Below are 144,179 nucleotides of genomic sequence, written 5' to 3' on the forward strand. Positions count from 1 at the left end.
ACCGAAATAAAAAAATGTATAAATGTGTTTTTGTGTGTGTGTGTGTTGTTGTCCCAACAACATATTAAAACAGATTTTATAATAAAGCAACTCACATACAGAAACAGTAAAGTTAGAGATTAAAAATGAGATTAACGCGATTAAAAAACATAACGCGCTAAATATGACTGTAATTAATTAATCGCAATTAACGCGATAATTTGACGCCCCTAGTTATAATGTTGTTTTCTCATTTTTCTCATTTTCTTTCTCATTAAAAACATACGGGAGTTGTGTTTTGTTTCATTCACACATGTTTAACACACGAACCCTGCATATTTAGGCAGAATTATTTTCTCAAACACAAAACACTCCACCTAGTGATGTTATGTGGTAATACAGGAAGTGCTCGCTGTGTTTTTAAACTCCACAACCTCCATAAATGATATCTCATACATGTGTGAGTGAAACAAAACACAACTCCAGGTGTGTTTTTTATGTTTTTCAAGTCAATTTTACATAATGTAGAAGCTTTACAACAAATATTTTATAACGGTGCTGGGCAATATAGTAATTAAAATCAAATCGTGATCTCATTCCTGTGAATATATGCCATTTTGTTCAAATCATCACATCATGTTTTAGTAAATTTATCTTAAATGCAGCTCTATGCTCAAATAAAGACACTTTTTCCCATGTCACTCCCCCTGAATCCACTAAGTGACAGGTGGTTTGAACCAGCTGCAACAAAGTGTGACATGTCAAAAGAAGCAAATGACGTTAGTTTCTTTGTTTAGTCTTGGTTTGGTAACTATGTTTACATGAATCGCAGTCTTTATGTTTTCACATATCATTCACCCCTAGTTTATAGTCAAAACAACATGATGGCCAGATGTGATAAAAAATAAAATGAAATAAATAAATAAAATAAAATAAAAATTACTAAAATTAGTAAAATGTAATGTAGCAATGGAAAAACACAACTTTAACCAAATAAGCAAATGCCGTAGCTGATATCACTAAACATAAGGCCATAAAGAGAAGTCGATTTCACTAAAATCAGGTTGAGCATTTGATGGTGAGTGGAATAAACATGAATCAGCATTCACAGATTATACAAAACAAACCCCAAACTACCCACAAAGCTGCCATGATGGGTTAAGACTGATCCCATAAAAGACCTTTGAAATGTATTGACTCCAACTCATATCTTTTCCTACCTGTATAAGAGCTTTATCTCTTCAGATCTCTGTGATCACTCATGGCTAAAAACGCCAATATCAAAACCAGGTTGCACGCCCTTTGGCTGCAGATATGGACCCTCTTTTCCAAAACCCGCTCTAACATTTCTGGACAGCGTTGCCTCAAATCTGTTCTCTTCTTGACATCGCAAGTGAGGTGAGGACATTAAATTTGAAATATCTGCTTTCACCCGTCCCATCTAGCACATTCTGTACTCAGACCATGCAACCCACCCATGCACATTAACAAATAACTTTGCCAACACAAAACAAAATATGTGGATTCAATATTACTTATTGGTTCTATTAACTTAATTTCTTACAAACATCTGTTACAAACCTTTTCTTTCTTACAAACCCATTTATTGTGAGTTGGCCCCCTCAGAGTGAGCTAGAGCTTTGTAAAACTTAAATGTGATGTTATGTAAAAATGATTTGCTATAAATGTGGGTTAGACCTGGTTTAATGCAATTTAAATCATGGGTTTAAATTTGGTCAATATGGTCCTTGTTTTTGTATTGGTTTAGACCTGGTTTGGTCCTTAGTATGCCTGCGATCAGTCCCATCAATGACATTAATTAAATCAGGCTATGAAATAAAAATATGCAGTTTTCACAATTTCAACACTATTACTATACAGTATATGGCTTTGTTGTTGTTTATTATGGTTGTGGCTAAATGACAAATGCAGACCCATAAGGCAGCGGTCCCTGGTTTATTACAGCATAAGGTTTGCATTGTTTAGTCCCTATTTTGTCTTGCCCTTGATTAGCGTTGGTCCTGGTTTCTGGTATAGCCCTGCATCTGCTTCAGTCCTGGTTTATTTTACTGTATTAAATGTAAAGTTGAAGGGCAAATCACAGCATTATCCAAGGTGGTACTTTGAAATCCATATGAAGGCATAAGAATATACTGTGTAAGCATGAAAACAGATGGATCTCAAAGAGCAAAACATATGCAATGGTAAAAAAGCCCTTCCGACAAAGACAGGACTTCAAAAACTGTATAAATAAAGAATGTGCAGAGACATATGGTTAGGGAGGTAGTGCAGGCAGCTGTCTTCAACTACACAGACCTGCACATGTACATAGTGCACTAGGCTTGAGTCTTGAGTCACTGTAAATTGTGGAGTATGGAGGTGAGGTTGAGGCACAGAAAGGTGTGTGTGGGTCCGTATCTGCGCTGAAGTTCACGAATCTGCTCAAGGACAGAGGACGACTCAAAGAGACGGCGGTTTCTTCTGATGAGAGAAGGAAAAGACAGAGATAGTGATTAAAAGAGGTTGACTGTGAAATTACTATGGCTCTCATTCAAGTCATATTTGACATTTTGTAAGCATTCAAGACAATGAGAACTACAGCATATGTCTGGTGTTATGTGAATCTCATCTCCCAAACTTTCCCCTGTTTGTTTAGTATCTTGACAGTTAAAGCTTGGGAAATAAATTAATGTCTAAAAAGATATGTTATCTGCTTGAACCAAATCACAAACACATCATTGATTTACTGAAGTTAAAGGTCCACTATGTAACTTTTCTGCCATTACAGAATCTTTAACTGTATAAATTTTTTTGCTATTTCTAAAAACCTTGAAAAACATGAATTCTTAGTGTGTGTGATTTGATTGCCTCTCCACATATGTAACATGTAATTTGGTCGGGTGGTGTTACATGCCTTTCTCCATGGACATAAACAGTATTAATGTCATACTGTGGAAAACAATAACACCTTCATGGAGAGAAGCAGGTGGCGGATCATCCACCATGAAAGTTGCATAATGAACTGAAAATTAAATAGTTTTATTTGCACTAAAATTGTCATATCTAACAATTACAAGACATTATGAAGCAGATATAAGCCAGATTGAAATGCTGTAATGTAGGGTGAAGACTAATGGTGAGATCCAACTTTGGGTCCTCTAAATAAAATTCAAAACCAGTGATGACCCACAAAGACATAACAACAAAGTAACAAAGTATGTTTTTTTCATTAACTCTCTCCGACATGCTGTATAGTGTGGCCTACCTGATAGTGGAGAGTTTCTGTAGAAGGATGCAGAGCTTTTCTAAAAGCAGCAGCTCCAAATGAGGACTCCTGAGAACTTGGGATATCGTGTGGAAAAACCCATCACAGCTACAGGCCTCTATGAAGCTCTTATAGTAGCCTACAAACACAAAAACAAATCACTCCAAACACCGTTGTAAACAAAGACGTTTTTCTTCTAGAGCCTGATTTGTCGAAGTTTCCAAATTTGCACAGGAATGAGAACAAACAAGCCATGAAAACATTTTATCAATCAAACACAGAGTAGCAGGGAAGCAGATGCAGAGTGGACGAGTGGAGAAAGGTTTTGTTTAAAAAAAGAGCTTCCATATTGTCACTGTTGACGTTGACCCTTCAGTATAATAAAACATAACCTCACACACAAACATATGGAGATGAAACACAGCACAGAAAAGCGCACATGTGGAGCCAACATTTCTTAGATTAATAAAAATAAATTCGGACCTTATGAAGTCCTTAAATTAGTGGGTTCCGGGTAAATAAACATTTGTTTCTGCTAAAGTCACATTCCACTTCCTTCAACAAATTCACTTCCTGCCGTTGTAAAACCGCAACATGAGAGTAAAGAATCAGATGTAAGAGAGAGGGGCCTGATGGTAGAGGTAGTGAAGTGCAGTGGTCACGCTGGCATCCAAACATAGCACAAGATCAGGAAGGAATTAGGTTCCAATCACAACATACAAAATACAAATGCACACAAAGATCACGTGAGGGATAAAACTGCAATTTAGGAAGTAACTTGATTGCTTTACTGTTGTAAGGGTCTGCTATTTATGTAAAGGCTATGGAGCTCGACAGTGCCCGCCTGCCCACCCCCCCAGTTCTGGAAGTGAATTTCTCATTAATTTCTCCCATAGAAATAAAAGAAAACTTGCTCAAGGTTAATTAGCTAATGACTAAAAAAAGTACTTCTGAAACCAGAGTGGCTTGTCACTGTTGAGCCTTTTGGAGTCAGACCACAATAACCTTTTCTTGCACTTTGATGTAACTAAATAAGATAAATAGAAAAATGGTAATAGTACCTTCCAGTCAGCTGGAAGAATGTGTCAATATATATTTGCATTAGTCAAATAGCCTTAACCCCAGTTATAGCTTAAAAATGACAAAAACTTTAATTGTAAAAATAAAACATACAGATACCATATTTTTAGAAAATGTGTGTGTGTGTTTGTGTGAATTCAAACTTATAACAAAATAAACCCTCTATCCATTATCTCTCCAAACCAAGATAAAACATATATACACGTCTTTAATATTAAAGCTCCAATGAAAGAGTTTTAATTCTATATGAATACTTTTTTTTTTTTTCAAGCCTATTTCTGTACACACAAACACCATTAAGGCTCATTATAACAGCTGCAGATGTGTTTCTTATACACTCAGCTATTCACAGAAACAACAGGTCCATTAGCAGCACATACAGGAGCCGTGGGGGCCATCAAACTCTAATGAAGGTTAATAATATGTTGAAAGGTATTTACGGAGGTCACTGGGGCTGTTCTTTACTATGAACCAGAATGAAATAACGACTCACTGAGCGACTGTGAAAAAGTAACAAGGTGTGAATGGCTGAAGCACACGGCATGGTGAAAACAAGTCCATATGCCCCATTCAAACTTTATTTCACTGTTTAAAGAACTGCAGGAGTGAAATGTAGCTATGTGAAATGTGCTATTGTGTATTATGACTAAATGATAATATGGGTATTGGGGCTGAATGATTTGGATAAAATATCTAATAGCAATTTTTCTGACAAGCATTGTGATTAGTTTTGTAATCCATCTATCAATAATGGGCTTCTGATCAAAGTTAATTTTTTAAGCATCCGGGAGGATTGTCAAAAAGAAATATGAACTGGCAATCTAATGCAAGAATTACATTTCAGAATTCAGGAAACATTGTACAGACCTAAACTACAGGATTAGCAGTTTTATGCCGAAGATAGAAGAGGATATTTTGTTGTTTGTGGAGGAAAACATTTTTTTTAAATTGCAGTTGCGATTTGCTAATTTTAAAATCTTAAACAGTACTTCTGGCCATACTAAGCTGTGTACACTGCAGTGCAACTACCGTTTTTTAGGTGTAAGTCCCTCCTTGTCTCTGCTCATTTTGGCTCTTGCTTGTAAAACACAGTAATTAGCCAGGCTTAGAGTCCCAGTGAAGCGCACACATGCACACAGCTCTGGCCCTGCTCCCCCAATTACTGCACTCTGTTGTGGATTAGTATTTAGCAGTCTCCAATGATACGCCTCATAACTACACCATACAGGCAGGGAATATTTAAGTTTTTTACAGCCACAACTTTAAATGCATAGCCTGGCCACGGTTTATGATAGATGGGAGTGGAAACCTACCTCCCCAATTCACATATGTTACCTATAAGAGGAAGATACGGCCTTATACTCCAGAACAGGCTGGTGTAAATCAAATCAAATAGTGATAGTAAAAAGCAGTCAGTAAATCAGGAGAAGAGAGATCATAAGTACTTTAGGGTATACGTCAGCACTAAACACTTCAGCAGGAAAAGTTTATTAACAACCAGGTTACAGATGGGCTAATATAAGACTCTGATTTATTGGGATGTCATGATATCAAATTTAGGGTTATGGTTGTTGTGAGAAGGAATACAGTTTTATAATTATTCACCATTACTGACACATACATACAACAATGAAATCCTTAATTCTCTCTTCTAGTGAGGCCAGTATTTTAAAATAAAACTTTCTGAATGATAAAGTAAAAAAGTATGGGATTTGACATTTAGTGTTTTTTTTTTTGAGTTTAGAGTGTAGATGTCATGGTTAATTGATTATCAATTTAAACCAAATAATCTTGACATACCTACTTTATATTGATTAATACTAGTACTTTCTATGTAGTGTCCCTGTTTGCTGAAGCACATTCTCAATTTCTCAGATAACGGATCAAGGAAATATTTTTGGATGCTCCATGAAATATCTAAATCAACCATAATGTGCATGTTCTGGTTACTGTTTGGGCCTGTTCCCAATGTCTGTCACACCAGTCCAAAGCGATCCTGCGATTACTGTAACTGTTTACAAATCGACTGAGAGGCTGCAAACAATACATCCATTTGGGATTTTCAAGTTTAAAAGGTATTGTATATGCTCTTTCTCATCCAGTGTCAATGTGCATAGTACTGCGGGAAACCAACCGATCTAAAAGTCTCATGTGACCAATAAGGCCTCCCACACAGTGCCTCCAGGTCTGATTACACAATACAATAATGGAATAATCGCCATTGGTTAAAAGAAAACAGTATCAATAAATTATATAGTTATAATAATAGTAACTAAACACAATCTATTTTTTATAATAGATAATTTATAATTATGTTATATGCGAAGTCTGTGTAATGTCTCACGCATTCAGTTTAAAAACAGAAATACAAGATAAAACAGTCCTTTCAATTGTAATGTATCTTGTAGCCATATGACAGTTGAGACCTGTGACAGTAGACTTTAAATAAAGAAAACTACAATGAATACTTACTAGATTCTTGAGTGAGCTGCAGTAGTATGTCTATGATAGGAGCTTGTAGTCCTGCGCGCCCGGTCCTCAGCACTGTCAGAAGCTCAGACACTCCTCCATTTTGTAACAACAGGCCTCTGCACTCCTCATGGAACAGGTCTGAGTGCATGGAGTGCAATACCTGAGCCAGTACATCAGCTGTGGATAAACAAACAGAAATCCCACTGTAATACATCCATTGTATCCTTGGCAAGACACACAACTCTCACTGTTCACTGTAAAACTCTCATAAACATGCCAGATCACTGTACGAATGTTTCGCTAAGGTAGGTAATGCTACAATAACCATGACTAGTTGACAATTACAATAATTTTAATAGTATTCTGCATTTTTGAGCCTTAAATCTCCAGCAGAGGCTGATATTTTGTTTGGCCCATCCACTTGCCTAAATATACATTTAAAATATATGCATAAAGGTTTATTTGAACACTACCAAACAGGACTGCAAAAAGCAACTATACACAGTCTGTAGCAAAACAAGGCTGTGGATGAGATTCTACTAAACTCAGAATAGATAATTTGGGTAAAATTTACTAAATCATCCCTACAAATTGGCCGATAAAAATATTTTTGGGCTATTCTATGGATTCTAAACAATCGCTATCAGCATCAATATCATATTGGTCAATGTCGAGCCAGAAGAATAAACATATTTATCATTTAAAGTAATGTTTTGTAATTCATGTTTTAAAAATCAGTATAGGCCAAATAGCTTCCTCACAAGTACCGAGAAGCAAAAGAAGCATATTGTTCTGAACTAAATTAACTGCAGAACAGAACAGAACAAATCACACAATTTTTTGTGACTGATTGGAGCAATGAATATAATAATTTTTAAAATCTGATCAAATGTGCACATAGCTCTTCTCTATGGCAACCAAATACAACAAAAGAGAGAAAGTCAAAAAGGTCTGTCAAAAAAATATAAAAATTCAAATCTAACAGATCATAAAATATGTGCCTGTCCAAGGCTTTTATCCCTGTTCCCTTTTCTGTTCAAACTTTGACCCTAACTTGTTATTCCTGCACAGGGCTCTCCAAAAAACCCAAAACATATTCTCCAATACTTATCATATGAAAATGGTCAACATTTGTGGACAATCTCAGAAGAAGAAATTATGAGAGTGAATTTATAAAACCTGACACAAGATAAAAGATTCCTTTGCTTTTTGAAGTCTAAGAATGGTCCCAATTTTAAACAAAGAGGCGAAACACATATTTATCATGAACAATTTGGTTTTACATAAATAAAGTACCCTGGTTTGTATGCTGACAGCAGATAGACTTTATAGTGAAAGAGTGTGGGAGCTTTGGAGCATTAAGAGCCGTAGGAGCAAGGTCATTGGAGAAGAAAGCTCCATAAAACATGTCAGCATACAGTCAGATTTACACAGTGAGAAGACATGAGGCTCCGTCTGGACAGAGCTGAAAGGAAGTTTAAGCACTTTGTGAATGAAGTAAAAAAAACTATATGATTGACTGCATATGTGTTTTATAATGGTGAAAAGGTTATATAATGTCATTGGCTTTGGCCTTTACACTGTTAATGTGTCCAGTATTTTTTTATTAAGGTGTTGTAGTTTTGTTGCTTTCACTAGAAAATAATATGGTGCAATGTGTAAGGGATACTTAAAACAAAAACAAAAGTTGGAACCCACTGCTAAACAAAACTGTAGTATCACAAGTGATTGACAAACTGAAAATATTTTGACATGGAGACCCAATAATGTCAGCCCTGCATATTGTAACAACTTACATGTATTGAATTTTAAAAGACTGAGAAAAAAAGTGAAGGATACAGAAAATTAAACCTTTAAAACAAAGTGAAGTGTTTTGAAGTGTGTGACATTTTGAACAAACAGAAAAGTTCCTGGAGGAGCCGCTTGACTGAATCTTTATTTAAATGTCAAGAGAAGTGCACTACCTGTTGTATAGAAATGAACTTAAGCTTGTGGCTGCTGAAAGTTGTATTATGAACAATTTCAACGACATCTGTTGTTTCGAAAGGAAAGGTATGGACTTGGTCTAGTCTCCTCCATATGCTATAATAATCTTACTGCATTATCTTCTTCTAACTTATAACATACTGCACAATGCTCTTACTCTTAATTATTGCATTTCTAATAAACTAAAAAAGAGGCAGTTCTATGTTTGTAAATCAATTTTCTGAGACCCCTTTTTACTGCCAGCTTTGCCTCAAGTAGTGAATCGTGGTGATAGAAAATTAGATATGGTTAGAGAACTTACTGCCAGCTCAGTCCGTTATCTTGGCCTACAACAGAAGCAGAGCCAGACTGGACATTACTAGACCGGAATGGACAACACGATCACAATGTCAAGGGTTCATGTCTGCTTGTGCTGATGGTAAATAATCTTCTCCTGTGTGAGAACTCCAGTGTCATACCTCTCCTCTTCAATTCTCGGGTTACTACAATTTATTCTACAACAGCTCTGCAAATTTGTGTTTGTCTGTTGCCTTAGAGAATGTGCACTTGTTTGAAAAATGTTTCTGTAAGGTTAAACTTTTACTTTTTAGCAGCTCTTTCACCAGATTTATTGTATAGTATTTCAACACTGATTGTTTTAGGTCTTTATTTCAAATATATATACATATACAGATACACACACATATATAGATATAGATATAGCCATTACCTTGTGTGACTGTGCGTAGTATGATGAGCACAGAGAGGATGCGTGTCTCGGGACATGGGCTTCTGTAAAGAGCCTGTCTAGAGCAGGGCCCATTCAGTTCCTCTGTCTCTGGATCCTGAGACTGAACATGGCTCCGAGGCTTGGAGACTTCTTCTCCGATGCGCCTCAGTGTTGCTGATAACACCACATGCTGTTCATAGTAAACACAAACAAACTGCAAGTAAAACGGCTGCGTTCAGTTACATTTGTTATGCGGCTTCAGGAAACAAAAACAATGTGCCTAAAGTGATCTGCGTCAAAGACAGTGAATGAAACACAAGGTCAGTTTGTCAAGGAACCAGTGCACTCTCTCTCAGATCGTGTAAATAACTCATGGAGCCAGTTAATCAGTTGAGTAAACCACCCACTTTCCAAAATGTATAACCAACAAAAAGCTTTCTGCTCTTCATGACACGTGCCTGTCTAAACTCTAAGCTCCATCTGCCATTTTGTTTGGAAAGAGGCTACTCAATATGACAGGTCCTACCTCTGAACTGACAGTCATCACATTTACATGTCATTGTAACTATAGTAAAAATCTTAATAGCTCTTCATTTAACTAAAAGCAACAAAACCATGTCCCTCAAATGTACCTAAAGATTTAGAATGACTAAAATGAGCTATCTACAGAGGGTCATTTTGTGTTGCACTTTTCCTCTATAACATTGCTATACAAACCGTATTTATCCCATTTGGGCCTACTGCAGACCTGTGTCAATAGTCTGTTTTAGTGCTGGTTTAATCAAGTTTACGAAATACTTGGAAATCCAAATATTGGATTTAAGTTAGTAGATTTAATTCTTTTCAAGCAACTTGAACAACTTAATGAGTGCATTTGTGGATTAAATAAATAAATCAGATAGCACCAGGAAAAGTCCTTAATAAGACACAAATCAGGCATGGATTAGTTCATAGTTGGCATAGGATGTTGGCCGTAGCTGACAGTCACATTTTAGGTTAGAAGCTCATGTTTTAAATCTTGACATAACAATGCAGAGCGAGCCATCAATCATTCCCCACTTTCACCCCAAGTGGAAATAAACCCAGTGTCAAAACAATGGCTCTTTCTGTTAGTATGTAAACATGATACCAGGCAGTACCCACTTTTTCACCTCTTTTTTCCCTCACAGCAAAACCTCACATTTAATCCTACTAACCTGTCCACTGTTGTCCAAGTGTCTCAGGGCCCTGTGAATAAGGTGAAGGAGGCTGCAGACGAGCACAGGCTCCGACAAAGGTGTGTGGGCAAGCTGATCTGCTAATAATGGCAGTACCTGGGGACAAAAACACAACTTACTGTAGATAAATTATCACTTCTATCTCAATAAAGCTTTTTTTTATGTGGCATCGGGTATCGTTCATTGTGGTCATGACACCGAGACAAGTGCTGAAAAAAGTCTCTGCAATAAAATAAGAGTGAAACTGCAATGAGGAGTCCAACCTTGAGGCACCTTTCGTTGAGTAGTATTTCTGCGGGTAAACAGTGGCCCACATCTTTAACACTGGGGACCATTGATGAGTTGAGATGCTCATCAAGAACCCAGTCCAGGAGCAGAGAGAGCAGCTTTGCAGAAGGGAAAACCTGCAGGATGTATAAACAAGAAGATTGATACAAGAATGACATAAGTATACACATGAGGAATAAAGAAGAGGCATATGTCTAGAAGGGATGCAAAGTTCAAGGCCTCAGAAGAAGAAAAAAAAGAAAAAAAAAAAGAAAGTTGTAGAAGAGATGTAAAAGAAGAGATGTAGACTCAAGCATATGTGAACTCCGGTATGTTTCTGAGGCCAGTAACAGTATTATAACATGGATTAAAGCTCACCAGAGTACATTTTATGTAATATAGGACCTTTATAGCATGGATAAGCCTTTATAGGGCTGTTTTCTTCCTGTATATGAGACCATATAATGGACGATTAATGTGCTGGAATAGTGGCAAATGCATATTGACCCACACGTGTGTTTGTGAAGACCATACTGAACAATACAATATTATATTTTGTATTGTTGCATTAGATGCAATATACACCTAAATGCAGAATTAAAACCAAATTGTATCAACAGAAGATGGGAGAGAAATTAGGAATTCATTAGCGCCAAACAAGTTCTTAAACACTGTCGTTTAGTTAATTACATGTATATACTGGCAAGCTACATTAATGTGCAATAATCAATTTGAAAAACAAGTAGATAAGTCTTAAAATAGTCAAATAAAAATAACTAAAGAAATTATGTTGTGTGTATTGCCTAATAACACTTTATACTGGTTTAAAAATGTTCAGGAGAAGCTTGAAAATGCAATTATTAAAAACCTTTATTTATTAATTGAAAGAAGTAAAAGTAGATATGCAGGTATAGTAACAAATTTGCCAGTTTGTAATGACATAGACATACCTTGCTGATATTTTTACCAGAGGTTTTGTCCTTTTCGAGAGGTTTGACCCTTTCCAGGGGGTCATTTATTTTCTGACATTCTCTCAATGCAACACCGTGCTGATATTTCCTCTGAAAAGAAGCATTTAAATATAATTAGTCAGGATTTATGTTACAATAAATGTCACAAACAGCTGAATCTGTTTTATGGACTGGCTTTAATGAAACGCTGAAAGTTCAAAGTCTCACCTGTAGGTTTTCAAGTCGGGCCTGCACCCTCTTTGACTGCTTCTCCAGCCTTTTGTTCTGCTCACTCAATTCATTTAGCTGTTATTGATTATAATAAATAAATTAAAAAAAAATATATATATATATATAACATAAGTAAGTAATGTTTAAGAAGTTGTCAAATTGTACAGAAACATACTGAACAAGCTGTGTTATACTGCCCTCTTGTGGATTCAAGTAGGCAAAGTAAAAGATTAGAACTACAATTAATTTGCATAAGCTTGAACATTGAGATCTTGATTCACAAAATATTCACATATTCAAAGAATTTAAAATACAACTTTCAAAAACACCACCAAACTAACTTTTAAACAAGATGGTAAGGAGCATGCTATAAAAATATAATTTTTAAACATCAAATCATCAATGATATACATATGAGGTGCACAGAAAAATAATAACTGTTTTAAATGGTAATAAATAACAGAAAAAGGTGATCTATTATTTTGTCATATTAGCTAGCTAAATTTCTTTCCCATAATTAATTTTCTCCAACCGCACCCGTTTTTTCATATTGTCGTTCAGATCTTTGAGAGATTCAAAGCTTGACTTCAGTCTCTTGTTTTCTTTGGTCTTTTCCCGCAGTAGATTTTGGAGGTGAAGGATCTCTTTCTTTTGTTTCTGGTCATGTCAGGAGGACACAACACAAAAATTTGAAATACAAAATCCATATACATTGGCAGCAATTTCTTATTTTTTTTCACACATTTTAAGTTTTTTGTTCCACTGACCTCTTCTGCAGAAAGCATTTTTGAGTGGCACATTTCTTCTAAACCCAAGAGTTTCTGAAGACCCTCCTCTTGTTGTTTCAGTCTCATCTCTCGCTGCTCTAACTCCTCCTCCCACTGCAGCTGCTTCTGTCGCTCAGTCTGTGCTCAAATGCAATACATGTATGAATTACGGCACATTCTTCAAACCCAAGACAAGTTCTATTAGATACTCATTGCAAAAGAAATTGACTATTCACAAAAATGTATCTGTCAGGAATGTACAGTATAGTTATACAACAACAGCATCAACTACCACAGAATGTGGTAGTCAATGTCTGCTGTAAGGATAATTGGTAGGCAGACCAATCATAGAGCTGCAACAGGTTTGTGTGGAAGCCAAAGGCCCAAATGACCCAAAACAAACGTGGCAGCGTCAATACAGGCTATTTTGTTCGTTCAAGGTTAGGAAAACATAGCCACGCCCGGTAATGTTATGTAATACTGCTTGTGCAATGTTTAATCTCATATTAAAGCTAACATCCAACAAGCCAGAGTTGTGTTCTCACATATCACCATCTAGGTTGGTTGTTGTCTGAGTGTTGTTGTCATAGTGTGCCAGCTTCGGCCTCACAGAAGAAGAGCAGACACCCCTGACCACAACTTACAAATGGTAGCCTTAAACTCCTTATTTGAATTTCAGATTAAAAATATATCTCCCAGAAAATAAAGAAAAATATATTCCCTAATGCAATTCAACAGTAAACATTGGCCCATACTGATGTTTATTATGATTGATTATTCTTTCACTGTAGGACTTTGTTCACCTTAAGCTGCTCATAGACGGTCTCCATCTCCTGCAGTATTTTGACTGCTCCAGAGGTCGACGAGGAGCAAAAGTAAGAAAGATGCCGAGCTCCATCCCTCTCTCTGTCAGTTTCCCGAGACCCAAGGCTCCCATTCAAGTAAGAAGGCAAGGTCACATCTGGACAAGTACAAAAGAAGAAAAGCCCCAGGATGGTGCTTTAAATATTTATATTGCAGAGAGCTACAACAAACAAACACAGGAAGATAGAGAGGTTTTACTGTGAGGCTCTGAGCCCACCATGCCCAAATAGTCCTTTTAAACTAAATGCAATAACATAACTAATATTGCAATCTAGGCATGTTGGTAAACATTTTGACAACAGCAATTTAAAGACTTTCATCTTAACATGAATAAAAACAATACAAATGATAGTAAGAAATTTAAATATATTTGCACCTGTTTCTGTAAAAAGCTGCTGTGAATCTGAAAGAGCATGGGCTCTATGATTCTCCACCTCTTCTTCATCACTTTCAGACCTCAAATAATGAGACATAGTTAAGATATGGTGTCAGAGACTGCTATTAACACTTATACTCATATACTCATATACTTACAAGTCTGGTGTGAGGATAAGTCCTTTAAATAGTCCATGTAAAACTTTACTGTAACCTTTGAATTCCTTGTCAAACATGTGAGTCCTGATGAGATTTTGTGCGTTATCCTCACGATCTGGCAACTAAAGAAAATAACATATGGTCAGATGGATAGATGGATAGATAGATACTTTATAGATCCTGAAGGAAATTCAAAGTTTGGCAGAAGCAACATAAAGAAAAAAATATTAATAATGAAGTTCAAATTGACAGTTCATCCCCCTGCACTCATCAGCTATCGTATGTATGGCACATGGGACAAAGGACTTCCAGTGTCTGTCCATTGATCAGGACAGAGACAATAGCTTATCCCCTCAGGTGCTCTTCTGTCCGGTGATGGTGCAAGGGGTGCAGGGTTATATATGATGGAAAGGAGTTTGTTCTGTTCTCAGCCACAAATATGATTGAGTCAAGCTCAACACCCACTACAGAGTCTGCCTTCCTCACCATCTTATTCAGCCACATGGCATCTTTCTTTTTGAGGATAATAAGTAAGTTGAAATATGTAATATTAAAACTACTTTTATACTACAAAAGCAGGATAATCTCAGTAAACCATTTTTAAATAGACAGTATAATTCAAAAGCCCCAAGTTGCAACAAATAAATAGCAGAATGAACCAATAATAATTAGCCAGAGAAGTTATTTATTCTACCGTCTATAGCTCAGTTTATTGTATTACATAGAAATAACTAAAATCTGACCAGTGTTGAAATTTTAACCATGACAAATTTTGAGCCACAAAGTATATTCTTGCAGCTTTCATACATTGAACAATGAGTCAATATTATAATTATAGTGACAGGCCTACTTCCTCCCCAGCAGACCACACTGGTGAAGAGGACAGTGAAGATGACAATCCGGTAGAACAAGAGCAGGAGTACATGTTAAAGGACTTCAGCCTTCTCAGAAAGTGCAGGCTGCTCTGTCCCTTTCTCTACAGCATGTGCACGTGCTCAGACCAGTCCAGTCTGTAGATGAGCTAAAGGCCTCTAAGTACTTACATGTCTCCACAACCTCCACAGTGTCCCCCTAGATCACAGGTGTCAAACATAAGGCCCGGGGGCCAGATCCGGCCCTCCAAGACCTTTAATGTGGCCCTTGGGTGGTTTTCTACTAAAATATTTTAAATATTGAAATTGAATTTTTCTTAAAGTTTCAGGTTGTTCATAATATTATAATATAAAAAATATTTCTGTAATAGATTTGCATTTCTCTGCACAAATATTTGAACTTATATTATTGTTATTTTTGGGGTTTATATTCCATGAGTTTTCTGATCCGGCCCCTTTGGGATCAAAGTAGGTTGGATACGGCCCCCGGACCAAAATGAGTTTGACACCCCTGCCCTAGATGGTCACAGAGTGCAGCTGTGGCCTATTCCTCCTAAAATCCACCACAACCACATGCAAGTAATCCGTGTTTCCCCCAGGTTTATACAGATATTATGGTGGCACAGCACAGACAATACTTATTTATTAGTCAATATAATGCAGTGACAGCTACTGGATTTAACTGATCAAGAAAATGCTCTTAATGTGGACCTGTAGTACGTTATACAAAATTGTACCTGCTTTTTTCTGCTCGCTGAAATCGTGGTGCGTTTCTCAGCGGATGTTGCCATGTTTCAATCATTTAATCCGCTTGTTTGTTTGCCTGACCAGTCAGACCCTTCTATATTCTGATAGAATCCACTCGTCTTTGTAAAGTTTGTCAAAGCGTGTGGTTCTAGCTGGTAACTTGTTTGTACCTTTGTTTATACTGATGTAACGATGGCTAGCGTTGCAACTGCAAATCATTTAATGTGCGGCTAAAGTAAACTTCAGAGTTCACACCTCACACTTTCACGTTTTGAAAAAGGGACATAAACATCCGAATTTGGCGGATGTGTGACGTGTTCAAGGGGATTAAAAATGTGACAGCGCCCTCTAGCAGCTGAGGTTAGATTACAGTTTTTGATGAACCCACAGTTTTTTGTGACTTGCTCACACTAATCAGAGCTAAGTGAGTTAAAACGTCAAAAGTCTAAACGCTGAGAGCTTTGGAGCCTACTGAAATGCGCTACTTGAAGCCGGATTTATTTGAGGTATTTACAGATGAAAGTATTGTGTATTCTGAACTGAGGCAAGAAACTACATTACAACGGTGCCCTCTTGTGGGTACGCTTGCTAATGTTAGTAATGATAATTTCTTTTACGATACACTCTGAAATTGCACATAAGCAAGTTTCTAAATTAGCCCTTACTATAATATTTAAATAAAAAAAACAGGATAGTATCTTGGGACCTGGGACAAAAAATAAAAAATAAAGTTAGCTCCGCAGACTCCTGGACCCGTCGTGGCGTATTGCTGCCATCCACTGGTAGCTCTTGGTATTGCCGTAGAGGGAAGTTTATCTCGCACTTTTAAATGGAGATGATTGAAAAACAAAAAACAAAACAAAAAAACAAAAGAAAACAAAACAAAAACAGATACCTTTTGCCTCTAGTTCAGTAGAAATTGGCACATCCAGGTCTGAAGTTATCAGAATGATTCGAGTTGTAGTTGTTGTTGTGTATTAAATATGTTTGAATGAAACCAAAACACAACTCCAGGTATGTTTTTGATGAGGAAATTACATAATAACAGATTCGAAAATATCGTAATATAGGACCTTTATTCAAAAGAAGCATCATCAAGAAGGAAGAAATACAGGTAACAAATAAGGTAACTGATAAACATGTTTTTATCACTATATTAAGGACACATTTTACTCATACTCATCATGCCTCTTGAAAACCCAGACCCTCCAGAATTCTGTATATTTGGCTTATGCATTCAGAATACACCACCTTCCTCAGTTACCCCTTTACATTCTACCACTTGCACCTGTCAGACAGAACTGCTGTGACAAAAGATGCAATCAGCCCAAATCTTATAGCTCCAGCCGCACCACCTAAAAAATCTACTTTGAAGTGACTTTTATAAATGACCCCCCCCCCAATTTCAGTTTTGGATATAACCTGGGGCTTGCACCTGAGTGAGTCGTGAGATGATGGATTGTTCGCACCAAAGTGAGCAACAGCTTGCAGTTCCAGCGTCGACCACATGAGAGCAGTGTCGTACAGTACTGTAAGTAATAGCATCTCCTTTCACTATTAGTGGCTTCAGCAGGTTTTGTTTAAGTCAAAATACCATGTAGTTAATTATCTCACAATATAATAATAAAAACATCAGGTACAATTGTAACATTGGCAATGATTTCAGAGATACGGTACAGATGACTGCCTTTGAATCCCTTTCTACTATTAGCAAATAATGTTATAGCCTACAACAAAAAGCTTATTATAATCAAATCAATGTTTAAAAAAAAAGCTGAACATTGTTAACTTTATTTTTTACAATCTTGACATTAATGGTTAATGCAGTCTACTAGTAAATAGCCTTGACTAATTCCCTAATACACTCTCAGTTCAATCACCTTGTCCCTGATGGGAAATAAATTAGCCTATATACACTACTATAATAACACAGATCTTCAATTATCGAACTAGGTTCATTGTCCATTTTGTATGAAAATGCTTAATTGTTCACATTAACCTACTTTCTTATCAAGAGATTTGAAGTGGATTTGTGCCAGAAGAGGGTCAGACTGTATAGTTGCTTGAACATTATGGACTGTGTGTTTTAGTTTAGTTTAGTCTTTATCTGAAGGGACATTAAAGGTGCAATATGTAACTTCTCAGTTGGAGGGTCCATCATCTTCTTGATTCTATGGGTATGCAATATCTAAAGAATCAATCAATATATGCTTAGAATATTGCACAAAATGACATGAACACAAATAGATATACCTTACATTTATTCAATTGCAGATGGTTTTATAGCTCAAAAATACTTTGTTCTAACTGTGAGCAGGGGTGCCTCTCCACAGATCTGACCTGCAACTTGGTTTGGTCTCCATGAAGAAGAAGATGAAAGATTTAGTGCCGTACTGTGAAACATTCCAGTCAAAGAAATGACGTCTCCATGAAGAAAAGCATTTTGACAGACCCTTGACCAGAAAAGTTACACAATGCACCTTTAAGCTCATAAAACAGAGATGTTCCACACCAGATTATATCTAAACAGCAGATGCAAAGCAAAGGTTAAATACCACAGTATCTGAAGGCACAGTAATAATAGATAGAATTAGAATTTAATTTTGTAGGCTACAAACAGTTTATGTAATATGGAGTAAAGTCATTTTTTTAGGCTTTGGGTTTTAAATAGGCTAGCCTATATTACTTTTATTTAGCAACCTTTTGGCTTAAAGTTGTTGTATGTATTTAAATAATTACAGTGATCAAATTCAGTTGGAAATCAGTTAGCTCAAAATAAGTGTAATTATGTATTACTATAATAGGATAGGCTACATTAGGAAAGTAGCAGGTGTAAACTGGTGGGAGGTTATGTCAAAAATTCAAGGCTGAGGCTAAAGGTTAAGGGTCAATGAGCCAGAAAAAAGTCCATGTACAAGCACCTGCAGTTTAGTATTTTTAGTTCTTTATTTTGTTTTTAAGGTAAAAGGATGATAATTGTTGCTGATTGTAGCTGTAATGAGACATTCATAAAAAATGCATTTCCCTTTTTATTGTAGCCATTTAAACAAGCCCCGGGGGACTTGTTTTTAGCACGCCGCCAAATCATTTCTGCTAGGCTTCTTGATAGTCTACTGCTAATGAATTTGTCTGTGTGTTTAGACAAAATGTGATGTTGCCTGTAGTTATTGTCTGTATTCTGTTTTGTTACAAACTAATAGGCCTATAGGCTGAACTGAACAAGCCCAGGGGACACTACTAAACAAAGACAATCAAATCCTATCATTGAATTAACATTATGCTGTCTGGTATTTGTGGTGCAATTATCTCCATTCTCACAGGAAGTCATAAGAAACTCCCATTTATAGTGCAAAAGGCAGTGCGGTGCTAGGGAAATGATTGGGTTTTCAGTACTATGGTGTTATAGGCGCACAGAGCAGTTTTATGTATGCTAATGTGAGTCATAAAGATGAGTCTGGGGTTCAAGAAGCCCCCATTGCAATTACACTTCCCAGGCAAGAAAGACATATCCCAGGCCAACGTAGAGCTCCACTGTGGGTCATTAGATCTGGAAATATGGACCATATGAAAACTTCAGATTTGGGATAGATCCTTTCCTATAGTCTGAAAAATTATTTTAGTAATCAACTTGTCAGGTCTTATTGGTTTGATTAGTCAATAAACAATAATTTTTATTTAGATTTTTAACATTGATTTCTAACCAAATATGGGTTGAAATATTTCTCCTGAAGGCTTCTAGAGAGACTTTGTTCTCTGCACTGCAAGCCCTGAGTAAATTGGCACCCGTTTGACTGTCCTAAAACATAAAATGCAAAAATCTATGCTTTAAACACTACTCAAAATCTATTTCTTCTTTGAAGTGATATAATGGTTAACCTTTGGTTAACTACCCCAAAGTAATTTTCAGTTCAATGTGGTTTGCCATATTTATAAACTCTACAATTTTTGTGCCCTGCAGGATTTATCCATTTAATCTCTCTTAATAACTCTTTAAGAGCTTCCATTTTAATAACATTGTCGTCTTATATTTATTGGATTAATTCCAAAAGATTTAATTGATACATTAATATTTTTTCTTTTATAGTACAAGGCCTTTGGGGCCATTTAACACTGCAGGGAAAAGAGAACCAAGCAAGTATAAAATACAGAAAAGATCATTTTTTGTAATGGAGATGTAAAAAACTCTTTTAATTATTGATGTACTCATAGTTTAATTTGGTTTCTGTGGTTTCTAGAACCCAATCTAATAGGACTCTACTAAATATAAGTAACATTTTAAATTAGTAGTAATTCTTCATTTCTTAGAAAAATACAATTTTCTTGCAATGACTTAACATGAGAGCACTCAGTGACACATGCATTGAACTCCACTGAACTGTTGGAAGCACAGATCTCTATATGAAACCATGAAATTTTGACACTTAATTTGCGTCAAAAGCCCTGATTTTTTGATAGCACTGTCTCTCTGTGTTGCAACATGAATTGACCCATTGTTCAGGCCACTGAGACCAGAGGCAGCCACTATAGGAGCAGAATACATTAACACTGTCCGTGATAGTGAGACTGACCTCCACTCCTACACAACACTCACACATTCCTCACAACGTGTGTCTGTATCTGCAGATTTTATGACATTATGGGTGCATCTTATTGTACATTAAAGGTGCACTATGTTACTTTTCTGATCCACCACCTGCTTGTCTCCATGGAAATCATATTGCTTTGCATAAAATGTTCCACAATATGGTATTAAACATATGCCTTGTAGACAAACAGGTGACACCAAGCCAAATCTTTTGAGTGGTGGGGTGGGGTATTTATAATTGATAAACACAAGACAGATAAGTCCAATGGCTTCCAGTGGAAACTTCCAAGCAAAGTAACAGCTTTGTGAAGACAAGCAGATGGCAAAATCTAATCAAAAAAATGTGAAAGAACCTTTAAAGTGATCCACTGTAAACTGCAACAGTCCAGACCTGTAATAAGACACTGTCCTTCTATCATCATAAATAAATGCTAACCCACACCCTTAATACCGAAGTACTTATAATACAAACCCACGCTCAGATTCTGTTTTTCAAGCATGGAGGAAATTAACTCTACCTCATTTCAGGGGTTTTATTGTTATTTTTTCTCCTACATGAGATGACATTTATTAGTGGTTTACTGGATTTTTCCTTGGCCACACTTTTTGACTGCTTGGTCCATACATGCAGAAACAGAAACAGGTCAAATACAGAGAAGGAATTTACAGTGACGATTTCATTTATTCCAATAAAAATCCTCACTGAGCTTAGGGGAGACAAGGAACAATGTTTGCATCATCTTGAGTTTTTAAAACAACACAGTAAAAGATCAACATTTCACCCTGACATTTTCTTGCCCCTTAAATAACAGAATAATGTTTAGCCCTCCATTACATACTCAGGAGACAGACCTGATAACACTGATGCTTACAGACACTATTGGAGGCTGGAGCAGAGATATATTTAAGCAGAGGACCTTGCTTAGCGACCCTGGCGGGGCAGTCATTCCTACAGGCTTGAGTCATGTGGGATGTTTCTGGCTAGTCTCGGCCCCAGCAGCCCATTTTTGGGAATGTCATGTTTTAACAACTCCTGATGCCTTTTTAATTCCCGCTTTTGTAAGTCTTGCCTGGAAGTATCGGAATGCCGCTTATGTGAGCGAGGGCTCAGAAGCTGATGTTTAGAAATAAAGCGTGTGTGATCAGCCTTGTTTTCAGGGACATAGGAGCAGAGCTATGAATACACCTTACAAGAACTGGTCTACTGTGTTGAGTAGGGAAGCTGTGGTGGTCAGTATTGTTATGAAATCCTCACAGACCTGAAAATGTCAAAAAATCACCAATATATGCCATGTATATTGTAGCTAATAAGTCATTTATGTGTCAAATTATTTGCCAATTTTATCAATAAGAATTGAAAAGCAAGTTCATGTTATGAAGTCACCCTGCAGTTAAATTATTTTAATTAATTATTTTGTCTTGAGATTACTTTATTGTTTTCATTTAACCAACCTGTTTGTTTGATTACAGTATGAGGAAATTAACGGTCTGTTAGATGAAAACAAAACAGTAATTTGAAGAAAAGAAGACAAAATTAAACTTATTTTGTTTTTCTACCATTGAAGTTCTTTTTAGCAGTTTATTCAGTATACATAGTAAAAAATGTATATTATATATATTTATATTAATTGAAAAATTCACATAACATTTTTGTCTTTTGACACTGGTATCACTTCCCATGTTTTTAATCCATATAAAGGCCCTGTAGAAATTCTATTGTAAACAGACTTTGTAATTTCCCCAATCGCCTTTATTTCCTGGCTATTTTTTGAACATAATACAGTCTAAATGGCAGCCTTGATCTTGCCACTAATTAATTCATTACAATACAGACAGATGATTATCCTCTAGTCCTGAAAAAACTGAGAGTACACTGCCTGTTTGAGACAATGCAATAAACAGGCTAATTTTTCATCATTATTATTACTCCCAGTGCAGTGCTGATGAAGGAGGCAATTCAACTGTGGGGGACTCTGGGGAGACAGACAGACTTAATAGACCATGCATGCTCCTATTATAAGGCCTGTGTGTGTGTGTGTGTGTGCATGCGTGTTTTGTATTGAAAAAGTAGGATATTTAAGAATGTAATGAAACAAGCTACAACATAAGAGCCCATAAGACATCAGGTCAAAAACAACTGCAGTTTTAAGATTAATAAGCCAGTTATGGTCTGGGGAAATAAATGTTTAGTATTAAGCTATTTGTTCCTGAGAGGAATTTACTAATGTGTGGGCGTTAGACGTTTTGTATTACATTTGTATAAACCTTGGAGAAATGTAAGAATGGATACCAGACATACTTTACACCTAGAATGTAATAACAACTTTATAAATAGGCCAGATAACATGGCATTGAATGATAGTGAATAGCATCTTGCAGAAAACTACAATAAATCAGGTTAAAGACAGAAACTAGATGATTAAAGGGGTACAATGAGATACTATGTGAGCCTGGTTGAATGGCAGCTCGTAACAGCTTGAGTGGCTTTTGAGCCTTTTTGTATGTATTTTGCATGTTCTCACTGTGCCTGGGTGGGTTTGGGCCCGCAATTAAAACAAAGCTTTACATATTTGTATTAAGCTGTTTACAACATATGTCACAAACAAGTGGGCTGTCATTGCAAAGATAGAATATAGCATCAGATTGGTCATTGTGAACATTAGGCCAAAAGGATGTGCAAATCATTTTATATTAATGTACAGATCATTAACTTGGGACACTATAAAGAATACTGTAACTGAAGTTAATTGCCAACATTGTATTGTATTTACAGCACATGTCTTTGCAAATAAAAACTGGGATCATGTAAATCTCACGCAGCTGTGTTTTAGTCTATGCCACCTGCCAGGGCATTTCAGAAGACAATTCACTCTGTTTTATATTTTTATGATAATTTATGAGGCATTGTCACTTAGTATACTTAGTATAACTAATTAAACATTACATTTAGCTTCAAAATACCTGTGTATGACGTAGGGATGCACTGTTCTAATACTGAAAATTTAGCTTGAGATATCAGCTTCCAAATATCAGTTCAGCCAATATCCTGGTTGGACACATAAACTGATGTAATGAGACTTTTTACTGCTCGTAATTAGCCCAGAAAGTCTAAATTTTTTTTTTATTTATACAGAGTTGTTCAGCACTTACTTGAGGTATAAATAACAGCTACATAACACATTTGGATCAGCTATTATTTGCCCCTGAATTGGTATCAGTTCATATTGGGTAACGACAGATACTTAATGTGGTAGTATCAGAATCGACATTGGAACTGAATAGGCTGGATCGTTGCATCCCTCGTATGGAGCTGTGTTCATTTGAGAAACAGCTTTTCTGTTCTGCCATAGTTTTGTAAGCTCCACTGAGTTTTATATAAACACATTGAATAACCGCCTGGCACTAAAGACTGGCCCAGCTGTGTTATAGTGTGAGACTCCTCATTCACACATGTGGGCACCAAACGCACTATAGCTGCTATCAGGGCTCCGGGCATCTGTTAGCGTGAGAGCTAATCTGACCTGAGCAGCATCAGGGTAACTCACAGTTTACACAATAATGAAAATAGGAAGTTAACAATGGAGCTACAGAAGGATCAAGCAAACATACGGTCAAAGTTGAATTTGGGGCTTGTTTTGCTGTTTTACAATAGCTGTTCAAAATTAAGTAGATGGACAAAAAGAAATACAGAGGTCAAGGGGCTCCTCTTGTTCAAAAGCCCAGGATGTTCAATATTATGTTACAGCAAAAACATTTTTATTGGAAAACCTGGAAGCACATCTGTGAAGTTAGGTAACATTCACCTGAAACATATTTATTGACAAAGTATTATGATATTTATAAGATATTAAATCAAATCTGGCAAAACAACACAGCAAAGAGCTGTTTGGTAACTCTTTGTTTTTCATAGATTATATTAATAAAATCTGCCTTCAGCTTTCAGAATTACCCACTGGACAAAGGTCAACCAAAACACCAGGTCTACAGAGAATATGGACACAGCTGACCAAAATGACGCAATGCAAAACATACGGAGTCAAATTAGGTTTATAACTTCGTTCCACCAAATAGAAAAACTGCATTTTGAACAGTCTTAATGGAATACAATATACAGTATATTTACGGAATTAAACAAATGTAATAATAAACACAATCTAAGAAATAAAGCTTTCATATGGTCCAATGTGGATAGGGTATAACTTCACAAAACGGATTCAGGGTTTGGCTGATCAATTCATGAATTATTAGACTATTTACTGTCCTGGCGACTCTACAAAATAATAATACCTAACATATTTGGATCTCGTTAACGTGTGAAGTCATTACACTATTGGTAGGTATTTTTGGCCATTCATACACAAAACCCATTTACTGTTATCAGTTTTGGGCATCGGGTTGGCTGAGAGGGTAGCAGTCTCATTTCACAGCAAGAAGGATTCCAGGTTCAATTCCTGAATCACCCTGGCTTTTTCTCCTTTCTGTGTTGAGTTTGCATGTTTCTCCTAGTGTCTGGGTGAGTTTCCTCCATCAACCCAAAATTTCTTTAGGGGGAAGTGTACCATAACCTTAACTTTGACAAATTATCACAGTTATCCATTTGTTGCAGTATATTGCTTTATTAATCTCATCACACATTTTTCCAGACATCTCAATGAAATATTTTAACAAGCATTTTTAGGGAAATCAGTGGTTCACCTTTGTAAAAACCCACTATGACCAGCCACTTCAAATATGACAATTGATCCACTTATGAGGGTCCATAGACAGAACTCACTTCACACAAATGCAATTCATTTGCATTTCCTCAGTGTTAGCAGCATCAGCACACTCTCTCTCTCTCTCTCTCTCTCTCTCTCTCTCTCTCTCTCTCTCTCTCTCTCTCTCTCTCTCTCTCTCTCTCTCTCCTCTACACACCCAGAGCAGTGAAGGGAGAGAAAGAGAGGAGCGAGAGGGGTGCGACGGGGTGGAGAGAGAGGAGAGAAAAGCAGGGCAGAGGAGGAGAGGAGAGAGGGGGGAGGTGATTGAGTGGAGGAGAGAGATGGGAGAAAGAGGAGATGGAGAGAGGAGAGGGATGGGAGAGAGTGAAGGGTGAAAGAGAGGAAGGAGAGAGAGAGAAGGGTGAGATAGGGGGGCGTGCGTGGGCGGACAGAATGGAGAGGAATCCCTGATAAGCCCCTGTTAGCCTGGCCCAGGGCACACTCACAGGAATGGCTGCTATGCCCGGCATTCACAACACTGTGTGGTGTCACCAAACAAAGGCGTCCCTTCTCCCCCGTCAAAGACAGCATTGTGGAGGGCCAGAGTGCAGGGCCTTTATATCACATACATTCCACACATGCCCCCCACCCCTCCTCCTACTGCCACTCATACAGCAATATAGATGGACATGGATAAAGAGTGCTATTAAATGATCCCGCTCCAAATATGATTGGTGTGTGGACAAGGAAGTAAGACATACATTCAGGGCATACTCCCAACCTTCAGACTACAGATCTGAAGATGCTTTTGCACTTCTTCTGCAAACAAAATCATACTATATTTTGTTAAATCTTTTTCCACCTGTGAGCAAAATACCATATTGAAGATTTTAACAACAGAAATACCACAATTTGTTGGCAGGGGAGTTATTAGCAAAGCAGCTTTTTTATTTATTTATTATTATTATTTTTTTTTTTATTTTGCATGCACTCATAATATTTTAGTTATTTTAAACTGAAAATATTAATGTCACTCACTTTGCATATGCATGTGTACATTCAAAGTAGTAGTGGTATTCGAATTAGTATTTATTAGGCTAGCATAATTCCCTTTGGTCAGCTGTGCAACACTGAATTCAACAGTGTTTTGGGTTATTTTTCTGAGTTTTTTTTTTTTTTAATTCTCCAAATAAGACCCCCTGCAAAGAGACTGGCATCCGCAGTATGCCCAGTGAACACCCACCCCTCCACCCCCCTCCTCCCCTCTATCCTTTTCTGTGATCTGTTCCTCTCTCCCCTCTCTCCCCACACTCCTCTCTCCCATACTCCTCTCCCCTGTCTCCTTACCTCCCCCTCCTTCCTCTCCCCTCTCACTGTGCAAGTTACCATCAGCTGACTCTGTCCCAGGGGTCCGACAGGGACAGTGCATGTGTCCCAGGACAGTTAAAGTGTCGCTGGGTTGCTTCTTCCTGTTGCTCTGACAAGCTCCTGGCTGCTCCTACCGCCCCTGTCCTGACCACAAAGGCCTCATGGGAAGGTGGACATGACAGGAGGAGGTGCACAGATGCCCCATGTCTGACTGTCCTGAGTGGTTCAGCAAACACCTGTCAATCACTGTCAGGGGCGGGACAAGGGCTACAGTAGAACAAGAATGTGTGTGTTTCATGTTTCAGGTTTCATGTTGAGATTGGCCCAAGGCACTGAGCAAAAGTCAATGAAGTTATACAGGACACTGAGCTGTTACTATTAACATTTTTACAACATTGGATGTAATAAATTTTTGATGATGATGATGATGATGATTATTATTATACATAATTATTCTTGAAATGTATTGTTTATATGGCTTTACCATACAATCAACTATATTGCTGGGTTTCGAATGAAACATTTTACATGCCAGTAATATGATAATAAAACAAATGGGGGCAGGACAGCTAAAATTTATATATTTAAAATGCTGATTTTTGCAGTAATATAGTTCTAGGGTTTAGTCACTGATATAAACAGGATCACTCTCTGTGAATTTTATTTTTCTTAATTTTTTATGAAAGTGCAATGTAATCAATAGGAATAAGTGGCTCTTGCCCCCTTCTAGGAGTGTGACATTATCAGGTTTTAGAATTTAAAAAATACTGTTTGGCTCTGCATAAACACGCAACATGTTATAGGCAGATGTGCTGACGACAAGTTTGCTTTAACTTAAGACAGTATGCAGTCTATCTTCAAGCTCATAATCAAATGTCATTCATCATGATTATTTCACTAATTAATGATCTTTTAATTGCCATTTATTTAACTTTTCTGGTCCTGTCCCTATCTGTCTTTGTATGTCTGTTTGTGTGTTGGAGAAGTGGGTGGGTATCGGTGCTGACAGGTTTAAACCTTTAGGGCCGGGCTCCTGTCAAACTGCACTGAGCTCTCAGCAGGGACATCCCCAGTCCACTTCCACTTGGGTGGAGAGAGCACTTCTTATGTAGTTTTCCAGTCTACACTGTACTAACTGTTATTATTTGATTTACAGAAAGTTATATGCTTAACAATCCTCTGATGACATTACTATCAATGTTCAAAAATGTAAAATTTATATATGACAAAAAATGTGAACAACAATTTGGAAATAGTCAGCTTTACTTAAACATTACTGATGCTGAACTAATGCAGATTTTTAAAGACATTATTGCTGGGTTTCAGATCACAACATTCTATGGGCCAGTAAAATATTTAATACAGGTGGGGACAACTAAAATCAATATTGTTAAAATGTAGATTTTTGTTGTAATATAGTGAGTAATTAGATGTAGACAATAATAGAAATGAACAGGTTCATCAAAGTACAATGTTATTTATAGACAATACTGACTCTGAAAACCACTATAGACTTTCAAGACCCTGTGCTTGCTGAATATGAGAAAGTCTAATGACACAAAGTAACAGCCATGCCTTGCTCGCCGTCCCAGACAGCTTACCCCTGTAGCTCTGTGGGAATTGTCAGATGAGAAGTTCAAGCTATTGACCTAAATTATCCAATCTTGAGCTCACAGCCTTTTAATCACCATTTACTTTCCCTTTCTGGTCCCTATCTGTCTTTGTATGTCTGTTTGTTTGTGTGTTGGAGGAGTGGGTGGGTATCGGTGCTGACAGGTTTAACCCTTTAGGGCCGGGCTCCTGTCAGACTGCACTAAGCTCTCAGCAGGGACATCCCCAGTGCAGAGGAAGCACCAGTCCACTTCCCCTTGGTCTGCAGTGACAGTACAGGACAGGCGCTCCGGCCAAAACAAGGTGCCCTGCCGGGTGGATGTGAGGCCATGGGGTGCCTGGTCGGGAGGGAGCCAGCAGGGGCACAATGGAGGGACAGTGGGACAGTGGGGAATTAGCTGACAATTAGGCAGAGTTTGTGTGAAGAATGATGGATGAGGAGCTGTCAGGACCCAGGGAGCAGAGGATGATCTGGATAAGTCCATGTTATCCTCGGCTTACACAGGCTCTGACACACATGCACGCACACACACAGAGGGCAGGGGACTCTATACTGTAATCTCATTTAAGGTACAGTATATCTATTATCAACAACTATATCAACAACCTGGGATGTTCAACAATATGTCATTAGACTTATCCATCTTGCATTTACTCAGTTTCAGAGCTACAGGTGTTTATGTTGTTCAGAAATATGTCAGAAAATATTCTTAAGATTTCTTACTGTGAGCTCACCTTTCTATGTAACTTGGCCTGGTGGCGTCATCTGCTTGTCTCCATGGAAGATATCCAAATCCCCAAATCAGTCTTTGAAAAAAATATGATTTTTAAGTGTTAGTGTTTTAGTAATATTTGTTTTTTTAAATAGTACTTTTTTAAATAGTACTTTTTGTCCAGTCCCATATCCATAGTGTGTGTGTTTTTTTTTTCAGTTTATCAAGCAGGCAACCTGGGCAGAGGCGAAGAACAGTAAAAGACAAGAAAAGAAGAAAAAAAGATAATATTTTAATGGGACTGATTTCCAAGTGAACTGAATAAACATGTATTCATCTCATTTTTAATTTAATTTACACACCAAAATAAACAATTATGCAATAGTTACAGTAACATCATGGTTTGGGCACACAGAATTATTTGAAATACGCATTGGCAGGTCTTTTATGTCCTCATCAATCAGTCTGTCACTTTTATCCACTTCTCGAGTGTTGCTGCATTCTCACAGCACGTGCCTCCATTTCCGCTGGACACAATAGTTTGTAAGCAGTTTTTTTTTTTCTCTTGGAGCAGGTACACTTTCCAGTGACAGCTCCTATGAAGTAAAGAGGATGTGCTGAATGCTCCAGGAATGTCTCTTTGAGGCTCCGGTATGTGAGCTATGGGCAGAATGGTCAGTATGGGACAGTAGCAGCAGGTAGGGTCACGTCTCAGGGCTGTGATTGACAGGCAGGTGTCCATCTGAGCTCCTCTCACCAGAGCAGGTGGAACATTTGTCAGGATTTTTTTGGTAAATCTCTCTATTTTAGGAAATTCTTTAGTGTAATCAAATGACAAAAACTTTTATAAAGAATTGTGGCAAAAAAGGTTACATTGTGAGTTTTTAGACAGTTAATTTTACAGTTTAGTCACAAAAATTGAATTTGACATTTTCTTTTTAATATAGGGCAGACATGGATGGCACAGACAAATAAAAGTAAAAGTACACAAAAAGACATCCTTAAAAATATGCCCATAAAGGTGACCAACATAAGTAACATTTATATAACATGATCAGGATGGGCATGACTTGTAATTCCGCCAGAGCCTGTGTGTAAATTGGACTGGTGATTTTCCAATTTACCTAATTCAAATAAACAACAATTCTGATTAAGTGAGAAGCTTAGTATGTATTGTGTCCACTAAGCAAGTTGAGGCGAATTTTTTGTTTTATTTATGTGACCGGCCTATACAGTTATTCCTACGCAACACCATAACACTTATACAATTTCAGCCGAATTTTAATCTTATCTCATCCACTATAATTATTATGTTTGATGTTTAATGACACAACCCCCATACCACATATGATATAATAAATAGGTCACTGTTGTTAATGCTCAATTTCCTGTTTATCAGTGGTTCAAGTCAACAAAGAGTTTTGAAAAGGCGAGATGATTCTAATCTGTTAAAACAATACATTCAACTTATGATTAAGCTTGACCTATTTTGTTCCAGTGTCCCGGGCATGTAGAAAATGTTGATATAAAAATAGCCCTATAACATTCCTGTAATAGCGCTGTATAAAGTGGAGTGGTTGTGTGTGTTGGGTCGGTCTACAGTAGAGAATGAGCAGGGGAAACAGGTGCTGGAGTCTAAATGCTTTCAGCGAGCAGAGGAATGACTGCTATGCACTGTGTGGTTATGGCACTGCCCCAGAGAGCTGCGCACACAACACCACCACTGCTACAGGCCTTTATGAATGAGCTCAAGCACTGACTTTTATTGTAACACATTGTACAAGGTGAGATCAAATAGAACTGACTTGCTTGTTGTTTTCATGAAGCTGAATGAGAGGTCATTGTTGGTCACTTAAATTTTGTTCACTGCCCAAGAAGTAAGTATTAGGCCTTATTGAAGCACTGTGAAGCAGGGTTATAGTAGGAAGGGTCTGTCTTAATGGGAAATGCTGTGAGAATTCTGTCTTTCCGTAATATTAAGGTTTACATTCAATGTTTTACTTACTTTCACCACAGTAATATTATTTTCACACCTGTACTTTTACTTGTAAGATACATCCTCTTAGTTATGGATTACCAAAAATGTGTTTTATTTACTTTAGTGGTGTTAAAGTCCAATCTTGACTCTTGTGTGCCTTAAGACTTGTTATAATGCTGTTACCTCATCAAGAACATAGCTAGAGTTGTGTTTTGTTTCATTCACACCCGTTTGTGTAACTCTTTATTATTAGTCTGTCAACATCTCCACAGTTCAAAACGCTCTGTTTCACTTGTGATGTGATGAAGCAGTACTTTTCAACTTTTCAGTTTTTAACAGCTGCCTTTTACATTGAGTTTAGTAGAGACTGGCAATTCCAGGGCTCAAATTATCTAAATGATTCTAGTGAAGGTGTGCCATGTGTCATACAGTGGAGCACTTGTATGACACATGACATAATCGGGTGTTTTCTGGTTGAGAGAGAACTAAATAAATATACCTAAATATGCAAGGTTTGTGTGTGAATAAAACAAAACACAACTCCAGGTTTGTTTTTGATGAGGAAACACCTTTATATCATAGATCAGAAAATAGCGTAATATGGGCCCTTTAAACTCCAGTGTTTGGGTGCCACTATTATAAAGTCCTATACATTAAATGTACATATAACTGTGCAATATTAACAACACATACAACACAACACTAAAAACTAAAACTTGCTCAAATAAGAGCAAATTAATTAAAACATAATGCTAGATCTTACACTGTTGAACACACTGGTGGCTGTTATAGTGCTGGGCAGACAATCACTTGTATTCTGAGTGTGTGGACTAGCTAACAAACAACATGCAAACATGCAAAAAATTCTCAAACTTGGTGGTTTTCGGTTTTGAGAATGTGATGATGTCATAGTCTCAAAAGAGGGGAATGAGCCAGTTTCCTTATTTATAACTTTGAATCTTTTGTTGAAAGTTTTTTTGTAAATTCACACTTCACATGTCGAACCTAATAATTTCTCTTAATGACCAAACCCTATAACCACCTATATTACAACAAAAATCTGCTTCTTGACAATGTTTTTAGCTGCCCCCATCTGCATTAAATATTATTGGTCTATACAATGTTGTGATGTCGTCCGAAATCCAGTAATTGAAGATGAAATTATTATAGTTGTATATATAAGTTCTTGTGATAAAAATCTCCCCAACCCCACTGTGCTGTGTGTGTGGGCAGTTCAGGAATGTGGCTGTGTTCTATAACCACTGAGGCTCTGCTGCTTATTGTAAACAGCTATAAATGTTGATCATATTCTGAGGTAGATCTGTGTATTTAATTTTGATTTAACTGTCCACCCTTGGCCCATGCACTCCTCATTCACTCAGGATTGGCCAGTGCAGTCTTCGTGTGGACATAAACACCACTATGTTGATACTGGAATAAAAAGCTTTACATTTGTACCCACAGCCCCAATTAAACATCCTGATGTGATAAAACTCAAGCATGCTGGTCTATTGCCCAAGATAAATAATGTCAACAGTTCATTTCATTACAGTGTCTGGAGGCTCAATCTACAGACAGACTAAACACAGTGAAGATGGTAAAGCAGATCTGATCCAGGGAGTGTATCAAACAGTAGTCTTTTTCTTTACATACATTCACTCCCTCTCCACTAGGGGCATGCTATACTTCTGCCTGTCATGCTAAATTCTATATGAAAATGTGACTTAAAGGTGCACAGTGTAACGCTTCTATAGGGGAGCCTGAAATGTTCCACAGTATGGCTTGAACTTATATCATATTTTGATTCAATTGCAGATTTATTGTTAAAGAATATCTTGAAAAACATGCATTCTTAGTTTGAGCAGTGTCGCCTGCTTGTCTCCAAGATAGATTTTGAATGTAATACTGCAAAACATTCAGGCAAAGAGATTACATGCTTCTTATAAGGCTTTATCATGACCTTAGACTTTGATTTCAGACATCTGGATATTTTTATTGTATTTATACTATCACAAACACATCTGTATAAAAAAGTGGACTAAGCAAGTGTGATGTCACCCATAGCGTTTGGTTCCACTCAAATGAAGATTGTGATGCTCACGGTTACAGGAGCAAATCTGGAACTAGGCTTCATATTATGACTAGGATTTTTTTGTGACGGACAAAATGGCAAAAAAAAAACAAACAAAAAAACCCCACCAGGATCATGTATAGTGGGTTAATATGTACATTTAAGACCAAAACGACACAGCAGCAGTTACAGAGAGAGGGTCAACAATATTCAAATGTAAGTCAATGGGAGCCAGGGTCAGTAGGAGCTGAAAGAGCCTGCATGCGAACTTCCTATTTGGAACGAGGCTCGAGTGTTAGCTATGTCCATTTATATATACAGTCTATGGTCTGTCCTTTGCATTTGACCCATTCTTCAATGCTGCGGAAGCAATTTGTCAGGAGCAGTGGGCGTTGAAGAGGAACCCATTTCCAGGTCTTGAGCTAGGCTTGATCATGGCTACTTTAGGTGGAAGAATTTTACCTATTGTTTATGTTTTGCGTTTAACTATACTCCACTAATAGTATTGACCAGTAACACCCCAAGATGATAGGATGCTGTCTCAGCCTGACCTAGTCTATTTCAAACCGTTTTAGTGTTTTGTGACTTTAGTGTTTGTCCATTATAGGTTCATTAAATTGGACAAAATTAAACTGTAATGATCTAATCCAATCTGACTTTAACCCAATTATCTTTTTCTATTCCACTCCCTCCTTTAATCCTTATTAAATGCCGTTCATCTGTTTGGCGTCATTAGCTTTGCTCCAAGGTTAGACGCAAGAATGAAAAGCCTCTCATTGACACCACAGTCTTAGGAGTGTAGACTTGCACTAATGTGGGTCAACCTGGGTGTTCCACGAGGTATTTTTGAAACAGTGGAGATTCTGGCTGCACGATCAGCAGAACAAGTGTGGTATGGAGCTCCCAGCATGCATCATTAGGCTGCCCTGTTGACACAAAGCGAACAGAAATATGAGATGTTCGCTAACGCCGCTAATACTCTTCCTTGCACTTGCACTAGGACGGCAAATTAGCTCTTAATTACCTCAGTGAGCTGTGGGAATGAAGCTAGTCAAGTCTGAAAGAGAAACATGTAAAAGGGCAAAGACTCGAGAAGTATCATTTGTGCTACACAGAGTATACACAGTTAATGCTTTATTTATTTATCCCCTATGGGCAATAATAATAATAGCACTGATGTTTAATGTTTAGAGACACTTAAACCTGCCAATTTCTGTTCAAATATTTGGGGATTATAGTAAGGCTACCCATTAGAGTATCCAAACTAAATAGTTATTTGTACAAGTATCAACACTGGACAAAATCATATACAAAGAAAGACAAGTTTATCTGTATAGCTCAATTTGTACACAAAGCAATTCAAAGTGCTTTATGGAATAAGACTATAAGAATAAAAATATGACTAAGAATAAGAAAACATATAAATCACAAAACAAACAAATCAAAACATAAATGATCAGCATAAAATGAACATTCAAAGAGAAGAGAGAAGAATGTGGAATAAAAACCTTTCAATCATATCCAGTCTGTGTGCCTCTCTCATTGTTACATATGAACTGTTTTGGGGCTGCTGGCGTTGTGAGCTGATTGTTAGACTAATCATCCGCTCAATTACTGAGGAATGTGTGGTCGCTCGTGTTATGACTGATCAGCTCTCCGTTGCCCTCACACCAGCTCATCTCACAGTCATCACTCATACAAGTATACAAAAAAATACAAGTTTAACTTCATCAAATACAATTTTTTTATTCACAGTACTATTGGATTGTGTAATATTACTAACATCTTTGGCTCTCTATTATGTACATCTTTTTTATTAGTGTAAAATGTACATTTATTTTGTTTTCATTAAATCTCTCTCTGTTAGCTATAACAGTTAATGCATCCAATGTTGTTTTCATCTTGGCAGGACATACAAAGCTTTCTGAATCTAACTGGCACGGCTCTGTTGAGTGAGTAAATTACTTCCAGCATCGTCCCAGTCACAAAGAAATCCATAAGGGGACAGCAGGTCAGTGCCCCATGTGGACCCATGTGGACATGGAAGGGAACTTCTTCAAATTAATGAAGTCTGCATCTCAAACAGTAAACCAATATCGCACACAAAAGAAGCAATCAGTGCAGTAATAAAATGAATGCCTTGAACCCAGGCTCCAGTTTAGCTTTGAGTTCCATAATCCATCTGTGTGTGCATTAAAAAACAACCATCAGCACTGCTCACATGTTAAAGTCAATAGAGCGGTTTAACCTTTCTTTTGCTTTGGTTATATCTAATGTAGCTAATGTACAGACACTGAGCCTGGCACTGAGTCTGTCTCTGGGCCTGTCTCTGTGCCTGTCTCTGGGTCTGTCTGTGGGCTTGTCTCTGGGTCTGTCTCTGTCCCTGTCTCTTTCTCTGGGCCTGTTTCTGGGTCTTGTCTGTCTCTGTGTCTGTCAATGTCTCTGGGTCTTCTCTGTCGCTGTCTCTGGGTTTGTCTCTGGGTCTGTCTCTGGGTCTCTCTCTGTCTCTGGGTCCTTTCTGTTCCTGTCTCTGGATATGTCTCTGTGCCTGTCCCTGGGTCTGTCTCTAGGTCTGTCTCTGGGCTTGTCTCTGGGTCTGTCTGTGGGCTTGTCTCTGGGTCTGTTTCTGGGTCTGTCTCTGGATGTGTCTCTGCTTCTGGGTCTCTCTCTGGGTCTGTCTCTGGGTCTGTCTCTGGGTCTGTCTCTGGATCTGTCTCTGGGTCTGTCTCTGATCTGTCTCTATGCCTGTCTCTGGGTCTCTCCTTCTAAGATAAACTAATACACGATTCCTATGAATTACAGAACACATTTGTAGAGGTCTAAATTACAGATACAACAAAATTCTAGTAAAAAAATAAAAAATAACATACTTTCTAAATAATTTCAGTCTTTGATTTGATAATTGCACCAACTCAAATTGCGATTTTGATTCAGTTTCAATAAATTATGCAACCTTGGACAGATGCATTTTACTGTCTGCAATGCATTAAATTTGCTTCTGAACTATTCTTCAGAACATACTGAAGCAATTAAACAGAATAAGTACTACATTCATTAAACCATAGCCACAACGTATTAGTGCAAATTACTTCCCTTTTCACTGTTGACTAACGGAAATCTTAAATTGATGGAGATTAATTAGTGAATGGTACTCCTGGTGTCTGCCCATTTGTTGCCATTAAATATGCACATTGTTCGGTTGGTTTTTTTATGTAGTAACAACAGAAACACAACCTATGGCAATAAACACATTCAAGGCTCTAGAAATTAAAAACAAAGACAGTATCCAGATATCATCACCATACAAAACCAATGCATGATTAATTTTATATGAAACCCAATGTTCCCTAATCCATATATAACAGAGGAGGATAAAAGTAATGTAATATAATGGGTTCAGCTATTTAGGACATTGATTGTATGAGGATGTTTGCATTGCACAAGGGTTTTGCTCAATCATTGTGAATATCTAATCTAAAGAAACACAAAAACAACATAAAATCATCCCAGGATCTTAAGCAAACAAGATTATTTTATTTCCTAAAATGATGCTTTTAAATTTTGGCTCTCCAGCTTTTCATGTTGATATTGTGGACAGAAGCACAGCTGCTCAGTAGAGGAGATGGAAATGCGGAGATGAGGGAGAGGAGGCAGGAATGTTGGTGGGCTGTTATTGCTGATCACACCACCTGGTCCAAGCACTCACACACTCACACAAAGTTACACACACGCTCACACACACACACGCACACACACATGCCCACATACATACACACAGTGGGGTCTGACAGGCCTCACCAGCTGTGGGTTATGTCAGGAGAGACAAACAATGTTCACTTTGGAATTGGACCAAGAGAGATATGTGGGATACTAGTGGAATATGTATGTTATATAATTTATACCACCGACAGTGTAAACTCTGGGAAGGTCGACACAACTAATCAACTACTTCTATCCAAAGTTATGGGAGCAAAGAAAGGTGAAAAGGTACTTAAAAAACTACTACTGCTACTATCATATATGATGTGTGGGTATCCCGTCTGCCAGTTCTAACCAAAATACCTGTTCCTAACCTGTTCCTGTCCCTGACGAAATTAGAACCCCCTGCCATAGCATTTAACACAATTATTTAGTGATTGGTTGAAAGTATTCTCAAAATGGCAAAACTGCTACTACTTGGAGTGCAACAGTTATTACAGATACTTTAAATTGAGTAAAAGTATTCAGTTCATCTCTGTAGCCTACTTATGTGGATTTGGAGCATCTTGTGTCTGTGAACAGGTTTTGTGACTTGGGGCTAACTTCCTGTCCAGACAGGAAGTACATTCTTCAGTGTGGGTCTGCCTCTGGCCCATGTGTGTGTAAGTGTAAGTGGATGTTTACGTGGGGACAGGGATCAGCCATGTCACGGTATCTTACAATAACTGTCTGAGGAATGCAATGCACTTCCCCTGGTACCACTACTGAACACCTTTAACTCAACAGAACTCATATTTTAACATTACTCTATATCAAATAGTAGTGGACAGTGGTAAAACACTTCAAGACATTAAATCTTAATATTTACTGTTCTACTTTTTGTGGTGTACTTTCAGACTTGAAAGCATATTACAGTAGCTACATCACATACTATTTTTAATAAGACAATTGCTCAAATATGGAAACAGTTTAAAATTTTACTGGTTATTTAGTACCAATAGTTGTAGTTGTAGTAGTATATTATAGTAGTAGTGGTAGTTGCTGCAGAAAAAGAATTCATGTTGGTAATATAAGAAGCAGTGATAATGAAATCATTTGTATTTATATCCAAGGGTTTCATAATGGCGAAAAACAACTGGGCCAGTCGTGATTAACAGTTTTATACTAAATATTATATCTCATGAATGGGGGAAAATTGTCCTCCAAACTGAAATTCATGAATAGTTGTATAGATTTCTTATGTATATTGTTAAAGAGTGTACATAGTCTGCCATCAAACCTGATAATCTGAGTGGAGAATATGGGCCTGTTTAAAACATAAGCTCGTAGGAATGACAAAAATGCTGGATGTGAGTTTTCCTGAACTAATAAAGCCAGCTGAGTGATAATACCAGAGAATATATTGGCAGCGTATGCAATTATGTAATCCCTATGTTATGCATGATAAGTTACACAACACCATCCTCCTCCACAGCACAGATCTCAATGAATTAGCTTTTAAAAATAGCATGGAATTTACTTGGAAGTTAGTTTTGCTCACATTCTTTAAGAGTGAATCATCCAACCGTTATCCAATTTAGTTCAACATTTTATTACTTAGACATACTGTAACAATATTTACAAATTCTTCAAATGCAAAAAAAGGGAAAAATAATCAGTTGACATTTAAACAAAGATACTCCAGCAAAGTAATTTAGCACATTTACAATAATAAACAAACAACAAATAGTCAAAATCAGGCTCTTGAAACAGAACTTTCACACACACAATGCATTAAAAAATAAATTTGGTTGTAAAGTTAGTAGCTTTTTTGGCAGTCAACAGTTCAAATCATCAAGCCTGAGTATTTCTCCATAAGAAATAGTGTGGACAGTGCAATACTTTTGAGTCTACAGTAAGCGTACTAGTATCTACTTTGTACATACAGTGCTGGTGTTGCAACCACTAAAGCTTCATAGTAGGTCCCTTTGGCATCAGTTATGAAATCTGGTCAATGTCCATTTAAAACCAGACTTTAGCTTTGGTTCGAGCTGCAAAATCAAGAAACAATGTCCTTTTTTTTTTTATGGGAGTAGACGAGAGCTTGTCGATAGCTGGGACATTCTGGCATATGCATTGGAATCATACATCTCCAATGATCCGTGTACGCTGCTTGGAGCCCATGAAATCGGCGTGGTTGGGCTGCTAGCGTCCAATTCGGTTTTGACTCCTTCGCTGAGAGGACTTGAACTGGCCGAAGGCTGGCTCTGGTTTCTAACGCTGGGCAGCAACAGCGGGCTAAACCTGGGGTCAATTGTTGAGCTGTGAGCGGGGTACGGGTGGAGCATGGGGTGATGGTGAGGGTGACGAGGAGGGTGCATGGTGTGGCTGTGGGAATGGGTATGGTAGACATCGTGGACATTGGGATAGGAGGGACTGGTTTGAGGATTGAGGCTGTACGACCAGGAGTCAGCAAGGGTGGTGGGTGGAGGAGGTGGAGGAGGAGGGAGGCTGTTTTGTGAGAAGACATGCCCAGTCCAGATGGGGCTTTCTGGGGGGAAGGAGACTGGAGGGCTGGAGGAAAAGTCTGGATGTACCGGGACACTGGGCTGGGAGGAGCAAGAGGTGGTCCAACTGGAGTGACTTGGGGACTCGAGAGGAGAAGAGCCATCTGGAAAGATAGGAGAGGCTGAATTAGCAAATATGTTGGCTACTGCTACTTCTTTGTCATCCAAGTGTTCAGAATAGAGCACGATTAGGTAATATACAATGCAGATTTTAAATTTAATAGTCCCACCTGATGTAATCCTATACATTTATCCAGGCTTGGGATCTGCATTAAAATTGACAAGTAAGCCCCATTAGATATAGCCAACTACAATGTATGTACTATCACAATTCCTTTGAAGATACGAGTACACGAGACTGCTTTAAGCCATGAGCCAAAGTCGAACATATTAGAATTCAACCAGATTTAAGGAGTGCACTTGGTGGTCACTAAAGACATCCAGTATAATGTACATTGGATAGGAGGTAGCTAGAATGTAGAATGTGTTATTTAAGAAAGATGAAATTAATATTCGTCTAGACGAGTAGTCAGCTAAATCTGAACCACGGTATGTTTAAATGCTCACCTTTCCATGCTCCTGAAGAGGTTGATGGGGTTGATTGTGTAACTCGAAGTGGCTTGCTCTCAGCGCTGAAGCTACTGGCCTGGCTCAGAGCTCTTGAGAAGTGTTCGTCCACTACATCCCCGATTTCTCCTCTGAAATAAGTGAACAAAACGCAGCGGGCGCTCAGGTACTCCGCCTCCGCTGGCTGGTTACTGTCCTTCAGATCAGTTTCTGAGGGAGATCTTCGGAGAGGGCCTAATCCTGAAGCCTGGCGGTGGAGGTTGTGTGGCAGCATGGTTCTAGATCCAATAGACTGCTGTTCCATACACTCCTGCATCTTGTTGTATACACTTAGCTTCCTCTGCAAAAGTCAAAAGACAATTTTAGTGTTATAAGTCAAGCCAACGTCATTTGATTGGAGGAAAATATTAATTGTCCTGGGATCTCTGAGAAAAAATATTTGTACTGTAAGATAGCTTGGAGTGTTTAGGCATCTCTGCTTGGAATGCTGTATGGGCAAACTAAGAAACAAAATGGTTTTCGTTTATTAAAATCTAACTCAAGATAACCATTTGTTTGATATAGTTTGTGTTATTAACTTGTATTTTGAAGTGGCAAATGATCAGGTTTGTAAGCTACATGCTGTTAAACATTCCATTGTAATACCAATTAGTTGTAGCCACTGAGCTAAAGAAGTGTACTGTTTTTAATTAAGTTTTTCCTATGTTATCTTGAGTTCATCAGTTCTGCTAATGAATATGTATTAGTTTTTCCCATGCCACATTCCTATCCCTTGTAGCGCTCTCTCTGCACATTCCTAGGTGACGGGCGGGCTGTCATTACATCACCGTTTGACTGCACGATTAATAGTTGTGTGTCATTACGCCTGACCTGAGGCCAATACAAGACTTCAGACTGGAATCTAAACACTGAGAGCTTAAGTGATTGGGGGTGTGTATTCAAATACCAAAGTCAGCCAATACTGGAAAATGCTATGACTAATGGTTAATATATAAGAGGTTGGGAATAACACTAAAATCAAGCACAATTTTGGCCTTTTATTTGTCTTAACTATATTTTGGAAGAGTTGGCTTAGCTGTTTAAGGAATAACAAATGGCGTCTACATATATATTGATTTTTATGTTTTAAATAGTTAAATAGTTATAGTTTTTATGATAAAGTCCTCTCAAACTAGGTCCTAAGCTACTATAAATGGAGGAAAAAGCCAGTCAACTTTAAGTGTTACTTGAGTAAGTTTGCTAGAAAAATTGGGAGAGTCTTTGGTGCAAATGTCAAAAACGCTCAAAGTAATCGCAATAACATAGTTTCAATAAGTAATTTAAAATGGTTGCCCATACCTCATATTCAACTGCAAAGCAAAAGAAGGGTAAAGAAAGTTAGAAAAGTTGGTGCGTCTCACCTGTTGCTGCTGGTGGTTGTAGTACGTCGCCTTGTACGCAGCGGCTGGGAGGTAGTGCGCTCCATAGCTTTGGTGGTACATCACATCCAGGCAGCTCATAGCGGAGAGCGAGAGAGAGACGAGGAAAACGCGCGCAACACGAGCGAGGGTGACTTTCCCCGAGACTTCACACGGGCTGTGGGCTCCGGGCCGCCGCTGCCTCCATATATGCCCAAACACACACAAAGGCCATGTCGGGCAGTTTGCATAGAGACAATGCGCCTCCAGCTGTGCGCTCTTCTACGCACCACCCCGGGCCTCAGAATGGGCCAGAGCGCAACGGTGTATCCGAAAAAAATCTACAGGGACAAGTTTTGAGACTGACTCTGATTGGATAAGAATTGTTTCCCTGTGCTTTAAGGGGAGTTATATTTAGAAAAGAGACGCGGACTGTTATGCACGCCCACGAGGGAAGGGCCTACAATCTGGTACAGTTTAGGCACAAATTCCACGTGCCAAAAGGATTTACAAGCCTACAGTTGTGTTTTATTTATTTATTTAAACCTGATCCATTCTTAAAGACCATGATTATGTTGAGGAAAAAAATAAAACAAAAGCAGCCTCGTATTCGGATCCAGCATTGAAGACTTGGTCATAAGTGAAAGTGCGACAGGTGCACATATGCGCACAAGTGTTCATGATCTTATTGGCTTAACACAAAGATTGATATAGTCATTACACGCAGATTGTTATTTGATAGCTCAAAATCTCGCGAGTAATTCATATGCCATCAAATCATATTTACACTGTTGTCTATTACGTCTATCATGATTTTCCTGATTGAAGCTTGCTGCTGCTGAGTTGAGCTTTTTGCTGCCACCTGTTGGCGACTATAATAAAGCACACAGGCTCAGATAATTCTTGAAAACTCTTTATTTGCTAGACGAATTATGTCAGTTTGTTTCTTTATGGATTGGTAAATAGCATTTGAACAAAGCCTCAGATTTCCAGAGCACAAACATGTTCACCTAAAGTTAACTGCATCATCTTACAGTATATGGGAAACATAGAAATAGGGCATATGGGAACTTCTGTCTTCAACCAAACTTATATAGAATGGTGTTTAAACAAAGTTTGTCTCTCCATACATCACGCAAATGTTGTGTCCTGCATTTGTTTTGACAGGTGCCTTGGCACTTGGACAGCATCAGCAGTTGTTCAGGTGAGTGATGAAGATGGCACCATCCCCATCTAGTGTTCCGTCTGAGCACATGACAGCCTCCAAACTTACTTCAGTGCAGAAGCAAAAGTGGGCCAGTGGAGCACTCACAAATGCCCTGAGACAAACAGGAACTACAGCAACACAGTTTTATGGAGTTTTCAAACACACACAACATGAGAGAGAGTGGCAGTGACTGGACCTGCAGGCTTTACACATCTGGAGCAGTCTGAGTCTCCCTCCTCTGCGTCTTAATGAGGCAAAGGCCATAATTAGTCAATGTTTGGCAAAATTAGAGAAGAGAGAAAGCTATGGGATGGGAGAACTGCTTACAATTCTAGCAGGAAAATTCCTCAAAGAGTGAAAGAACTAAACCATTTTGAAATGCCCCAGTGCTACACATGTAGGTCACAAAATATGTCCAAATGCCAGAGGTATAGTAGGCAGTAAAATGTGTACACTTTACTACATTACAACTACACCTTATTAACCTTAATAAAGTATGCCTTTCTTCATGATAATTAATTTGATTTTCATTTCCATTTTATTATGCCTTTTAAATGACTAAAATTGCCTTTAAAATACATTTAAAACTAAATTCTCATGTCATATCCGATCCTAAACAAGTAAAATGATCTACTTTTAAATGACAAAAATACCAGCTTCTTAAATATGTTTAATTTCCACTCATGTTGGTTTTACTAATTAAACTGGTAATTTGAGCCTGCGTAGCATGTTTTGGAGACAGGTGCGTAGATAATGTGGCCTCACATTAAGCAGTGTGCAGCATCAGGAGCTCAGGGAGGTTTGTGTTCAGTCTACCGCCTCACAGGAGCTTGCACCTGTCTGAACCTGTCCCTGTGCTCAGCTGATGGGGCTAAAGCAGCAGGACCACAATGAGTCTCTGGCAGGTGCAAGCTAAATGCAAGCTATGAGAACTGAATGCAGAATTTTACAAAGAAAATATTCCAGAAGCACAGATAATACAGAGTCATAAACAGTAAGAATATATGGAGCTGCTATACCATTGGCACATATGTTTTTCAGCCAGATGCCCTTCCTGATCTCCACTAGCTTGTATCTGGTGGCATTTGTAAAGCAGAAGATACATAATAGGCAATCACCCGATTACCTTAGTTAGTTAATTACAGTGTGTACTTTGTTTTCCCATTTCCTTTCACCATGTTATTGTCACACTTGGAACAGTTTCTTACAATTATTGCGTCTTAATTGTTCATTTTCTTTGCCATACTCCTTACCCAACCAGGTCTGAACTGATCACAATAACTGACATAACCACACAATATATTTGCATGAGTCATTTCACCTTTCCCATTTACCTGAACCGACTGATAAATTGCTCACAGTAAATGATTTGAGCACAATTGTCCTGTATCCTCTGTGCACATGGGTGCTTACAGAGAGGGGAGATGGAGGGGGAGGGGTCTGCACATTAAAGCCTAATTAAAGTGCCATTAGTGCTTCTTCAACGTGATGCAACATGAATACAATTTTACTTTTTTCTGTATAATCATAAAACTTGTTCCTAATTTACACACTCAGATTTTCTATTAATTTTAGTGGGACAAAAACAACATGGATGGTGGATTCATTTGCTATGTGCTGCTGGTCTAATGAAACAAAGACTCTCATTTGTAAGTTAATGGGTAAATTTCCATTTCAGGCTCAAGGAAAAAGTGAGAAAAAGTGATTTGTTAGAAGAAAAGCAACACTCTGCATTTTCATTATAGCTGTGATCTCCCATCTTCAGTTTTAATTGTTCTAGTTGACTGTATATTGTGTATATTTGAGGCGTTTTAGGAAGATAAAATAAGAGTAGTGATTTCTAAGACAATTCATGAAACTGACTGAAAATAATAATAATAATAATAATAATAATAATAATAATAATCATCATCATCATCATCATCATATTTTGACACAATTACCATTATTTATTATTTAATAATTTGCCGTACAATTTTCTAATATGTTATAATGTTTTTCTCTCATCAAAAACAACCTGGAATTGTGTTTTAGCTCATTCACACATGTTTAACACAAACCCTGCATATTTAGAGAGAGTTCTTCTCTCAAACTGAAAGCACGCTGTTCGGTCTTGCGATGTCATGTGTTATACAGAAAGAACTCCACTGTGTTTTTAATTTCCACACACCTTCAATAGAATCATCTGGATGATTTCAGTCCTGGAATTGCCAATCTGTACTGAACTAAAGATAAAAGGTAGCTGTTAACTTGAAAATTACCTCTTCATGACATTACAAAGGCATTTTGAGCTTTAGAGATGTAGACAGGTAACCCGGTTGGCACCACCTAGTGCCTCAGCTCAAATTCATTTCTCTCCAGCAACTAGGTCAGGAATCAAAATACAATAGATGGTTCGCAAAAACCCCGGAAGTGCAAGTTCGGGCACCAGCCAATCAGCGAAGAGCCCTATATTCAGTGTTGTCAGCGATTCCAGAGATCAAGGATTTAAAGCCAGAATAAAGAGAATGTTTGGTGAATTTCATCAAGGGGAAAGGCCCGTCTTATTGCCCGTCTTCGTTCGGGATGTGGGAAAAATTTAATACCAGTTAGCCCCATTAGTGATGCATTACATACATCACGACCAAATAGCAGCAAATGGTTAAATGATAAAAAGTACCCGCCTACCATTGAGCCAACGAATTCTAACACTGTGAGGTCAGACGATTTCTACGAAGTGAAACAGAGTGAAACCGGCTGATGAAACGGGCTAGTAGACAGGCTAATAATACAGGATTACTCAAACATGTATGAATGAAACAAAACACAACCTCAGGAATGTTTTTGATGAGGTACCAGCATTAGAGTCAATTTGATACAATATAGGACCTTCAAAGGCATCTAATGTGTCTGAGTGCATTTTCTTGTTCCTATTCCTAGATTAGCACTGTTGCAAGATAAGACCAGTGCCTTGTCTGAGGTATATGGTATTAAATATAGTTTTAGTTTTGTTTTTCAGTCATAAAAAAGAAGCATTTATATTATTTTGGTTTGACTTTCTTAAAATACTTTTGAGCAGTACTTTTTATGCGTCAGGGTTAACAAATGACAAGTGCTTATTCACCTCTATTTTCTATCCGACCTTATTCAAAAAGCATATAATTACTGTCCAAATGCCTGGGTTTTAGCCGGACTCTGCTCTATTAAAGATAATGAAATGCGTATAGTCTGGCCCAGAAAGTTAATGAATTGACAGCGCTCAAAGACGTGGTCATTTAAACATATGAGAAACCACTTACAAAGATACAGCACCTCCTAATGGGGTCAATGTTCGGATACAATTTTAGTTTAAAACAAAACTGGTTTAAATTGACTCTTAACATCCACAGAAAATCATTGAAAATTAGAATCTGCTATTCTTTGCACAGAAACCTTTGGTTATAATGAAATTCTGCAGACTGGAATACAAAAAGAGGAATATATTGTTGTTATCTATAGCAGAGGTAACATCCAATCATATCATGTTTCATTTTTATGGAAGTGCCACAATAAGAAATAGATGATAAAACAAGATGTGTGATGCCTCCTGAATCCCATTCGCTGTCGACTCATAAAATATTGTATTGGTGTCTGTGTCTCTCTTATGACAAGCATTACTCCTCAGCAATAAATACACTGGGAATACAAGATGTTTCTCAATAAAAAAAAAAAAATGTACAGAGATCTAACTACAAGTTGAGGACTGAAATTTTGGTAATTGCGTGGTTCATAAATTATGAAAAGTACAGGACATTCAGCAATTAAGAGTCATAATTAGGATCAACTGGCATAGAAGAAGATTGATTCATTTATCATCAAGTCAATCATAACACTTGATCAGCCATTTAAAAGGTCTCATCAAAACATACCTGGAGTTGTGTTTTGTTTCATACTTACATATTTTGAGTAACCCTTTATTATTAGTCTGTCTTCATCTCCAAAGCTCAAAATGCTCTGTTCCACCTTGTGATGTCATGTGGTGATATAGTTTTCAACTTAACTGCTATTGTACCTTTTACCTAGTTTAAGAGAGATTGACAGTTCCAACGCTGAAATTATCCAAATGGTTGTAGTGAAGGCCTATGGAGTTTAAATACACAGTGGAGCACTTCCTGTATTACCACATGAGATCACAAGGTGGAAGAGAGTGTTCTCAGTTTGAGAGAAGAACACTGCCTAAATTTGCAGTTGTGTGTTAAATGTGTGAATGAAACAAAACACAACTCCAGATATGTTTGTGATGAGGAAACAACATTATAACATAGATTTTAAATTTGTGCAATATGGGCCCTTTAAATACATCAGAACACAGGGATAATTACACTATATCATAGATCTAATCCATGTGAGAGTCAAGGGCTTTCATAATACTAACCTGTGCCCATAGAATTAACACTGATGGCAATGACAGTCAGATGTAACATATAATGAAGTGTATAATTGCACCCTCGCTCTGCATATGATGTTTTACAAGAGTCTGATTAAACGTGTCTCTGATTGATCTGATATGTCCCTCAGCTTGTCCCTCCTCTGTCCGCTGAAGCACTTGTCCTCTAGTGCCCTTCTGTTGTAATGACTCTAATTCCCCCAAGTTAAAGTGAGTGCACCGCTCTCCTGCTGGGACCACCCGCCCAGTGCAGTGGTCACAGCTGCCCTGGGGCGAGAGGGGCCGTAGTGCGCACATACACATACACACAGACTCATACACACACACTTTTCTGCTCCGATGCTTGTAGGATGTGCGTGCAGACAGATTGGTCTCCTCAGGCAAAAGGAACCTGTGGATAAAACACAGTGTCATTGAACCGTGTGGGAGCGTCTGCCTCGTGCAAAATTGGCGCCAGCAGCAGATTTAAACAATAACATATTGCTGTTTGACCTCAAAACCTACTGCGTGTGCGGAGTGAACACCTGCTCTGAGCCTCATCTGCATCTCTGTGTATATATGGATGGGGAATTAACATTGTGAGGACTAAAATCTGTACACACACACATATTATGGGGACCTGCTTCCTTGATGGGGTTGCCATGTCATAGACCTTTTATTATTATTTGATCAACAACATTTATAATTCTAAGGTTCTATCTGCTTTCTGGGTAATTTTGAGGTATTAAGATTTAAAGTTCTGACCACTCACAGAACACAACAGGAACATAGATTTTTGCTCATAAACACAAAAAATACCCCAAGCTCTACAAAATCTTGATAAACTGTGCATAAATATTCAGGAACAAGAATATATACTTTTTTTTTTTTTGGTTTTGTTTTCTGTTACAAAATGGCCAGATAGAACTGTATAATTCTATATGGATTCATTTAAGTTAAGGTATTAAGGACAGGGTCAGTTTGCAGGAAATGACAGTAAGTCAATGTAATGTCCCCAAATGGCATGGAAACCCAGCCTATAGTATGTGCATGTCTGGATGTGGTGATATGAGAGACTGTGGGAGGCTGGGGAGGTGAGGATGGTAGTGATGATGAGCAAACACTATGGGGCAGAATAATCTCTCATTACCCACAATTCCCTGGTGCTGCACTGGCGGTGAGTGTGTCAGGATTGGTCCCACAGGCGGGAGTGGAAGGAGGAGTTGCTCAGTCGATTTATTGGACGGTCCCGGAGCAGTCCCAGACCTGCTCCTGTGGCTCTCAGCATCGCCATGCCAGCCAGACTCCTGCTGAGTCCATATGTCGTCTGAGAGACAGGAGACTGCTGTTACACTACTACACAACTATAGGTGAAGAAAAGACCTCACAACTTTTCAATATCTTATTTTCTAAAGACTGAAGACAATATATTTGCCTGTTTAACAAAACCAAAATTAACCAACTGTGTTTCATAACCTTATCTCATAGATATCTGTTACACAATGGTTGCTGTTTAGTGAAATGATTATCTATATCAGTGTCAATCGAAAGCTCTGGACAGCTGTGTGTTGCAAAATAGTCTTTACGTATTTCCACATTATAGTTTTTAGACAATGATTAAAAGGCTAACTACTTCACATAACATACACAATATGCATTTAATTTCAGAGCTGCTCTTAAACCCGAAGACTGACAAATCATTCAGAAACATTTAATTATGGATTTTCTTTCTTTTCTTTTGGTCTATAATCAGCAATTCCTATGCTCAAAGTGCAAAATAATTTATACATTGCCATTTTTATTTTGGTTTGCTACTATATCTTGCTTAACTCACTAATTGCAAATAAATGAGTAAATGACAATAAGACTACAGACTTAACTGGATAATTTAACATTTTGATGGTTCTGAGCAAAAATCTTTGCACCCAAAAAGAAAACAAAACAATCAGTGATGCCAGAACCAGACAGTGGTGCTGACAATGTTCACCACATTAAAGATATCACTTGTTCACCATAGGGTGTGATTTGGTCATGTTTATTTGAGTAGTATTTTCAGCTAAAATAATGTGCCACAGCTCAAAAAAGGTTGACAGTTGTTCATATTTTATTTAGGATTGGGACATGCGGGCAAAGAAAGTCTTTCTTCTTTTCATTTTCAATCACATTAATTTGGTCTATTGTTCCTTACTCTACATCAACTCTCAGTGATTGCTCATTTGTCATCTGTCCTGTCATATGCCTCATGTCACCTGTTCCTTGTCTTTCTTCTTTGTGCTTTTGTAGACATCCACTCTGCATCTCTCTCCATCTGTGCATCTGAAGTATCCATCTATCAGACTGGAGTGGGCCATATAAGTCCCTCCTCTCCCATCACAGCCTCTTCACTGGAGTGTGTTTGCATATACATATATTTCAGCTATAGTACATGTCAGGGCCGCAGCCATCATCATATCTTACACACTATTAAGAGTCAGATTTATGCTGGATAAAAATGAAATGGAGGAGATATGCCAGGTAATGATGTATAATTTGTACTGGTGATGCTCAATGGAAAACATAATGTAAATTTATATCAATACTGCATAGCTCTATAGTAAAATTATTGAAGAGATTTCCAGAAAAGCATCCGATTTTGAAATACAACTGCCTGCTTGTTTCCTGGAATATTGCACAGTTTGACATTAAACTCATCTATTCAATTACAGATGTTATCAATGCTAAAATACACAGAAAAACTACATCACATCTTTGATTAAACTAAAGAAGGACATTAAACTCATCTATTCAATTACAGATGTTATTAATGCTAAAATACACAGAAAAACTACATCACATCTTTGATTAAACTAAAGAAGGATTGTTTTCAGTTTTTCAGTGCACTAAAGACTTTGATGTAATATTTGCAGCAATAACAAACCAATAACAGACCATATCCTGCAAAAAGAAAAAAGTCAATTCACAATGAAAGCCAAAAAATAAAATGCCACCCCAGTTTTTTCTGCTATCCTCTGTCCACTGGTCTGTGAAGTGTAGAGAGGGAACAGTCCTTACATCGGGGGTTAGTTGGATTAGTACGATTTGGGAGAAGATACCTCTAAGCTGAGTGTGCTTTATAGCCAGGACTCCCACTGATCGGACCCAAACTCATTTCACACATGAACGTTTTGCTCTGTGCCAGTCTGTGCTTAGTGCCTTAACATTACACATCCACACGCCCCAGGACATGAGAGGAGAGCAGCGACATAGGAGGAGGCTTTACTTTTATATTGCACTTTTGGTGATATTGTCTAGTTTTATATTCTGTTTCTTATTGGCATGCTATAACATGAAAATGCTATTTGGCCATTCAATATGTGATGACTAAGGTGATGGTAATTACAGCATGCAGTGCAGACAATATTCTTTCTCTTACCACAGCAAATGTTGCTCCTGGTAGATTAAGTGTGGAGGCTTGGATGTTAATGGGAGATTTCATGCCAAATTATGATGATTATGATGATGATGATGTTTTGATTCTTCAAGATCTTAATTTACTACAATTATGATAAAACATAAACCATGGATATCAGCTTCATGTTAATTGGTCATTTTGAGAACTTTTGACCACTTTTGAGATATAATATTTAGTTTTGATTATTAATTTATTTATCTTACTCTGCATGCATTATTAGCAATTTTTTGGCAACAAAATTGTATGCCAAATTTTGAAATAACAAAAAGGGAAAATGACTAAAATGATGAAAATATATTAACTTGAACTATCTAATCCTCATAGTAGATTTTATGGATATAACTGGAGCCTTAATGCCCCACATTTCCTCTTATGTTACCTTAACATGATAAATGCCTATTAAACCACAGTCTGCTGCCCTTATTAGAATATGCATGCCTCACATATGCACACTAGGCTAACAGCGACAGACCTGGTACCTGGACCCCATGGGTGCTTCAGGGCAGATTTATCACCACGGGGGCCCCAGTGATGATGAGACCGTTTAGTGGAGGTCCCTGAAGTGCTCCACTGATTAGTGCCAAACATCTTCCCTAATAACCTTAACAAGAACTATGCCTCAGGACCGAGCACTTCTCTCCATGGAGACAAAACAGCGCTACAGGCTACCCATCCTCAAAGTCACCTCCTTACGTCTTTCCCCAACTTCTAATGTTGGGTTATTTTGGAGCTAAGATTCTGTCCTGTCTCTCAGTGCACAAATAAATTGAGTTGGTCTCGGTTCAGTAGTGCCACATAAAGTCAGGAGCAAGATGGAACAAGACAATACTAATGTATGAACAATGATAGACAATAAAACACACAGCCCCCTGGGAAGAAGGATGGGGAGGAAATAGTGGAGTAGGGAGTGATATTATAGGAACCGAGGAAGGAATTCATAGACAGCTATTTGTTCCAGGAAGTAATACAAGAAATGGACATCTGCTCTGATATCTGGCATAGTTCTATGTCTATAAAATATAATCGTCAGCAGATGTTATCAGAATAAGACCATATGCATACATGTATTTTTGGCTTGGGTCTTTATATAGTTTTATTTTTTACAATCAAAAAGTGTAGATACTAAGCTACAAGATTCCAAATACTATATTTTATATTTTTGTATTTTAGCATATTTTTTCAATATTGTATAGTCATACAGATGAATGCAGGTATCAGTTTTGATCGGTATAGGCTGAGAATTCAACTCTACTAAGTGCTAAATCTAGAGGGTGTGATTTGCTCAATGAATAGGGTATTATGTAATCTCATTCCTAAATAAATGTTTCCCTGTTGACTACATTTATCTAGTGTCTTTTTCTGCAAATTAAATGTATTTACCCAATTTGATTCATGCATTTATTTTCAAGAAATATCATTTAGCCGTCTATTTTGTCCAAACTCTGTCTTTGTTTCCAATGTACTTTTTGTTACTCCTTTTTGATTTTGCTTGTTGCTTTTAAGTAAACTAAGGACAAAATAATACCACATAATTCTAGAGCTGTAAGAAAAGCATATTAATTTTGTTTTATTTCTGTATGAAGTGAAAATGATAGCTTTAAGACATTTTACATACAATTTTACCATAAAGCTGCTTATTTTTATTTTTGTTGCACTTTTTTTCTCATGATTGTATTATATACCGAGTCGAGTGAACGCGCCGTGAGAGTGCCGCCGTGACGTCAGCCGTGTCAGCTGAGGGAGGAACGGGGCGACTGAAGTAAACCAGGAAACCGAGGCTAAAGCGCCCGATCCCAGAGCTAAACAACAGCTTTTACCACGATCTGACTGCGTATACTTGTATATTTATTCACTAGATTTACATTAAATAGCGCCATGGCTTCCCTTTTCAAGAAGAAGACGGTAGATGGTAAGTTTGTGCTACGTAAAAAGCTAGCCGACTTGTTTTTAGCATTCTGGTTTGTTTCTATGTTTGTAATGCTGCTTTATTTAACTTGTCTAACCTGTTTTAGCTACTCTGCTCTGACTGCCACATTTGTTGGTTTAAAACTAGATTAAAACTTGCTTTAGACTGAAGCTAAGTCTAACTCGTCTAAATTAATTTCGGTCTGTCTTAACAGCAAAGTTAAAAACAGGCTACTTGTTTTTTAATGATCAAACTCTGGCTTCGAAATCTGTCCTAGGAAAAGATGAGTAATGAGGGACAGGTAATAGGGTTGTAATATTAAATGTCAGTGTCAAAGTTGTCAAAATTAATTACACAAATTTACACGCTGGTTCAATTTGATTTGAAATGAAAACTAAATTATATCCACTATATTAAGTTCAAATATAGGCTAATAGACATTTTGCCCATATTTGTCACATACTCGGATTGACTTCCATTTTTGGTTTGAGGACTCATATTTTGTCTTGTTGTCAGCCTAACTAAGTATGTTAATTTAAGTCATTCCAGGACTGTCAAAATGCTAAAAGACCAGCCCAAATCTTTTTTACTCTGTCTCCAGGCTAAGTCGTCACCATTACAAGGTCAAATAGAGCACTTAATAAATGGCTCAAGTCTTGATTAAGTCCTGAAGCAGTCTTGGCTGTGAAGTAGAGAAAAATAAAAAAAGATGGCCGACCTCTTGTAGATTGTATTGTCATTTTAATAAATCTTTCCTTTTGCTTGTTTGAGCTCAGTCTTTCCACAGCACCTGCCTGCTCCTCCCATCATTGTCATTCCAGTTTCACTCACTCCCATACAAACTTACTGTGCTCAGACGCTGCTGCCTCTCCTCTCCCAGCGATGGCATCCTTCGATATCTCCCCATCACATCCTCTTTTCTCTCATTTATATATTTTGTCTATTTGAGTCGTAAGGTCCATAGTGAATCAGCAGGTTGACTTGGTTAGTCGGCGAAAAAAGAAGTCAAGGGGGGTTTGAGATCACACTTATTTGTAGGACGATATCCCTCCCACTTTGAAACGCTGGCGTCACGTCACCTTATACGTGTACTATCGTCATACTTGGATATTTTTACACTTTTGGTTGAGTTCATAAAATAACATCTTTTTAGCATGGTTCCACCTGTGTTGAGTTTTAGCAGCTGCTCCCACATTTTTGGGTGTTCTTGTCCTCAGTCTTCTTCAGGATATAAATTATTTGTTTTCTTCTTTCTTTTTTTTTCAACAATATTACAGTTGTAATATTTTCTTTCTTTTTATAATTTTCGTTTTTTTTTTTTTATATTTTCACTTTTTAATTATATTTTTTATTTAACTATATTTACATTCATTTTCTTTTCTTTTTTTTGATATACCTAATAACACTTTTTTATTTAAACAACTTTTTGAAACAGTTCTTATTTTTCTTATTTTTGTATGGAGTTTAATAAGAATGTATGTTTGCATCTTGCTGCTGCTAAACTTACCAATTGCTGTGGCATTTCAAACTCATGTGACTTCTCCCTGAATAGATACAGAAGTGATGTGTGTTAGACTTGGTTCATTCGTTCATTTCCAGCTGCTTGGAGCTTAAATGAATCGGATCTCTGTGGGCACCTGCTCCAGCTGCCCTCAATATATGCTCATTTTGTTTATATCCTAGACCCTCACCAATGAACCATCAATTAACACCGATTTTGTAGAAACACTGATATGTGTGCATTGCTTTTCAGTTGATTTGGTGAACCCTCAAATTACATTGACTGTTGTATTAAATTTTTACAAGTAAGAAAAAAATTATTGTTAAAGTTAGGACATATTTAGACAATCTGCCTATTTACTAATGCTTCAATCAAAACTTCAGTTTCTTGCGTGTATCTTTTAAGCTTAAAATTCACATGAAATTTTGTGTAAATGAAGCCACTTGAGGCCAAAAAATTACTTTGATTCAGTCATTTCTAATTGTCAGTTATATGCTTTGGACTTTATAATATCTACAGCCAATCATCTGTATACATTCTCAGTAAAAGGCTGGATTTGGTTTTGAGCAGAGTTCAAATTTTGTAGGGATAAATTTTTATTATTTTTGTGTTAAATGGCGGTGATTGTAAGTCTGTGTGTAAGTGATGACTTTTTGCCACATTTTTAGCTTTATTTTAAATTGAGATTTGCTTAAAAAGTATTGTATTCAACAATTTCATTAATATATGTGTCTCAATCAAGCAGTCAGTCTATAATCACAACTAATGTATTCTAAAATAGCTGCTTTTAAATGATTTCTGATAAGAAGTATAATTGAAATTCTTTCCTTTGTCCTCTTCAGATGTTATAAAGGAGCAGTCGAAGGAGCTGCGCGGCACTCAGCGACAGATCACCAGAGACAGAACAGCCCTGGAGAGGCAGGAGAAACAACTGGTGGGAAACGCACACACGCACACAAGCACATACATATGCTACAAGAAGAGGGCTGAGGATTTCTTGGCAATTAAAGTGACAGTCTGAATGGTCACATTTGGCAAGTCGCAAAATCTGCAGTTGATTTGATAATATTGTCCTCATTAAAGCTGTGTAATTTTATGAGTTTTAATTATGATTACAATTATTACTCTAATCAGTTTCAAGTTTCTGTCCTAAATGAATATGAATGGCCAGTGTTCTGCACCTCAAAACCTGGACCAAGCAAAGGAATGACTCACAAAACATGATAAAAAGTCTATATTTGCTCAATTTCACTTCAGAAAACAAAAGTGTGTATCTATGGTATTTTTGTATGTATAAAACCTTTGAACTTTGTATTTTAGACTACTACAAAGTTGTACTGAGATGCATTTGATTATTTTATTTGTTTATCTCTGTTTCAGCATACTAATAGGGTTATGTAGACCTCAGCAAATGTTATGAAATTTATGTGATTCGTGTATCAGTTTTCTCTGAGTTGCTCCAAACATGTTTGCAATGTGCTCTCTATGAACTGAATTCTAATTTTGAAACTTAAATCCCAAATGTAATCTCTAGCTGTACTTGTTAGAAAAATCATGTCTAGATTTTTATCCATTTATTTTTCTGCCCTTACACACATACTTTTCCCTGATTTCTTACATATTGCATCAAGGCTGTATCAAACGCCCTCTACTACTTCCTGCTTCCTGCTGGCTGGCTGAATGGGACTAAATGTGTAGAGATGATGGAGCTGGCTGGGTGGTTTAGCCTGGGGCCAAGATCTTCTCCCTTTAGTGCCCTTACATAGACACAAATAGAGATGAAAGAACCGCAGTGTCCTCTAGCCTCTGTTGTAGTAGGTAAATACAATACAGGCCATAATTACCTCCCCGGGGAAGAAGATTTTATTCCTCATTAATGCTTTCTGCTAATTAGTAGAGTTTTTTTCTCCCCTCTCCGAGCATTGTTGCACATTTTGAATAAAAAACTCCTTTCGCTGTGAATTGAAAATGACCTAATTTTGCAGTTTAGCACAATCGCAGCTGTCGAGGCATGCTTCACTTTGGTGTGTAAGAATAATCAAGGACTCGCTCACAAACTGCAGTGAAATGAGGGACGAGGCACTCAAGTTTAATTGGTAATTTTACAGATCATTATTAACCCAGGAAGCATTGTCACACATCAGGATGTTATGGAGAGAACTGAAGACATAACTCTCTCCAGCATTTTGATAATATTCATAAAATGACAGTTTTCAAATGAGTCAACTTTTGGAATTGCAGAACATCTTTTAATAATTTATATTTCTGCTGTTGAGAAGAGCAATAATGGAAAGACACAGATCAATTCAGTCTATCCATCTGCTCTCAAATTATGTCATGTCAAATTTAGGGCTGCACCTATACCAATATTGGCACCAAATATCCCTGCCTATCCATGAAATTTGGCTGGATTGGGTATCAACTCCAAAACTTCTGTTTTCTGATATCACAATTTAGCAAATATAGACAGAACTATTATAGTCATTTGACTGATGTCACCTCTTTGTAGCTAACAACACAATCCTTTAGTTTAGTAAACATCAGAAAACCCACATGTGCCTATGGGAATCTGCGCCAGAGAGGAAATATCCAGAGACAGAACTGCAGGTCACATTAGAGTCGGCCCTCACAGCGCCAACTCCACCACCCCATCACCAGTTTTAGTTTATGTCTATGCACTGAAAGCATCTGCAGAAAATAACATCAAATATTTATGCCTCAAGTACAAGATCTATAAGTGCACACTACTTTACTTTGTATTTTTTCTCCAAATAAACAATTTCTCAAATATTAACAACAGCGTTGACAGAGGAGCGCAGGCAATATTAATGTTTATGTGGGAGTCGGAGAACAATGTTTGCAATAAAGAAGTGACGAAGAGGAGGAAGAGAGCAAAGGGACTGTTGCTGATGTGGAGTAATGTCTTATTTACAGCTCTGTCAGGAAGAGAGGAAGAGGCAGAGGGAAGAGGCAGGGTTGGATCTGGCAAAAACATAAAGAGAGCCATTTGGAACAAGATCGAATGTAGAAAAAATATGTGTGAATTAAAATGTCAGAGAAACTAGACAAACTCAAAAAGCAAAAATGCATGTCTTAAAAAGTAGACAATCTAAAATCTAACCAACGAAAATAACACGAATTAATTTTTATTCATTCAGTTACAAACTTTTATTATTAAACAAATAATAGTTTTATATATCTAAATAAATCAAACTACAATATAATTTTCAGGTGAATATTGTGACATTAACAAGTAGATTTTAGTTTGGGGTGATCCTTGCCATGGCCATGGTGTGTTCATACTTTCATTGTGTCTTTGAGCAAGGATCTTCATTATTTGGCACTCCTAAATCTATTGAAATGTACAAAATAATTCAATTGCATGGATAATGTTTCCTGTGATGCCTCTATTTACATCTTACACACAGCTGCTTTTGTTAACCAAATTGCTCCTTCACCTGACTCCCTGTACTCTTGTTTTCTTTTGTTCAGGAGGCGGAGATTAAGAAAATGGCGAAGAGCGGTAATCGGGAGGCTTGTAAGATCCTGGCCAAGCAGCTGGTCCAGTTGAGGAAACAGAAAAATCGCACATACGCTGTCAGCTCCAAAGTCACATCCATGTCCACGCAAACCAAACTCATGAACTCTCAGATGAAGATGGCCGGAGCAATGTCCTCCACAGCCAAGGTGAGAATGTGCCACAAGTCTGTTACATTTTAAAGCTGCACCATGTAATTTTTCTGGTGGAGAGTCCACCACTTGCTAGTCTCCATACAGATGAGATTCTTTTGCCTGTAATCTTTTACAGTATGGCATTAAATGTATCTATCTTTAAGCTTAAATAATATATTGAAAAGCAAAAAAGTAAAATGAACAGAAGTACAGAAATATATTGTGTACTCTTGAGGATTACATTGAGTGTTTGTTTTCTTTTTCTTTTCTTCTTTTTGTTTATTAACTTATTTTGGAATGGTTCATACCTTTTTAATCCCTGTATTCAAACATTTTCAATATTATCCTGTTTACAAAATATCACCCTCCTCTAATTATAATTAGTTTATGCTAAACAAGCAGCCTTTCAACATGTCAACGTACAACCAAAAAGTTCTTCTGACCCTACACCAGGAAAGCAAACATTTACAACATAGTGAATTATTTACATCATTATTATTATTACAACACGTCAATTATTATGGATTATATTAAGCAACAAATATTTCAAATAGCCTTTGACATAGACTTTGACCACACACAATTTTTCCTTTACCTCAATGATCAACAATGACATCATCACTAACTATCCACTCTCCTGGAAACTCGTGACACACATGATTCATTCCCTTGTTGCTATATAGCTCCCTTTCTCAAGAGCTTATCAGTACTTCCCTGTGTTAAGTGCCATGTTACTTGTTTATTATGATTAAGGCTGCACAATATGAGAAACGGATGTAATATTTGATATGAAATTTGTTTTGTATTGCGATGATGATATTATTATATTATTTGATTATATTATTATATTATTTGATTATATTATTATATTATTTGATATTTTAACATATTTTTGGCACAGTACGTTAAGTTAAATAATAATAATAATGTTGATGCATTTTCTATTTCTATTTGTGGTCAGTGCTTAGCTCTTGGCAGATATTTTAATGAAGTATGAAAGATATTAAAGGTGCCTAAAGCAGTGTACAGTGAAGAGTCAGCACACACAGAGACAGGTCAAATATAATTAGTCTTCAAACTAATGGAGTGGAGAGATGCCTATAATAAGACAATGTGCTAATTGTCATCTCAGACTGACTGTTATTGTAGCAAAATGTTGTAATGACTTCCTCTTTTGTTTAGTGATACATTGTCATCTTACACTTCTTTAATTTTATTTTTTTTCAATCAAGATTCCTAGCCATTTGAGGTATAAGAACAAACTAAAATGTTTAAATTGTTATTTTTACTTTTTATTAGTTTTGCTTTCCATCACTATTGTTAACCTTCCAGGATATAAAACTATTAGCTACAAGGACATGCTTATGGAGAAGTTGATAAAAAATTCTCTGGGGCAAGGTCATTTGAAAAATACAATCTTAAATTATATTCCTCTTATTCTATAGTCTAAGCTGAATGAAGTAAACTTGATAATAAATTTGAATAGATCAAGGACCCCTCCTGAAGATGAAAAATACTGTAAAAACAGAGTATATTGTCTGTAATATGCACCATAAACCTAGGGCATTTTTCTACTGACCCAGGAGAGGAAGGCGATCCATTGTTTGTGAGAAAGCCTGTGTTATGGTAATGTACTAGTGGAAGCAGCCCAACTGATTTTAGCCAAGAAAATTATTTTTTAAAGGTAGTGAACATGGGATGTGCTCTTCCTTACTTTAAAGAGGAACTACAATGGTAACTTACAACATTCTCAGTTTGCCCCATGTGAAAACTCCAGAATTCAGTCTGAGCACTCACTATTGGAGACTGCACTCACTACACCTAAATGGCTTTATTTCCAACCAGTTTAGTCACAGGATCTGGAAACCCAAAGTGGCTAGCGCGTTCTGCCTAATTTATGGATGAAAGGCTTGTGGGGGAAAAAATTGAACCAAAGGAACCATTATTTAACATATTCTCTTAACAAATCAGCTTACAGCAGATATCAGAATATTTTTATTTAAACATGTTTACTTCATATGTGGGAACACAGATTATGTTCATGAAATATTTTAGACACATTTGGCACATTTATAAATTTTTTAATTCTTCTACAGACGATGCAGGCGGTGAACAAAAAGATGGATCCACAGAAGACCCTGAAGACCATGCAGGACTTCCAGAAGGAGAACATGAAGATGGGCATGACTGAGGATATGAGTAAGAAAAAATAACCACTCACTTCAATGTACAGTACACCTACACACACCTGTAAAGGCACAGGTATTTTAAGAACTGGACAAACCAGACTGTCTAGATTTTAGCTCCATGATGTGTGGACGAATGACGTACCGGTGTACCCATAAGGCAACACTCTGTGTAGAGGGCAAAGGATAGTACTTAGAAAAGTGTATGTGAGAATGTGTAGATGTATAAAAGACTGTGATGAGAAAGACATTGTATAATTGTGTCAGTATTGGACAATAGTGAAAAAAATAAAACACATTTTCTTATTTGTTATCTTGTCCTTGTCAATGGATTGTCACAAAACTAATATTTCAAATTTAGTCTTGATACTACAGAAAAGGCATGATACAAATGTTTATACCGCTGTGAAAATCTTTTTTTAAATTTTCATCTCAAAATAATGGTACTAACTTTATTGTTACCATGTGCTCCTATCTTCTGATATAGATCAAGTTATTCAGGAAATGGCAAATTTTATTCATAGATTTTTTTTAATATACTTGTTGAAATAAGTATCAAATTTTAAATAGTATCCAGGTATTGATACATTTGAAAATCCTACTTTGTACTAACCAGTTGTGTTTGTGTTCAGTCAATGACACTTTGGACGATCTCTTTGATGAGTCTGGAGATGAGGACGAGAGCCAGGGCATCGTGGACCAGGTCCTGGATGAGATTGGCATTGAGATATCAGGAAAGGTATGAAAACATGGATTCATAACTGCTTAACTTTGTCTCACATTTACTCAAGTAACATAGTAATAATACATTTCAGTCTCATACTTTAATATATTAAATTAGATTTTGATTTTCAGTATGCAGACGTCTAATAAATAATACAAAGAAAACAATAATTATATAGGTTAATATAGCTTCTTTTTTAACAAACAAAATGAATCCCTATTAGTCTGGGAAATAGTCACTACTTAAACCATTAAACCACAGTGGGTAATCCTAAATGCCTCTCACTGACTGGGGTTTAATGTGCAGCAGCTGCCACACGATGGGGCTATAGCCTTCAGCTCTGGAGGCGCCATCATCAGCCACGTGCCTGTCCATCTGCTGCGTGTCTGGCTCCCCCTGGGGGCTTGCATGAGTTATTACTTCACTATACACAGTTCTGTGCAACAAATTGTCCCATAAACAAGTCCACAGCTGGAGAGAGCAAACACACAGAGCAGTTTCAGATATTTAGAATAGAGTTTACTATTCTACTATAGGCACAAAGGCAATAAAACCTTACTTTGCCCTACAGCTCAAAGAAAATACTGCTTACTCTCTCTGGATCCTCCATATGTGCATCACTGTTAACTACAGGGATTAATTTAAACTGTAAATGTGTACATTTCACTTTGTTATTTTTCTCTCATTTCACAATTTTATGTAAAATACTGGCCTACTCCAGTCATCTGAGGAAAACAAATCATAGCCTATGTTTTACACTTTTTCTTGTAAGATAAAAAAGTTTAGAAAATAAATACATGTGCCTTTGATATTCAGGTGATATTTGATTTGTCTTATTAAAAATGTTACTTTTCAAAGGAATTAATGGTGCTTAAAGTTGTAGGATTTGAGAAAAAAAATGTGACATAAAAAATACAAAAAAAACCCCAAACATTTTACAGCTATCTCCAGACTTGTGAGCAAAAATAAGACTTAATAATTCAGTTCACCATTACTTTCTGCTACTTAAAAATTCATAATCTTGAAAACAAATGAGCCCTATCTGAACTACTCAATTTATGCCTTTGTCTTGGTGCCAATCAAAACCCCAGGGGGGCTCCTCTGTGACTCTGAGTAATATTTTGAACCTATTTTCTGTTTTGATATGAAATAAAACTGTATAACACCAATTTTAGGGTCACATGTTGAACTATTTCTGATATTTGGTTCTTGTTGTTTTTGATGGCAGATGGCACGGACCCCAGCTGCTGGAAAAAGCATCCCGAGCGCCGCGTCTTCCTCCCAAAACACGATTTCAGACGAAGAGATCGAGAGGCACCTCCGAGCTCTGGGAGTCGACTAATGACAACCATTTACTGTCTTCATTACACAGACATTAAGACACATTCAAAAAGACTGTGTGAGATGCTCCTGATTTGGTACAGGTTTAACGACAGCTGCAACACAATTACATTTTACACTAAGGCATGCAGATTTTGATCATATTACACACACTCAACTGCTTTACATGTTATGGGCTAACTTATTCATACAAAAACATATTTTATTTGTAATGGAAGTCAAACGGTTTATTCAGGGGTAAATGCTTCTTCCATTAATTTAAATAAATGGGCTACAATCTAGTGATACTAATAATTTCTTTCTTTTAGTTGAAATCTATTTCTCAAAATTGCGTTAAAGGTGCACTATGTAACTTTTCAGCTGTCCGGTTATGACTTTGCATGGAATGTTCTGCTGTATGGTATCATGCTTTTATTCAATTACATGAAAAATATGCTTTCTTACTATGATTGGGAATGCCTATTTAGAAGATCTGAACTGTAACTTGGTGCATGGGTGTCACATTTTCACCAAGGAGATATACATATATAGATTAATGCCATACAGTCTTGCATACATTGTAGGCAAAGCAGTAACCTCTCAACACAAGCAGGTGGCAGAACCTTCACCAGAAAGTTACACTGTGCATCTTTTCAAACCATTCATGATTGCCACACTATAATGGATATAATTAATCTGCCCAAGCATACAGGCATTTATAATATTAAATCGCCTCATTGGATAATTACACTTGATACACTTATTCCTGCATGAGATTTGACGATGTGGAAACTGTAAGAGCCTGAAGGTGGACACAAGTTTGACCTGAAGAATCCTAAACCACCTACACTGTTTACCATCTATCTCTCTTTAAAGGGCTACTGTGTCTGTATATGAGACTATGTTATATACTAGTATATTCTGCGTTTGCAAAACTGAAGATCCCCTTTTATTCTGTTTACTCAGAGTTGGAGATTTCTGTATGGTAAACAAAACGCCTAAGGTTTATAGCAGATGAGAGCATCACCATATGTTCCTGCTTTGAGGCAAACTGTTCTGAGAAGTTTGCATTGTCTTGGGTTAAAGTCTAAGAAAAATGAACAAATACACTAAAAGAAATGTACCAAGAAGTGTGTGCATCATTGAACTTTCCTTCAGACAAAGAAATGGGTAGGGCATAGGATTGTTTTATTAAGGGTGCGATCTCACTTATTTTGTTTTGGTTCTAGTCCTGGTCTAGAACTGGTCTAGTCCTGGTCTAGAACTGGTCTAGAACTGGTCTAGAACTGGTCTAGAACTGGTCTTGTCCCAATCTCAATGGGTGTGTGTGCAAGTGTGAAGGCACCCTAAAACTAAGTAGAGCTTGTTCTGATTTTGTATCTCTGAAGTTAAACCCTGTACAGGTTGTATGTAAATGACAAAAATTAGGAATATTGCAATACCGTCATATCTCAGTCTTTGTTACTACTGAATAATCATCTTTTTTTCCTTTTGGGTTGACGTGTGTCTTTGTGGTTGTTTTATTATACATGGGATTTACACAGGGATTGTGGGATGTCCAGCAGTCCCTCCTCTATTTCAGCTGCTGTGCAGTTACCGGCAATTGTTGTTTTTAATCTGCCTCACTCAGTTCACAAACACACAGTCAGTGGAGTGCTTTTGCTAAATGGGCACTGTGATCTGAAATATCGTTGTCCTAAAACTGAATTTGTTTAAGATAATTGAATCAGCCTTTTCATTGACTTAAATCTTTTTTAATTATTTCTTTTTTTTATGTTGGTATCTATCACCAAAATAGACAAATTAGGTATAACGTTATGACCATCTGCTAAATATGAACAAAATGTCCTCTTAAGTAATTTCTCGATTAATGTAATATAATTATGATTCTTTGGCCTCTTTTAAAGCTCTAAAATATTTGCGTAGCCACCACAATTTAGAGTGTGTCAACTAACCTCATTCTATTAGTGCACCACAAATTTGTGTCATTTGTCAGTGGTCATAATGTTATCTCTCAAGAGTACCTTTGCTTTAGCATGTACTAGGTCATATGTACATTACCCATAATCCTTATACTTCAGATTGACTACTTACACCTTCAAACATTGATTGAATGGAAACAGGCTTTTCATTGCCCAAGCTTTGTCATTGAGAAACTCTGTAAAGGGGGGTGGCTTTTATAAGAAATAAAGTTAATTCAGGTACTTTTCTTGGCAAGTTGTGTTCTGTGTTACTCTTGTATTATTACGCACTATTCATTGTGAAGTTGTATCTGAGGGACACACATTACTAGTGGATACTTAAAGCCTTTTCAAACTCACCTTGATGTAGATACAGAAATGGTAGTTGTTTAATAAATACATTTCTTCTTTATTTTTTAAGACACTTGTAGAAAATAGACAGTTGCATTACCGTCTTTGGATATGCTCCAGCTATCACTCTGGCACCCATATAATGTTATTTATGACATGCTAATCTGTGTGTCAGTTAGTGACGTTTGACGCGAAAATAAAACCAGGAAAATGAATAAAAATACATGCATCTTCACTGAGACATTTCATATCAATCTTTGGTTTATGACACGTAAGACAAGAGCAACATAAGCATCTAAAAAAATGACAAATTGACAACAAACAGGCTGTACCCCTCCCCATGTCATCAGTCAGTCTGACAGTACACTGAAAAGTAGATCAACACTGACCTTACACTAAATAAATAGGTTGGCACAGAATATATTAATGGATTAATCATTAACATAATTCAAAATGAAAAACAACAACAACAAAAACATCCATAACATTATTTACAGACACAATTATGAACAAACTTGCATTATCTTGTTTTTGAAGTGCAATTGTCTTAAGGCAGTGATGAAAAAACTTAAAGAAAGTCCTATTATTATTTCACCAATACATTAGTGTAGTGGTGCTGTGTGTTATGATTTGTTTGATAATAATTAAGGCTATTTTTTTTTTTATATATACAATATGGAACTTAAGACTAAAAACACTGAAAGTTTAGTTTCATAAGATGGTGAATTATATTTTCCAAGAACAGTAAGCCATTATAATTTAATTTATTCACATATGTCAAAGCTTTCAATTCTTAGCCATATGCATACTGAATCTTAATTAATTTGGAGTTACACTTTTGCAAACAACTATATATAAGTTATATTTTAATATATTTATTGGTCTCTTACCTTATGCTATATATGTGAAATAAACAGAACAGTTGGCCAGATATTTGTCTCAGTGGAAATGAAATGAAAATTGCTCTACTTGGAATGTTCCACAGTATGACATTAAACTTATCTACTTCTATGGAGCAAGTAGGTGACACCATCAGGCCAAGTTACAGGATCTGTAAAGAGGCAACTCCCAAGGTATTTTTAGCTACAAAAAACTATATTTTAATAAATGCAAGTTTAATGTCATACTATGCAATATTCCTGCAAATCAATAATATCTTCAAGAAGACAAGAACAATGTGAAAGTACACCTTTAAAAACAGTTATGCATTAGTTTTATGAAGTGATATTGATGTCTGTAATGTCTCTCTGTCTGTCTCTATGTGATTGGCCGCTGGGTCTTGCTCATCTGAGTGATGCAGTTGGGGCTGATCTTCAGACTCAGGTTTAAACTGGTTTTGACCCGTTTCTCCCTCTGCCGCCTGTTACAGAACCAGACCCGGACCACCTCCTTCTCCAGGTGCAGTCCTTTGGCGATCCGAGCGATTTCCTGAGACGAAGGTTTGGTCTTCTCCACAAAGCTGCGCTCTAAAGCCTCTTTAGCTCCTAGGCTGCAGAGATGAGATAAAAAGATATTATCAAGCAAACAATGACGTACAATGTTACGCATTTACAGAGCAAGGCAGATACTTGGAGTAATGCAATATCCTGCTAGAATTTCAAGAATATGTTTTGGCTGATATACTGTATTTATAACCAGATGCCAGCAGTAGTAGTTAAAGTAACAGTGTCAGTGGGTTTCACAATGATGAAAACTTCATTTCAGCTAAAACTGCACTGGTAATTTTTGCAATGTTAAGTGGCACTAATATTGTATTATAGTAGCAGTGGCAAAGTTTTTTGTATTTTTGGATGTACAGATATAATACACTTGGTAGCAGAAGTCACAGCAGTTAGTACTAGCAGAAATAGTGCCAGCAGTTGAAGTAAACCGTATTTTGGAGTAAGCACATATCCTTGTGTACAAACCTAAAACACAGTAATTACATGTATACCTGATAGTTGTTCTTCGCTTCCTCTTCCTCTCATTCATTCCCACTTTGTCACTGTACAAGGCTGCAAAGGAAAGTTACCACAATATTTAACATAGAAGTTTGGCAAGAATAAAAGGACAGCTGTCTATACAACAAAAACATGTGTGTCCAAAACAATACCTTAATCTGAGCAGGGATTATCTATAAAATGCCTTCTAAAATGGGATTACATATTGGGATTATATGATGCTGTGTGTATTTTTATCTCACCACCAGCTAGTTCGGCCTCATCCAGCCACTTCTCCAGGATGCTCTTGAGTTTGCAAGCGTTTTTGAAGCTCAGTTGGAGGTTTTCGAAGCGGCAGATTGTGGTTTGACTGAACTCAGAGCCGTGCACCGCTGCCAGAGCCTCTCCCACATTCGTCTGAGTGTAGCCTGGAAGTAAGGTTCATTCAAGTATATAACAGATGCTACAAAAGGTAAAGGCGTTTTTGGTTTTGTAATGAACTATAATAATGTAAAAGAACCAGAAACTCTCAAGACATCTCTTAAAGGTAATGCAAATATAAATAGGCAATCAGAAGCCACACAGAAAATCCCTCGAGCATTAGGGCAGGTTTAAGTGCTCACATTAACACGTATACAGTGTAATTCATATAGACATTATTAGATATTTTAGTTGGTTATTTCAATTTAATAAAACACAACACTACAGAATTATATCGTTAAAGTTGCTCTTCATGCAGCAAATTCTAAACTTTGCCGATTTAACAGCAGATCAATATTTATACAGTCTTGACATTTGAAATGCTGGGGGCAATTTATTTTGTAAAATAACAGTAACACAAGGTTAGCTATGTCTCTGTCCTCTTAATGCCAGTTTAGAAGCACTCCATGGGGATGTTATTGCTTTGCGTGGAATGTTCCACAGTAAATTATCTTGCATTTATTTCGAAGTGTACTTACTGCTCAAGAATACCTTTAATAACATGCATTCTCTTCACAGATCTGTCACCTGTAACTTGACTTGGTGATATCACCTGCTTTAAGACCATACTGTGGAACATTCCAAGCCAAATAATAACATTTCTAGGGAACCAAACACTGCCCAACATGTTAGGGTTAGAGAATTGTTAAAAAAAAAGAAGAAAAGTCCTGTAGCAAGAGGATACCCTCTTGATGGAAATGAGCATCCATGAACACATTTGACACAGTTTACTACAAGCACTAACCCAGCTTGATTCTCCTGATCTTAAAGTCGTTGGCAAACATCTCCAACTCGCGGATCTGCGGGGAGTCCATGGTGGGAGCTTCGTCATGCTCGCGGATGCTCTTTCTGGGGACGTCCGCTTTCAACCCCTCCCCTCCTCCGACAGCGGAGAGCCCCCCAGGGGTCTCATCAGAGGAGAGCAGCGCCTGTGGTAGAGTGGAGAAACCATGGCTCAGCGCGCACGATCCACTGCTTAGGCCATGGTCTGGAAACTTGTACAAGCAGGAAGTGAGGGATCCTAAGGAGAGAGAGAGAGAAAGAGAGAAGAGGAAATGTGAGGGAGACAAAACACTGTCAGTGGGAATGAATAGACTCTACTACTTCATTCAGGGTCTATTATGATAGTTGAGTCACTGAGCAAGACACTACTGTTATCACTCCATTAACTGTGACTGAAAGGGCATCTGACATACAACTGTCTTATAATTGTGCAACTCTTACAAAACCTTTTTCTAGATAATCTGGATCACTTGGTACAACATTTGGTCACTCATTCAAACTACTAGATGGCATTTTGTTGGCCAGTCACCTCACATGCCCCGGGGCAGACTGACAGAAATATGGCTGTATAAAAAAATAATACTGTGCCATATGCATCTCCGATACATGATTAGTGGTTCATTCAAAAATATTACTAGTAGATAGAGACATGCACATCAATCACATGCAATAAAAGTTGCGACTGCTTGTTGGGTCCAAAGATGAAAACTGTGTACAAGAAAAAACACATCCGCACTGCAGTTCTTTGGAGCTCCCAATTTTTAAAAAATATTATCATTCTTGTCATTCGGTCTTTCACAATAACCACTTTAACTAGCATAGTTTATAATAACAAAAATGCATTTGTAGAAAAATGTTGAATTCTTGACCCCAAAACCTTTCATTAAACCTATATAATACAAACTGCCTTTTATTTCAAACACCTGTTGTGTGAAGTTCACAGTGGAGCACAGTACTTGTTACATTTACAAAAAGGCATGGCAGTATTTTCCATTTGAAAGATGTAATCCCAGGCAAGGCAGAAACCTCACAAACCAAGGGCGTGCTTACAAAACTGACAAAGTTATAATAGCCTACTTTCAGCACTGTACAAAATATCCTCTTTACTTTGAAAAATAGCCATTCAGACTTCTCCTTGTATAACCCTCTTATCTGTAGATACTGTTTACTTTCAGTGTTTCTTCACTTTACACATCTCAGCTGACCTCTCCTCATCATGGTCACTGCACCTGAGTTTGAGTTGAGATGTCCACACTGTTCACCTTCTGAATCTTGTATAGAGTCTTATATTCTTCTTATATTCCGCAATTTTTTTTCTGCTAATTGCTCTACTTTATTCATGTACATCACTTAATAATCAGATTAGTCCCACAGTGGCATATGGCTTTAACTAATTGTATTGTATTGTATTTTGCCATTTGATTCTTAACATAGTATCTCAGTTCAACACAGCTGCAGCTACAGATAAAGCCCCACACATAATGAATTTGTCTATACAGCGTAATCAGATTTATATTCATTATAGTGGATCAGTCAGCAGACCAACGCCTGTAAAACAAGCCAAACACAGGCATAGCTTTAGCCTTGATCATTTTCTTTAATGGTATAAACATGACCTACGTTCATTCATTTTATGCATATAATCTCAAGAATTAGTTACAACTCTTTGGATGTCAACTAATGCATACAATTTTTTACCACTTGCCTGTCTCCAAGGATATGTTATTGCTTTGTATGTAGAATGTTCCATAGTATAGTATCTTACTCATTCCGCCAGTGGAGAAGCAAACCTGTTACAGTATAGAATGCAAGTTATTATGGTATTTTTGAGCAATAATAGACTAATAGAATAATAGAATAGATTTAATAAATATATTTACTGCCATACTGTGGAACTTTCCAGATAAATGACATCATAGGGTCAAGGGAAAAGTTACACATTGCTTCACTTATGAGTTAATCTATTGTGTTTCTCCACATTCTTTCACATTCTTTCACATGTGTTTTGAACACACGGAAATATGCAGTTTACCTTGAAAATGTTGTCCATCATCTAACATCTTACTTGATAAAGGGGAAGTTTGTACAGACCGATAGTTGTCATGTTGCACATAAACGGGATTTAATATCCAACCTAAAACGTTCTGTGACTTTCTGTTCTATGTAGACTAGAAATCTGTTGTTCTACTCATCCAGTGCCAGTAGAAGTCCAATACAGTTTTGTAAATGCAACATCTCCCCCTTGTGTCTGCCCCAGTGTAACACACGCTCTATAAAACCAGGGGCTGTACATTTTGAATACCTTTGAGAGTTTGAGTTTTTCAAACACAAAAAGCATTTAATTTACTTTAAACTAGCCTAGGTTATAATGTTTTGCGGTGACATCTTAACCCATACAGATGTGGCCAGTATAATAGGCCTTACCCATGCTGTTTAATAATTATCACCATAATAGCATAATTATTTACACAGTTAAATTCATATAACATTAAAATGATATTGGCGTAATTTACAAAACAAAAGCTGGAGCACCAAAAAAATTCTAATTCCAGATTCCAATCCTGTCAAGTTGAACATGTTTAATTATTTAAATCCTTTCATTTTTGTCTTTATTTATTATCGCAAATTCTTCATCCCAGAGTGAAGGAAATGAATCCTGCTTTAGCCTTTCCCTATAGACTGTACGTGTAAGATACAGCAGAGCACACAGCCTTTGTTTGTTTGTTTATGGAGGGGGCAGATATGCACAGCCCATTTCCAAACAAACGTGGGCTAAGACTGGGTTTGTGAACACAACTCGGAGCTCAGAGGAGAGGAGAGAAGACCATTTAGCCTGTATGTATGGGTACAGGCTAAATATGCAGAAAAATGTATTCTATTGGAGTAAATAAATATATAAATATGTGGAAATATTGCTCAATGTGTAAGCTCTGCACGTACACAGCTGTTATTGTTTTTTGTGCAAATTTTTTTTTGGCTTTATTATTATTTCTTTACTAGACCAAGTTAGAGATCAGATCTGTGGAGAAGCAAGCCCACAAATTGGGTATTTTTTTTGGGCAGCGAAAATATAATGTGTACATAATTGTGGAACATTCTAGGTAAAACTATAACATCTCCATGGAGACAAACAGTTGATGGACCCACTACCAAGTTACATTGTACAGCTTGAAATGTTATTATGTGTTAGTTTATTCATTCTGTTCTTTTTCAATTACACTTTTAAATTTTGAGTTATTGAATGACATACAATTAAAATACAGTTTTTGATACTGTTACAACATTGGACCTCTGATTTAAGTTGCCATGCTATTGCCACTACACTTGATTTATTTACTGCTACTTCAACAACTACTCATAAAGGTATAGATATTGTATTGTCTCATTATTCTCTTCCGTATAGAAACACAAATCCTCTCTATAGTGGAAACCATGACGACACAGGCCACGCTTGAGCAGGTGCTGAACTCCAGGATTGTTCATTGTCTTACAGTTGACACAGTAAGACCTGAGCCATTAAAAACTTTGAGAGCGCCTTTAAAAATGAAAGAGGTAATTTCTCCTCTGACCCGCTCCTGTCTGCCTCTGGTAATTACATAGTTCTGTTGCAATCCTCAACCTCTTATTATTAAAACATGCATACGCTCTAGTCATTTACCAAATCCTAATTATTGTACTTTTGTTAAATGATTTTTCCTCTGCGTTTTTCCATTTTCACTGACTTGGGTTAAGATGGTGTTGTATAGAATGATAAGTACCCTGAATGTGCTTTTCTTCAAACGCATGTACTAGTACATGTTGAGACAATGCAAGTGAATTATCTCTAAAGCTCTTTTTGCATTGAGAAGTAGCCATATGTACATGAATACATTTTAATTAATATATTCTTTCTCATTATATTTTATTTTTTCTTGTTTAATTGAACCAACTGTAGCTGCCTGCCCTGGCTATAACAATTTATGTGCTTAAATGTGCACAGTAATTTGCATAATAATATTGATTCCTTCTATGCATACTACTAGGACCTTGAACCATTTTACCTATTTCTATTTGATTATTAAAGGTGCACTATGACACTTTTCTGGTAGAGGTTCCCCCAGAGGTTTTCTATGGAAATTTCACAGTATTAAATTTGTTACAGGTTGCATTGCTTAACAATGCACTGACAAATAAAATCTGTGGTGGACCCATCACCAGAAAAGTTTCATACTGTAGCTTTAATCCTATAAAGTTACAATATATTTAGTCACTTAAAATTACAAGTAATTCTTCTACCTGTACCTGTACTGAACAATGTTACCCAAGGTAGTCTTCGGTGCTGTTACCCCAGAAGGCTCTTAAGCAGCAGATCCGCGGACACCTCACTGTTTTATTAAAGCCCTTACAACACTGGGTCCATTATCCAAAGGACTTTTTCATTTAACAAGTGCAAATGTTAATTGGATCAGATCAGGGCTGAAATAAAGCAGCAGTAATGGCAGAATATGTTTGGCGGAACTGGCTAACAGCTTAAAGACACAATTTTTTTCTCATGTATTTGAGCAAAATTTGAATTTACCTCACAACTGTCTGCATCTGATTATAAAGTGTTTTATTGTCCAATGACTGGGAACTGCTCTGGTTTCTGTTGTGAAAAGCATTTATAAAGTCATCACAGTGAATGAGGTGATTATTTAGGTAATTATTTAGAGTACTTTGCTGGGTCCTATTAGCCTGATTCATCAGCCGGTTTCACTTCGTGGAAACCGTCTGACCTTGCAGCATTAGGATTCGTTTGCTCAATGGTAGGTGGGTATGTAATGGGCTCACTAGTATATTAAGCTTTTCCCAAATCCTGTAAGAAGAAGGGCAATAACGTCTCCCCTTGATAAAATTCAGCAAACATTCTCTTTGTTCCCGCTTTAAATCCTCAGGATTCAGATCTCAGATCTCAGGAATCGTTGCAAACACAGAATGTATGGCTTCGTCTAAATCCATCGCAACCACTTTGTTTATTGTTGTGCTGTACCACACAGCTCTTCGCTGATTGGCTGGTGCATGGTCTACAACTTCCGGGTTTCTTGCAAACCGTCTAGTGTATTACGATTCCTGACCTAGTCGCTGGAGAGAAATGAAATTGAGTGGAGGCACTACGTGGCACCAGCCTGGCTAGGGTCCTATGCATCCCTATCTCTATTACCAGATATAGATAGTTGTGTGTGAGTGTGTGCAAAGTTACCTTGCAATGGGTTGGTGGCGCTGACCATATTTGGGTGAGGCACAGCGCAGGTCTGAAGGATCCGAGTTTGAGAAATACTGGCTGAGAGCATCTCCTGAGCTGCACAGATATGGGAATAACATGACATTATCCTCCTTTGACATCCACAGGTACAGAAAGTAGGCTAGTGTCCAGTTTTTCTATACAGAAGTGCCTCACCTGTCATCATGCCATAGGCCTGCTGGTTGCCATAGTGACAGGGGGTGACTGGATAATGTAGGCTTGGGGGTGCATTTCCGAGGGGAGTGGTGGAGAGGTGCATGTGAGAGCGTTTGGACGACTGACCCAGGGACAGTCCAGAGGAAACTGAAGGAAAAACAGTTATTTGGTTATTCACTAGGAAGAACTACGCCATAACAATGAAACACAATAAAGATAGTTATTGATGGATAGATGTGATGGCTGGGAGGAGACTCTGGATGAGGGCTCGGTCTCAGGTGGTCAGCCTAGCCGATTCAGGACCCCCCCCTCTTTGAAGATGTCTTCAGGTGAAGGATGGACAAGAGGCACGAGGTGGGAGGGAGGGGGTTGAGAGAGCGGAGACAAACGGTGTTGTCAGGATAGTCTGTATAAATAGGGCTTCTGGGTAATTGAAGGCGTGATTGAGCTGAGCTGTGGTTTGCTGGAGAGGAGTAGGCGGAGGTTGAGACGTGGTTCTGCTCCTGAATCTCAATCAATCATATTCACTCCACTTTTATTCTTGTTAAAGGGCCCATTTTTGCTGTTTTCTAATCTGTGTTACAATGTCGTTTCCCCATCAAAAACACCTAAAATTGTGTTTTGGTTCATTCACTAATGTACAAAACCCTGTATGTTTAAGTACTTATCTCAAACTGAAAACAATCTAGTCCACCTTGTGATGTCATGTGATAATACAGGAAATGCTCCACTGTGTTTTTAAACTCCATACACCTTCACTAGAATCATTTGGATGATTTCAGCTCTGGAAATGCCAGTCTTTACTGAACTAACAGTATGAGGTAGATGTTAACTTAAAAACTACCAATACATGACATCACAAGCTAGGACTGAGCATTTCAATTCCAAGTATGTTTATGATGAGGCAACAGTATGACTGAAAGTTCATAAGAAACCATTTTGTGTAATGTAGGATCTTTAAACTATGTAAAATTCGCAGTGGAAACCTTTTTTCCCCCAGTGTCCACCACGAACCATGAATGCGAATGCTATCCACCTTTAAAGTCTGACACACTGATTGTGACTGCCAAGTGTGGAGAAAATTACAAGGTACCCTATACACTAGAAGCAATATATTTCTATACTAGAATACAGTATTTTTGACACATAAAAAGCAAAAGTAGCCATCCGCCCATCTCCTTTTAGCTTTAGAAATGTACTGATAGCGCTTTTACATTCCAAATTTACTGTATACAGGCCTAATAGCAATGCCTGACGCTGCTATTTAGTTTGAATTAGTTTGGTCCATCCCTAGGCATATCACAATAACACATATTGAAACAGGGTATATGGGTACACGGATATATTATGATAAACAGTAAAACTGAAACTACTTTATGGTACAGATACAATGGGAATTATATAAGATAATCCTTAAAAAAAACACTTTTAAATAGACAATATCATTAAAAGGCCTGGGCTGCAACAAATAAATAGCAAAATGAACCAATAAGTAGCTCTGGAAGATAGTTATTAAACCCTCTACAGCTCAAATCTTATCTTATTAAAACAAAAATAACAAAAAATCTCCAGATTATTGCAAAGAAAATGTGCACATGATAAATATTGAGCCCCAAAATATATTGCTTCTTATATTGAAGTAACGACATAATAACTTCAAATAACTCTAGGATCTTAGCCAGTATATAAGGACAACTGAAGAAAACCACTGGCTCTACTGTACAAGCTAAATCTTCATTTCCATATAAATTGTGTGTACCTATTCATATATCCGTATATACTTTTTTTTTTTTTCCTTATGTCCATAAGAAAATTCCTTTTCTTTTGGAAAACCATCATTACGTTGGAGAGGTGGTTGATGCTGCTAACGTTATGTAATATATTATTTATTATTGAAATCTTTTATCAACTTAATGTGACAGCAAAAGACCAGTGCACTGAGATGTGATTATAATTTTGATACAAACACATTCATTATTCTTAATCCTGGCACTGCAAAGATTCATCATAATGCAGCTCATATAAACTGCACATTGCTGAGTAGATATGTGTATTATATGGAAAAAAAAAACATCTCCTCTTATAGGTACTTGGAGGTGGCAGATGGGGAGATGAATGCAATACAGGAAGCAAATTATCCCTGCTAGATGACACATTTGGAGTACACTGATTTGGCATGAACGATTTAAAACATGGGCTAAGTGCCTGCTCGCATCCTCACTGCCTTTCTATTTTTAATTCAATTGTTCATTCAAGTATTTATATTTAAAATGGGCATCTGCAAGTAAGGGACTAATAACATTTAAAGAGCCCATATTACACTGTTTTTTTAATCTATGTTATAATCTTGTTTCCTCATCAAAAACATACCTATAGTTGTGTTTTATTTGTTTGTTTTGTTTCATTCATGCATGTTTAACACACAAACCTGCATATATAGGCTGATTCTTCTGTGAAAGAGAAAATGCTCTGTTCCACCTTGTGATGTCATGTGGTAATAAAGGAAGTCCTCCACTGTGTTTGTAAACTCCATACGCCTTCACCAGAATCATTTGGATGATTTCCAATCTGGAATCTCTACTGAACAAAAGGTAAAAGTAGCTTTTAATTTGAAAACTGCTGCTTCATAACGTTACAAGATGGAACAGAGCATTTTGAGCTTTGGAGGTGTAGAGAGAATAATAATAAAGTGTTACATGTGTGAATGAAACAAAAGCTTGAGGTACGTTTTTGAAGAGGTAACAACATTCTAACATGGCTTAAAGCTCACAAGAGTCCATTTTGTGTACTATAGGAGGACAGTTTGGTGATTTGATCGCACTGGTGACATTTGATCATATTTTACTGCTAATGTTAATGATGAACTAAGTTAGTCTTATAATAATTATAATATAATGAAATGTGTATTTTTAATGCATGTTCATCTGCCCGGGAACTGCAGTTGGAAAACAGCAGTAGACAAATCTGGTACAAATCATCTTTTCTTTTGTATGACTAGTGACTTTGTACATGGGCCCTGGCAAACAATAAACTTAACCAAACTTGTTATAACGTCTTACAAAGATTTTAGCAGAGCAAAGTAACACATTCTCACTATGCATCTCACTTTACAAAAGAGAGTAGAGAATTATTAACCCTAAAATATGTCAAGTATATTTTTAGAACAATTTCTAGTACTGGTCATACTATTTTATGTGCTATTACTTCAGCATGGGTGCATTTTAGGAGGGACAGTTTTTTTTCAGCTGTGAAATTGGTTCAGAATAGTTTCAAATAGATGACAGCAGAAGGAAGATATCATCACAATATACTAAACATGGGATTCAGTTTCTTTTAATATATACAGTTTTGATGGTTGACCATTCAAAATCTAGGATATTTGATTTTAAATCGTTATCTCTATTGCAACTAATTTTGCATCAACCTAAAACTCTTAGATGATATGCAGTGGTGGTGGTGGTAATTGTAGTGATATTTGTAGTAGTAGCAGTACTGGACTAGTATTTCTTTATGTTGCATACTTTTCTTTTTTGTTTTCTTCTCATATTATAAATTCATTTAAATTTTGAGCACTTCCGTGTCCTCACCCTGCTTTCACAATGGCTTTTATATTGTTCGGTCTCAAACTATTCTTAGCCATCTTAGCCTCCGTATAGTTCCCAGTGTATTTTGAACCGAAACAATAGCACAGAGCGGGCCCAGGAAGTTTTACCCACAATGCCCCATGATGAGAAGGGCCTCAGGAAGTTTAATTATCCACTTCTTAAACAGCTGAGCCAGACCAGCTGAATACATGCATTTACATAATAAGGTCTGAATACGAATCACTCAGACAAATGTAACTTACAGTTCATATGCATTAAGAGGGGAAGTTCACCCAACAAAACCTAACAGGGCTACTACTATATATGTGGTGATATTCCTTGTACTTGTGTAGTACAAGTATACTACTATGACTACAATAAAACTTGATATGTGTATTTCTTGTTAAATGCAATAGAGTGAACTTTGTCTTTGTCTCACTGGCAGCAGGGGACTATGGACCAGTAGACTCACTCTGCCACTGCATCCAACAGATCAGTGTATGAATGCAAAACAACTTTCTCCAGCTAAACTCAGACAAGACAGAAGTCATAGTCTTTGGCCCACAAAAACAAAGAAACAGTGTTAGCAGTCACCTCCAGTCTCTCTCTCTAAAACTTTCAAATCAGGGGTAATAATGGACTCAGATTTGAACTTTAACAGCCACATCAACTCAATAACATCTGCAGCCTTTTACCACCTTAAGAACATAGCAAAAAATCAAAGGTATACTGTCTAAAGCAGACTTGGAGAGACTTATCTTATATGCATTTGTCTCCAGTAGGTTAGACTACTGTAACAGCCTGCTCACTGGCCTCTCCAAACAAGCTGTGAGACAGCTGCAGAACATCCAGAACACTCGGTTTCTGACTCTATCCAGTACAAGCACATGCGTCCTGTGCTCAGGTCTCTGCACTGGCTTCCTGTGGCTCATAGACTTTAAAGTGGCTTTGTTGTGTACAAGTCTCTCCATGGCCAAGCACCAAAGTACATCTGTGACATGTTAGTGCCATATGAACCATCTTGCACTCTGAGAACCTCAGGGACTGGCCTCCTGCTGGTGCCCAGAGTCAGGACTAAACAAAGGGAGTGAATATTTCAGATTCATGCAGGGCCTTGCCTATTAAGGGGCCCATATTTGAGCTGTTTTCTGATCTATGTTATAACGCATTTGTTTCATTCACACATAACAAACAAATCCTACACATTTAGACTGAGTTCTTCTCTCAAACAGAAAGCAGGAAATGCTCCAATGTGTTTTTAAACTCCTTTCACTTTCACCAGAATCAGTTAGATGATTTCAGCCCTAGAATTGCCTCTACTGAACTACAGGTAAAAGCAGCTGTTAACTTGAAAACTACTGCTTCATAACATCGGCAGGTGGATCAGAGCAGTTTGATCTTTGAAGTTGTAGACAGACTAATAATAAGGGATTACTCAAACATGTATGAATGAAACAAAACACAGCTTCAGGTATGTTTTTGATGAGGTAAACAACATTCTGACATGGATTTTAGAGCTCAAGAGAATCCAATTTGTGCAATATAGGACCTTTAATGTAGGGAAGACTTGCTTTTCATAGGCAGAAATCCATATCTTGTTTTTTTATTGCCATAAACAATGAAGTAAAATAGAAAAGTAGCTATTTGTTTTAAAATTTGGAATACACTAAAAGTTTAGATTCTAAAGTTTACTATTATAGGGTATTTTTCTTGAACAAGTGTATTATTTTGGAGAATATAATTGAATAATGTCCAAATGTACTACAAAAACATACTTTGAAAAATATGATACAAGCCATCTCCTTTGTTAATGAGTTAACTTTCTATAAATAAGTGCCTGTCTAAACAAATATACAAATGCTACATACAATTTGCATATGTCCAGTGTGTTTGTGTTTGTTGTTATTGCAGTAGTGTGGCTGTTGTTTACCTGCAGACACCATGGAGTGGGCGTGAGAGCCAGAAGACAGGCAGTCGCTGGTGGACGCGTGATGCATCAGGATGGGCAACTCCGGAGCCAGAGGACTGAACGAGTCTGTACTGAATGCCTGGCATGCCATCGCTGCCTGCTCTCCCTCTCCCCAGACGCTTCCACCAGCTAAATTTCAACTAATACGGCACTCTAACAATTGCAGATGGTCTCTATTTATTCCATTATGCTGTTTTGTTGACTCAGCTTAATCCCAAAATGTGACCTAATTTGTCTCAGCTATCTTTCTCTCGCTTTTTTGCCCTTGTCTTGTCTATCTGGGGAATTTGCAAGTAGAAACTTTTTTTTTTTTGGTTTTCCTCAGCTATCTCAACTGAAACTTTACACTTTAATGACTGTAATCAGTGTCATTTCATTCATTTTGTTGTTTTATTGACTCGACCTCATACTAATTTTCACCTAATTTGTCCAAACTCTCTTTCTCCTTTCCTTTCAAGAAGGATCTTTACCCTTTTCCTTGTCTTCCTAGCAAGTAGAAACTCTTCTGTCTTCTTCTCAAAAATCAACTAATACTTGATAATGCGTTAATGACTGTAAATCGTGTTATTTATTCCACTCTTGTTTTCTTGATTCACCCTAATCCTAAATTGTGACCAAATTTGTCTCATTGATCCTTCTTTCCTCCTTCTTTTCCCCTTTTCTTGTCTGTGTGGGTAATTTGCAGGTAGAAAAGTGCAATAGCCACGTTGTTGCTTTCCCCCAGCTAAATCTCAACTAATACTTAACAGAGGTTTAAGAACTGTGACTGGTGTCTATTCATTCCATTTTGTTGATTTGTTGACTCAACCTAAATCCCCCAAACTCCCTTTCTCTCCTCTCCCTTTGCCCTTTTTCTTGTCTGGCAGGGGAATTTGCAGGTAGAAAAGTGCAATAGGTTACTCACTTTTTGCTTCCTCCAGCTAAATCTCAACTAATACTTGTACAATGTTAAAAGCAATGCAAAATACAATATGGCTGGTGTCTATTCATTATTATGTTTTTGTTGTTGACTCAATCTAATTCCAAATTGTTACATAACTTCTCCCAGGGATCTTTTTTTCCTTCTTCTTTGCCCTTTTTCTTGTCTTTTTGATCCTTTTGGTCTCTGCCTCAGTCAAGCATCGCCGCCGCTCAGTACCTGGGGAGTTTTCAGGTAGAAAAGTGCGAAAGGTTACCGACTTTTTTTTGGTTTTCTGTGTTGAAGGAAATAAAAAAGGATGTCAGCAGTTCTGCCACTGTTCTTCACAGTTTTAGGCACTGCTACACTCAGCCAAAACTTCCCCGGAAAAAAATAGTATTAAGTCTCAAGTTGCGATTCAGTGCATTGTGCTTCTCTCATTAAATGTCTATGCCTGCGGTTCCCAAACTTTTCACACTGACAAACAGTAAACAAAAATGAGAAATGCAATTGCTAACAGTGTACAGTGGGAAATTAAAGACAACTTATGAGCTGTATAACTGTAGCCTAATAGGTGTCAACAACTTGCCTCTATGAAGATAAATGCCATACTGTGGTGCATTCAAGGCAAAGTTATAGTATTTTCATGGAGATGAAGCTGGTGCACTCACACCAGAAATACTACGCAGTGATAACAGATTTTTTTTTTTTTACTGAACATTGACGAATCAAAAAATTTACTAACCAGAACTTAATCAAGACTAAATCTGGCCTAAATAAATTCAAACCCAGGACTTAAAATAACTGAAATGGAAACTGAAGACTAACATAAGAAATGCCATATGAAATCCTGCACTGAAACCAAGACCTGGTACTGAGCCAGGGCAAATAAACAGGTCTAAAGGCAAGACTAAAACTGGACCAAAACCCAAACTCATTCAGCACTGAAAAGTAATCTGAACTTTAAACAAATTAAACCCTAATCATCATCAGTATTACTATCACTACCTCCAGATACTAAACTTGGTCTTAAAGTATGAAAAACACCATCATAATAAGTTTGCGTACCACCATCGACCCGTGCACCACTGCTGAGAAGCCCCGGTCAATGCGATGCTCCAATCTGTCAGTCCCAGCCTCAGCATCTCATGGGCCTTTCCACTGCAGGTATTTATATCCCACCTGTGCTCTGCTTTTCCCATCAGCCCTTGCTCTTGCCAATCCCAGAAGAATCAGTGATCATTGGTGTTTGCCCTGACCTGTATGTCTCCCATCCCGCTCCCAAAGCCGGGATTAGGGACCAGAGCGGTGCAGAAACCCGATCCAGAGAGCTCTTCCTCCTCTTATCTCTCTGTGAGTGAGGGCTGCACTGTGGCGGCAGACACTTAGCATGTCACAACAAAATGACCTCCAGGCAACACCAGTTTATTGTTTATTTCAAGCTTTTGTTTGGAATGGACAAGTTTCACAATATTTGACTTTACTGCAATTTACCAATAAAGCTTTTAATTAACAATGAGGAGAAATTATTTACAAATTCAATGCATAAAAATGAGGGGAAATAATTTCATAAGAAATATTGTATTTGTTTTCACTTAATTATAATTACAACTTTCAGTACCATAATTGAACAGAATGAAAATTTTAATACATGTAATCTTTAAATTCTTTATTATTTTGTGTTTCCTGTATATTGATTTATGTTCTTTTTCACATAGCAACACTACCTCTTCTAAAATCCTATGGTACTGACCCTATCTTGGGAGTTCTATCTTTTCACTTCCTGACCTGTCCCCTCCAATTCCCCGTAGTATTACCTCACAATGACACTGGAGGCTTGACTATTGTCTTATATTGTCTGTGAGGTGTTCATAAAGTGTTGTACGGTTGGGGAGAGCGAGTCTCTACAGGAGAACAGGTTAATCTTTGGACGCGTGTGCTGTTGTTGTTGTTGTTGAGTTTTGTTGATCCAGGCTTTGCTACACTATTGGAGATGTTGGTGGGCAGCAGCTGGGAGAGAGAGAGAGAGATGGTGGGTGGTAGGCACGACACAACATGCTGCAGATCTGCAGCCTGTGAGGCTCCGGCCGCTGACAATAGCTCTTTTCTATTTTCTTTCACTTTTAGTTTTACAACATAGAGCACATTCACTGTTAGAGCTGTGGGCAGTAATGATGCAGGGACATCAAAGAGGGTCTAATTTTAGTCTACAGTAATAAGTAACTGTTTAAAATGGTATGAATAAAAATATCACTGAACCACTTTAACTCAAAGGGCAGTCATAGTATTGTATATATATTTTGATTTACAATATGATTTTACAAATGACTATATACAAATCGCTTACACTTTCAGAAATAATTTTCACTCAATACATTACAATTAAATGTTTGAATCTGGAAAATGCAGCCACTATATCCAATTACTGAAGTACTGTTTTCTCAAAAATATTTCTAGTATCATATTTAACTTTTCAAGTGGAGGGTCCCCAACTTAACCCTGTAGAATGTTCAGTCAGTGTGGCATTAAACCTCTCAACATGGAAACAAGCAGGAGGGAGGCAAGCCCACTCACAGTAGAATGCATGTTTATCAAGATACGTATTTAGCCACCTATAATTCATTAAATGAGAGAGGGAACATTCTCTAGGCAAAACAACAACATACATGGACAGAAGCAGATAGTGGCCATGAATTAATTTGTTGAGAAAAGGAATGGCCGCATGCAGTGCTTCTCAACTTTAATTTATAGTTATCCCGAGTTGCGTTAAAGCTTACATAATAAACAGCGTGATATTGTGAGAGAAAATAGTCTCAGACCAGAATGGCAGAAGAATTCTCAAAATATTTTCATGTCTTTTTATTGGAGCTACACCCACACAGGCTAAAAGACCACCCTCCCAGCTGGTAAAAGACTGCAGTGTTTTGTACGCACCAAATCACCTCTTTTAAGGCTATTACATTTTTACAAAACAGTCACTGCCACTGTCAAACCTTTGGAAAATTAGCAGTAGTAAAATGACTTGGGACATCTGTTACAACTGGTGGCTAAATTATTTTCAATGACAGATAATGATAGTGGTTAGTAAGAATATGTGTGTGTGGGGCTCTCGAGATCTCAGTCTAATGGGGATGAATTTGCCTTTGTCTTTTAACAGTAAACAAGCACATTTTAAGATATCTGAACTAAATTTAAACAGAAAGACAGTGCAGGAGCCTGGAGCTGGAGGAGATGAGTCAACAGTGAAAAAACAACCGCATGATATCTACAAAATGTTCAGATATTATGAAAGCATAACACTGCATAATACAGTACAATAAAAAAGGCCATTGTCTACACTATGAAATGTGTGATATTTTGAGACTCATTCTTCTAAACTAAAACTAAATTCAGTCTGACACACATACTTTACAAATTAAATCAACATGCAATTAAAGGGGCACTATGTAACTATTCTTGTGGGGGGTCTGACCCCTGCTTGTCTCCATGGAGATGTTATTACTTTGCCTGTAATGTTCTACAATATGGCATTTCTTTTATCTCACGGGTCTCCACAAAGCCAAGCTAAAGGTCAGGTTTTCAAAGAATTATTTCATTTAAAGTACAGGCCACTGTCATTTAATTTTTAATTTTATTTTATTTTATTTGGTCAATGTATAACTCATTCCAGTCTACATATATACATACAGCTTGATGCCTACAAAAAAAAAACATTCAGTATGTAGAACCTTACCATGAAATCAAACTGATCAATGACCTTGTGCAGGCACAAGCTAAAGCTTATAATACCTACCCTTATTTATTAATTTGAATTTTTTTCAGCCAGCCACCAGAAAAGTCACAGAGTGCACCTTTAAGCATGCAAACAATTTGTACTGTTACCTTTATTTAGCCAGGGGACCCAGTCGTGTACCAAGGGCAAACAAAATCTAGAGAACCTGCAAACTTCACATACAAAGTTGCCGCCAGGTCTGGGACTCAAACCCGCAACCAGTCTGTAGAGAGGTGAAGTGACTATGACCTTCATGCCACCATGCGCAGCTTATAAGGATGTGTTTGGCAGTAGTTAGTTTGCAATAAAGATCCAATTTAATTAAAACACCAAAGAAAGTACAAAGAAACATTGTGCTGAAGGTCTCAACAATAGATTTGTCCTTGGGCCTGGATTTGTTCAGGATAAATGAATACGGCTGGTTAATGTTTTCTCCACTTGTTCCACAGTGCCACAAAATCATTCAGTTCTTTTCAGTTGGTCAACATTTACAATTGCAGATGTACTGAGTGAGACAAGGCCATAGGAGGTCAAGGGTTTAAAATCACGCTGATATTGCTGCTGTGAAGTGTATTCAAACTTAAACAGGTTAAGCTGAAAGCCCAGTACATGATTTTCAGATTTTATATTTTATCAACTCTCAATAAGTTCTGCATTGTGATATTTAAACCAGCAATAATAAAATGTTTAATTTAAATGTTCAATGGGCAATCTGTCTGATGTGGGTGCACCAGCATCGTCTCTATGGAAATGCTTGTGCTTTGCCTTGAGTGCACAGAATAGCATTCATCTCCATGGAGACAAGTTGTTGACATCCATCAAGCTACAGGTCATAAGTTACAGGTCATATTTGTGGAGAGGTGACCATGTTCACTGTAAAATGTGTGTAATAAATAATAACACCTGTAACTGAATAGTTCTAAGAGAGATAAGTTTAATGCCATACCATAGAATCTACATTGTGCAACATTAATAACAATGTAACCCACCCAAGTTTTACTTGTTGAATTGGAAATGTGTTCCTTTAAATTTCATTTAACTATGCAGTGTCATATGCGCCCAGTAGACAGTGCTGTAGTTTCTGTTGCAAATGCACACCATCTTGTGAAGAAGCTGGACAGCACATGTAAGCTCTATTGTGCAAAAATGTGGTAAAATATTGCTTAAATTGTCAAATAACAACTTGTTTTTGGTTCTTAGAGATACGTCAAATTGTAAAGTGTTCTGGAGAGGAAGTTTTATCTAGGTTTTGTTTGTTCTTGTTCTCCGGTGAGTGTTAAGGTGATATGCTAGCTTCATTTTGTTTTCTACCTTGACTTAACTACATGATGCAATGACCACTTATTATTTACATGATTCAGAGAATGTATAAAAAAAACAACTGGAGAAATATATATATAACTATGTACAAATCAGAACTTATATACAGATTTTAAGGGTTGTTACACTACCATGTGCACTGTTAGTGCCACATGTTGAATACTGTGCATTGTGTAAAGGAAACCTACAAGCTACTGTAATCCAGTTAAAAGTAGTTCGAAATGATTTAAACCAGATCTGAATTTGTGCTTTGCGGAAATTGTATTAATGTTGCCCTGCTTGTGCAGGTTGGTTTTTTTGTTGACCCGAATTGACCTGGGACTGTTCGCTGTGAGGCTGGAGTCACTGGATCCAGGACCTGTGGACCTGCTGGACGCCTTGACGTCTCTTCTTGGTGGACCTGGCCTTCATTGCAGTACAGCTGAATTAAGCTAAGATCTTGTGCACCAACGAAAGAAAGAAACAAAAAATTCATACTACCCGGGTAGATGAGACACAATAGTTTTTTTTCAGAGCACTGAACTTTTTATTTTGAAAGGACAAATTGTTGGACAAAAGGACTGATTTATGTAGGGGTAAGCTGGTAATATTTGGGGAAGAATATTGATTCTGTTCAATAAATTTTACACACTTTTCTCATTTCAACCTACAGTCTAAATTTATTACACCTTCTTTCCTCCTTTAGAACCTAGATTCCTGGGTACACGTATCATTCATATCTTACTAGTTCGTTTGGTACAGGTTACAACAACACATCATTTTTGGGAGATTTTCAAAAGATCTATCAAATATTGCTGTTTCAATTCACATAAACATAATAAACAATCATATAAATGTGAAGAGTACTCTGCTGAAGGCAATCAAGAGCTGTATAGTTGCAGACAGTGCTTTCAAACGAGAGAGATCCAGTTGGATTTAACTGTATAAGATAATGTAATGTATAGGTTAATTCAAGGCTGGGGGAATGGTGGATGTACACGTTTCCCATGGTGCAGCTCTCACACAGACACACACATGAACAATACCTGTCCCAATGTAATTACACCAGAGAGCATGAGTCAAAGGGCCACAGTCAAGCACCTGCTCTGGGCCAGCCTCACCTCACCATCCAGGCCCCCCACACCCCCCTGCACCCACAAGCCAATCTCCCAGTCACAACATATAGCGAGAGGGTAGTATCAACAAAGTTAAAAGTGAATGTCCTGATTTTTTTACGAGGCCATAAATAAAGCATAATAAGCAATTATAGATTTCCAGCTAATTATGTTTAAGAGTTTTTAATTCAATCAAAATTATATTAGAGTCATTCAACTTTGAGCAGTCCCTATTCTCCACTCAAGACGTCATTGCTTCAAAAATTCCTGTTTTCCCTTACCCCTTTTACATGCCCACTGCTCTGTACTTTATTTTTTTAAACACTTATACAGTAACATAAATAACCTGAGGTAGCAGTGAGATCATCTTTACCCAGCGTCAGAGGGTGACTAGTTCAAATCCCGCCTGAGCGTATACAGGGTACTTCTCCCAGTGTCTCTCCTGTCAAGACATACAAGTTGCTTAGACAAATATTATGATGTGCAGTGTGATCCCTTAAAGGTGCAGTATGTAAACTTTCTGGTGGAAAAGTTACTCGTCTCCTTAGAGAGGTTGTTTGTGCTGAGAATGTTCTATCTTACATTTTTCTTTCTCTGCATAAAAAATAAAGTGGCGCCGCCAAGACACAGGCAATAAAACAGCAGTAAACTGTAATCAAATAAATACAAGACAGATAAGTTTAATGCTATTCTGCGGAACAATCCAGGCAAAGCAATAATATTCCTGAGACAAGCAGGTGCCCCTAAGAAAAAAAGCAAATCAAAAGTTCATGAATAAACTTTGAGAATATTCTTTTCTTCATCTAGCTCAGAATAAATTCCCTCCACAGATGCTCAGTTGCTGTTGTATGGGAACTGGGGGAGCGGGCATTCACACAGGTATCACAGCAGTGCACAAGACAGCAGATGGACTCAGGCAAAAGCAATGGTTATAAAGGGATGGCAACATATTTCCCAGATGTAATAAATATGTATTGACTTATATGTGTTTGCACGCATCTAAATGGTCTGACGTGTCTGTACCTTAAAACCACAAGAGGGTGAAACAAGCCAAAACTTTTAACACTTCATATATTAATTAGCTGCTAGTACTAATTGGAAGTGTGGTTTGTGTCAAATGTGTTTTATTTAAGATATAGAACAGGGTAATTGAAGATGTTGGAAATTAATTAACTTGTTTATTATTCTTCTGCCTATGAGAGTGCATTTCATTTAGGCAAACTTGCTTGTTGTCGGAATAAAACTTGTCAACGGCTTGTGTAATAGCTACAGAAAAATATATACAAGAGTTTCAGAATTGTGAAATATTATAACTTGTCTAAGAAGCTGACATCCATGAATACATATTTTTGTTTTTGGTTTGTGTGGCTGTGTGAGGGTTATAAGTGCACTATGTAACTTTTGGGGGTCCATCACGTCTTGTTTCTGTCATGCTTCAAATGTTCCACAATATGACATTAAACAGATTACCTTACATTTACTCAATTACAGGTGGTTTTATAGCTCAAAAATATCTTGAAAAACAGGCTTTCTGACTGTGCCTCCTCTTTCTGACCTGTAACTTAGTCTGGTTTGGTCTCCATGAAGATAGAAAGGTTTAATACCATACTGTGAAACATTAAAGACAAATAACAGCTCTATGAGAAAAAGTTACATAATGAACCTTTAACAGAAATGGTTAACATACAAAAAAAAAGATTAACATATCCAACAACTCCACTGCAGGACTTAAAGACGAGAGTAAAGACGACACAACTATTTTGAGACGCACAGATAAGTTGGTGAGACAGCTTAAGGTTCCATTGTATTTATTTTTATCTCAATTTAGGTTTGTTTGCATAAATTGTCTCTTTCAATTTAGTCATTTAAATAGGTAAGAAAACATTTTCTTCTTTTGACTCAACACAATAGAGTGAGGACACAATCAGTTCATTCTAATGTTCATGTAGTTTGGTTTTCAAAGGCATTTCATCAAAAATAAAGAAGACAAAAAGTACAGAAAGTATTAGAAGTATAATATATTCCGAGGCAACAGTAGATGACAAACCAGATGACTACCGTGGGTGAACGAATGCACAGTAAGAAGAGGGCCAAACACAGCTCTTTACTGAAATATACAAACACATGGAGACATTTCTGACAGTGGAGTGGACATGAACATTGAGGCATCAGCAAGGTACCCCAGACTCAGAGGTCAGGGAAGAGAAACTGAGGTGCTCTAGTGCCACAGATTGGCCTGACCAAACTAAAGGTCCAAACTGTATAATGCCACATTTTCCCTTCTGCCATAGCTGCCATTATATCACTGCATATGAAGTATAAAAGTATAGAAAATATGGGGACCACTCTAATATCCTGCACAATATGCAATAATTTCAAATACAAAAATAAAATTCAAAAATCAGTTTGTGCTGCATGTGACAAGGTCAAAGCAACAGTACTGAATGACAAAGCACTCAAATGTTTTATTCACACTTGTTTTTGAATGCACTCCTGCTCACTTCACAGAGGAACTAACTTTTAAGGGTCACAGAAAGAACCCACTGAGCACTTTTAAAATGACATTTTTGATTTTTAATATATCTCCATGTTTTGTGGCATGGTGATTCGAAAAAATGATGCAATACTAGTATAATGAATCGTAATCCATGCAACAAACTAAAACATTGGTCAAAGCATCACAACATTCTTGAGTAAAAACTTCAAGTGTTGTGATGAATTGTCCAATACTAAGTACTGACGTGTTAGCCATTACAGCTAATTCGGTTAAATTACTCAAATGATAAAACACATTTTAATACATTGGGAATAGTTTGTTTGTTTTTGTTTTTACATTTAGTTCCATAAAAAACTGTGGGGCATTAAGTTGAATTTATGGTTTAAAGAATACCGTAATTAGACTGGCCAGTTGGCGTGTTGTATTCTCACATATCACCACTAGATGCTATCTACTTTACTGTCTGATAGTGTACTGACTTTGGTCTGACAGAAGGAGCCTAGAAAGCCCAGGTGAGCCTAAACAAAGGCCAGGTGAAGGGAAGGGGAAACAGATTTCACAGCTGCCATCCACTGGTGAAAAAAACAAACTTATTACAGTAATAAACTAAAGCGAATGGTTGCTTTAAGTAGAATTTTGGCTTTATACGTGTAAGTCTGGAATTTCTGAAGTTAAGTTGTGTACTGCTAAAACTGATCAAAATGATATCAACTCCAATTGAACCAGTGTGTGTATGCTAATATCTTTGAGTGCCACTCAAGTTTTGACAGTTCTGAGTTCCCCTTATTGTTTCCATAAGTTTTTTGAAAAATGTCAAAGATCTCATTTCTGTGCTGAAGTTTGTTCCTGAGCTGCACTTGTAACAGACTTGGTCGACTCTGTGTGGGTGTGTGCATTTTCTTGTAGCACTTTTAATACTTATAACACTCTTTCAAAATAACCTTGACTAAGAATCTTGAGACCTGTTTTCATTTTGCTTTGTACACATCACCATAAAAGGAAACATTTTATGCTTGATGATCTAACATACATAGATCATTATTTTGCCTTCTGTTCTTTGTAAAAAACAATATTGATCTCTGCAGTGGCTAAACAGGCTAATTAAAAGAAAGAATTGAAAAGCCCTGCCTCGTCATAGCAGCATTTCATCATAATTTTCAAATATGTTTTTTATATAGAGGCTACATGACATTTTTGAACCCTATAAGTATATTAACTTCTCGGGTTCTTTTGAAGACAACACAGTAGGACGTGCATTTACCTTGTATAACCCATAGTCTGAATGTTTTGAATAATTTGAAGTACAGACTTGTGTACAAAAAGCCCACAAACTTTCAATACACCAGATTACTTGCCAATTTTTTTCAATTAAATATGCTGATCTAATATTACTACAAGTACAAAGTTTTTTTCAATGATCCACCTCCACCTCCCCTGAAAGAGTTTATAAAATAAATTTAAATCCGGCAACAAGCGCAGGTTCTAGAGGTTCTGTGAGGCTCTGTGCCTTTTGTTAAGCCTCCAAGACAATCAGTGCACTGTGACTTGTTGGTGCACATGAACATCAAACATTTTCAACAAATCAACTGAATTTCTAACATATTTTAGCCCTGAAACTTCACAAATTCTCCATTGAAATGAATGGGACTGCAGCTAACGCGAAGTGCCTCCAAAAAAAGGGAGCACAGTTTTCTAGCATTTACAGGTAAAAGTGGGAGGGGCAGAATAACATCAATAAGAGAACTGAATCATTGCAAGTACAAAGCAGTGGGTGGAGATAGGGGGTAGGTGAAAACACATTTTCTGAGCACTGAAGCCTCAATTGCAAAACAATACAAGATTACTGAATCAATCAATTGAAATACAACTTTAAGCTAATGATGACAGAACAATGTAAAACTAATTAAAGCATTTCCCCTTTAAGAAGAATAAGAAGAAATGTATTTTCCAGCTTTAAATCAGTTCAAATAAGGCTTATTGAGTCTCGATCAGCAGCTGCTCTGCTGAATTTGTGCATGGTTTTTCTTGTCCTGTCCGTTGGATGTTTGTAAGCAGAGAGGCAGAGGTCACATCTCCTGTTGAATATAAAACACTATGTACTCCGCACCATCTGCTACAACTGCCTTATTCACCAGACCAAAAACACACCAGCCCACCATATCCAACACAGCCCTAATTTCATCAACATATTCAGGAAAGATACATGGAACAGCAAAGGTTAGTGGGGGTACTTCGAAATTTGAATATAGCGACATTATCTCTAGAGATTTTGTAAATGGCACAGATACACTATAATGCATGTTATACTGTAATTTATATCTAATGTAAGACCTGCTTTAGTATCAATGGGTTTTGGAGTGATGAAAAATGATTCGAAACACAATATTCTGTTCAATGATGAAAAGTCCTTAAAGTGATTGCTGGAAAACAGGAAGCTGTAACTCAAGTTAAATAAGTTACATCTTTTCATTTGGATCACTGTCAAATCATCATTTACCATCATACTTTTTCAATTTGAAAAAATAAATAAATACAATAATTTAAAAGTTAAACACCCAATCCATAATGTAATAAAAGGTAGAAACAGAAGTGTTTTTTTTAGTATATGATCACAGACTGGCCACAGAAGTCTATGGGTAAAATGCAGTATCCACATAAGCAAACCAGACCCCACTGGAGAATCAAACTTGGGACTTCCTTGTAATGAGGCAGAAGCACTAACCACCATGGCACCCTGTTGCCTAACTCATTCTGTGCTATTCACTTCAGCTTTTAGTAGTCCTAATGTTTTGGATTAGTATTAAATTAGTGTAATAATGATTTCCCAGATTTATCTAACATGTCATCACCAAATAGGCCCTTTTATGTGGTGTTCTTTTTGTATAACCTTTGAGATCAGGTAACACACAAATTCACAGTTTTGGAGTTTGTGAGCGCTGTCTTTAGAAAATTTCAGCAGCATAAACCCAAAAACAGAATATGAAAGCAAAAAGGTACAACATGTCAAAGCTAATTTAACCTTAAGATTATTATTTTTTTTTAAATGAAGTCTATTGCTCCACACTCGGCAGGTTTGCTTTTCTCACATCCTACACAGTTTTAACACAAAGCAAGTGGAAAATACTGTTAGCTCTATCGCAACAAGCTTTTAAAAGTACTTTCTACCTAAATTATTGACTACATGAATTAAAAAGTACTTGGGTAAAAGTATTTGTCCATCATTACTACTGCTAAGTACCTGCATCTCCAGTAACCATACAATGCTGCTACAACATCAATTACTACAAACAGTAGTATCACTACTACTGCTATCATAATTAGTATATTTGCCATCGTACCAGTGAGGTTAAAGCAAAATAGACCACAAATAATACCACAAATAATTTTAAAGGCGCACTATGCAACTTTTCTAGTGGGAGGTCTGCCATCTGTTTGTCACCATGTAAATGTTATTGGATTGGTCGTAATGTTCCACAGTTTGACATAATAATATATATCTTGGTCTTAGAGGGTACAGGCTTCCCTCTCCTTATATTTGACTTGTAAGTTGGTGTGGTGACAGCGAATGCAAGTTTAACGCCATGATGTGTAACATTCCTGGCAAAGCAATAAAATCTGCTTGTAGATTTGGTAGATCCACCACCAGAAAAGTTAGTCTTTTTCTAGCTCTGAAACACCATAGAAACACACAAAGAAACATCTATATCCACATAGCTGCTGCTGGTATAAAATGCATTGAAAGTTTGGACCTACTGTGTGATTGTGGTTTTCATTTTTCCTTCTTCATGCTCTGGAGCTGCTCTCCCGCTGACTCTGTGCTCCCTCTGCAAAGACACAAACGTTATTGGACTTGTAAATATATTTATTTCACAGTGTGCTGAATGTTTCACGAGACTTTTATTGTACCATCCATATACAACTGTGGTTTGGCTGGCCTTTTTGTCTTTACATAGTCAACATCATGGCCCACTGCTGCTCTGTAGAATTAAATCATTAACGTGGGATATTATGCAAAATAATAAAATACAACTAAAAACAATGTAGTATTTCTTTCATATTACTACCATTGCTCTTGACCAATTAACAAATACACGGTAAAGATATTTGGTGCCTTGGTAAAAGTAAGTTGTATTGTAAGGTATAATTATGTAATTTTCAAATTTGCATTTTTTTTATGGTTTCGGTGGTCCTGCGACCAAAGACCATATCGACTGTATATATTACAATTTGCACACTGACAACAGCCAGAGGGCGCTCTAGGCTTGTGTGCCAGTATCTGCTACTACTATTATTTCTGTACCACTGTCACTTCGCCCTACTGTGCATGTCTCCTGCAGAAAGAACTGCTGTCCTCTCTGTGTCAAGTCAGTTGATGGCACCATTACCACTAAAAATTTAACATCGAAACAAACTTATAAAGACAACTGAGAAGACTGAACACAAATACCCCCAAAAAGAAAATCACATTTTGCAGATTACAAGCTGCAAGTAGCGAAATATGCAGCCAAAAACGGTAATCGAGCAGCAGAAAGAAAGTTTGGAGTTAGCGAGAAACTTGAGGGACTGACAAAAAGCACAGATGGAGAACACAGCTTCAGAGTAACCGGGAGAACCCACGATGCAATTGTCCTTTAAATCATTCGATGGATCGACAAAGCCTGAACTTCAGTGACACCGAAACCATCCTGTGAGGATTCAGAAAGGCTGGAATAATTCTAACTGAAACTGATGCTGAGTCTGACGACAGCTACGCAGAAGAAGAAGCGGAGCTCCGTTTACCTCCAGAGGTTGCGAAATTGCTCAGAAGTGACACAGAGGAAGAATTCAATGGGTTTAGTGATTTGGAGTAAGATGGAGAGTTTTGTAAACTTGTCATGTTATGTTGTTGATGCCTATAATTTGCCTTACAAGATGAAATGTTGGTTTGTGGTGTGCGACTTATAGTCCAGTGCGACATATATGTTTTTTTTATCTTCTTCATTACACATTTTTTGGTTGGTGCGTCTGAAAAATATGGTACTGCATATAGTACTAAGATTAGCAGTAGCGGTTGCTAAAGGTCTACTATGTAGCATTTCTAGTGGAGGGTCTACCACCTGCTTGTCTCATGGAAATGTTATTGTTTTACCTGGAACTTTCCATACAGTGGCCACGTTTACGTGATGTTTCTTAATTCTGCATTAATTATTTAGAATTAAATAATTCAGAATTAAATTATTCTCCTTCGAGTTTACATGGAAATAATAATTCCAATCAAAACCATAATATCAAATATAAAATACTAATTATTATTATTATTATTATTATTATTATTATTATTATTATTATTATTAGGGATTACGTTTTTGCCTTAAACATATTCACTTCAAACAGGGGTCTTCAAGCTTTTACCTCTGGTGAGCTCCTTTACAAAACAAAAATGCCGGAGAGCTAGTAATTTTAGTGGTCACAAGAAACAGTAAATACAGCCTCAAGTGGGAACAGTTAGATTTAAAACATAAACCCTTATCCAGTTATTAAATAGAACAAAATCACATATCAAAATGATATATTTACCATATCCAAAATTTATCAAAATTGTTATTCAGCACAATATGTATAATTCAGAAATCCCTTGATGAGCTGCTTGGAAGGGGGTGGAGAGATAAAAGTTGGAGACCCCTGACTGAATCTAGTCAAGACCACTATTAACCATTTACTATTACATATCATTGTTGTATTCAGTCCTGTTTTGGTCCCTTCTGTTGTGTTTGCTTTGTTGTCCCCGCCTCACTCTCTCTGCTTTAGGAGCTCTACAGCCTTCAGTGAGGCCCATCTGGCTGCTGGCCGCTCTGGACTCACTCACCGTGGGCTTGGGTTTCCTGTGAGAAACATTAAAGCTCCGGGACCTGTAATAGGGAAGAAACCGATCATCTGCTACAGCCAGGTAGTCAGTAGAGACTGATAAGTCCCTTCTGGCTGGTATTTTTGGTTGTACTGGTGAAGGAATGTCTGGGATGGTTTCTACAAATCTTTCTTGCTGTTCATCTTTTCTTGAAGAGTCTTGAAATTGAGCTACAGTTCTAACAGTTAAACTTTCAGAATTTGTCCAGAGACACTTAGATGTTGTTTATATTCTAAATTTGCTGGCCACTGGTTTGGTGTTTGGCTAACCTGCTCCAATACTGATTTGTAGTCCACTTGGATAGTCACCAGGTTATTTTGGATTGTAGCTGATGCTTAGTTCTCTTCTTTGTACGGTAATTACACCTTCAGGAGGGTCATATCTCAGACTTAGTTCTTTGTGGAGAAGAACCAACTGGAATATCAAATGTTGGAGTTACTCTCTGTGGTTCCTCTGGCTCATCTGGAGGGCTCATTATCATTGTACTCATTGACCTACTTGACCTGATTTGTCTGTTATTCATTTTCATATGTTGACAAAATAGTAACGTGAACATTTTAAGACCAAAATGATGAGTCTGACTACATCATCACTCCTCTCTCTGTCAATGGCAGCCGGAGTCGATGGGTCCGGAAACACGTCTATGCTCACTTCATAGTTGGAATGCCGTGGCTAACAGATTAGCTATGTCCATTTATATGATCTATAGTGAGACCAGAGGAATACCTATGTCCAGGAAGATTGGCTGCTCTGGGGTGACTTTGGTGTGTTCATCACTGGACAACTGCTGCTCGTCCTCCTTCTCCCTGAAGTACTCCTCCACATACTGCAAACTCGTACAAGTTTTTCAGCTCCTCGGGATTCAGCCTCAACTCTGGGAAGAAAAACAGAACATCATATTCATGTTTTAAGTCTGTGCTCTGTTCATCCCCATCCAAAACCTCCTTGGATTACATTCTGTACTCTTTTGACAAACAGTCGACCGATTATCTGTGTAGATTTGAGACCATATTGACAAATAAAGTTACTGTAGCTGATTGTAATACTGTAATTTAGAGAGTATACACACTGAGGCTGCTGTCCTTCTCATCTAGCTCCCCTCCTGTCTCTTTTTGGCACAGAACTTGAACAATTTGCTCTGGAGGATGTACAGGTGACTGAGGAAGAAAAATGGGGCGGTCGCGGAACATCATGATGATCTGGTATCTCTGGAACTTCCACACCTGGTTCGAGATGGACTTCATCTTAAAGAATGTGTTGCTGTTGGAAATGGAGAGTTCCAAATGAATGAAACTGAACTCTAAATAGCAACTTTACTGTAAATATTCTACATCTCTAGAGCATTGTTTACCAAAGACTGGATCGCAATAGATTTTTTGTGGGTCACCTTGTCACGATCTGCATGTAGGTCTGCAATATACAGTTCTGACACATGAGAGAACTAGTGAGTCAGCGGATCCTATCTGTTGAATTGAGAAATGCTTGCTTGGTTGTACAAAAAGAAGGGTGATAAATCAGCAAAGGCTGGTGCACTTCAGGGAAGCGAGGGGAGTCAGGACCCAATCCGCAATGAAGCTGATATGAGTGTGGTTGGCATTGAAAATATAGATGGAAATGAGGCTAGCATTAACGCTGTTAAGCAGGGATCAGAGCCTCTAGCAAAGAAAATTACTTGCAAGGCCATACAGCCAATTTTTTGAATTATGGCTTTATAAATTGTGCTGGTCCTAACCAGGATGCAAGGCCAGTGTGTGTCATCTGCAGTGAAAAACTGGCAAACGAGAGTCTGAAACCAACTAAACTTAAGAGACATTTGGAAACGCTACACCCTGATTTGACGGACAAACCCTTAGATTTTTGCTGGTTATTGTTGGTTCAGTTACTGTTTTTCATTGTTTAAAGCTTGAGTAATACTAATTGTTCAGTTCAATTGTTGTGTTGTTGTTAAGGTTAGGGTTACGTTTAGAGTTGGGCCTAGCGTTAGGGTTGGGGTTTGGGGTTAGCCTTGTAGTTGGGGTTTATGGTTATTTTGTTTGCGGGGTGCGGCATGCGCTGGGCGAGGGCTGTTTGACGTCGCTTGCGGCTTTAATTTAAATTCCTTTCAGTGTAGGTTAGAAAAAACAAGTCATACTAAGAAATATACTTACGATTAATGGGCAACAATAAGATAAACCTGGATGAGTACAGAATTACTATTTTGGCAAAGCCTGATTCAGTTCATATTTGTGGATGGAGTCGCCATGCGAACAGCTGATTCTCAACAACAATTGTGTTCCCCCTCTTTGATCCACTCTTCATTTACATATACAGTGGCTATACCGCAAGCTACGGACAACAAAACAAAACAAATCCTGGCCTTTTACATAGCACCCACTTTATATTCAGGGCATATTTGAATGTAATATGTTGTGCGTCTCTCCTCTTGACATTTTGAGGTCTATCTTGCATTGTTTTCTGCCTCTACAAGGATGAACTGTCTCCATACATAAAGTTCAACTGCATTAACCTAATGTAACACACTCCAGTAACCCTTTAAAAAACGCCTGATCTTAACACATGCAGCATCTCATGTACGGTGCGTCATATGAAAGGAGGAAAAAATGAAATTGAAAAACCTTGAGAGATGGAGTGGGCTACAGCAAGATACAGTGTAGATAAGAACAAAAGAATGGACATGTGTGGACAACATGTGATGCAATCAGATTCATTCAACTTATCTCTTGCCATTGTCAGAAAGAGAGAAAAAATAGAAATAAGCCCGATGCAGGATGGATGTGGGTGGTATCCAAGCAACAAGGCAGGTCCGCTTCTCCTCCTGCAAAAGTCTGCAAGCTTTATGAGTTTACATCCATTCATTTGCTGAGTAAGAGTCTTGACTATTCATTTAGTCATGCAAAAGTATCACCCTTTTCCAGAACATATGATCAGGCAGGTTTTTGTTTTTAGTGTTTGGTGATAATTTCACAAGGACAGTAGGGGTCTATGTAGCTGATTCACAGGTTCCAGAAGGTTTCCAAACTGAAAATCCAAAAATGTTGAACTGTGTTGTTTGCATTTTTGTGCCAAGACCTTACACTGTTAAAATTATGGTTTAAAGTTCTTTCAACTGAAAACTACCACATTTTAAGAACTGAAAAATTACATCATTAAGGTAAAGCTATTGTACAAAAAAAATCGTCTAATAGTTGTGCTGATAGACAAGAGTTTGAACTTTCTGGCAGTCTTTAAAATATATTTTGATTGATGTATGTGCACAAAACCCTAAGAAAAACCACCTGTTGAATCAATATTGCAAGAAGCTACAAGCATGAGCCACAAAACATTAATAATAAATGATATTTATTCTTCCTCTACAGTTTAACTTTTTACAGTACATAAATATTTTTCTTCCAGTCTCAAATCTACATATTTCTAAATCCAACAAGCACTATATACATACATGTATTAATTATTCATTATAATTTATTATGATCATTATAAATGGAAGATGCTGCAACAAGGCACTCAAGGACAGTTTTCCCAGCATCAGATACAGGGAGTCCTGAGAGTACGTGAGCACTTGCCATGGGGTTCTTGGAATGATTTCAGATTTATAAGAAAGGTATCACTGAAAGGTATTTCAATGTCTAATGTTCTCTCTAGTATTTTTTATTTATATATTTATATATGGCGTCGGTTTTATAATTACTAAAGAAACACCAATAACTTAGACAATATTTAAGAACTACTTGAGCCAAAAAATGTTGGGAATCACTGTACCATAGGAGATCATATCTATAATGACCTTGTAGACATAACCCATAGAAATTTACACATACAGCTACTACATAAGTACTACGAAATTCCAATCTTACTTTTATTATTTGCTGAATAGGAGCTTGGTCCTATGGGTGTCCTGCAAATTAATGTAGCCACATTTGCAAGCAGGGTTCTCATCTCCATGCCATACACAATTAGAGATTGTTCTACCTGAGCAAAAAAGCCATTTCTATGTCAAATGTAAACGTAATTTGTTTTTGAGTGACCATAATATCCACTGGCTTTAAGCAAATCCCAGGAGATGTAACATAAGTGTTCCAGCACTTCAGTTTATTCATTCAACTGTGATCAATTGAAAATACACTAAAATACACAGACAGGGGTTGGTGACTCTGGCTGCACCTGATCGCTATCCCTAAGTTAAAAGCTTGGACATAATTACATTTTAGTGTGTAAAAATATCCAAATAACATTCACCAGTTTTTTTCTCAAAATAAATAAATAAATTTTAAAAAATATACAAGCTTAGGTTCAGTGCCTGGTAATCAAATGGTACAAATATGCCAGAAGGGATTTGTTTCAATTTTGTTCAATATGAGTAAAACCTGTTCAAACTTGTCACTACCTATATATCAATATTGATTTTACCTGCAGTCTGAATTTTCATAATCAAAATATTTCTTAATTTAACATGTACAATTTGGCTTTTTATAAATCCTAAATAATTGTAGTGAAGTAGCCCATATCGTTGAGGTTGAATAAGGTTATAGCTTATTTTATTCTCATATTATCAGTATGCAGTAATGATCTGGTGTAGGCGATGTCAACCTCATACTGCATTAATGAGTTTCTGTTGGTCAAAGGCCAAGTCCACTGTGGACAAAACCGCTTTAGTCAATGTACTGGAACAGAACATATCTTTATATCTCTTGATAATCAAACCTGCTTATTACTATTATAAAAGAAAGAACCATGACTTGACTTATTACATTTTATCTAACAAACTATAAGAATTTCTGAATTAAGGTTAGCTAATTCTGACTTGAAGTGTGAAAACGTGCGGGTCATCAAATGTTGCTGTAGCCTCACCTGACCACCAGGGGGCTTCCCAACAACCTGGAACCTTCGCCGAGAGAGCCACATCTCAGTACTTCTTTCACTACCTCACAATCATTTTAGTTGTTAAGTACACAAAGAATGCAATGTATCTTACTATTTCACTTGCTTCCTTACTTACTAACTACAGCTATAAATACATTTTCTGTCTGATCATCTTGGAATTCAAATACACAAATACAATTTAACTTAAACAAGGACTATGCAATCTTCTATATATCCATGGAGACAAGCAGATGGCGTCACCAAACCAAGTTACAAGTCATATCTGTGTGAAGAGGCCAGCTGCATTTTAACAACTTTTTTGCAATATCAACCCCTGCCACCTGAAAACATATGTCAAATGCCCTACTTTGGAACATTCCAGGAAAAGCAATGACATCTCAATGGAGACAAGCAAGTGGAGGATCCCCTGCACCAGAAAAGTTACATAATGCCCCTTTAAGCAAAAATATAATGGAATCTATATATTTCTGTGATTACTAATCAAACCTCAACTGTTGGCAACACTTGTATATTTCTCATGCTTGTTTCATTGGGCAGAGATGATATACTCACTGCTGTAACAACTGAATCCTGGGAGTTTTCCTGAGAGGCTCTTGTTGATTGGTCTGATAAGTCCATGTTTGTTATGTGTCTATGCCCATTCACCGACAGCTGTTCACACACTGTAAAGATGCATGTTAAACGGGGATATTGAACACACAGATTTATTTGTGAGCTCAGATGACCCCTTCAAAAATGTCATGATTCATCTCAAGAACATGTTTACTGTAAAACTATAAGGATAATACAACTCAAAAAGCAAATATTTTGGAGTTAAGTTATAGCTATCTAGAAACTATATCACAATTGAAATGTAGTCTTCACACCTGAATCCCAATGTAAATATCAAACTATAACATTAAAAATAGTGAATATTATAATAGAAGTTCTTGGTACCCAGGGTCCAAAGTGATATTATTAACAGTATTTATTTCTATTCTTATGTATGGGCTTATATCCAGTTTTCTGTCCAAATTCAAAACATATTTTATCTCTGTTTTTGACCAGTTTTTAGTGAGAACAAACCTGATTGTGGCCTACTTGTGAAGAAAATCTTTATTTAATTGCTTCTTTCTCTCGCTGGTTCTTTTATAATAAAATATAAAAATTTAACCAAGCCAAAATGAACGCGTGCATAATTGTAATTTGACACACCACACCATACAAATATTGTTTCTATGTGTCAAATCCCTATGTATAAGCTAAAATGTTTTCTATTGTTAGACAGACAGTGGATTATGGGCCTGTGCCCCCCACTCATCTCCCTCTACCCGCTCTCAGTTAATTCATCCTAAGTACTCTTATCAAGCCATTTCCTGCAGGCCAGTATTATCCTGTCTGTCTGTCTGTCTACTCTGCGCGCATCTGAATCAGACCTGGTTTAGAATGTAGTCCAGATGTCACCTGCAGAAGGCGAAATAAGAGGAGAGCTGAAACTTTGATGAAAATATTGGCATGTATTTATGCAATTTACATGCTATATTAGAAGATAAGGAGATAGCTATGGACTATGGACTCAATTTGCTACAGACTTTTTTCATCAAATGTGGCAGCAAATGTGGCAAAAAACCTTCTAGACAAGTTGAGATCAAGATAGTGAACCAGAGCACTCTAAAGACTTTGCGTAGACTTACTATAGTGTAAGTTGTTTTGCTTCTCTCAGCTTAAGTTTAACTTGTAATATGGGTATAGGTAGTGACCTCAATGAGGTCAGGCGGGGAGTGTCTTGTGTCTTATTCTTTGTTAGTTCATTTGTTCAGTTTTGTATTGTTTTGGTTGCTGATAAAGTTCCTACAAAGTCAGGTGCATCACTTCCTTTTTGTTAGACCAGGAGAGAAGGGGAAGCCACATGGCCTGTAGCTAGAGAATCCAGTCACATGTTTATAAGTTAAAGTTTATTTCATGCAAAACTTAAATAATTTAGGTTAAAAAGCGTGATGATTATAACTTAAAAAAAAAGTGATTTAAAATAGTCATTGCTAATGAAAGCTGCAAAAATCATGCTTTGTCATATTTCATTATCAGTCTGTAATTCATGTAAACTGAATATGCTTTACTTTTCTGTTTATTTGGTCACAATTTTCACTCCATGTAATTGTGAAGGAGTCAACATTAAAACAACAACATAGTATGTCAAATCTTCTCTTTATTGTGAAGTTTAGTATGGTGTTTAGTCTATGGTCGTTGCACCTTGATGAGAACAATAGAACATGGTACAGTTCTATAACAGTTGTCTAAATATGGAACTTATTCATATTAAAATGATTCATATGCATAAAATTTTTAAACAGTCAACAACTTTAATAATTATTGTGATATAATTGTTAATCGCTATTATTTTGGCCATGATAATTGTGACAATTTCAGTATCATGTCATGCTTATTAGATATGCTGCATCTTTTATATTTTGGAACAAGGAATCAACTAAAAGATTAACCTAAAAGTCATTTGTTAGCTTCAGTGTTTACTGAGAGGTTTCAGTGCACCTGGCATTAAGATAGCATAAAACGTATAGATGTAGTACCAATATACTGATGAAAACACTTCATTTCTTAAGCAGAATTAGATGTTTAACTTCAATCTATATATGTAAAGCACTGCTTCAGGCTCACTGCCTGTAGACCTACAGTGTATCTGTAACATCATCCCTCTAAGCTCACTGACATATGATTCTACATTATATCTGTAACATCACGTACAATGTTATATTACATCTTAGCCGCAGCCCTTTCTGTTTGTCAGTATGTGTTGAAGACATGAGAGACGGTAGACGCTGCTCAGATTGTCTGCTTCAAAACAAATGTTCTTGTGCCGCTGAGCAAAGCTTTACTTCAGGACTCCAGTCTCTACATCAGCAGAGCTGCAGTCAACACAGAATGAAGTGTGCACTAGAATGTTTTTGTTTACACATTTTAAAGGCTCTATAAAGGCTCAGTTAATTTAGCATGTTTAAATCTCAGGGTAACTGTGAGCTAAATGAAAATTGTGAAAAGAGTGAAGACAATATGCCAAAACGCTATAAAGACTGAAACATGACAAGTAAATATCCTAAATATTGACAAAAGACAGCAAGAACCTGAAGATTATGTGAGGAAGAAGGGGTAAATTAGTGTATTTATATCCCTGTCTCTTTGCGTTTTTCAGTCTGGACCCCTGCCTTTATATCTCACAAAGAGAAGTATCACCGCCCAGCAAACAAGAACGGATTGCAGACTCACAGGTAGATCAGTGTGCTCCAGGAGACAAGTTTAACTAATATAACTCTAAAGCAATCTGACAAAGATGAGAATAGAAAGGCAGACTGTATTCAATGGCACTCAGCTGTGAAAATAGATGTCTTTTCCTTTTTTCAGAAGCACAAGTTTTTGGTTTGGTAAAGTAGAAAACCTGGGCAAAATACTTGACAATAAAGCCAAATCTTTATGTAAGCTCTCTCCGATGTCTGTAGTCTGTTATTCAGCAGCCTGGTTATAGCGTTCTTCAGTTCAATTTTTCTTTAAGAAAGAAAATCTTATCTTACTTTTCTTATTCTATATTATACCTAAGCAAACTTTGGCTGTTAAAAGATCGGACAGTTTTCAATGTTGCTTTATTTACCAAAAGCTCATCTGGGTAAAAAAATGTAAAATAAAATAAAAACGCAGATGCAAGTGGATGCAAGTGACCAAAGATCAAATGAGAGACACAACAACAACAACAACAACAACAACAACAACAACAACAACAACAACAACAATAATAATAATAATAATAATACATGTACATATAAGATTAAAAGTACATGGTGTACAACAGCTATAGAAAAATGTGACCATTTACCATTTAAATAATATTGTAAATATTGTCAGATAACTTTATTATCAGATTCGACAATGTGATATCATACTCCCAGATGGGAGCCAGTTTTTCCTATTGATTGCACTGTTGCATTTGTCATGAAATATCCCAAAAATAAACACACAAATATTGAACCTGATCATTTCCATGACTAGACCCAAGAACTCACTTTATTACAACAAAACAAAAACCTGCTTTTTAAACAATATTAATTTTACTGTCCCCCATGTTACCGACTTATAGAATGTTGTGAAGTCAACTGAAACCCAGCAATATAACACAGAGGGGTGCCCAGATATCCATCAAATACAGTACATGGTGCTACATTTAGAATAGCAGATATAGACGGATTATTTGTTTGGCAACACAGCAGATGCACACATCCTGAGTGTTGAAAGCGCCTCTGTCTGAGCAGTTAACGTGAAGTTGCAACACTAGCTTGCGATGTTGTCAGCGCACTAAAACAGTTTATGACCGTGTGATAAAATAAGTTATGATGCTAAATTAACATAGTGAGTGGGATACATTTTCATGACCCATATGCGTTAAATGCAGGTGAGTGTGTAACTGACGAGAAGGTATGGCTCAAACTTCATTAGCTGGACATCCACTCATACCTGATCGACACAACTAGCCAAGCCCCAAGGAGAGCCTAAAATGTGCTGAAATCCTACAAGACACTGACATGATTCAAGCCAGGACAGTGGCTCTTTCTGCAAGAGACATGCACAGTAGAGTGCAAAGTGACAGTCTGATAATCCCTGTATACTAGAAAATGCAAAAAAAGCAAAGCCCTTATGAGCAAGTACACAAGAATTCAAATAAACCTGCAAGTTGAAATAGAGGAACATGAGCTATTTTACAGAAAAATAAACTAATTGATTTTCTTATTTCCTCATTAAGGAAAGAAATTGAGTTTTATTTTGGTTGGTTGAGAGGGAATTTTATTGAATATTGTGGCATGAAGCAGAGCTCAATAATAACAGGCTATGGAAAGGCTGATTTACAAAACAATACAATTTTCACTTCCAGCTTTGCACGGTCTCACCTGTCCAATTACTGTATGCAGCAATGAATTGTGTAACTTCCTAACTGTGAAAGCTTTCATCTGAATGTGTGAAATTTATATCATAATATTTGACAAAAACAAGAAAGTAGTGACAGAGGCTGACATCTAGTGTAAACAAAGATATAAATAGTATACAGACTCAGCGTGAAGCACTTTTAGGAGTAATTATGATTAAGACAATGGAGGAGGTAGATCTTAGCAGTTATTTGTAGCATGTGAAGATTGGCATTAAATTCAAGAAAGGTTATAGTGATAACAGCAAAATTAGAAATAAAATAAAAAAGTACCTTGTGGTTGTGGCAAGGTGTTGGTCTAATAGACAATTTGTAGCTGTAGCAGTATATATTTGACAATGACTGTGCTGGTTTGGTAATATGGCTTTTTTTTTTTTTCTTTATATTGATAATATGTAAAGACTGATCGGTCTTGGTTCTCTTTCCAAAAAGTAGTAGTATTTCCTACTCATTTACCCCAGCATAGACCTTCTGAAACATTCCTATCAGTTTAGAAAACATAATTGCCCAACCATTAGTAGTGCCATTGAAACTCCAGTTTTCCCCTTTGCATGTTGTGAAATGAGCTTAAACCCTCATCCCTGTGAAGAATATGAATATATGTCATGGAACTGAGTTAAGAATTGAACCACTGGCTTAGTAATGACTTGCTGTCTTCTCCACTTGTTGGTTTGAAAAAACAATCATATACAGGGCCTAAGTTTAAGTGTTGAAAAAAAACAAAACAAACAAAAACTAAAAAATGCTCCAGACAGAGGAAGATATTTTTTCTGATGATGTGTAAAAATAGATCCCGAAGAAGTCATGCTGTACCAGCATAGCTTAGTGGGATGATAATACTAGTATTGTGTATGCTTACAGTTAATGGGGAAACTGGAGTAGGCCTACATGGGGAAACCCACCCACAAATGCTAACACTAAATAATAATAGTAGCTGTTCTGGTATACCTTGTGATATTTAAAATGTTCATTTATCTCTTTGTGAATTATATGTGGCAGTTTAAGTCTCTTTCTTAATGGTGCCTGTAATGATGCCTTTGAGTTACAATGGAGGTAAATGCTGACAGTGATGGGCACAGGATGTTAAGCAACAATGACAAGAACCAGACAGAGCTGTGGATGGATGTGAATTTTAATATGTAGTACTTTTTGTAGTACTAGTGCCCGGCACTGTTGTGCCAAACAGCAGAATCCAAAGGTTTCGGGTGGGCAGTCGGCTTGGGCTAGTAGCCATACTGCACAAAATCTCTCTGGACCATAGACCATATATATGAATGGATATAGTTAACGCACTAGCCGACTCGTTCCAAATAGGAAGTGTGCCAGGAGGCTCTTCCGGCTCCTTCTGACTCTGGCTCCATTTGATTTACATTGGGATCATCTTGTCGCCCCTTGCTCTGTAGGACATTTATCTGTCTGTAAATTGGATTAAATGGACTCAATATAGACAGTCCATGCTTCATAACAAGATATAACATGCCCTGTGGACTATCGTACCATATCGGCAAGATTTAGGCCAATAGCCGATATGTCTCCAAGTGCCTATCGGGCAGTAATAGCAGTCGGGCCCTAATCCTTAAGGACCTATGGATCCACCAGAAAACTGCCATTAGATACAGCTGAAATCTAAGGCTGCATTCACGTGTCCCTGCTGGATCCTGGTTTAGTTCAGATGGTAGACCTACTTTGGATCTGTTCTAGTCCCGGTTTAGTCCAGAATTAGTTAGTAGTGTGTACCTGTATGTTATAGCACGGTCACTTTGCAGCAGTTTGTATGTTGAGACACTGTATTGTAGTTCAAATGAGGCATGTCTCTCATTTCTGTTTTAATTCTACCAACTGTGTGTGATACTGAGTGCTACATGAAGGCTATAGATTATTAAGACGTTTTGAAAGCCAATACAATGCATGGGATGACCAGATATTGTTGTCATTAAATGCATGTGGCACAATAAATTACAGATACCCAGTTCTTTTCAACATTTCAGCATTTCTTAATCCCCCTCAGTCTCCCTGCTTTGAGATTTCTTTTGAAATGTGTGAAATTTGTGTGTTGAAATTTCTTGAACTTTTTCATTGACAAGGTTACTGGGTCTAGGGCCCTCTCTTTTGAATATTATTAAAGGTAGCCTCATCTCAGGGGTTGCTACCAAAAATTTAAAACTTGCTGTGTGTGTTCTCAAAAAAGCAGGATTGGACCAAAATGATCTTAAGAACTTCAGGCCTATCTCCAAGCTGCCTTTCTTTTCAAAAATTTTAGAGAAAATTGTTCACAGTCAGATAATAGCTTTTCTACATGAGCACAATCTATTTGAGATATTCCAATGAGTTTTTAAAGCAATGCATAGCACTGAATCTGCACTTTCACATGTTTTTTTAATGATATTCTTTTAGCTGCTACAGGTCGGCTGACCAGCTCCTCCTGAGCGTCCCCAAGAACGGCTGGAAGCTCAAAGGGGGACAGAGCCTTTATGGGGGCTGCACCAAAACTGTGAAGTGAGCAGCGTTTGCACATTAGACAAGCCTCTTCTGTGCCTGTTTTTAAATCTCAGTTGTACACTGCGGCCTTTGACACAGTTCAAGTTTTAATTTATTGTTGTTATTATTATTATTCTAATAGACTGTTGTATTAGAATCTGTTTTCTGGAGTTGTTCCCAGCGGAAGGAGGCCCCAGGGAAGACCCAGGACACGCTGCTGGAGGTACTATGTCTCTCAGCTGGCCTGGGAAAGCCTTGGGGTCCCCCTGGAGGAGCTGGAGGAAGTGTCTGGGGTGAAAGAAGTCTGGGAGTCCCTGCTTAGACTGCTGCCCCTGCGACCCATCACGGGATAAGCAGAAAAAAATGGATGGCTAGAGATTCTCTTTTTACTCATGTTTTATTGTTTTTATTTAATTATGTTCTGTAGCACTTTTTTTTTTTTTTTTTTTTTTAAGTTTTTTATAAATAAAATTGCAGTTGCAGATTTTTTAAACAAACCATAGTCACTGATAATTATTGCAAAAAAGAAAAAAAAAAGTTGAATGGAGCCTGTCCATAGCCTAAAACTACTCTTCCTTCACTACCACTCCCACTTCACGTCCAATGGCTGTTCACTTTAAATATCTGGTGTGACCTGGGGCATATATACAGATCACCTATAGGACAGATAAGGCAAACTTTTAGCAAATATGAGCTCTATTTTGTCCTTAGTGTCTATGGAGGTGTTCATTCTTTTGCAGCTGGCACTGTTAAGTCATCGTTATGAAACTTTCCAGACTGCACATCCACCACAGGACAAAAGAGAAGGGCTTAGATAGGGCTTCAACTTTTAAAACACAAAAATATGTTTCATTTCAAAATAAAATTTTGCATAAAAAATTTGCAATGTAAGTTTTGTTTCATTTAAACCCACTCAGTTCTTTAACTTGCAAAATTAATAAACCATCTTAAGGAAAAAATCTGTAGGTCTAAAATGTATGTTATTAAACTGAATTGAAAGCATTTGTTGTCGTTAAAAAAATAAACCATGAAAAAAAAAAAAAAAAAACCCTAACCCTTCTAAAATAAATAAATAAAATACAAATACAGTGGAGGAAATCAGAATTTGATCGTTTTCTGATTTTGTAGGTTTACCCACTGACAAAGAAATGAAGAGTCTATAATTTTAATGGTAGGTTTATTTTAACATTGAGAGATAGTCTATTAAAAAGAAAATCCAGAAAATAAGTTTAAAGAAAATGTATAAATTGATTTGCATTTCACTGAGTAAAATAAGTATTTGAACACTCTAGTCAAAATTATAGACTGTTTATTTCTTGTCAGTGGGCAAACTTTCAAATAAGGTCTATCTGGTCAATGTGGAATCACTTAAAATTTGTTATGTTATCATCATCACAAATTATGCTTCTCATTAATAGAACATTATGAAATTATATAGTTTTTGTTTTGCAAAACCTAAGAACTAAACTAAGTCAATATTCAGAATTTGTGATAAACCTACTTATTTAAAACGACAAAATCTGTGGACAATCATTCCTCTCAGACTCTATTTGTTTTGTACATGTGAGGCTAAAATCAAAGAGAAGAGCTGAAAGAGGGTCAAAGGAGAGGTTAGATCAGACACAGAGACTAAGCACAGGCTCATTTACTCTGATCATTCACACTGAAGAAAAAGGCTTCAAACATCAGTGTGTGAACTGTAGATCAACAGATAGGCCTATCAGTATTATATAATCACTATTATATGATACATTTTATGGGTAGTTCTGAGATATTGAGGTTTAAAGTTCTGGCCATTCATAGTTTACAGTGAACTGAGAAATGGATTTTTACCCATATAAACCTGAAAAATCTACCACACCCTACAAAATTGCACAGAAAGTATTTAGAAAGAAGGATATATAATAACTCAATTTCGCTAAGAATGTCAGAACCTTAAAACTGACAGGGGACAAGATCATCTTATTGTTCAGTAAAATATCACTCTCAATACTTTTCGCAACAGTGGAGTAGCATTTTATTTTTCTCTAATATAGTAACATTCGTTCTGCAGATGGTCCGAACATTAACATATGATTCATGGAAGATTCAAATTAATGCTGTTGAATCCTGCTTTTATTGCAGGTTGTTTTTAACAATATATTAAAATCTAGAATAGGATAAACTTGGATGACCTTTCTTTGGGATTATCGTGTTGGGAGTCTAGTCATTTATTTGCAGCAATATATTGAAATTGCATTTTAAAGTAATTATACTTAATGGTCACATTTTGTCATTGTAAGCAATAGTAGTAACTTTGAAATTTAGCAGTTGAAACTAAACACAGTGCAAAGGCTGAATCCATTGCGAATGATTGAGGGCAGGACAATTTGAAAGTGGTAGACTTGTGTCTCAAACCAGCAGCCCTTAACTTTCCCACACATGTAATGTATCCTGTACAATATGACTGACACTGGACATAACTAACTTGTTTGGAGAAAGGGCCCCATTCAAAATTGGTTAAATGCTCCTAATAAGTTCCTTTTCTTATTATTGATGTGTATCATCGTCAGCCATGACAAGGACCATCAAAATTGATCAGTGAAGTTAGGAAGGAGTAAGAAGGGGAGCATGTATACTTCCTTTCAATGCATGAAATCCCACAGTCCAAGTTTCCAAATAGTCTACTCATTCACAAATGATAATTTGTACTTCACAACATATAAAGCCTAACTACTGTAGTGCCACATCAGCCCATTTGATATTATAATGTATTTAAGGCAGCTTTGTGCATATTTGTTTACATTTTACAGAAACAAATCTTAAAACTTTATAGTTGATGGCTAATTCGCATAAACTATAAGCGCTGAAAAAACAGCTCCTTGTGCCCTGATTTGGTCAGTTTCTGTTGGACCAAAGACAGGACTCAGTGGAATATATTTGTTCTTTCAGTGACAGAGGGATGAGTGCAGATGATATGTGTGCAGATTTAGTGCAGCCCTTTATTCAACAGTCGGCCTTCATCCTTACAGTCGACTTTATAACGTAGCTTTCAGAGGTCAATGCAAAGGAGAAGGAGGAACAAGGAAAGAGTTATTTTTGCCCAATTTCAAATAGGCCCTAGGTTTCTCTACTCTCTTCACTATGGTGCCAGCTGTGAAGAACTCTGCACGCTTAGTAATAAAACTAAAGATTGGAACATGCATGTGTAGTAGTATTAAAGGGGGTAATAAGACACACCCAATGGCTTTTACGTAGGCTTGCCCCTTCACGAGGCACTAGAGAAATAATTGAAGACAGATGCTAAAGGAGCATAAACACTGATGGACGCTGGCACAACAATGAGCAGCAACAAAGAGTTTATGTGCATCATGCTTCTGTTTGTGAACATGCACCAACAGCAACTGAAGATGTTACTTTCTGTAATCCAAGTCAGAAGCATTGACAACTACAAAGACACAAGCAAATTGCACAAAATGTTCCTGCAAAGCATCATAGCAATACAAAGACCATTGAAGGGTACCATAGAAGGGCACTTTTGCGGTTGTTATAGAATCCATGTAGCCTGGACGCTTGTTCTACACCACACTGTAAGAGATGTGACATCCTGAGCCAGGTTATTGATTATTGTTTATTCAAGAAATGTCCTTTATTACGAGGTTCACACTACTTCTGTTTTTGCGATACCTTCGCCGCTAGCAACCCAACAGTCCAGAAGGAACAATGGTGTTGAAAGTACATGCCTCTTCCTGTTTGCACTACTGCTTTGGGTACAGGGCATGTGCCTTTTAACGCTGTCAATCAAACCTGTTGCTAACGCTAGTCAGTGACCTTGGGGAAAAAGGACACCTGATTCCTCTGCTATCCATGTTCATATCTTAATTTAGCGACAAAATTGTGAATCGTGGATCATGTAGAGCAACGGTCAAGTCGATAGAGCCAAATTGCTCCCATGTACACTTTCTATTTGGGACATGGCAGTTGGCAGGCTAGCTATAGCCATTTACATTATACAGTCTATATGTATGCAAGCTAATCTTTTTGTTAGATATATGCATTAAAGTCATTTTGCAGAGTACCTCTAGTTCCTTTCTGCAAAGTCTTACCCACCTTAGTAGACATTTTCATATTAGTCACAGTCAGTTCCACCTTTAGTTTCCTCAAGGCCACCTCCACTGCCTTTGAAAAGAACTCAGTGCTTAGTTTATACTGAAGGTGCACACATCAAACTGCAGAAGCCTGCTGATCCTTGCAAACTTTGATTTTACAGCTGGGGAAATTGGATTTGAATCTCATAGTTAATATATGCACCCAGGCCTAATATAAACATAAAGCATATCATGTACTGGGAAGTTTAAATATACTCTAAGGAACATTTGGTAGAAATGTACAGGCATATATTACGTTATTATCGCTATGTCAAAACATTCTTTTCAGTAATCTCTATGAGCAACATACAGGATTTAAAGTCTTAAATATATATATATATAAATGTATAGTCTCTGTCTTTTTCCACTGTTTTATTTTTGTGTATATACTGTACATACTTTGGTAACAATAATAACTAAGCTTTGAGCATGAACAAAATTGAATTGGACTGGCAAACCAGGGTGGTGGTCCCTCTGTATAAGAAGGAGGACTGGAGGGTGTGCTCCAACTACAGGGGAATCACACTCCTCAGCCTCCACAGTAAGGTCTATGTCAGGGTACTGGAGAGGAGAATCCGGCCGATAGTCGAACCTCAGATCCAGGAGGAGCAGTGTGGTTTGCAGCCGAGTGTGAAGCGGCTGGGATGGAGATCAGCTCTTCTAAGTCCGAGGCCATGGTTCTCGACCGGAAAAAGGTGGCTTGCCCTCTCCAGGTGGGTGGAGAGTCTTTGCCTCAAGTGGAGGAGTTCAAGTATCTCGGGGGTCTTGTTCTTCTTCTTGTGAGTGAGGGGAGGACGGAGCGTGAGATTGACAGGCGGATCGGTGCAGCGTTCGGCAGTGATGTGGTCACTGTATCGGACCGTTGTGGTGAAGATAAAGCTGAGTTGAAAGGCGAAGCTCTCGATTTACCGGTCAGTCTTCGTTCCTACTCTCACCTATGGTCATGAGCTCTGGGTAATGACTGAAAGGACAAGATCGCGGATACAAGCGCTCGAAATGAGTTTCCTTCACAGGGTGGCTGGGCGCTCCCTTAGAGATAGGGTGAGGAGCTCAGTCACACAGGAGGAGCTGGGAGTAGAGCCGCTGCTCCTCCACCTTGAGAGGAGCCAGTTGAGGTGGCTCGGGCATCTGTTCCGGATGTCTCCTGGGCGCGGGTGTTCCGGGCATGTCCCACCAGGAGGAGGCCCCGGGGAAGACCCAGGACACGCTGGAGGGACTATTTCTCTGGGCTGGCCTGGGAATGCCTCGGGGTCCCCCCAGCGGAGCTGGAGGACGTGTCTGGGGTGAGGGAAGTCTGACATGCTTAGACTGCTGCCCCCGTGACCCGGCTCCGGCCCCTTAATTAAGCATTGGTCATTTTTTTAAAAACATTTGTATAATTATTCTTAATAAATGAAAACACAGGAGCGCCTTTACTTTCTCAAGTGAAAAAAGCAGATCTGGGCCCCTCTGTCCTGACTGCCTTTTTCAGGGGTGTTACGGAGAGCATCCTCACCTCCAGCATGACTGATTCAGCAGCAGCACCATGGCGATGCCCTGCAGAGGGTAGTGAGAGCTCCTGAACTCATCTGTGGCTTGTGCATTAAAGACACCTACATCAGCAGGTGCAGAAAAAAGCCTAGAGCATCATGGAGGACTGCGCCACCTACAGGCCAAGACCACCAGACTCCAGAACAGTTTCCTACCCTGAAGCTGTTAGGCAGATCAACTGTATCATGTAGCCCTGGCACTAAAGCACACCACCAAAAAACATGTACTTAAAATCACTTGAGAAAATGGGAGTGGGTGAAAGTTGTTTCAAAGACTGCACTGATTATGACACACAATATTTTAAACTATTTATTATATTGTTTTTATGCTGCAGATAACCTGAGTGCAGTGTTTTGTGTCTGTGTATTTTTATACTGAAATGACAAATTCTGATCCTGAGTGTTGCATTTAGTCTTTATTTACGCTTTATTACAGCTAAGTGGTGTTAGTAATGTTTTGTTATTATAAGGGGGTACCTAATTTTGACCTATTGGTTGCCTTAATTGGAACTGTACTGGGGTGGTTGTTATGTGGGTTGTTGCGTTAGGCAGGATTAGTAAAAAAAAAAAGAAAAAAAAGAAATAGAAATCATTCATTCTACCCACCATCCATAAATGAAATAACTGTGCATATTCTTTGTACTAATAGATTACCAATGATTGTCCATCCTTCCACCTTTTATGGCAGGGGCAACAGTTTCAGAAAAGACATTCAGGCATCTCATTGCATATTTCTTCCGTCTCCTCCGGGGGGTAAACCAAAGCATTCCTGGAACCCCCATGAGACATAATCCCACCAGCCTTATTGGTGTTCTTCTAGGAATCCTCTTTGCAGTTGGACATGTTTGAAAAAGCTTTCCAGACCAGTGAGGTGAGCAGGGGGCATTTTAAACAGAGGAATTTTAGCTGAAGGAGCAGTGACTCCACTCCAACCACAGTACCACACGCATTCCCCATGTCCTTATTTTATTATTTTCAGAATAGTCTGATAATTATCACTAAACTAATTACTGTTTTACAAAACTCAATTGAATTAATATTTGAACAATTTTGTAATGGCAAATTAAAGAAAATCATTGGAGATGTCCTACGGAGATACTGAGACACCCAGCACACACGTTCATATTTGACACAACTGAATTTAACTGAAGAATGCACACATTTTTGTGAATATTTTTTGTTCCTCAATGTGAGTTGTTCACTTCAGTGCTTTCAAACACAATACTGGATCAGTCATGTATAAATTTCCATTAAATTTGTCCTTTGTGTCTGTATTTCCAGAGTTGCATTGATCTCTGTACACAAATCAGCCTCATCATACAAAATAAAAAGGTTTATATTATCCAAGTATCTATATTTCTTAAGACAGTGAATATATACTTTTATAACATTAGATATGTAACATTAAACATATACTTGTTGTAATGTTAACCTTCATTTAATATTGAATATGTTTTGTATAATTTCCTCATTGAATTGCCTGTTTTCTGCAAAAGTATGTATGTAGAAATATGTATTAGGTTGGGCAATATTCTTGGACCGGCAGATATTTTCTCTCTGTTTATTTTGATGTTTTTCGTACAAATGTGCCCATGTGGGAAATGCAGATGTCAGAGTGGTCTCCTGTCTCCAGAGCAGCAGCAGATTGCGTGATAGGCCACAGGTATCTAAATAAGCACAGTGGGTGTGTAGGCTCAGACTACATGTGCAATCAAAGGGTTTTCGGATGTTTATGTTTGTAGGAAAAATAACAAGATTTAAACAACAAACAATGAAGCATAGATGTAGTATAGTGTTTTATATTAAAACATGTAAATCAATTAATTAATCATGTGTTTTTGGTTCTCAGGTGGATTATCCAAAGACAGATACATTGTTTTGAGTTGTCAGATAGTATAACCTCTCAACTTGGTCATGCATGGCACCCCAATTTAACTATTTATGTGATTGTTGCATTTTTCTCTCCAGTGAAAGAATATGCTACATTTACCACATATTCCATGCATCATGCCTTTATAAAATGGCCTTGCTCCCATCGGGGGTATAATTTCCTGTTGTTTTAGCTCATCTATTGGATATAATTATATTCTTTAATTGCCATAACAACAAACAACAAGCACAAGGGACTCCCTCCTACGCCATGCAGTTTCACACAGGAAATCTAAACATGGGCACAGGGAAGAAAGTAATGCTTAATTGTCTGGCAAGAGCAGAGGAGGATGAATAGGGCCACTGTACTCTGTGGCTTGGCTGCTAAAAGCTTATTTTTTTAATTTTGTGCAATTTTGAACAAAGTGTATCACCCGTGGAGGGGATTTTCACACCCATTTTCCAGAACATTATCTGTAATCTTTTAGGATATTTAAACTCGCAGTCCAGCGTTTTGGATGTTTTTGACCAGTCATCGTGTGGTTGGCTTGGCCAAATGGATGGTCCACAGTGAGAAAGGTGGTGCAAATGATGTCAAATAGAAAAAAATTCTGTCTCACCCCTGAAAAACTGTATTGCTATAGGCTGCTCAATTATGGCAAAAATTATAATCACAATAACTGAAATGTTCATCAGAAAAATAGTATAACAGAACCTGGACCTGATAGGTTATTAACCACATCTTTGCATACTTCACCCACTTTGGTTATGTATTAATGTAATCGGTGCAAAAAGGGAAGAAGTAGCTTAACACCATTATGTCTGACGTATAAATAATGTACAAAATTATAAGTGCCATAAAAAAGTATCAAAGTGGAAAAGTGCCATATACGACTGACACATTAATCATTTTATCCATGTCTGTGTATAGCACTACTGTTTGTATCTGTCCCCATAGGCTAACATGACACGCGCTCGACTGCTGTTACATACTCCAATAACATGACCTCCTGGGAGTGTCTATGGACAAGACAGTCATCCTGCACACTCTCTAAACAGCACTTTGAGGTTACAGTCATACAGTATGGACAAGCTGTTGTTGACTATAATACAATACTGAGTATGGGAATATAACATTAACATTTTATGAATGTCCTAACACTTCAAAAAGTGCTCTGAAGTGGAGACTCTGTTCAGAGTAATTCATTTTTTTAATCTTCATTTTGTATAAAAAGAATAAAAGCACATCAAATAAATAAATAAATAAATAATTAATTAATAATTCAGGGTAGTTAAATTGTCATACTTTTTAAACATAGATGATCTACCAGAAAAGTTATGTAGTGCACCTTCACATTGGGCTATTTTAAGTTTAGTATTAAAGGTCCTATATTGCACAAAATTGCTTTTAGTCATGTTATGATGTTACCTCACCAAAAACATACCTGAAACAGTGTTTTGTTTAATTCACACATGTTTGAGTAATGCTGCATTATTAGTCTGTCTACAACTCCAAAGTTAAAAATGCTCTGTTCCACCTTGTGATGCCATGAAGTGGTAGTTTTCAAGATAACAGCTGCATTTAAATCATACAAATGTTTCTAGTGAAGGTGTATGGGTTTAAAAACACTCTGGAGCACTTCCTGTATTACCACATGGCATCACAAGGTGGAACAGTGTTTTTAGTTTGAGAGAAGAACTCATCCTAAATATGCAGAATATGTGTTAAACACAAATTATGTGAATGAAACAAAACTGAACTCCACGTAATGTCTGTGATGAGGAGACAACTTTATAACACAGATCAACTTAGAGTCCTTCCCCTTACATCCCCTTACATCACATTTAAAAAATAAGACTAAAAGTAACATGTAGTAGGTCTAGCACAAATCACAGCATGTGTAGTCAGATGCTTCTGATTTGTTAGTCCTTTAAAATCTCTGTGTAGAAACATTTGTCAAATCACAGTTTAAATGGTCCACTTGGATTAAATGAAACCTGAATAAATGGAAAAACAAACAATCCTTTTAACGCGACTAAAGACTCTCCATGGCAACAGCAGATGGCTGAGCAACGATGGAGCAAGTTTTGAATGTGGATGTCTGTACAGTTAAGACTGAGAATCAATGAGAACTGCAGCACTCCAGTACTAGAAAAATCCTAATTATTTAAACTGTTGTTAATCCGGGCATGTTTCTCTAGCAATGTTGTTATTTCTGGGATCAGTAAAAGTAGCTAATTTAATTTGCTTTGCCAGTTACTACAGTAAATTATATCAAATACTGTATTGTGAAAACTGACCCCACATCTAAGTAAAGTTCTAAAGTAGAGTCCTAAGGAATTGTTGTATTTTTGGGCAATAGAAACCCCCATAATGAATAAATGCTAGTTGTATGTTTTATGTCAGCATCTCCTTGGAGACAAGCAGGTAGCAGACCCTTCACTAGAAAAGTTGCGCCATGCACCTTTAAGTATAAAGTAGCATAATAATGGTAGCAGTATTAGTAATAGTATTAAGTAACAGCATGTAGTAAATAAATAAAAGAAAGTTGTTGTAGCTGTAGCAGAAAGTATTGGAAGTGGTAGTAGACATGGAAGCAAGGCTATTTGACCACTCTTAACAATTTCATTTCTGGAGTGCCATAGTAGGCTTAAAGCTTTAGTATACAATTTTTAAACACAAGGTTGAAGTACCAGGTATTTTTTAACTCTAATTTAATCCTTTGCTCACACAGTCGTTGTGAAACATTGCAAGTATTCATGTATTTTCAGACACATGTGACACAATGAGTTTGAAACTGATGAATTGTTTTAGATTTAGATACAGACTGTATTCATTTGTTAGATTTTGTCATAATTTGCAGCTATTACAAAACACTCTATATCCTAATATTACCCCACCAATAAGCATGTGATTGACTCCTCTGATATGCATGAGGAATTTGAGTCCTTGTGTCACTGCGAGTCTGTTGGCTTACCTTGTACAAAGAGAACAGTTTTCTAAGCCCCTGCTACACTTGAATGAGACGGATAATTTCCCCACATGTCGTATGAAAACATTTTGGCCCAAACAGTTCCATGTTCATGAATCTTGTGTGACCTGAAATGTACCTGTGTGCTCAGCTGTGACGGTCCAGGGCATTCTTCAAAGTGACTCTGAGAAATAAAGCGCCTCCCAATGGCCGGAGGTGCCACAGACCTAGATTAATGTGAGCTATGTTTTTCTGGTTTGGCTTTGAACTAAGACAGTACCAGAGAAATGCTTGTGCCATCAACAGTGTGCAACCCAATGAGCAGTATTATAGTATTGTCTGTAAACAGAGGAAAGTACTTGGCAATCGCTCAGAATGATCAATTTGCCAGATGTTTTAGTAGAGAATTGTTTTATGGGGTATGATAACACTGAAAATAAACATCAGAATTAATTAGCAGGGTCATGAGATGGTTAAAGAGGACATGTTGTGCAAAATGGACTTTAAAGAGACGTTAAATCCCATAATCATCATCAATCATCATCATTAAGTTGTTTTAAATCAAAATGATGCATTAAAAATCATGAAATTAATGTATGAATAATATCTGCATGAATCATATATAGCCTATAAAAATGTAATATGTTTTCTTTTAATACGAAGTGGTGTGAATTACTTGGTCTCACTTGGTTAAAAATAGAAGTATACATTTTGGAGTCTTGCAAGAAAACATTCCAGTTAGAGCTAGGCAAACAACAATCTAGCACATATAGAATCGATTTGATGTCAAGCTTTTGAGGAGGCCAATCTAGGGTGCATTTACACCCCTGGTTTTATCCTGATTTCATCCAGGTTTATTTTATATAGTATAGTCCAAGTATTGTTCCAATTTGGATGTACAGAGGAGACCATGGTTGCTCTATGGTTCCACTACCTGAGCAAAAAAACAAAAACAAATGATACATATACTTATAATATCTAGAAGTAACTATTTTTAATCCGTAATCCGTGCTTGTTTGCTCAGTAGGGGCAATTAAATATTTAATCAAAATATTGTATGAAATAAAATGATTCAAATATGGATCGCTTGTGACATCATAGTCTTAGCTGTGAGAAACACTGCAGTCTGGTATGGAAAAATAAAAGCAATACACTTTTGTACATTATACACACAGTTTGTGGTTCAGTGTTCACAACTCCTAACCTTGAAATCTGTGTACATCCTCTGTCTTCAGACGTTTTATTCCATGATAAAACATCTCTTCGTAAAAGCATTTTGTGTCACTACTTTTCTTTGTTCTCTTGTTTTGCTTTCTCGTGCCTAATGGAAGCTTCCTTGTCTCTTTCCACCTGGGGAAATAAGTGCACTCTCACGGTTTCAGTGGGAATAATTACACGTGGAAATATAGAGCCTTACTGTGTTATCCAGTACTGTTTTTGGACTGTATAATTAACCTTATGTATTCTGCCTCATTTGTTGAAACACTAGTTATGGTCATAGATTTAGTGAATTTTATGTTAGTAAATGTATCTTGGGAGACGTTTGCCTTGAGATCTGGATGCATTCTATAATTTAAAGCCATGCAGGTTCTATATTATGCACTCTTGTGAGCTTTAAGCCATGTTAGAATGTTGTTAATGTCTCAGAAACATACTGTACCTTTAGATGTGCTTTATTTCATTAACACATGTTTGAGTAATCCTTTGTTATTAGTCTATCTATATCTCCAAAGTGATGAGTGAGAGTTTTCAAGTCAACAGCTTCCTTTTACATTTTGCTTAATCAGCAGTTCCAGAGCAGAAATTATCCAAATGATTTTAGTGAAGGTGTATGGTGTTTAAAAACACAGTGGAGCATTTCCTGTATTGCCACATGACGTCAGAAGGTGGAACAGAGTGTTTTCAGTTTGACAAAAAAAAAAAAAAAAAGTAAAGCCTATTGAAGAAACAGAAAGGATCTGAAAGGCTTGGTTGGTCTGGGTTAAAAATAAAGAAGATAACACAGCAGTGCAGAGAGCAAGAGAAAATATGAAATTTAGAAGATTTAACAATAGAATCTAGATTCTGAGATGAAAGTGTGCTGGGTTTATTGTCTGGTTTTGGGCAGTGCACCAATCAATTCTTCACTGTGTGCCTTTTGTGTGCTTCAGTCAATTTATCTCACCCCATTCACTATGCTGAGATTAGCTCCAGTTGTTAAAATTACCATTGACCAGTGATTTTTAGATAGACTATGGTGTTGTTTAAAAAAGGGGACTGCCAGTAAACTGAAGGTAGTTATTAAATTGCAATTTCTTCTATATATGTTGATGAGATTATCCAACATATGTCTGCATACTTAACAGTAGGTGATGCCCAAGTTACATGTGAGATATATGGAGAGACAAGCTCAAATACATGGTTTTCAAGGTATTATTTGCAAAAAAACACCTGAAATTAAATGCATGTAAGATAGATATATTTAATACCATACTTTGGAACATTCTCAGTAAAGCATTAACATCTCCATGGAGACAAGCAGGTGGTAGACTCCCCACCAGAAAAGTTACATAGTGCACCATTAACAGACCGTCCATGTTTTATACCTAGTTTTGTCCCCTTTTATAATGAAGCAGTGTGTAATGAACAGAGCTGGAGTCAGGCATGTGTTGAATTGTGCTTATCAGTGACAGCGACAAAGAGCCCAAACATTGGAGAGCACTCATTCTACAAAATGAGAATAAGCCCTTTGAAGTGTAAAGAGTCAGAGGAGGACACTGAGGTATTTGGACTTATTGGAGAAAGGAATGAGCTGATGTAACACAACGAGGAAGTGAATGGGCCAAAAGGAAGGGCACATAATCAGGACAGCACTGATCAAAGTCTGATAGTTAAAGTGAAAAGGTTTGTCACTGACACTCGCAGGCATAATTTACGAATAAGAAAAAAAAAAATCTCTGATGAATTTTTGTACTTTTGTCCTGAGATGAGCCAAATGCCACAGACACATTCATGAAATGAATGATGCAAAAACAATTCAGACTTTGAAAGTTAAATTGCTTTTATTATTTGGCTGCTATGACCCCATTTCCTCCTATAAGGTTTATTTTTGCTACTTTATTTTGCTACTGAGTTTACACAGATTATTAATTTTGTACATTCAGTGCTCCAAATGTACAAGTTTTGCTCAAATTCTTATAAGTAACATAGTTATTTAATACATTTAATAAATAAGATTCATTGTTTACAGATATTAATTAGTGTTACTACTACCATGTTCCAGACAACGTACAAGCGAAGGTCATTATGTCATTATATACACAGATTGTACAATAACATACAGTAGACCTACATGGCATCTATGATGTGTGGGCTAACCTGATCAGTGTACTTTGGGGAACACAGGCAGAACATGCAAACTCCACACAAAAAAGGAATCTCAGGAGCTTCTTGCTTTGAGAGGAAAGTCTTGACCACTGCATCACTGTGCTACCCTCACAAATGCTCTCATCTACTCATCAATGTCCAAATATGGTTGAAAATTTCCAACACTTTTAGTAAACAACAATGATTGTATCTATGACTGTCTATTACTACATAATAATAATACATAATACATTATTCAGGATTACACAGTTCAGTTCACTACTATGCAGTAGTGGAATGTAATAAAGTAAAAGTCGTAAAGTACACTACTTAAAAAATACAGACACCTAAAATTTTTACTTAAGTTAATACTTTTTACTTTTACTTCTCTACAATTGAGAGCAGGTATCTTTACTTTCTACTCCATTACATTTTTTAACTGCACTGAAAAGTTAAAGTATTTTTTATTATAGTTTGAGACCAGCCAAAACAACTCAGGGTTTAGTTTTTTTCATAACTTGAGTAAATAAAAATACACAAATAAAACGACTAGGATAAAATGATCAATTCATTTGTTTCTATTGAACAAATCTGTATGCAAAGCACTACATTTGAAGCCTTATAAAACATCAAAATCTGCATGAAATACTTTTACTTTTTACTCTTTAAGTCCATTTTTAAACAGGTACATAAATACTTTTACTTGAGTATTTTTTTGCTCTGGTATGTGTACTGGAACTATGTGACTAATGATGTCTAATGAATCAAAGTGTTAAATGACAGACTAATCATCAGCCCGTGTTTATTACATTAAACAAATCTGTGAATGAGTAATCCTATACAAAAAACTATCCTAGTTTTTGCTACATACGCACAACTCTACAGTACATCTGCCAACATCATAGGAGCCCATTATAGCTCTAACCTGGGCTGCCTGCCACCTTAAGTGAAAAAAATGAGGTGCAAGTGAAAAAAATGAGGTGCAAATGAGAGCGTGCCCCAGTCCAGGTGTAGAGAGGTAGTTAGGGAATAACACAGTCACTGTATTTGACCTTTGGACCTAGGGGAGTGATTGTAGGTGTGACTTGTGAGTTAGTGTGCATGGGTCTGAGTCTAAGGTTGCACTGCATTTCCGGGGGTCTTTCTACTAACATCGCCACACTAAACACCAAAATACAGGAAAAATAACTGTTGCAATGCTCTCTTTCTGACTGTGTCTCTCTCTCTCCCTCTCTCTCTTTCTCTCTGCCCTTGAAAATTTGCTTTCATTTGTGACAGAAACATACCTGCTTTACTGTGCAAAATGAAGCTTCTAGATAAGTATGCTTTTCTAACATCAAGCAGCTAAAACATGTCCAGGTTTACAATAAATCCCCCAAAGTGAAAAATTTGCTAAAAAAATATTTTGACTTGGCAAAGATTAAAGACATCTGTTCAGTGCTGACACTTTGATGAATCGCTGGTGATAATTTGAGGCTTTCACTGTTTTGACGATCCGAATTAAGCAGAATATAGTGCATTTATCACACAAGGTGACTTTGGCTATATTGTGACTCTTTTATATGTGTCTCAGCAAGTGAGCATCTTATATTTGCTAGTGCCTTAAAGGTGCATTGTGTAACTTTTCTGGTGGGGGGTCTGTCAAATGCTTTTTTTTCATGGAAATTTTATTGCTTTGTCTGGAATGTTTCAGAGTACAGTATTAAACGAGATGTATGTATGCATGCTTTTCTCTGCATTTTTCACCTATAAAACCATTTGTAACTGAATAACAAGTAATAAGCAGAGATGTTTAATGTCATACTGTGGAACATTCCAGTTAGAGAAATGACATATCCATAGAAACAAGCAGCTGACACATCTCCAACCAAAAATGTTAATTGCTGCCTACAATTAACACAGCAATAACTGATATTACACTGGCTAAAGGCTATGATGTCGAGAAACAGTCAAAATTGACAAAAATTAAGTAGACATTGCAAGTCAGAATATAACAGGGAAGGACAGGAGTACAAGAGAGGGAGATCTGCAGATGTCAAACACCATCACAATAATCCATTGTGGTCTGTTTTGATTACCATAACACATCATTCACCATCTCTCAGTTAAAACTAGAATCTAAAACTGGGTTCATTACTTTTTGAGGCAGAGATGACACAAAAAGTTAACTTGAAAAACATGAACGACTAAGGCTCTCTCTTCATTATGCATAGCAGAGGAAGAAACTTCTCTGCAACCAAGCAAAAAGCGGGTCTAGTTCCATCAATACTTTCCAATTGTGTCAGTTCCCTCTGCATTTCATCCAGGTCAGATGCTTGTGAGAGGAAAGCCTATTTATTGTGCAGTCAGGTGACCTCTTGCCAGTTTCACGCTATGTAAATTGCTCACAGTTAGCACTAAAAACACGGAGGGTTTGGCGACAGGCACCAACCGAGCCGATGGCGTGCCAGCTATTCCCATCCCAGCTGGAGCAGGAATACATGCACAAAGTCATGCTGCTCACTGACTCGTCTGTAGCCTCGATTCAAATGTGACAATAAAGAAAAGTGTCACCAAGCTCCACTATTTCTAATGCATCTCTCTCTTCTGCCCGTCCCTCTATGGGAATATTATTTCTTATTATATCTGTGATCTGAGCCTAGACCATCTGCTTGAGGCCATCTGTGTAGGAGCTTGAAGACAGAAAACCCAAATCCTATTTACATTCATACATATATTTACAATTATTCCCCAGTGCAATGTAATGAATTACTCTACTGAAAGTTCCCCATTATGACTTGATATGTAGCATGAATGCCTTGGTAATACTTACAATTATTAGAGACCGATATATAAGTGAAATGAACAGACAAATGCTTATGACTTCAATTTAATTTGTGTTTACCTTTGTACAATTTTTATTAATAAATTGTTTAACTTTCTTTATTGAATATAAAATTGGCTTTGGCTCACAGGGCCTGGTGATCCAATTATATGTCTGGATTTGCTTCTTGCTCATCAGGCTTAGTAAATCATTATCCATTGATGCTTTACCAACCTCTTGTGTCTTGAAAATGTGACTGTAGTTTGCAGATTCCCAAAGAACACCCAATTTCCCATTTTTTTACAAAAAAAAAAAATCATTCAATCACTACTATTCTGCCCTCATTCACAGAAAATAAGCTATTCTGTTATGTAAGTCTTTTTTGCGATTACTATTGTTTATCTTACATATTAAACTCTTGCATTCATTTAAATTACATTACCTTACTGTGCTGTATTGTGTGTGATCGAGAAAAAGCTAAACATTTCCCCCAGGCTACACACTGCGGTGCCGTGGACCTGTTTTGTTACAAATCAGCATCTGTGTGGAGATTCGTTTTGGCATTTCTCAGCGGGCTCCATCACACCCAGCTGTTTCATGTTTCCGACCAAGACAAACTTTGAACATTTCTGGCCCTTAAAAAGTTTATGTAATATTTAGAAAACTGTACTGCTACTCTGCATTTTATCAAGTGGGCTGACGTATTCCTTTGAGCTGTAGCCAATAATGTCTGATGTGTATTTATAGCTTGTTTAATATCGTAAGGTGTAATCGCTCAGTTGGTGGTATTGAGTTATGTGTACACGAATGTCAGCTGGACTTGGCAGAAGAAAAGGCTAAGCTCTGGCAGTTCCCTCTAAGGGGCTGTGTCAAATGAGGTAGACGCTTTGCTGCTCAGGTCAAGCCTAGTCAATCTGTTTGTGTAGCGTTGCTTTCATACATTCGCTCCTATCTGGGAATAGAGAAATGTTAATTTTTGTGTGATTTAAAGGTTTATACTGTATTGAGTTCAAATCAGACACTCTGCATTTTTATTTTAAAGGATGCATTCACATGACCAAACATATCAAAAAACATGCTAAGGCCATTTGTGCCATAATAGACATTTTACTGAAGTTATTTGATGATGTAGATGAGAAAAGAATGGCAAACACCATCCATCCATTTTCTTCCGCTTATCCGGGGGCGGGTCGCAGGGGCAGCAGTCTAAGCAGGAACTCCCAGACTTCCTTCACCCTGGATACTTCCTCCAGCTCCTCCGAGGGGACCCCAAGACCTTCCCATGCCAGTCGAGAGACATCCCTCCAGCGTGTTCTGGGTCTTCCTCAGGGCCTCCTTCTAGTGGGACAGGCACAAAACACCTCCCGAAGGAGGCGCCGAGGGGTCACCCGGAACATATGCCCGAGTCACCTCAACTGGCTCCTCTCGACATGTAGGAGCAGCAGCTCTACTCCAAGCTCCCCTGTGTGCCTAAGCTCCTCATCCTATCTCTAAGGGCATCCAGCCACCCGCGGGGGAAACTCATTTCGATCGCTTGTATCTGTGATCTTGTCCTTTCGGTCAGCTGCCTCTTCACCACAACTGTCCGATACACCGACCGCATCACTGCCGATGTTACACTGATACGCCTGTCAATTTCACCCTCCATCCTCCCCTAACTCGTGAACAAGACCTCGAGATACTTGACCTCCTCCACTTGAGGCAAGGACTCCAAACCCCCCCAGAGAGGGCAAGCCACCTTTTTTTGGTCAAGAACCATGGCCTTGGATTTGGAGGAGCTGATCTTCATCCATGCTGCTTCACACTCAGTTGCAAACTGCCCCAGTTCATGTTGCAGGTCCTGGCTGTATGGAGCCAACAGGACATCATCATATGCGAACGGCAGAGATGGAACCCCTCTGGCTGCATCTAGAAATTCTGTCCATAAATACATTGAACAGAACTGATGACAAACGGCAGCCCTGGTGGACCGCACAACCAGGTTGTGATCGGTTGACAGCTCTGCCCCTCTCTTCACCCGAGTATCCAAGCCATGTGGCCTAAGGTCAGATGACTCGACGACAGTCGAAAGTCGATCACTGGTGTCCTGGTGCCACGTGTACTGATGGCCACCCTTGTGCCTGAACATGGTGTTCGTTATAGACAAACTGAGACAGACAGTTAGCACAAAAGTCCAATAACCGCTCGATTTCAGATCAGCGAGGCCGTTCCTCCCGATCATCCTTTTCCAGGTGTCACTGTTGTTGCCCATGTGGACGCTGAGTTCCCCCAGTAGAACAGCAGACTCACCGGTCAATCTAGTGCCCCTCCCAGGGTCTCCAGGAAGGCAAGGTACTCTGCACTGTTGTTTGGCCTGTAAGCCGACACAACAGTGAGAGAACTGTAACCAACCTGAAGGCGCAGGGCCCGTTTCGTTCACTAGGGTGAACTCAAAGCGGCTGAGCTGTGGGGCAACAAGCAGGCCCACCTCCAGTTCATTGCTGTGCCCAGTGGGAAACTCCAGAGAAATGGAGAGTCCATTTCCTGGACTCTCCATTTCCAAGTTGGGTTCCAGAGCCCAAGCTGTGCGTGGAGGTGAGGTCAACTATATCTACACGATAACCTTAACCTCCAGCACAAGCTTGGGCTCCTTCCCCCCAATGAGGTGACATTCCATGTCCCCAGAGCTAGTCTCCATGCCTGGAGATCCAGTCATCAAGGCCCCTGCCTTCGACTGCCACCCAGATCTCCCTGCACCTGCCCCTTATGGACAACATAGCTCCCGAGGTCATTCAGGCACTCAAACCTCTCCACCACGTTAAGGTGGGGGTTCAAGACGGGATGGCAAACACTACTGGCAAAACTCATTATTTTAAATTTTAACTTTTTTTGTTTTGGTCAGTTTGCTCTTTCAACATTTAAGCTATGACCTGGAAACTACAATATTGTTTAGTCTGCAAGATGTTTTATTGTTAATTAAATCAACTTGTGTCAGACCTTCAAAGGCTAGTTTACTCAAATAGGGAATAAGACTTCCAAAATTCCTTCTGTTTTTATTTAATTTGTCAGCAAAATTAAGTAAGACATTTAAACCTTGCTCTATCCATTTTTCAGATATATATGCCTTAAACGAAAACACTTTCCAGTGTAAGATATGATAAACAAAGAAAGTTTTGTCCTTGTGAACAGAGATAGTCATTTCAAAGAGAACATATTTCTGCTTTAAAAATGATCAGTACATCTGTAACTTCTGTTCAGGGGAAATGCTTCTTTTTCTACAATTTGTCCATTAAAAAATAAGATCTTGGATGGGAGGGAATCTTTCAGCATACATAAAATACTTTCCAATGCATAATTAATTTTAACCCTCAATTTGGAGAAGCTACTTACAGCCACAGCTGCCCAGGCTGGGGCTGTCTACAGGAATGAACTTCCAATGTGTGTCAATTACACACACACACCACATGTTCATACAGACTGGTGAAGTTTTATGCCTAAGGCTGGTCAAAGCTGGGATTGAATTGCCAAAGTCCAGTGTGACCTTTGCTATCTATTGGACAGGTAGCAGCCTCACTGAACATAGTAAACATAGTGTACTGGACATTTACAGAGACCCTTTACTTGTTCCAACTGTTTTTGCACCACATATGTCATATCTGTGATGCCAGTGCCGGCAGCTGCTTTCGTTGGCGCCTTGTGAAGATGTAATCCTGGTTTGTGAATCCCAGCTCTCCACAAGTAAATGTCTGAAGCTACACAACTCCATGGCAACGTGCTTCAGAGGGGTCCAAATGCAGCACCCACCCAACCTGTCCAACATCCAACAGCTTACAGTCCATAAATCACAAACAGCAGTATCCTGTGGTGTACAAGGTCACTGTGCTACAGAATTTACTGACCGAGAAATTATGTTTGCCTTCCAAGCCTCTAATGCCAGTGTAAATGACAAATAGAAGGATTACGCAATAATATAGGTCCATGTACAGTCTGTGGTAGAGACAGAACAAATATATATGGGGGTGGAAGAAAATGGCACTACAACTCAAATCAAAGGCTGATGTGTTACTACAGCTACAGTAGTGGTATGGATTCACAATTATCTCTCCTATAATGGCCATTTGTGTTTTAAGAATTTATACTGCAACTTCTGAACATCTACTTCAAATCTCAAACATTCAATTAATAATTAATATTCAATCCAATAAATCATTGTTTTTTGAATTATTATTAAGAAAAATGTTGTATACCATTGGTACCACTGTCTTGCATATACTTCCTCTCTCCTCTATATGCATCCATTCTGTACTGGCTATTGATTATAACAGTTCAAGAGTTGAATTTATCTTTGTACTTTAAAACCCATTGACAGGCAGACCTTGAAACAGCAGTGCACTTCAATTTAATTTAGCAATCTCCAACTGTAACCAGCATAATTTGATTCTCAACCTTATTTTTACAAGCACACAGAGGTTGCCATTTAAAATGTGTTCTATCTTGTTAGACCTGCTTTTTGCTTTGTGGCATATAAAATCAAATCATCCAAACAAACAAAATAAACTGACTGTTTTATTGTGTGTGATTAGTGGTAGACTGTTGGAGAAGATATTTAAAATAACTATGTTGGTCTACAAAAGCTAAACAAAACAAAGACCTGTATCTTTTAGTTCAAGGTTAAGAAGTGATAAAACGGCATTTTGGTTTAATCTTATGAGTAAATGCACAGATAGTAATAATAATGCATTTTATTTAAAGGCACCTTTCTGGGGACTCAAGGACACCGTACAAACAATTACAACAAAAACATTAAAAACATAAACAAGGTATTTCATTTTGTGAAAATCAACTACTGATTTTGATACTGCATATGTACGCCCTCCTATGTCCCAAACATGCTTTTGTAGATTTATTAATTTGAATTGTCTGTTCAAGATGTATCTCACTTCATCCCCTTTAGTTACTCTAGTAGCTCCAACCACAGACAGAGCCAATTACTGAAGCTTTACATAACTTAAAAGTTAATGTAACCAATTACATTTCTTTTTAAAATACAAATAAGCTCTAAAGCCATAAACTGCTGCTATGGTTGAATCTGGCCAGAATATTCTTGCCTGTTTCTTTCTAATGAAGCCACACAGCCACATGTCAGAGATAACAACGCGACCACAGCCGCTATAGTTCACTCTCTAAGCCCTGACACGCAGCATGTTTGGCCAATTAGTCTATTTCCTGCTATAGTATCAGGCCATTTATGTTCAACGCTTCATTATGAATAACCACTCTACCCAGACAAACTGTTGCATTGAAAAGCACTTACAATGGGATTCTCTCATCTATTTTTAAACTGGTCTGCAGGGCTACATTGTTGTGGGCTTGTGTATAGCAAAAGCCACAGAAACATAAATTTGTATGTGCAGCTTCTTTCCCTTTGGCCTCCACCTGACATCATGAAATACCAGGCCGCTCACTTGACATTTAAACTGGCTGAAGTCTTCACAGTTAACCTGAATGCACTTTTGTTATTGAAAAGCTAATGAGCCACAATGAAAAGCTAAATGCTAATAGCCCTGAACAGCACACAATTGTCCTCGCACTATCAATAGTTGTCAGTTTCTTTACAAACAAAAGGCGTTTTATAATAGCTTTGGGGACGTGTCCAACAACATAAGCAAGTACTATATGCATCAGAGGAAAAATAAGCAAACTGCATAAAAGGGCAATTAAAGAGAATCTATCCACAAGAATATACTATTTGTGATGGTCAAAAAAATCAAAGCCAAATAAAAGCACAACTTGCGGTCTAGGGAGAGGTAGATTGTTTGATGCAACTAAAACTGGGCTTACACTGTGCGATTTTTGGGTCGATGTTGACATAAATTTTAGATGCACAACAATTTTTAAATCAGGGCAAATTTGCACTACAGCTGATCGTGTGGTCGCAGGGATAACAGGGATGTTTGATATTTGTCGTGAGTCATCAGGTCTGAGTGTTGCTGAAGCCGAGTGAGAGCAACTCATACACGGTAGGTGAACATAAACACATCTCCGGTGAGTTAGAGCACCCCACACATGAACCAGAAACGTTTAGTGACAAAATCCTCAGTGCTAAAGTTAATTGTGCCAATGGTTTCTAATGTAGTTCTATGACATTTTGGGAGTTTAAATGTGCACGCATGAACAGATAGCAGGGTCACAAACTGGCAGACAGCCCTCCTCTGGCTCACATCCCTCGTACAGTGTGAGCAGCTGAGCGTGTCTGATCACCGCTCTGTAAGTACGCACACTCCCGTTGTGAGCTTTGTATGAGATTCAGTAGTGGTCTGAGTTTGGGAATAATTTGGAATGTCTTAAAATCATACGAAATTGCACAGTGTAAGCCCAGTTTAAGCTTGAATAACTAAAGAATGAAAATAACAAATCATTAGTATATGTGGCCAGTGTGCATTGAGGGAACTTAAAGGCAGCTATGGGACACTGTGGAACTTTTGGCCACACTTGTTTAAAGGGCCCAAACTATGCCATTTTCTGATCTGTATTATAATGTTGTTTCCTCGGAGTTGTGTTTCTGTGTTTTTTCATTCACACAAATTCTGCATATTTAGGCAGAGTTCTTCTCTCAAACACTCTGTTACACTTTGTTATGTCATAAAATACAGCCCTGCAATTGCCAATCTCTACTGAACAAAAGGTAAAAGATAGCTGTCAACTTCATCGCATCACAAGGAAATGTAGACAGACTAATAAAGGGTTACTCAAATGTGTGAATGAAACAAAATGCAACTTCAGGTATGTTTTTGGTGAGGTACCAGCATTATAACATGTCTTAAAGCTCACAAAAGTCTTAAGCTGGTTCTTACTCTGTGTCAGTACCAAGCTTGAATAAATGGAGATGAATAATACAAAAAGATAGTCTCCACAGTGTTGATATCTTTCACCCTAAAAGTCAAAACCAAAATGAAAGCTACTGTGTCCTCAGTCTACCAATATTCCATCCAAATAATTCTACAGCACAATCAAATTACAAAGAAAGTTAACCTTTTTTTCTGTAATTGCAGGGTCTGATTCTCTCCTACTTTGACCGAGCAGTGTGGAAATGAATAACTTTTTTGTGTTTCTGTGGGAGAGAGGAATAGACTCATCCAGGCAAAAATAATCCTATGCTGTGCTATGATCAAACCTCAATTAATTAAATACAATTTTTACTCTGACAAAATAGCAGCATTTAAAAAAAAAAAAAAGTGAATAGTCATATTCAAACATGATGTCTGCTGTCTTTATTGATATGTACATTTAGAGGCAAGCCAAGTACAGAGATGAGCTTGTGAGTCCCATTGAAGGGTGTTAGTCCCTCTACAATGCAGTTCCTCCATTGACAGGACTTGGTAAGTGCAGTTGTGCATAGGCTGGGCAGGACTGACAGGGAAAATTATGGCAAGAGCACTCCATCTGTACATTAGAATAAGACTACAGCCCAATGGGTATTGCATGGATGTTTATTCATACTTCCTGGTTAAGTAAAGGACCTAAGGGGATTGAATGAATGAAAAAGGTACTTAGAAAACAATGTACAAATTGAAAATGGCTTCTGGATGGGAGCCAACACATCTTGATCGCAAAAACAGTATACAGATCATCAACTCTACTTTGCCCAGTTGAGAGAATTCATACTTCATTTGCTACGAAAGATTACACACATATCTTTAAAAAAAAAAAAAAAGTATTAAGTGCAAGTTATGTAACTTAAACATGTATGAAAGCTTGATTGCAACATCTGGGAGAAGAGTTTTCTCCATACCCTCTTAATCAAGTACAATTAAACCCATCCTTATTTGCAATCATTTCACTTCTACATTTTTACGTGTTGATTTTCCTATTTGCTCCATTAATCAAACTCACACATGGGGGCATTGAATGCTATAATAAAAGTGTTGGTGCAGAGATGTGCAGTATTTTTAAAGGTGAACTGTACTACTTTTCCATAATGATGTTATTGATTTGACTAGTTCCACAATATAGCATTACTGTAAACATATACTGTATATCTACATAGAGACCAATAGGCAATGCCACTAGTCAAAACTGTGGAAAAGTGACCCCGCTCATGTTTTTCCAGGCAGTAAAATACCTGTATTATAATAAATGTAACATAAACATATAATGCCATACTGGTTAAAGCAATGGCACCTTTATGGAGGTAATAGTGGCAAACTTAGCTCAAGTACTATTATATGTACTATATATATGATTTGAATTTGTAATGTTGTCATGCTAGTTAGTTAAATCCTGTGATTGCCTATATTTTGCTGGTAATTGGTCTCAACAGTGAATCAGCAAACCAACTTAAATCACCTTATACCATGACCACCAATTAACCAACCCTCTCACACCTAGAAAAGTTAAACTCTTTAATGTAATTATTGTAAACATTTCCAAACATCTTAACACCTCAAACTTTTAAGTGTAACGCAAGTGTGTAGGTGTCTTTTATTCATTGTACTCATGTCATTTCACATAAAGCCTCTTTCACTGTAACCTTTGAAGGATGATGTACTCAACAATACGCACGCTTATTACATAACCAGCATGATTCACACAAGACTATAATGTACACTGGACCGTTTCTATTGTTGCAAATACCATTTCATAAACGGTCACCGTTTCATGACTTTAGAAATAGTGTAATCATTTGAACTTCAATTAAATGTATTCAATATAATGGCAATGTGCAATAACCGAAGTGAAGAGGTGGTGAACATATTATATATATATATATATATATATATATATATATATATATATATATATATATATATATATATATATATATATATATATATATATATATATATATATATATATATATATATATATATATGAATTAATTCATAATATGGCTAAGGAGTTAGGTGTTAATTAAATACAAAGGTTCTCTCCAGATTCTCTTACTTCTCTTCTCTTACCTAAAATATTTGTTTATTATGAATCAAGTCTTTCTTAAGGCTAATTAAGGTATGTTATATTATTATAAAGTGGTATATTATTCAGCAAAACCTTAAACAGGCTCTCGGAAACCTATGTACTGTATGTAGAATTACTGCGATTATCTGAAGCTCTTAATAACAGGGCTTTACTCCACAGGAGGTCCACAATGCACATTAAGCTGAGTAGCACAAGACATGTAGAGTTAGATGTATTCATCATGATAGACGAACAATCACTGGATGCCATTTTTACATAAAGGCTGGCACACAGTGTTGCAGTCACATCCCCTGCCAGGGTTTCATTTACAGAATATTAAATTGCATTTTTCTCTATATTTTGTGCAAAAAGTGAATTGCTGGCAATTGACTACAACTAAAGTAAGTTTGTTCAAAAAAGTTCATATCCAGTCATTAATTAAAGAAGACATATTGTGCGTAAATCTGCTATAGAATATATTCCGTCAGCTCCTTAACATTGCCTGCCTTAGCCCCTCCCTCTTCCCTACGCTGCTGAAACTCCCATCCTCACCTCCAGAATTGACTATTCCAATAGCCTCCTCTACGGACTTCCTTCCACTAACTTTCAAAAACTTATTTTCAGAACTCTGCTGCTTGCCTCCTCACACCTGCTCATGAGACCATTTCACCCCCGTTCTGCAACAGCTCCACAGGCTTCACATCCAACAGCATATCAACATCAGCATCTCCTGATCATCAACAAAACCCTCCATAACCAGACCCCTCCTCACTGACCTCGTCCCTACTCCACCTCTGATCAGCAGACTCAAACCTCGACATTCTCCACAGTCAAATCAAAGCACTGGACTTTGGAGCCTTCACCATAACTACCCCAACTCTCTTGAACTGTCTCCACTGGAAACTCCACCAGAAACTCAGACTCACTAAACACCTTCAAAAATAATTAAAAAATCACAATCCTCATAGCCTATAACTCATGCTAAAGATTGCATCCTCACTACCTGTTTTGTCTGTCCTTGTTTGTGTTACACTATTGTGAAGCATCTTTAAGTTACCATGAACAGAGCTGTATAAAACCATCCATCCATCCATTTTCTTCCGCTTATCAGGGGCTGGGTCGCGGGGGCAGCAGTCTAAGCATGGACTCCCAGACTTCCTTCACCCCAGACACGTCCTCCAGCTCCTCCGGGGGACCCCGAGGCGTTCCCAAGCCAGCCGAGAGACATAGACCCTGGAGCGTGTCCTGGGTCTTCCACGGGGCCTCCTCCCGGTGGGACATGCCCGGACGACCTCCCGAGGGAGGTGCCCAGGAGACATTCGGAACAGATGCCCAAGCCACCTCAACCGGCTCATCTCGATGTGGAGAAGCAGCGGCTCTACTCCAAGCTCCTCCCGTGTGACTGAGCTCCTCACCCTATCTGTAAGGGAGCGCCCAGCCACCCTGCAAAGGAAACTCATTTCGAGCGCTTGTATCCGCGATCTTGTGGAGGAGTTCAACTATAAAACCGTATGCACTGTAATTATGTTATAGCTGCAGATCACTAAATCCTACACATATCAATATAAAGATTACTCAAACATGCATGAATTAGTCTAAATACATCTTCAAAGGGTAAATGAGAAGGGGAAACAATTATAACTCAGTTTAAAAGGTCACAAAATTCTGATTTTATTGTACAGTGGTAGTTTTTGCTTCATTCACTCAGAAATGCTTTGTTCACATTTTGCTTTGATTGTTGTGTCACAAGTAAAAAATCAGTACTTCTTCAATGCAGTTTAAAGCAGACAAAACATATCCAAACTGTGGTCAATTAGTGTTAACAACAAATGCATCTAATGCTCTTTCAACATTCATGGGGCCTAACCCCAGGCTCAGACTGCATGCGGTGCAGCTCTGGTCTGGTGGCTACAAGTATTCCGTATAGTTAAAACTAATGAGAGGAGCTCAGACTGCAGACTGTGCAGTCTGGTGGTGCTGGTGGTGGTGCCACTGAGCTCTGGATTAATTCAATTGGATTTTGTTCTTGCCGGACAGCTTTTGCCTTAATAAATAAATAGTTATTGCGCTAACACATGTTCTTGCACATGCAGCATTCTAACGCTGCACAGCAAAGCTCCAGTCCTTGTGTGGGTGTCACACTGCAATAAGGCTGGACGGACTCTAGAGCAGCAGCTAGACTGGGTGCTGTCTGAGCGGGGCGTAAGATCTTCATTTGTTTATATTCCCATTGTTCATTCCAACATGCTTCAGTGCCTCATTGAACACAGAAATGTGATTTCCAAATGACATTATTAAAAAAATAATAATTAAAAACACTCATACCCAGGTGACCAAAAGCATGTTTAAACAAGAATTAAAGCCACAAGAATGCATAATATGTGTTCTTTATATGCATGTGTTCTTTATGGGCAAGTCATCTATAGTCAGGTCAATTAGCTTGGTGACTCAGGGTTACATTTAGCCTAATTAAAATCTTTGTTTCCCGACCCTCCTCTCCAGATTCTACAAAACCAATTAATTCCTTATTTGATATCCTACTATAATTATGCAAGTGATAGAAGCTGGTTCGCCTGCTGGTCACATTCGACCTGCCAGGGGAATTGGATCAATGCTGAATTTACCCAGGCCAACCTGGGAAATGGCTTCCTTATCATAATAGTATGTTGATGAGTCTTTATTGGGTTTGCTGATATAGGGTGAAAGGTATTCGTGAAGGGAATATTGAAGCTCATGTGACCAAGCATAGCATACAAAAATGAAAAGAGAAATATATATTAAAATGGCATTGAAATTATTAATATATTCAAATTTTCTAATGACATGAACAGCACAATTTAAAGTCACATAGGTTTAACAAACAAAGCCAATGAACAAAGCCACCTTTAGCTGGCCAGCCCTCTGCTTTCACTAGTGCAGCTGGTATTTGATATAGCATGTAAAAATGAAAATGGGCAGGAAAATAATTTTGTTGTCATTTTTAGCTGACCCAACTATTACTACTTTTATTTTGAGGTCATCCAGCTGTCACAGAAAATGAAAAAGTGCAGAAAATAAAATTTAAAATAAAATTATCAGACTGATCGCCCTCGGCAATTTGACAAGTATCCACACTCTACTTTGGTAAGTCTAAAATTATATATCATATCTTCTAAATACCTTATCTGTCCTTGGTATGCTCATCATTGCATTAGGTCTATATGTTCAAATCCTAAAGTTTGTCTTACAGATGTATCACGCAGAACTTGAGTGGAGTCAACATCGCGAATTAAAAAGGATAAAACTAATTAGATAAGGTGCTAATAAGCCCACTAAGTCTGGATATTAGCGATAATCAACGCATCTAACAGCATTAAGCAAAGTTCCATCTCTTTTAAATGTAAGGAGTAGTCTACTGTATAAATCATGTATTTACTTGTATTTCATTTGCCCCACTTTAAGTTATGATTCTTTTTTATTTTTTTTAAGTAGCCCTCCTGCATGTGAAATACGGCCTTGGACTACATGCCCAAGCAGTTACAGAAATTGCCAACAATCAATTCTTAAAATATCCATTGATTCCTAATGAAACAGTTACCTTTCACTATGGGTTTTTAAGAAGCTATCTAACCTCAACATTTGTGCAGAGGTGCTAAATGCCAACTACTACATTAATGTGTTTATTTGTTTGAGAGAAATGGTTCATTAGGCAAAAGCTTGACACATTCAAACCTTAAATATGGACAGATGTATATAGCCAGTAGTCTATTTTATGCACATAAATAACAGAAAAATCACTCAACAGATGCAACAAAAGACTAAACAGTAACAGTAAAATGATGAAGAATCAGGTCATTTCTGTTGGTTGTTCGTCATAGTTTTTGCTGAAAGTTACTACTACTACTACTACTACTACTATTACTACTACTTCTCTCTATACTAGATACTTTCCCTCGGGATCCAAAAAGTATCTGTCTCTCTCTACTACTGCTATTAGTACTGCTACCACTATTTGCAAGGTTGCCACTTCTGTTATTTCTAAATACTGCTTACTTACAACTGCATTATGACTTACTCACTGATGCTATGATTATTAGGACTAATGCAAATACTGCCACCACTACTATTATACACCCTGAGTTCCCTATTTGTTAACCACGGTGTGCTACCACTACTCAAGTAAACATACAATTTAACTTTATCTCTATTCAAAGCATAGATTTCCCCTGGAGTACAGAGATGTAATTTCAAAGTAGATCCACTTTTCCTAATTCAATGACAAGCTCCAATGAGCAATTTAATCTACTTGCTGCAGGAAGACTGTGTGCCCAAGAGCTGAGTGAAGTTTGGCACCGACCTCCAGTGCTCGAATCCTGTCATAATGAGAACCTTCTCTGAGTCCAATGGCCAGAGTTACGAGCAGAGGGGGCCAGGTGGTAGAGGTAGTAGAATTAGGCAGTAGAATGTAATTATAGCTTTCTATCTTCTTGTGCCCCTCTTTGTTAAGACGTCCATTAAGAAACAATCAGTGGTGAAAGATGCGCTTATTTTAGCATTTAGGACAGAGGCCAAGAACAGTGTGGTGTGTTGCTACTGTTTATCTAATAGATTGGTATCCCCTTATATATAGGACTGCTTAAGATGTAATTTATCTGCACTGTGCTGCCAAGGACGAGATGAGTGACTGTTTTTGAAGAGTGAATCACCTTTGCACTCAAGTAAATTTGTGTTTGTGAACAAGTTGGTCTCTATCTTCTGTGAATGTGCTATCTGTATTTGAGTGCCGCACCTTTGCATGTTGCACTTTGTGATGGTGCTTTTAAGCTGTTTGCCTGCAGTGAGAGAGGATGAGCAGAAGCCAAAACCAGGGCACTCTGATGAAATGTGTCCACTGGCTCGGATATTTAGAGCTTTCAGGTGCTTGATACTAGTGTCAAATTTACACAGTAAAAAACTAATTTGTCTGACACATTTCTGACATTACAGTTGATAAATAAATATATGAATTCTCTGGGGGTGCCATCAATCTAAAACATGCATGCATATTGGCCCCTCTTTAAGTTATTGGTCTTTTTAAGGTATTCGGGACCAGAGTTTTGGCTCAACATCTGACAGGTCGCCTCAGTAGCATTGGCTGGATGATTCCAATGTAGGAGGAAAAATCCCATTGGGGACAAAATGCAAACACTGCACAAAAAAACAGGCACCTACCTGTTTATCATGACGAATAATGAACTAGAGCAAAATCAAGTTGTTTTTTGCAGTTCATTCAGACATTTGTTTTTGATCAGTTATTTTTTGTTATAGCTCTGTTCTGCTTGCCTGTCTAGCCATGACCACACACTTTGACATTACTTTACAAAGATATTATGGTCTGGAACCGTGTCCCATCTCCTCAATTTCCAGCATGGTCTGTTTGTGTCAAAACAAAGAAAAACGTAAGAAATAATACAAAGGACTGATTGGATTTTTGTGGAATCAACAAGTGAAGCACTAATAGAATTTGTTTTGGAGATGTCTTCAGCATTTGAGAGATATATGCTACAAATTAGAGGCTGTGATTGGAGCTTCCCAAAATTGGACACAATCTATATTTAAATGATGTGTCATCCCTGTCTCGTTGTTATGTCTTATGTTATGTAATTACAACAGATTTTCAGTTGGGTCACTTAATGTATGTTTTGGGTTTGTTGCCATAGTGTAAAAGCTTTCAGAAGGTAGTCATCAGGATACTTTTTTTTTTTTTTAAATAGGCATGTTTCTTAAACAGATATATACAAAAAATAAGAAGAACCAACAGTTGATGATACGTTTAATGGAATGTATATTGTGTATTGTTCTTAATAAAAAAATGAATGATAAAAAAATTAAATAATAAAAAAAAATCATCATGTTTCGCCTCCCATCTAGAAGTCAATTTCAATTTGATGTTACTGGTCTGAGACACTGGGTTTTTATCAAGCCCCCAAAACAAGGAATTTTCAAGTGAAGCCTTTGTTTACATGCTAGCAAAACATAACATCAATAGATAGAGGGAAGACCAGTGCAATCCACCCAGATGCATGCATCAGTGATATAGTCGTATATAAAGATAACTTAAAGAGAAAAGTATCAAGGTTCTTCCTGCTCCACTTCACCGCCTGCACACTGGCTTCACAGTCAAACATTATCACAGAATGGACAACAAATGTATACATCCTTTGTATGAGTAGGAGGGGTGAGGAGGTGGTTTGCATCTGTGACAGCCTTAAACCCTGGTCTCATCATCAATTATACTTCCACCATTGCTCAACAGAAGTAACAGCAATACTGGTTGGCCTGAAGGTTCAGAGATATTATTCTTTTAAAACTTGATTAGATTCAAAATTGCTCAAATGTTTCAAAAAAAAATCACTGCTCTGTCAGACGTGGGCTGGGCTCAGACAGAAAAATTGGGCTTGATCCACTCTAAGCTGCACTGTCTGTGGTGGCACAGTGGCTGAATGGCTAGCCCTCATGCCTCACAGCAAGAAGGTTCCGGGTTCAATCGCCTGGGCCTTTTTGTGTGGAGTTTGCATGTTCTCCCCATGTCTGGATGGACTTCCTTCGGAGCTCAGGTTTTCCCTGTCAATCCAAAACATGCTACATAGGTCTCCAGGAAGAATAGCTGATAGCTAATGGAGGTCAATTAAATACAATCAATAAAAATACTTTCCCACTTTAACTGTATGCTTTTAACTGTATGTTTTAAGAGTATTTAACTTGTTTATGTAGTTGTAAGGTGACCTTGAGTGTTCAAAAAGGCTCCTAATAAATAAAATGTATTATTATTATTATTATTATTATTATTATTATGATTATTATTATTATTAAGCAGGAACAAACCTTCATTCAGAAAAGTTACATAGTGCACCTTTAACATAGATTTACATCACATGTAAGGGTATAATTCAGTTTTTTCACACAGTATTTTTATTTTTCTTGTCTAAATATTGTGAGTAATACCAAAATTAGCAGCCATAGCTGGGAGAGGAAATCCCGTGTCCCATAGGAAGGGGAACACTTGTGTCCCCTGTTGGCAAATCTACACAACGGAGAAAGACCAAAGAATAGCTCCTCTGGATACAGGGAGTTGTCACAGAGACAGTCACCATAGGGCACAATGCACTTCAGCTGGGAGAGAGTAAGGAGTAGTTTGTCATGCAGTCCTATCTTCTGTGCCTTTATGTTTAGATCTGTTTATCGTAGCTTTTTGCTTTGTCCATATTAGAGTTGTAAAAAAAATCACACTTGCTAATAAATGCTGAAACTACTCATGAAAACTAACTGGAGATTACACTCAGCATTATATTTTTATCATCATTATTGTATTAAAGCTGATATTAAGCGGAGACCCTCTTTGTATAGAAACTGGAATTTGGATTTTGAAATTTTTGTAGCCTGGACACTAATCCACATATCCTGTAGGAGAAATCAAAAATTAAAGTGATTAGTTGTTATTGATTTCTACCAATGCTCTGCATTATTAATTACATCAGGCCACAGGGAATGTCTTTTTTAAATATAAAAACTGAAAAGTGTTGGAAATGACTGAACACTTGCAGTCACCAGTGACATGTGAAATAATTTGGTTTGACAAGTTTGCCCCTTTTGTCCCACATTATGAAGTTAAATAATTTTGTTCTTAAGGCCTTTGAAAAACACAGAGATACATAAAAAAAATAAAAATAAATAAATAAATAAAAAAGATCCAAGTTCTTTTGTAATTTTGCCATGAGTGTCAAGGGTTGTGTCTTGGACATTTGTGTCCATAGTTAAAGAGGTATTTTACTTCTATGGGGTATTACTTGCTAACACATAACATCACGGAACATAACTGATTAACATGTGTTGTAAGTTTCTCTCCTCCCTTTCCTTCACTCCCAGCACTAAGTCACTCCCCCTTCAGAGTGCTATCACATTACAATCAGCATCCATTGCACTAATGAAATTACTTCACACCGTATCAGGTTTGTCAAGTTGCTGTGCACAGTTTTGTATCATGTTTTGTTTCACAGTAGTGATTTGTAGTAGTGACTATTTAGTTGATAATTAAAAGGTGCACTATGTAACTTGGTAAGTGCAAGTTGCTTAGCTCCATGGCGATGTTATTGCTCTGCTTGGAATGTTCCACAGTACAATATTAAAGTCATCTATCCATCCATTCACTGGCGGGGGGTCTCTTCTCCACAGATTTACCTGTCACTTGGCATAGTGGTGCGAGATGCTTGTCTCTATGAAGATTGATAAGTTAAATTCAATACTGTAGAACATTCCAGGCAACTCAGTAACATCTCCACAGATACATGCAGGGTTGCATAGTGTACCTTTAATAATATTAATTCTAATTTAAGTATTTATTCTAATAATAACTCAAACATGTTTTTTAATACTCAAAAACAACAGTTGGGAGGATTATGCTTTTTTTTGGTGTTTCACAGACAATAGATCTTATCATAATACAAATGATCCATTCTATAATTTCTTGCTACTTTCAAAAATATGAAAATACAATTTTATTTAAAAAAATATATTTTTTGTTGTTTTATTTTGTTTTTCTTTGCTAACTGGACATTGCAGTTTGTTGCCTGTGGAAAGGCAGACAAGTGGTCAAAATGTTCTCACAAATTAGAATTGATATGCAACTCATTGCTGTGACTATAATGGTGCTCTTCTTTTGTCTTTGTCTTTTAAGGTTTTCTTGAAGCGAGAAACAATTCAGCAGCCGGAGTGAACACCCACCTCCCCCTCACTACTCCTTAGTCATCTGTCATGATCCCAGCTCCTTACACATGTACCAGGCAACAGAGCAGAACTAATGAGAATCCATACATTTCCCTAAATTCAAAGTAGAATCTACTTTGATAATGATCTTGTAATAATAATATCCTCAACAACACCATGCCTCGCACCACTGACTAACAGCTCAGGGCTTAAAAGGAGATATTTTCTATTATATAAAGTGTTAAGACGGTCTACTGTTCACTACTGTTCCCACACTCTCCGTCGAACATTTGGTTTGAATTATGCGTGTTTCTCTTTATATGCAGTTGTGTGGGTGGTGAAACCGCAAATTTGTTTTGGAAATAATAGGCATTGGTCAAGCAAAATACTTGTCTTAATTTTTCATTTCAAGTATCATAGCTGTCACGATATTGACATTTCAAATCTAATTTTTATTTAATTAACTTGGATCTTGATATCATTTTTGAAATTGTAACTTAAAACAGAAACACATAAAACCATTTATTTAAAGATGAACTGCGTAACTTAGAACGTCTGCAACATTTTTTCTCAGCAGAGATATTAATAAATTTGCTAGTTCTACATTAAAAGATTAAACTCTTCTATTTTGATGGACACAAACAGTTGGCATAACCAGGCCAAATTACATCTGCGGAAAAGTGATCCCACTCACAATATAAATGTATCAAGGTATAAACCAATGAAATCATCCAAAATGAAATGGTAAATAGGCACATTTAATGCCATACCAACGGAAAAAAACAAAAAAAAACAAAACAAAACAACCAAACCAAATTTAAATCTCAATGAAAAAAAGCTGGTGCTGTACATTTGCTCAAAAAGCCTTGTTTTCACTGGTTCACAGGCCGCAAGTTTATCCACTGTCTAAATTGAACCAAAGTGGAACATGGAGGGTACTAGCTTTCAGTGGTGTCTGGAAAGTGGTTAAAATGACTAAACAGATGATTGGAACGCAGACACAGACTGAGGCCCTAAACACACTGCATGCGTCTGCATTCACAGGCATAACCTCATGAAACCACAGTGCGTCAACATGAGGACGGCCACACCGGAAGTTCCAACAGGACAATCACACATGACTGGGCGCATTTAGCCCCTTGTAACAGTGTCTAGTCTACAGTGAAACAAGCTGGCTGAATGGGCTTATATTTACAGTTTGAGCAAGCTGACCACAACATAGATGAATGACATATAAAACTCTTTAGGCAAAGTTGATTTTGCATAATATTCCCTCTTTAAAGATCAAGACTATTCTAAAACTATTTGGTAAATGTCCAGCTTTTATTTATTTATTTTGAATTTGTTCAAATTAGTTTAGAATAAAGTTTTACTATGAACTGATCTCTGGGTATATTTTTGGCCACCCAGTAGTATACAGTAATTAAACCAATGTAAAGTTTGTAGGTGTGATGCTTTCAGCGGTTTAGCAGTGACAGACACATGCTGCATGATGATTATGAAAATAAGCATCAATCTCAAACGTACTGTGACTCACGGAAGGATGCCATCTCTGCAGGGGTGTCATTACAACTTAAGTATTGTATATGTCGAAGTGATATGTTTCAGCCCACACAATCAGAAATGGCCCTGGTTTAACGATGCATCTCTGTCTCTATACTGTGGCTTCTGGGGTAATTACATCCTTTAGCATGGTTCATACAAGACAGGAACCTATTAGATACAGATTTGACACATGGACAGGCTGAACAATGATACTCCCATCTCCTCTCTTCTAAGGTCAATTTAGATTCAATTCAGATACTTAGAGGGGCTGGAATATAAACCTTTAATAAACACAGAGGACCAGTATATATAGTCTTTAGCTCTCAGACACTGGCTGAGGTTACATCCACACTCAAAATCAGATTATTTTTAGAGTTGTAAGATTATAAAAATTTGATCATCAATCAAACATCAATATATGATATGAGTAATTTAATTTCAGATTACTCGCCATCAAATTTTGGCAATTTTCCAATGTAAAGTAAATTGGAAATGATGGAGCTGGAAGTGTGCATGCTCACTTCCTATCTGGAATGCAGCGGCTAGCAGGTTAGCTATGTCCATATATAGTCTATGATGTAAACATAGCCAGTGTTATGATAAAGAACTATCTGTATGAAGAGTGGTGTTTGGTGTTGGTTGGGTTTTCATGAGGTGGCAAGACACAAGGTTTAGATCACCTGGTCAGAAATGTTGTAAAACTTTACTTGCGGATTGTAAAATGTTTGTTAGTCTGTAGTTAATACTGTAATTACTGAGCTGATTCACTTGCAAGTATTCCACCAAACAACATTTTTAATTCTAGAAAGTGCGTCTAGCGTCTGCCAAATTTTGGACAAGCATGCATTGGATTATGGGTTTGCTGTTTTATTAATCCTTTCAAATCCAAACAACAGCCATCATATTTCATGCTGAATTTAATGAAGTGGTATAACTTGACCTCCTAGAAAGTTAACAAAATATAAAAGTTGTATTACACCATTGACAATCTGTTTTTAATAGTAATTTAAGGCTGCAAACCCATCATATTTTTCATTGTATTTTTTCAATTTCAAATAACTCACTGACATTGCATTAGTTGTATTGGGCACTCAAATTAAGATGGCTCTAACAGTTATTGAATAATCTATCATTACCTTAAACGCCCCTTCCTCTGCCACATAACTACCACCACTTTAAACCCACACTCATGTTAAACTGCTGCACAACAATACATAGTGAATCCACCAAACAACACTGAATAAAACATTAGCGCCACAGAAAAAAAGACCATTTGATGTAACCCACAATTTCCATGACTTATTTTTAAACTATCTTAGTCAAATGAATTGGCACTCTACAATACAGGGAATTTATAGTCTAACAACACACTACTTTGCATGGCCAATCTGCTGACCTGGTGTTCTAATTTGCATGACAACACACAAGTGAATAAAACAGGAATTGTAGCCATAGGAGTACAGTTTTCTCTATTTCAATTATCAAATAGTATGAGGCTTTGCAGGTTTTATACATCTTTGAACATTCGGCTTGGATATCATTTTAAAAGAGGACATGTTATATCAATGTTCTATCATCATTAGCTTATTCAAAGTTGTATTTTGATTGAGGTATGAATGTTTGATGCTTTGATCCTGTATTGGCCTGCATTCAAAGCTCACCTACCTCCACCCACTCTTCTGTACTTCCTTTATTCGATTATTCAAAATATTCAAACTCTGTGTAATATATATAAGGTTAAAATGTCACAATACTATGTTTTCATCAATGACAACACCTAAATGAAAATCTGTTTGATGTAGTGATATGCCACTATGAAGAGTCAATCAGTTCAGTTCAGCAGTTCAGTCTGTTGCTCACATTCAAATATCAAATACATAAAAAAGAGTTAAGATACATTAAATAGAACGGAAAAAAATGCTAAGAATTGCCAAGGAGTTAGAGGCACTGACCAAACCACTGTTCAAGACCACCCCAGTTGCAGTTTACAATGAACAAAAACTTAAACAATTACCGTAATTTGCAGATTATAAACCACAACTTTTTTTCTCACACTTTGTACCCTGTGACTTATACAATGATGTGGTTAATATACGGATATTGGACGGATTATTTGTTTAGCAACACTGTGAATGTGCACGCAGCCTGAGTGCAGAACATGAAGTTGCAACACTAGCTAGCGCTGGTGTCAAACAGTTTATCAGGCTGAGATAAAATAAGTTATGATGCTAAATTAACATTAGTGAGAAGGATACAATTTAATGACCCTTATGCGTTAAGTGTAGGTGAGTGCGTAAATGGCGAGAAGAAATGTCTCAAACTTCAGTAGCCAGCAATCATGATTGATACAAATTGCCCTGCCCTCTGAGAAAGCCTGAAATCTGCGGAAATCCTACAAGACACTAACATGATACAAGGCAGGACGGCAGCTCTTTTTGCAGGAGACATGCGCAGTAGAGAGCGAAGTGACGTAGTCTGGTAATCCTGTTGTAATACTGTTATTCTGCCATGTTACAGGCACGGTTTAGAAAAAACATGTACAAGTATCATGGATCTATAATAAA

At 37.4% G+C, this 144,179-nt stretch overlaps 4 protein-coding genes and 2 long non-coding RNA genes across 9 annotated transcripts; 2 read left to right on the top strand and 4 right to left on the bottom strand.

The window, feature by feature from the left end:
• Nucleotides 1-1,495: 1,495 nt before the first annotated feature.
• Nucleotides 1,496-16,224, bottom strand: LOC110156081 (coiled-coil domain-containing protein 138). Of its 3 annotated transcripts, XM_020920265.2 has the most exons (14): nucleotides 15,931-16,224; nucleotides 14,322-14,443; nucleotides 14,164-14,243; nucleotides 13,727-13,884; nucleotides 12,924-13,061; nucleotides 12,694-12,813; nucleotides 12,154-12,231; nucleotides 11,926-12,036; nucleotides 10,972-11,112; nucleotides 10,688-10,804; nucleotides 9,492-9,681; nucleotides 6,797-6,973; nucleotides 3,245-3,383; nucleotides 1,496-2,460 (listed from the first exon to the last, which is right to left on the bottom strand). In XM_020920265.2, the coding sequence occupies exons 1-14, from the start codon at nucleotides 15,982-15,984 to the stop codon at nucleotides 2,334-2,336; spliced, it is 1,752 nt and encodes a 583-aa protein (XP_020775924.1). In that variant the 5' UTR covers nucleotides 15,985-16,224; the 3' UTR covers nucleotides 1,496-2,333. The 3 variants fall into 3 exon arrangements, with proteins under 3 accessions (XP_020775924.1, XP_055008242.1, XP_055008247.1); XM_055152267.1 differs by lacking the exon at nucleotides 12,694-12,813; XM_055152272.1 differs by lacking the exons at nucleotides 1,496-2,460; nucleotides 3,245-3,383 and adding an exon at nucleotides 9,084-9,108 and having other exon boundaries at nucleotides 6,840-6,973.
• A 22,083-nt stretch (nucleotides 16,225-38,307) lies between these two features.
• vgll3 (vestigial-like family member 3) lies at nucleotides 38,308-41,830 on the bottom strand. The gene is made up of 3 exons (XM_020920412.2): nucleotides 41,176-41,830; nucleotides 39,776-40,115; nucleotides 38,308-39,312 (listed from the first exon to the last, which is right to left on the bottom strand). Exons 1-3 carry the CDS (start codon nucleotides 41,272-41,274, stop codon nucleotides 38,726-38,728), a joined length of 1,026 nt encoding a protein of 341 aa, XP_020776071.2. The 5' UTR covers nucleotides 41,275-41,830; the 3' UTR covers nucleotides 38,308-38,725.
• Nucleotides 41,831-42,090: 260 nt separating this feature from the next.
• Nucleotides 42,091-53,106, bottom strand: LOC129407634 (uncharacterized). 2 transcript variants are annotated; one of them, XR_008631646.1, is made up of 3 exons: nucleotides 52,968-53,106; nucleotides 47,918-48,090; nucleotides 42,091-47,175 (listed from the first exon to the last, which is right to left on the bottom strand). It is a non-coding gene; the product is annotated as an uncharacterized LOC129407634 (long non-coding RNA). The 2 variants fall into 2 exon arrangements; XR_008631645.1 differs by having other exon boundaries at nucleotides 47,914-48,090.
• chmp2ba (charged multivesicular body protein 2Ba) lies at nucleotides 51,959-63,740 on the top strand. The gene is made up of 6 exons (XM_055149202.1): nucleotides 51,959-52,123; nucleotides 54,464-54,555; nucleotides 57,114-57,308; nucleotides 59,390-59,492; nucleotides 60,112-60,218; nucleotides 61,432-63,740. Exons 1-6 carry the CDS (start codon nucleotides 52,090-52,092, stop codon nucleotides 61,543-61,545), a joined length of 645 nt encoding a protein of 214 aa, XP_055005177.1. The 5' UTR covers nucleotides 51,959-52,089; the 3' UTR covers nucleotides 61,546-63,740.
• A 1,352-nt stretch (nucleotides 63,741-65,092) lies between these two features.
• pou1f1 (POU class 1 homeobox 1) lies at nucleotides 65,093-78,077 on the bottom strand. Its single transcript, XM_020920401.2, has 7 exons — nucleotides 77,948-78,077; nucleotides 72,434-72,580; nucleotides 72,236-72,334; nucleotides 66,980-67,255; nucleotides 66,018-66,182; nucleotides 65,769-65,829; nucleotides 65,093-65,324 (listed from the first exon to the last, which is right to left on the bottom strand). The coding sequence occupies exons 1-7, from the start codon at nucleotides 78,075-78,077 to the stop codon at nucleotides 65,093-65,095; spliced, it is 1,110 nt and encodes a 369-aa protein (XP_020776060.1).
• Nucleotides 78,078-83,755: 5,678 nt separating this feature from the next.
• Nucleotides 83,756-86,544, top strand: LOC129408306 (uncharacterized). Its single transcript, XR_008631874.1, has 3 exons — nucleotides 83,756-83,782; nucleotides 83,857-83,925; nucleotides 84,264-86,544. It is a non-coding gene; the product is annotated as an uncharacterized LOC129408306 (long non-coding RNA).
• Nucleotides 86,545-144,179: the final 57,635 nt, after the last annotated feature.

This window comes from Boleophthalmus pectinirostris, unplaced genomic scaffold (genome assembly GCF_026225935.1).
Source record: "Boleophthalmus pectinirostris isolate CB_2022bp ecotype Guang Dong unplaced genomic scaffold, ASM2622593v1 HiC_scaffold_1, whole genome shotgun sequence".
NCBI classification, from domain to species: Eukaryota; Metazoa; Chordata; class Actinopteri; order Gobiiformes; family Gobiidae; genus Boleophthalmus; species Boleophthalmus pectinirostris.

Coding starts and splice junctions, on each gene's coding strand:
- chmp2ba (XM_055149202.1), top strand. CDS start 52,090: ATGGCTTCCCTTTTCAAGAAGAAGACGGTAGATG. Junction 52,124..54,463: donor CAAGAAGAAGACGGTAGATG/GTAAGTTTGTGC, acceptor TGTCCTCTTCAG/ATGTTATAAAGGAGCAGTCG. Junction 57,309..59,389: donor CAATGTCCTCCACAGCCAAG/GTGAGAATGTGC, acceptor ATTCTTCTACAG/ACGATGCAGGCGGTGAACAA.
- pou1f1 (XM_020920401.2), bottom strand. CDS start 78,077: ATGGCATGCCAGGCATTCAGTACAGACTCGTTCAGTCCTCTGGCTCCG. Junction 72,581..77,947: donor CCACTCCATGGTGTCTGCAG/GTAAACAACAGC, acceptor TTTTTCCTTCAG/TTTCCTCTGGACTGTCCCTG. Junction 66,183..66,979: donor GATCAGGAGAATCAAGCTGG/GTTAGTGCTTGT, acceptor CCTTACTTCCAG/GCTACACTCAGACGAATGTG.
- LOC110156081 (XM_020920265.2), bottom strand. CDS start 15,984: ATGGCAACATCCGCTGAGAAACGCACCACGATTTCAGCGAGCAGAAAA. Junction 13,062..13,726: donor CCGTCTATGAGCAGCTTAAG/GTGAACAAAGTC, acceptor ATTTGAGCACAG/ACTGAGCGACAGAAGCAGCT. Junction 11,113..11,925: donor CTGGTAAAAATATCAGCAAG/GTATGTCTATGT, acceptor TACATCCTGCAG/GTTTTCCCTTCTGCAAAGCT.
- vgll3 (XM_020920412.2), bottom strand. CDS start 41,274: ATGAGCTGCCTGGATGTGATGTACCACCAAAGCTATGGAGCGCACTAC. Junction 40,116..41,175: donor ACAACCACCAGCAGCAACAG/GTGAGACGCACC, acceptor TGACTTTTGCAG/AGGAAGCTAAGTGTATACAA. Junction 39,313..39,775: donor CTCTTCAGGAGCATGGAAAG/GTGAGCATTTAA, acceptor CTATCTTTCCAG/ATGGCTCTTCTCCTCTCGAG.